The following is a 122,847-nucleotide window of genomic DNA, read 5'->3' as shown; positions in this document are numbered from 1 at the left end:
GTCTACCCTCTGAACTATAGAGACAGCCTAGAACTTTAGATGCTTTGTAATACTGCCTACCATATCTGATGCTGTGAGGCTTTCTGTGATAGATTTTAGTGACAGCCCCAGTCACCAATAGCTGTTGGATGTCAAATTTCAATTAATTGCACCTATAAAATGGTTCACCAGCTACACAGAGGCTAGTGATCACTGCATTCAATGGCGCAGAATAAATTAATCCCACCAGTCCAGAAAGTTCTACTGGACAACACCAGCTAACCATAGAAGTTAACTATGTCCCAACCTGAAGGCCAAAGTCACCTACCTACCTGTTTATGTAGTTTTCTGAACCACAAGCTGTGCCCATCCACTTGTGTGACTACTACCTGACCTGAGCTGTCTCGACATGGGACAGTTACACTTTGTTAACCATGAGATATTGACAGTCTGACCTTTATCAGCAAAGCTCGCTGCCCCAATCCCATGCTGACTGCCAAAATACTGGTGAGCATATTTATGTAAAGACATTCATCGACATCTCCAGTGTGTCCAAGCATATGTCTCTCCCAGGAAGAAGCAGAGGACACACAGCTGTCATCACCTGGAACTCAGACTTACAGAGGTTCAAGGAGTCTATTCTGAACAGGTACCTCCTCTAAGGTGACCAAACTCAGAGAGAAAGGGAGGGGAGGGCAACCTTTCTAGCAGAAATGGGCCCCTTCCCTTTGTGGATTGTTGACATAATGGTTCCCAAGGTACTGAAGTCTCCCCAGGGACCTCTTGCTAGAATGAGTCAGACAAGGAACTTCTTCCAGAAAGAGGTTTCACACATTTCTGGCCACCTTACATTACAGACTAGATCAGAGATGATGTGTCAATGCTGGATGGGGCCACACCTTGCCCCGACTGTCTGTGCCTGCCTGTTGCCCTCTATTCAAACAGACCCAGAGATGGCTTGTGGGGAGGGTCATAGGGTTCTTGATTTGTTCTTCTCTCCAACATGGCCATATTGAATACTTCTTCCTCTTTTTGCTTTTCACCATTATTTGTCTTTTTACCTGGAGTATTGGGGATGGGTAGCAGAGCCCAGATGGTTGGGGCTGAAAGAGCCCAGAGTTCAACCCTAATGGTTGTAGTTACAGAGATATTAGGTGCTGCATACCTGCTTAGAAAACCACATGAGAGGACCTTACCATTTGCTTTATTTGTTTATTTGTTTGTTTGTTTGTTTCATTCTCTCCAGGTCAACAAGGCAGCAGGATGAACAGAAATGAGACACACTATTCTCTTACACAATGATTCAACCACCTCTCCCAGACTCACGTGTCCCAGGTAATCCTAAATTGCTTTCTTTTTCATCAGATGATGCTTGATCGGAAAGATGTGGCTGTCTGTATGTTCATCGTTACTCCCCTCCTGATTGGGGCCAACATGGAGCTCTCACATTCTGAAGCAAAAGGAACTCCGGGTTTGTTTCCTTCAAGGTCTTTTCCAAGATGCCCTGACTGACTGCTCTGGCCTCCTAACAAGTCTGGCTCTCCTCACCTCAGGGCTAATGGAGCAGCAAAGGGTTTAGGGGCTTTCTGGGATAACAAGCCCCTCCCCCAGGGTCTGCTGCCCAGCACTCATTCTTGGGTGCTCTCCACTTCTGTCTGCTCTTAGGAAGGTAAGCTTTGTTAGAAAAAGGAGCAGAGCTGACTTAGGACTCAGCGATGCACACTTGGTAATAAATGCCTCTATTGTCAATAGAACACAGAGTGTGTACATAGCAGCTTGGATTGTCCCCTGGGGCCAGAGAGGATGGATTTTCTTAGGCTGCATAAGAGCATCTCAAATGATAACATCTGGGGCAAAGGATTCCCCGGGTGCTGCAATGTCAACTGTGCCACTTGCAAATGCACTGGGGAGCTTGGATGTCACGCAAATGGGGAAGGCTTGATTTCCCTTCCTGGACAGCCAGTGGTCAAGCACCCTTTTCAGAATCTCAGACTGACTCACTGAATTAATTCCCTCACTGCTACCGGCCTTTCTCTGCTGCTCTGTTCAAGGTATTTGGATAAATGAGAACAAAGAAAAAAAAAACACCCTGAGCCACCAGCCCTCCCCTTTGGGATCAGCCAAGCCATGCAGGTGTGCTCCTGAGTGTCTCTTGAATTACAGTCAAAACAACAGGAAGAGCCTGCTACAGAGTTACTACGGGAGTGGATTTTTATTTGCACGGTCTGGGGTATGTCTCAAGTGTCCAACAGGGTCACCCACGCTGCCGCCTTTTCCGTCCCCGCAGCTTCAGGCGCCTGGAGGGTAGGCTGACAGGCTGCTTCCCAAATGTCTCCATAATTTCTCTTATCCTAGCCAGGTTGGTCTTTGTGAGGGTGAAGTCACACCGAGTAGCTCCCATATCATAGCCAACCATGCAGTTCTTGGTGGAAGTGATAAAGCCTTCCGCCTTGGCTGTGACCACATATTCGCCAGGGTTCAGTAGGCGCCAGTAATCCCCATCGCTGGCTGGGAAAAGAAAGCAGGGGACCTCAAAACAGATTCTTTCTAGCACAAGTAGTCCCAGCCTCACCCATCAGAGCTGGACCTAAGCTCCCATGATCAAGTGCTTACAGCACTCTGGAAGGCAAGGTGTTTTTCTCTTTGGCTGCTGCTTTAATGTTTCACCAGGAAGGGGCTTAGGGCCTAGGCTCCCCACAGTGTGTAACCCCAGATGGAGATGAAATCTTCAAGTCTTTCCTATGTGACAGTACAAGCCGTTCATTATAAGTGTGAACTCACAAACATTATGTCCTTGCTACCAAATGGCCTCTTGTAAAGTCAGCAGCTCATAGCTTCCTGGCTTCAGAGCTATGAACATAGAAGAATAATCATTTCTAAAAGGAGACGGTTCTTGGCTTCTGAAAGTTCAGGAACAGACGCCCAGGAGATGGCCCTGGTACCTGTATACTACCCCAGCTCTTGTTGTATGGCCATGGGCAGGGAGAGACTTGGAAGCCACAGGAACAGGGACTCAAAGCAGGACAGGGACTCAATAAGTCAAGGAAAGACCCATGAGAACTGGCAAGCTGCAGGCAGGGCTGAAGAGGAACCCTGATACCCATCTATACAACTAGGTACTTACCCAATGGGTCCCTTCCTTAGCTCAAGTGGGTCAGGACCACCTTAGTTAACAGACTCTGGGACTTAACTAACTCTCCCTTGAGACCGACCAAGCTTACTTTCTCATGCAGGCATACATGCTGGCTTCCTGCCTATTCAGTTCCTTTTAGCTGCCCTCCTCACCTGGCCACACTCAAAGAAGGAAGGCTGAGATTCAATTACAGGTGGACTGCGGCATAAGACATGAGCTCTAAAGGATATCATACCTTCACATAGAGACTATGGCAAGATCAGGGAACAACTCCCTCACTCAGAGACACTGACTTGTAGAAGGAAAGTTGAGAGGGTAAAGGGTATCTCTCGCTCAGCATGACTCAAGGAACTCTGGGATGTAGAGTTCCCTAAAAGGAGAATTACATGCCAGGCGGACTGGCCACCATTATACCCGGGACTGTGGCATGTAAAGCTGTGAGGTATATATCTCTACATAGGTACATGTCTGTGTATGTATTGATCCCAGATCTCTGCATGCCAGACAAGCTCTACCACTGAGCTACACCCCTAACCTGATGAAGAGTCTCTTCTTTGGTAGAAAACCTGCATTCCCACTAAAGGAAGACACACAAGACAAGAGCTAGGGACCTCTGAGAAGCTCCCTCCCTCCCTCTCTCTCTCTCTCTCTCTCTCTCTCTCTCTCTCTCTCTCTCTCTCTCTCTCTGTGTGTGTGTGTGTGTGTGTGTATGTGCATTGACATACATGCAGATATGTGAAAGTGCTCATATGCATACGTGTGTGTTGGTGCAGAGGCCCGAGGTTGAGCCTAGAGAGCACAGTGCCCTCCTTGATTGCGCTACACTTTGTTACTTTGTTTACTGAGTCTTGGTCTCTTGCTGCCCCTGGAGCTCACCAATTTGCCTAGTTTTGCTAGCTAGCTTACGCAGGTATTCCATATTCTGTCTCATTCCTAAGCATTAGTAGTATAGGAGACTCTGCTAAACTAGCCCAGTCCGTACATGGGTGCTGGGGATGTAAATGCTGGTCTTCGTGTTTGTATGACGAGTGCTTTATCCACTGAACCATCTCTGCCCCCTTTTCCTGACCCTGAGCAGATGCTTTGTGGTCCTGTCCCCTCTCTGTGGCATGGCACCTTTGCTCTTTAAGCCTGCATCCATTCCTTAGTGAGGGAACCCCATCTTGCCTTTTTGGCCTGTCTCTGTATCTACCTGTTGTATTTCTTTCTGGCTCTGGTTGCCATCTGTAATAATTTTATTCTCCCTAACAATTCACTATAGGTGTCCTCCGTCAGAAAGCGCACTTAGTGGTTAGGGACATCTTTGCTGTTTGCAGCAGGAGTTCTGGGCTCATAGTCAGTGCTCAATAAACCAAACTAAAAGGAAGAAGAAAACGATGAGGACCGCATTTGCTTCACAGAGTCAGAGCAAGAGGTGTTGACATCCTATAATCTGGAAGTTTCCATTTCTGAAACGTGGATCTGCTTAGTGGTCCCCTCTACCTAGCAGGTCTCTCAGAAGACTGTGGACAATGTTTTCCCACCTCATACGTAGGGCTCTTCTTATTTATTCTCCTTTTTCCCTGAAGATGTTTACCCTAGAACTGTGAACTAGAGAATATAGAGGAAGCCTCACATTGAGTTCTGTCTCACTGGACAATTGAGCTAGTGTTCTGGGATAAACACTCCATGCAGCCACCGTGCTAGGTTAACACTGTGGACACTGCTTGTCACTTTTGGAATGTAAGGGACACCCCAAGCCCAGTGATTGCTCATTCATTAGCAGCTCAAATTGGTGTCTTCTAAGCAACGGACAGCAGGTGAAATCCTAACCCCAATGTGCTTCTATAAATAATCTTTCTAGCTCCCTCTCTGAGGGATTCTGTTTAATGCCTCTGTTTATGTTATACAAACTTCCACTGAAATGAAACTTGTCGGATCATATAAGCCTCAGATGAAAATCAAGACAAATTCAGCACTTCTGGTGAGAGCAGAGGATACTCATAAAGAGGGGTGTGTGTGTGTGTGTGTGTGTGTGATATGGGAGGCATCTTCTCAGAGCACATGCTGGGAAATTATTTATAGGAGGAAGTAGAGGGTATGAGATGCATTTGCCCTTAGCTCATCCAAACTGCCGGCTTGATTACAGGGCTTGAAAGTCAGAGCCCATTAGGTAAAGCATTCTCATCTAGGCTTATAGGGCCCCAGGGCCTTTTTACCTCCCACTGTGCAGAGCCCCAGTGTTTTCCTCCATTGCCCACCAGGCACTAAAGAGTGTGAGGAATGCTCAGGGCTCCTTTAAGAAGTACTATTTAAAACACAGATCCTGCATAGAATGAATGGCCCCATCTTTCATTCATGTAGAACACTAGCATCCTGCTCGGTCTCTGGCAAATTAAGAGGGCTTGGTCCAGATCTATTGGATGGATGGATGGATGGATGGATGGATGGATGGATGGACAAATGAATACATGCATGTTCATAAGGAGCTATGGGTACAAACTTCCATGCAATACTTAGTGAAACCTTATGGACAAGTGGCTATAACATCTAACACAAGTGGTAGAAAGAGTCAAGGGCTCAATGGCGAAGGAAAAGAACATGGATGCCATACAACAGCCCCTCAGTTCACAGAAGCTTCCACTATGGCAGGAGCTTTGATAATTGCTCTAAACTGTCCCAGGGAAGGGGTAAGAGGAAGGTAAAAAGTCAGGCTGACAAACCCCATTGCAGGGGTCTCGGGAAGTTGGAGAGAGGAGCTGCTGGTTCAGTCCTAAATAACAAGTTTCTATATGAATACCCCGTGCTAATCAACTGTGTCACTGGCCCCACAGTGAATGAGTTTCTAAAACTCCAATCAGTGACTGAAACCCAAGCAGCATGCTGCAAGGAGCAGGTTTTTATTACTGAGACAGTTTATATACATTTCACAGATACCTGTCCGGATGTCATGGTTAACACCTTCCACAGAGATGACAGCATTTGAAATCCCTTTCCCTTGTAAATCTCTCACTATGCCTTTGATGCCTCGATGAACCTGCAGCAAACATGAGACCTAGTGAGTCACCAGACAGCTCTGGACCCCAATGGCACAAGCAAGGAGGCAGGGCAGGTAGCATCAGCTCAGCCCTCACCAAGAACAGATAATATGAGTCTAGCTCAATATGCGCCTGGCTCTGCATGGACTTGCTAGAATGTTCTGTGGCCCATGATCCAGAACGTTTCCCATTGCAATTAAAAACTTTCAGGTGAAAACATTAGGGTCTCAGAGTTTCATTAAAATCCACCCACGAGGGCAAGGGATGTGGCACAGAGAAAGAATGCCAGTCTAGCATGCACGTGACCCTGGGGTCCCTCCCTGGCACCAAAAAATAAAGCAAAGTTCTCTGGAAACCAGAATTTAACTTTTGTTAATTTTACTTTTATTTATTTTAACTTGAGACAGAGTCTCATTGTGTAATCCCAGCTGGCCTGGAATTTGCTATAGAAATTCAGCTGGCCTTGAACTGAGCACTCTTCTACTTCTGCCTCCCAAGAGTTGGGCTTGCACCTCCAGTTTAAAATGTAACTTAATTTTTTTTTATCAGGCATGCTTATTTGGATCGTCCTGGGCTCCTGAGACTTAGCAACATAGGTAGCAGAAGCAAGGGAACCAGAGGCCATCAAAATTAATCACTTTGTCTTGAGTCCATCTATTAACTAACCATGTCACATAGCACACAGCAGCCAGATACTGTCCCTCAGTCTCCTGCCTGTAGGATAATGTGACAATCCGTGATGGCTCAGTACTTTCTCAATGACAGTCTGGACATGTTATCTACAGAGGTAGTTTTGGCAAACTCAGACCATAGCTTCAAATTTGCCTAAATTCTACAATCGAGACTTTCTCTCCTTTCCCTCTGCAAAGGAAAATGAGCCATTCCCTTGAGGCTTGGGGGCTGGGGCAGAAGTTCTACTCATGGCTTCCTGACAGAAAGAAACTGGCTCCTACTCTCTGTACCAAGAGTCCTTCTGGAAACCCTTGCAGGGCAGACTTAGCATAAGATCCAGGTGCCAACCACAGTCATCTGGCAGAGGTACAGCCACTGCACCAGGAAGCTCGTGTGCCCCAGCATGGGGCTCCATCCGACTCTCCCATGGCTGTGATGTTCACACTCACAACCTATTCCTTAGCTAGTTCCTCTCATCCCAGCCGCATGTCCAGCATACCTGCTCCATGAACACAATCAGAGACTCCCGGTTATTCTCCCATTCCTCCGGCAGCTCACTCTCGTGTGGGTATTTATCACAGCCCACGTAGATGGACAGCTCAAAGCAGTTCGTATGGAGGTAGCTGAAATCGTTTAGACCTGTCAAGCCAACCAGACATTTTAGCTGATTTAAGCCTCAAGTGGCAAGGGGAGTGGGCAAGGATGTTCACAAACATTTAGGGCTCTTCAGCTGAACAGGGAAGCAGAAAGAATCTGCTATAGATAAACAGAGGGAAATAAATGCGCCTGGAAAGCCGTCGTTAATAACCACAATGGATTAAGCGTTTAATTCACTGCGTTTGGCAGCTGTATGGGTCTCAGATGAGAGCCTGAATAGTTCCCTGTTTCAATTCATTAAGATAGCTAACCTCTGTCCTGTCTGCATGGTCTTCTCTGTGTCTCTTTCTTCCTCTGCCTCTTCCGGGCATGCCCATAAGTTGTGTCCTACAGGTCATTACATTGTCCTCACAAACTCAGCCATAGCTCAGCCTCACAAATAAGACAAGTGAGGACAAGACAAGATCAGTGGGAATTTCATCCAAAATTTGTGCTTCTTCAAGGGATCATGGTCTAGATTGGAGCCTAGACCTTGTGTGTGGTTGCTTTGCAGCAGCTTGGATATCACACCCACCCAGTGATTCCCAAATCAACAGACCTGCATCCTGATGTGCAGATGGAAAGCAGCCAGGCTGGAGTATGGCTGTCCCATATGAGCCTCCCGGGGCTACCGTTACAAATGACAGCATCATGGCTTAAAACACTCATTGTCATGCGCTGAGAGGCTGGAAGTCCTCAGGTTCGTGTGCTCCCTGCAGACCCTTGTGGGAGCACCCTCCTTACCAGCCTGGCTTTTGCTGGCCTAGGCATTTCTTATGTCAATCGCTTGACTCTTTTCAACCTTCTGTATTTGCTTTTTCCTCTTTGGGTTCATTTAAGGACAGACACACCTCACGGATGTAGCACACATCCGGTGACAGAGAATTAGCTTCTCCAGGCCCTTAATTGCATCTCCAAAGACTGTCTTCCCAGTAAAGTAACAATTACAGGTGCAAAGGAGTTACATAAAACAGACATGTTGTTTGGGAGGTCTTTCTCAAGTCATCACACTGCCCAGTGTTTGTAAAAGGAATGATTATTATCATGAGTGTCACATGGCATAAAGGAGCACACCTTTTGAGGTGGGGGTGGGGTGCCAGAGATTGGACTCAAGCCATGATCCATGCTCAGCACTGAGTCCCGCTCTACTAATGAGCTTCCCCCTCAACATTTCTGCCTCTGAACAGAACGTTCAGCAAGCTGTGCTCTCCCACAGCAGGGCAAGCGCTGCTCGGTGGAGGAGATCTTCTAAGGACCCCTACCTGCTCCCTGGGGGCCAGAAGAAGGTGCAAGCTTGAAACACGAGGCTCTGTGTGGACAGAGAAAAGCATGCTCTCCAAGGGCTCTCTCACAAAGGGTCTTTTGCTGTAAAGCCAGATTTTGGAGTGTCCACCCACTGTCCCATGCTGAAAACAGTACCCAACCTTTAGCAGCTTAGCTCTCTCCATTTGATTCCAGACTCCAGACAGTTGAATTTCAGCAACTGGGACCTCTCAGGATAAAGCAAGCAAGGAAGAGTAAGACAGGAACAAAGGGGACATGATGAGATTGTATTCAGGAAACATGAATGCTTTGCAAGGGCAGGCAAACTCTGTATTCATCTGTCTTATCTATCAGCCTACAGTGAGATACTGAGGGTATCTGGGGCCTATGGCAACAAAGTAACTGCTCAGGCCAGGTCTTGACTCTTAGGAGGAATGGGCCTCTTTTGAGCATAAAAATGTCATCACCTGGGCTGGCGAGATGGCCCAGCAGATAAGAGCACTGACTGCTCTTCCAGAGGTCCTGAGTTCAATTCCCAGCAACCACATGGTGGCTTACAACCATCTGTAATGGGATCTGGGGTGTCTGAAGACAGCTACAGTGTACTCATCTAAATAAAATAAATCTTAAAAAAAAAAAGATGCCATCAGCCTCACATTCTTAGGTTCTGCCAGTACTGAAATAATTGTGATAATTAAAATTCTGGAGTAGGTCTCTCTCTCTCTCTTCCTCTCTCTCTCTCTTCCTTCATTTTTTCTCCTCCCCCCTTTTTCTATCTTTCTTTTTTCAAGAAGCACATTTCAAGCACTGAAAGCCTGAGACATGCTGACAAAATGCTGAGAAACTTCAGCCCGGAGCAGCTAGGCCCATCCATCTCTGTTGCTGACACTCTGCCCTTCAAGTGAGACCTTGCTCAGAGCATTTCAGGCAGAAAGGTTTGGACCATGGAAGGTGACTTCCTGTCCGAAGCACCTGTGGACCAGGATCTGCTACACAGCCTCATAGCTCTTCCAAACCTTCAGGACTGGCAAGAGACATCCTTTTCAAATCTCTCCATGCCCTAAATCATTCCTATTGCCCACCTCACCTGCCCTCCTTGTGATTGCCAGTATGGGTCTGCAGCCAAGAGCACAGTCATTTCGGAGTTCAGAAGCACAGGCTGCCCATGCTGGACACTGTGAAATATCCAAAGTCTTACTGGTAACCACTTCCCCCACACTCACTGCTATCTTCATGGTAGGATAATGGGTGAGAAGACAGAGCAGAAGGACTGGGAAGGGGGTGGGGGAGGAATTAGAAAGCAGATTGCATGAATCTACAAAAGAAGGAGTCTGCAGAGTCCATCATAGAAGAATGATGGAAAGGCTCAAGCTGCCACGCTGCTTTGCCATAAAGTCCCCGAAGTAAGGGCAAGCAGAACTCGGAAGGTGGAAGCATTCAGTGCTGCCTGCATCAGTATGTGGCAGTCTGTGGCAGCCTGCTTTCCATGACATCATTGTTGTCCCAGCACTGTCAGACTCAACAGTGCCTGTTCACAATGTAGTCACGGCAGAAATAAATAAATAAATAAATAAATAAATAAATAGATTTTACTCAGATATTCTTGTAGGTCTGTCTTTAGGTCCCTGCAAACCAGTGCTTATTTTGTAATTTTTATAGTGCAGTGTAATTTGTATAGTGCAAATGTTGAATTTGTATAGTGCAAAAAAAGAGAAAATATCTTCATTTGGATTGTTGCCAAGACAAAAATGGTGTCTGTTCTGATATGTTTTAAAGTGACTATGGGAACAAATATTTCTGTTTTGTTTTTTTCCTTTTCCAAGAGAGGGACATACTTGAAAAGTATATGAAGACTGATGTATAGAAAAGTATACTATCAAAATTAACTAGTATAGTGGAACAGAGAACAGATTAGGCTCATGGAGTCTGAGTCTCCTAGTTTCCTTTGAAGTTGTTGTGGTAAAGTATTCCAATAAAAAGGCAACTGAGAAGGCATTACCTGGCTTACAATTTCAGGCCACAGTCTAACACAGCAGGGAACCTGGAGTGACTAGTCATATCCACAGTCGAGAGCAAAGAGAAATAAATTCATTTGCATGCATATCTATTTGCTTGGCTATGCTCAGATCAATTTCTCCATTTTTATTTAGTTCAAAGATGTCTACCTAGGGAATAGTGCTGCCCACAATGGGGTGCATCTTTCCCCCATCCATCCCACAGGCCAAACCAATATAGAGAGCAATCTTGGGGCATTGCTCTCCTCCAAGATAATTCTAGGTTATGTCAAGGTGACAGTTAAATCTAATATTACATGGTGAGCATGCCTGTTAAAGGGGAGCCATTGGGGATGGAACCTTAGGCTGAGTGTTTCTGATCAGCCAGACATGAATTGCATCCCCATACATTCTCTCTTTGATCCTAACACATCCTAGAGGGAAACACTACCACCATATTTTTAAGCCCAGTTTTTCTAAGAGAAAAGTGTAGAGCTCCAGAGAAAAAATTATCCAGAGTCATACATTATCTAATGATAAAGCCAAAGTTGAACTATTAGACATGAAAGATTTTTCAATTCCATTATTGCCTTGAAAGTCCTCTCACTATCAAGAAAAAAAGAGGGGGATTTGTATTTTTCTGGGACTTTCGACCCCTGCAGATGATCTTAGGCATTATGCTATTCTCCGCCCTTGCAAATCTTGGTATGTAAACCATGGGGCTCTCTGGTTGCTGCCAAGTGATTTGGGGGTCTCTTAGAAAAGCCTCTCTAGGCCCATGTGGTGGCTATACACAGCTGGCTTTGACATCTGGCACTGGTGACACTGGGTAGCTAGCCCATGGACAGCAGATGTATGTAGCTGTTTTCATCACAGGGAGATCTCAGGACACAGCAACTCAGTCACATCACACCTGAGCCAGGATTCAGACTCACGACCTCAGACATCCCCTCGATCGTGGTTCTAAGCAAGGAGCCCTAACTTTGGCACCAACATGCCCTGCTACTTTCTCCCATGTGCAGTCCTGTGAAATGTGAGTGTCTAGGTGGCTAAGGGCAAGACCTAACAACTTCCAGCTCTACCAGTTTCTTGATAGGGCAGAATTCCAGCCATCTCCAGGCCCTCTCATTCATAAAAATGAGTAAGCCCCACCCACCTCTGAGAATGCAGTAAGACCATTAAAGGACAGTCTGTGGGGAGTGCCGAGGACAATGCTTTGGAAGCCATTGCTAACCATACTGACCAGAATGACAAGGAAGGAGTTTGATAGCTAATCTTTGTCAACTTTACTATGTCTGGAATTATTTAAAACCCAAACAACTGGCCACACCTGTGAGGGAATTTCTTGACTGGATCTTTTGAGGTGAGAAGATGTACTCTAAATCTGGGCCACACCTTCTGATGGTAGCCCACATGAAGGGGAATGGAAGAAGGAAACTTCATTTGCTCTTTGCCTGCTTGCCTTACTCTTACTGGCAAGTGCATCTGTCCTGTCATTGAAATATCTTTTGCTGGTATTAGAACCTGTGTCTTCAGGATTCCAACATAGACTGAAGACCAACAGCTCTCTGGGAATTCGCTATGCCTTTCTGTCAGGAGAAAGTCCTACTCAGACACACACACACACACACACACACACACACACACACACACACACATTCAGCCTATTAGTTCCGTTCTTTTAGAAAATGCTGACTAATGGAAAGGGGACATATGGCAGAGAGGCCTGGGGTTAACTCTGGACCAGAATCTATGGTTATTAATATTGACAACTTGACAGGATCTCTACTCCTCCTAAGAGACACACCCCTGCATATGTCTGTGATGGGTTAGCTAGACTGTGCTAATTAAGATGAGAAAACCCAACTGTGGATACCACCATGTGTTAAGCTGAGTTACTGGACTGAACAACAAGAAAAAAGGCAACTGAGTATCAGTATCCATCTCTCTCTACTTCCAGACTATGTACATGCACACACATATGCACAGACACATATGCACACACATGCATGTGCATTACACATGCACATACACACACATGCACACATATGTGCACACAGCCACACATGCATGTGCATGCCTTAAATTGCTCTTGTCAGATGTTTTGTCACAGCAACAGGAAACATAACTAGTGCATCATCCGTAGTCCTTGGGAACATGATGTTAGACTGGCAGATAGATCTAAGACGTACTTCCAGCCACTGTGTGCCAGGAAGCCCCATTGACGGTGCCCTCCTCCTTCTGAAAATCTTCGGTGTGGCACACTCTCCTCCTGGCATCTGTCATGAGGCGGTGAGTGGAGGCGTAGGAATACGCCAGCCAGCGGAACACATGATCATCAGGTGTTGGGGTGTGCTCCTGGGTCTTCCACAGGGACCGCACCATGTCATAGGGGTATGCCACGACCAGCTCACCCCCCTGTAGGTTGCCTCCCAGCACAAACGGGATCTTCTCCATCCAGGCAATGACGGCTCTGGTCTCTGTGGCCACCTGGGAGTATACAAATTTAACAAACAGAAAGAAGTTGCTTCGCTTCCTTAGCTTTCAAAAAAAAATGGAAATTTTATGGAGTAATCTCAGCAATATTCAAAATCTCAAACTGTGCCCTGGGGAAACTGGACATTTTAGAAGCAATGGATTACAATAGGGAAGGCCAGGGAAAAGCTGAGTTTCCATGGCAGGATTTTCTAGTGAATACTTCATCAGGGCTAAAGTGGCATCATTCCATTAATCCAATGAACTCCTGAGTTGGGGTGTTCACTAACTACAGACAGCAGGAGGAAGACACACAACCAGGAGTAACCCCAAACCACAAGCCTCAATCTCACCATGCTGCTAGCCAAACTATCAGCTGACTTTTCTAGCAAAGGGCTAGATGGTGACTCTGGGGCTTTGTGGTCCAGGCAGGCTCTGTCACAGCCACCCAGCTCTGTTCCTGTAGCAAAGAAATACCATGGACAAAGTGCAAATGTGTGTAGATCGAAGCCACTCAGGAAGGCAGGGCTGTGTGGGCCGGAGTTTGTGGACTTCAGTCTTAAAGTCACTCTCAGTTTCCAGAAAACAGAAGGATGTGACATTTCAGGAACACAGTCCGAGCTCCCAGAGGCAGGAAACCCTGCTGCTCATGCACAACCATATGCAGAGGTAAGCAAGACAGAGGAGAAGAGGAAGGAATGGAGGGCGGACTGTTAGCAGAGACATAAAATGTCTAGAACACAGGAGAAAGGAATGGGTTTCATTTGAATCTAGATTTAAGCAGATGAGGGTGGGGGTAAAGTGGGATGAGAGAAATGGGGGAAGGGTATTCTCTGGTTGGTATAAGAAATGAAATGGGATCCTAGCATTGCAATTAAAATAAAACAAAAATAAAAACAAAAACAAACAAAAAGTCCTAATTTGGGACCCAGAAGGACCCATAAAACAAGCCTGACTGGAAGTCAAGTCTCAGAACCCACTTAAAATCAAGATGTGGTAATCCTCATCTGTAATCAGCCTACAGAGAGATGGGAGGCAGAGACAAGAGACCTATGGAGAAGGAGCTCCCTGGCCAGTTAGCCTGGGTGTGCCAGTGTGATGCAAAGAGCAGGAAAGATCTGGTCTGACCAAAGCATGGAGAAAGAACTGAGTCCTGAAAGCTGTCATCCACCCCCCACCCCCACCCCTCACCAAGGAGTCTCATGGCACGAATGCACCCACACCCACACATGGACACAATAAACCTGGAAAAGAGATGACTTATTTTAACATGATAATGGTACTATCTGTGGATGTAAAGGACGGCTCCTGCCATTTAGAGATGCCTGTTAAAGCGTTGACAAATAAAATCACATGATGACATACATGTCTGCTTTAGGAAGAAGCGTGAGTTGGCCCATGTCACTGCTGGCGTGAGTGCCTAGAAGCCCTCTACAGCTTCCTTCACTTTTGTACATTTGACTTTTTATGGGGGAAAAAAGATATTAAAGAGGAAAACAAAGATATTAAAGAGGAAAACTGATAATGTTACGAGATTAATTTAAAAGGTTGACGTGGTTTAATACAGGCATGTGAATTGAGTCAGATTATAATAAATGAACGATTGTCACACAAAGATAATTTCAGCAAGACAATGTTGATGCCAGCACAGGAGCACAGAGGGCCACTTACTGTGCAGACAGAAACGCTGACTCGTGGCCACAGCCTGCTTGCAGGGGTTCATTAGACCTGGTTCTGGGCTTGAAGCACACCATAATCCCTGGGTCGGGTTAATTATGGAACACAGCTCAGGGCACAGAATGAATACTGGCCCATGCTGTGAAGCCACAGTTCAACCCAAGACCCAGGTCTCAGTAGGAGTTGCTATACACCTGTGTAATTTCAGCCCCACCCCCACAGCTCACTGCTTCCCATCAGAAAAAGCTTCCTACCCTAAATGACTGGCTCTCATTTCCCTCTCTGTCTTGTTTTAACTGTGCGTGAAGACATAAAAATCTTACTGCTTGGTTTTAATTGTCTTCTCAATGTTTTTTTTTTGATCCAGTTTATGCTCCTAAAACTCATTCCTGATTTTGATAAATGCTATTGCTCTGTCTTACCCACTTTACGATGAAGAGATCGTTTGTCTGTACACGTGATAATGACACTAAGTAACCAGCCTTTTGCTGTAAGGAGCCATGTGCATTGAACACATTTGTACTGTGTTCTGGTACATACATCACCAAAAGTGAAATGGCCACAGGTCACCAGAACTCTGTCTTGTGTGTATCGTAAGTGACACTGTCTATACCTAGCAACTAGTGAAAGCTGATGTCATGGAGGTGTAATTGGCATGGATAAGAATAATGATAGTAAAACATTCATGCATTCCGGGGGTGGTTTTTTGTATGTATGTATGTATGTATGTATGTATGTATGTATGTATGTTTACAACTCTGTAATTATAGAAGTTCAATCAAATGACTCTACCACAAAACCAGCATGAAGGTAACAACGCATACTGTTCTCTACCGTCAGAAAAGATAAGAAAGATGTATTTGTCTTCTTTGTCTGTGCCGTATCCTCATCCTCTGCAGATACCAGCAGGCAACCTTTCACCCTCCTCTGACGCACAAATTAGATCTTTTTCCACTCACTGTGGCGTTCTCAGACAGAAACCACTCAGGGATGGCAATGTAGTGGTTGGGGACCTTCCTTGGGGCATTCTGCTGGTCCTCTGCCTCCCAGAGCAGTGTGTTTAAATCCGGAAAGTTGTTGTTGATATCGATGCCATCATGGGTCCAACGTCCCAGGGACCAGCCTCCCAACTCGGAACCCTGGAGAAGATTCAGAATGCAAAGAGCTCTCAGATTGTAGGAGAACCCAGATGTGTAATGTGTCTGTGTCTGTGTCTGTGTCTGTGTCTGTGTCTGTGTCTGTGTCTGTGTCTGTGTCTGTCTGTGTCTGTGTCTGTGTCTGTGTCTGTGTCTGTGTCTGTGTCTGTGTCTGTGTCTGTGTCTGTCTGTGTCTGTGTCTGTGTCTGTGTCTGTGTCTGTGTCTGTGTCTGTGTCTGTCTGTGTCTGTGTCTGTGTCTGTGTCAGTGTCTGTGTCTGTGTCTGTGTCTGTGTCTGTGTCTGTGTCTGTCTGTGTCTGTGTCTGTGTCTGCCATGTGCATCTCCAAAGTCTCTGAATTCTCTTGACCCCAGAAAGATATCACAGGAGAATACAGAAAAACCTGCTATGAACATCTGATAAACCACAGACAACACAGTCACCTCACTTCAAAGGTGGATTCCCAGAGGAACACTCCTGCCATATGGCCAAGCCCAAAAGCCTTAGATCTCTTCTTATATCTCTCCCTTCCCATGACCTTCCACTACATGGCTGAACCCTCTAAGAAAGGAAGAAGTCTGGAACTGGAGCATTGCCGAATCACTTACTGTCAATGCAGTACCAATGCGTTCCCCTTGCCCTGCTGGAATTCTGGCTGTAGTGGTGTGTCTTTGACCACACCACTCTGAACATACCCAATCTTATCTGATTTTAGAGGCTAAGCATGGCTTGGCCTGGTTAGTACTTGGATGGGAGTTATTATTTTGACATGTGTGCAGTCAGTCATTTGTGCCAGAACCAACAAACACAACTAAGTGCTGAACTTTGATGTATTTGACAGGAACTGACATTTAGACGGTGCTCTGTTCTATCCCAAATATTGTGAAATATCACTATTGATCCATGGCTTGATTTAATGTAATTGTATACATATGTCTTATATATACATGTGACATATACAAATTCCAAATGATAATTACAACACAAGATATAAGCAATATCTCAGAATAATCAAAACAGTTATCACTAGGGGACAGGTGAGAATGTTAGCTGTAATAACCGAAACCTCAAAAGTGTTCAGCCAACCTGAGGTGCTACTGCCATGGGTGTGTAATAGTGGCAGTACTCATATGGATCTCTAGGAATACACCTCTCTCAGTGTCACCATCGGTTTTAATTCCTGCTCTGTACCCCACCCCCATCCCCCAGAAACCGTTTTACGATGCAAAAAAACAATCAGAAAGAAGGCAAACAGCTCCTCCAGGCAAAAAGCTGCAGACACAGGCTTCCAGCTTCAGCAATGAGATGCTCAGAAAGAAGGGTAAGTGGCTGGGGAGATGGCTCAGTTGATAAAGTACTTGCTGGGCAAGCTTGAATTTAGATCCCCAGGACCCAAGTAAGAATCTAAGTGCAACAGTATGTGCCTGCAATCCCGGTACTGGGAAGGTAGAAACAGGTAGATCCCTAGAACATAATGGCCTAGTCGAATCAGTGCATTTTAAGTTCACCAGGAGACTCTGTCTCAAGAACTAAAGGAGAGAAGCTATTGACAAAGACACCCAACATCCACTTCAAGGCCTCCCCACATACATATATACATAGGTACACGTACTCTCATACATGCACATGCATAGGCACACGTGCACACCTACACACATACATCACTGATATCAAAAACAAGAACTAGGCTAAGCACACCCTTAGAGTTGGGATACCATGCCTGTTTCAGGCAGAGGTGGGACTAGAATGTACTCACTCCTTCATAGGCCTTCTCATAGCCATCAGGATTGAGGGAGGGTAGGATGTGGATTCGAGTCTCCTCCACCAAGCGGACGATGCGTGCATTCTGCGCCAAGTATTCCTGGCAGAGGAACTGCAGCAGCAGCAGCAGCAGCTCTCGGCCCAGAACCTCATTGCCGTGGGCCCCTGCGATGTAGTGGAACTCGGGCTCACCTTGACAGAGACAGACACACAGGCTTCTGCGGGCATCCACATGGGGGCTGGTGAGGTTTGGAAGGACACAAACGACCTTGCAGCCATACTATTTTCCCTTTCAAACAAGCCTCCAAAATTATACTGGGATAATTATTTGAAACCCAAATGCTCAAACAGGTAAGAAAAACTACAGATAGCAAGCCTGAATGACTAGAGCCATGGGATATGGGTTCTTAGCGAGGAAAGACCAAATAGCTCGGTGCCTACCATTATAAGCTAGACATAAAGTGCAGCCATTGCTTTTCTCGTCTATGTTGGGGTTGCTCTTTGTGAATTTCTTATTTACATTTTGCAAGGATTGCAGAGGATGGCCCTTTTGGACAGCAGTGGGAGGAGCTGTCCTTGGTCCTGGCAGGGGCTTCGGGGGAGTTCGATGCCCCAGTGTAGGGGAATGCCAGGGTGGGAAGGTAGGTGGGATGGGGAGCACCCTCATAGAGGCAGGGGAGGGGGAATGGGATAGGGGATTTCCAGAGGGGAGACCTGGAGAGGGGATATTTGAAATGTAAATAAAGAAAATATCCAAAAAAAAAATCTTAAAGGGAATCAGCAAGGACACTTTGGTTAACGATCTGAATATTTTCTCTCTCCCAAAACTTAGTTAGCTTCCTGCTGAGAGGTGCTATAGTTTGTGTGTGTGTGTGTGTGTGTGTGTGTGTGTGTGTGTGTGTGTGTGCACATGCGTGCGCATACATGTGTGTATATAAAATTAGTATTGAAGTCAAGATCCTGGGATAGTATGAAAAGGCAGGACCTATAGAAGGTGAGGATTAGAATCCTAGTAGAATTATCTGTGAGAATATAGCCTTCCACTGCCTTGTATAGTGCAAGAGTTGAGCAGAAAATAAGCTCTTGCCAGACTCCAGATGTGCTGGCATCTTGATCTTCAACTTCCCGGGGTCCACAATTATAAGAAATAAAACCCGGTTGTTTATAAAGGATGCCGTCCTGACTATTCAGTGATAGCTGCTTCACAGACTCAGACTATCCTGCTGGGCATGGCTGACCACACGCCCTTTTCCTCCCTTTGTCAAGCTGCTGTGTGGGAGTAAGCATGGTTTTATCCACAGGTAAGGCCTTTATCCCTGAACGAAGCTCCTGAGATGAACTCTCCCAAGGCAGAGACATGGAGGAACAATAAAGTCAAACAAGTCAGATCTATCCTGGCACCTAACTTTATCAGTGGAACTTGAGAGCCAGGCCAGTTTTACCAACAAGAAAACCAGAGCTCACCCAGCCTGCAAGGACTGGGAGTAGAGATGGCTGTTGAGAAAATAACTAAAGGTAGGTAGCTTTTCAAGGCAATATAGACATTGCTCAAAAGGGAGGGAGGCCCTGCAATTTGAGCCATTCATGAATCAGAGAGTCCTGAATGTTCCCCCTGTAGAGCATCTGTCATGGATCCAGCCATTTTCTCCTTTGTTTTGTGATTGGCCTCAGAAGCAAAGAACACAGTTGAATGTAGTCCCTGTGCAGCAGAAAAAAAAAGGGGGGGGGTGCTTCTAGCTCAGAGAGCTTCACAGCTCTTCTCAGATATGAGAGGCCCAGAACCAAAGTCCACTTGTTGTGTGAAATGATTGTGGGGTGGATGGCTCACACTCAGGGTATGAACACTGTCATGTGGGGTGTGGGGAGATGCCTTCAAGTTAGGTAAGGAGCTATTGGATATACCATTCTCTTGGGAGAGAATGACAGTTGTCATCAGCTGTCAACCGGAGATGAGCCTAGAGCCACCTGGGAAGAAGGAACCTCAGGAAATGCCTACGTCAAAATGGCCTGTGGCCGTGTCTGTGAGGTTATTTTCTTAATTGCTGATTGATATAGGAGGGCCCTGCCCACTGTAAGTGTACCTAGGCAGGTGGTGCTGGACTGTATTCAGAAGATAGCTGAGACATGCAATAAGCAGACTCCTCCCATGGCCTCTGCTTCAGTTCCTGCCTCCGACGCCTGCTTGAGCGCCTCCCCTGCTTTCCTTGGATGGTGAACTTGAGTTGAATCATTTCCTCCCAAGCTCCTGTTGGTTATGATGCTTGTTATAGCAACGGCAGACAAACTAAGACAAAACTCTCACCAACTTCATGTTCCCCAGGATGGTCAGAGATCTCTACCGCATACAACTTCAGGCCCTGGTGGCTTTTGCCAATGTTGTAAATCCTGGTGATATTGGGGCACATTTCATTGACAACCTTCATCAACTGAAAGGCAAGGCAAATGACAGATGTTGAATCATGATGACTGTCCACTAAAAAAGCAGTGCTTCCCAAAAGGAAGCTATCTCCACAGCCTCCCACCCAGCACTCCACTCCTCCCCACAGCCCCACGGCTATACCTGTCCAGAATTCCCTCTCTGGCCTCCTATTCCCCAGGATAATACCCACCTTTCCAGCCAGAACCTATCCTTTAGCCATCAACTCTAAGGAGAAGCGCTTTACCATTGCCTGTCCTGGCTCTGTGCTCCCAGCATACTTGGTTATGATAAAGCCTCTTGCTACACACTGAATGTCTGTGTACCTCAGCTGAAATCTAATAGAGGCAAGAGTATTAAAGGGGAAACGCTGAGTCCAGCAAGATGGCTCAATAGGCGAATACCCTGACCTGAATCTCATCCTGGGGACCCACATACTGGAAGGAGAAAACCAACTCCTACAAGGTGTCCTGTGCCTGCAGCAAGAGCACAGATGCACGCATGTGCTCACATCCTAACACATCTTACAAATAAACGTAATAGAGTTATTTATAAAAAGAAATGAAGCATTGGATGGTAATTATGTCATGTGGGTGCAGACTTCGTAAACAGGATAAGAACCCTTCAAAAGAGACAGAGAACTTGTGTTCTCCATATGTGTAGAGAGGCCACACACACATGAACTAGTAGGGAAGCCCTCCCTCAGTAGGCACTACATTGGCCAGCACCTTGAGCCTAAGTTTTTAGCCTCTAGAACTGCAAACAAGGCACTTTTATTGGCTGCTAGCCAGCTACTTGACATTTCCATTCCAACAGTTTCAACAGAGTAAGGCGTCTTCCTGGGCTGGGATCGTCACCTCTCTCAGATGTTATATGTGGTTATCACCCCCACCCCCCCTGGCTGTCATCAGCTCCTTGGCTGCAGTCAGCACCTTCCTGGCTGTGGCCATGACTTTCTCACTGAGGTTTCCATCTTTCTGAATCAGTCTCCTTGGAGATCAAATTGCACAAATGTGGATTATCTAATAGTACGTTTTCACAATCACTGCATACTTGAAGGTGTCCCTGCCCTTCTGGAGCAAGTGGTATAGCAGGAAGGAACCATGGGATGATCCAGTTCATGAGTGCTAAGTAAGGACCGCATGTGCTGGCCATAGACACAAACCTCATGGGGCCAAATGATGAGCAAAGCAGGCTGCAGTGGGGAACATACCCACACACCATGGTCTAGATTTTAAGAGCAGCTGGTCAACTGGTACCTTTAGTCTGTAGAATGATGTGAGCTGCCAAGGAAGGCAGTGAGATCTCTACTAGTTGAATAAGCTTTGGGTGCAGAGGACAAGAGACATGCTCCTCCCAGAGATTGCCTTACCCCGCATCCCTGACTGATGCTTGTGAGTACTGATGTGCTGGGTGAAAGGTGTTTTGCCATGCCCAGGCACCAGACCCTGGATTAAAGAACACATTTTCTGAGGATCCCACTCTCTACCAGGCACTATACAGAAAGTAAAGACTGCAGAGTTTCAAGGATCATCTCAGGGCATATGTTAAGAACAGAAGGGAGAGCCAGGCACTGGCAGAGCAAAGGAGAACATTCTGACAAGGGTGGGGAGCAGGCAGTACCCATTAGAAGGGCACTGCCACTCTGAAATACAAGTTGAAGCTACACGTGTCCCTTTCTCCTGCAGCATGGAAGATGGCCACAGCACACTTGCCTCGAGTCCCTGCCTAGTAGGCCCTCCAGTGTAGTCACCTGCAGTCAAGGATCCTAGCAGGTTCTGGTTGCCAAGTAAACCACTGTCTTGGGTTCAGACCAAAGATCAGTTCTTCAGGAAAAAGACCTAGGTAGTTTACTGCTAACCTGGCAACAGACACAAGACTCAAGCACAGACCTAGCTACCCTTTCCTGTTACCCTCTCTCTTTCGTGCAGCTAGCACTGAAGAGCACACTGCAGGAAGACTAACGTCATCTCCCCCTGGACACACACTCAGCAATGGATACAAGAAGCTTCGTGGGCTGCATATCTTGAGAATCTCCTTTCTTCCTTGTGTCCTGTCCTTCCCTGCAGGATTTTATCCCAACCCTACTTTCTTGGCCACAGTTGGTGTTAAATAAACTGTGTGTCACTGGATTGTCATACCAAAATCAACCTTCCCTCATACGAACATGAAGACCTGAAGAATATTAACCTTTGGGGAGGCCCTTTATAATTCTCCCTCCTGAGTAGCGCTCTGAAATGCCCTGAAGCATATCTTGGGTGACCACCATCCCCGGGAAGGTCATGGGAATTGATCTGCCTTCTCTTTGCAGAACCAGGAACAACACTATCATAAGCATTATCAGGGAGGAGGCCTGCTACTTTAATATAACTCCGACTTGTGAGGAAAGGTAATTACTTGGTCCTGAAGAGAGTTGGGTATTCTTTTTATGGTATCCAGGTCAGTGATAGCCAATCTTGATGGTCACCTTGGCATCCCTGGGAACTGCCTCCCTCAGACTGGTCTGTGGACATATGAATGGGATGCTTTCTTGATTGCTACTGTATGTAGGAGGGTTCAGCTATCCCTGGGCAGACGACCTTGGGCTGCATAAAGGAGCTGAACAAACCAAGAGAAGCAAGCCAGTAAGCAACATTCCTCCTTAGTTTCTGCTATAGTTCCCGACTACAGGTTTTGCCTTGAGGTCTCTGAACATCTCCTCTCCACGTTGCTTATGGTCCTGGTATCTAACGCAGCAAAAGAAACCAAGCCGGAATAAGCTCTTTAAACAGAGTATGAAGTAGTTTCCTTGGGATCTAGAGCAGGGCTGAAAAAAATGGTTCTGTGGGTCTGAAACATTGTGTGTGTGTGTGTGTGTGTGTGTGTGTGTGTGTGTGTGTGTGATGGTGTACTTGCCACCTCAAAGCCCAACCCCACTGGAAATTTATTAATTGTTAAAATTTGATATAAGAGAGAAGAAGGCAACTAAGGAGAGAATGTTGAGACAGCTCCTTGGGGTGGGAGTGGGGTAATGACACACAGAGAATAGGGTTTGCTGGACTCGTTCACCTCTGAAATAGGAAAGTACATCACCATCCTAGCATCCACCGAAGTCCTCACCTTCTCTCCTTTGCTGAAGAAGATACAATAGCAAGATGCTTTTCTAGTAATCCAATTTTCAGTAATATATCTGAAGGAACCCGTGCATGGAGAATGCTAAAATCACATGCATGATGACACTTGTTGTAGCATGTTTCCTACCTTGCCACAGTCAAAAGCTGGGAGATTTCCAAATGCTTCAAAGCAGGGAGAAGGCTGGTAAACCACAGTGCATCCACTCACCAGCCCATGTGGCAGCACTGGAGACGGCAGGGGGAGGGCCGGATGCTAGGGAACCATCACTGAGAGACATGGGGCAAAGAGGGCTGTATTCTAATCACAGCCTTGCAGAATCTGTCAACAGGAGTTCAAGTACTGGAGGGATAGCAACCTATTGCTGTAGTTTGAGTGAATGTGGTCCCCAAATTCATAAGGTGGAATCCAAAGCCCAATTCCATAATATGGATGGGTGGGGATTTTTCCAGGGGGATGATTACGTAACATAAGTTCTGCCATTATCAGATGAATGAGCATCCTTATGAAAGGATTGGAGGAAACTAGGAAGGCTATTTGCCTTTCCACCTTCCTCATGATGACCCAGAAACAAGGCACCAGCAGTCCTCACTAGGCACCGATTGCTGGTGTCATGATTCTAGGCCATCAATCTTAAGAACTATGAAAAAATCAACTTCTATTGTTTGGAAATTACTCAACCTCTGGACTTTAGTAGATCTGTGAACAGCGGTGACAAGGCAGATGTGAAGACTGCTGACTCACCAGTACAGTGAGTCTATGGAGGGTTCATGAGATTTGGGGTTCTGTTGATAAAAGGATACTGAGCAGTGAATGGAAGTGCTTCTTTTAAAAAATTGTTTAAAGCAGAAGATGAAAAGTTTTCTTCTATTCTCTGAAGAAACTACCTCTAAGCCAATGAAAATGAAATTCCCCATGGAAAGAAGAGGGAAGAAAGCATGGTGAAGACTTTGGTTATCTGGACTGCCAGGCCTACTACTTTGCCTGGATTCCCACCATCACCACCTGTCCTCATGCTCAGGCTGACCACACAGCATGGGGGTAGACTCAGCTCATTTCCCTCCTCGTGGTCCAATGTCCCTGGCTATCCTCAGCCACCACGTACATCAATACTGCCAGCCAGCAATTCTACAACTCCTGATTCCTCCTTAACTGTTGTTTACCTGCACCATATGAAACAACAGCCACCCTGCAGCTCCTGAACATCTGGGGTGTGCCATATCATGTCTCAAAACAAAGATAAGATACACTTTCCTGGGAATCCTATACCTTTCCTACCTGAGAAAGGCAAGCCATTCCTCAACAAGAGCATGCCACACCCTAACGTAAATATACCTAACAGCTATATTTTGGTTCAGGTCAACTATCCTCCTCAAAAATGCCTCTCTTACACCCCAATCCCAAAAGTTCCTTTCCTAGGAGTTGTGGCTGAACTTACTAGCCTTCCTTCCACATAGGGAGGGAACACAGCTCACTTAGGACCTGTCTTCTTTCCCAGCACCTACCTGATACCTTTGCTCCCTCCCTTTTATTCTTGCTGGCCTCTTTGTTTGGACAGAGACAATCGGTCTTCATCCCTCTCTGTCTGCTAAAGTCTGTCAACAATCCAGATGTCAACTGGTCCCCAGTTATGGCCGAAGCTTCTGGCAGCCATGAGCAAGCAACTCATCTGTCCCCATCCCATTTGTCATCAAGCACAGGTATGCTAAATTTCATATTATAGACTTGTGGTAAGTGACAGGGCCATGGTCCCCATCATTCCAAGTTAAGGAGATGAAAACAAATGTATATTTAAACAAGTAACCAGGGGGTTATAAATACACACACTAGGAATGCCTCCAATGTTCTCTTGGCACAATTCTCTCTGCCTCAAAGTATGGGTGTTTGGATAGATTTCACCTGCTTCTCTGCCTTCCCCACCTCTTGCCCCTTCTCTCTGCCTGGAACATGTAGCTCAGTGCTCTAAAGGCATATGTTGCATGGGAGTGACCCACACTCTCATCGCTGTCCTCTTACAGCGTGATGAGTGTCTCTACTCTTTTTTTTTTTTTTTGGTTCCTTCTTATTGCTGCCTCTCATTTTATTGTTGGCTATAAATGTCTCTTTCAGTAGTAGGCTAAGCCAACTATCCTCTCTGAGGTAGAAATATTTCTACAGCCACCTAGAAGACTCCATCGAAGGAGAGGGCTGGCAATTCTGTCTTCTCATCCAGCCCCAAGAACCAGCGATCTACATGCCAATGGCTTCTGGTCCGAGTACTCAACTGGGACTGAGAAATGCTCCCTGGACAGTTTCCAACTCAGTGATTTTGGGCAGTAAGACTTCAGAGGTGACTCAGGGTGGCTGTAATGGTGACCCTGAGCTCTGCCATCTCCTGAGTGGTGGTCATCATAGCCACCTCATATATAAAGCACATACTGCTAGCTCTCCCCAGAGGGCCCCAGGGATGCACGTGGGATAGCAAGATCTCCGTCGCAGGGACTCTGAGCAGTCAGCTCACTTAGCATACACCTGAAGCTCACTGTGCCAACTAAACTGATACTTGTCTCACTGCTGGGTGTGAAGAGATGCCTTGGGACACCCATCGAGCAAGGCTATGTTAACCCACCAGGGCTCCTGAAGACAGAATGGTGGGCAGAGCCATAAAAATACCCCGAGAAAGTGGAGCAGCAGGCATGAGTCACCAACCTCACGTCCAACCACATTATCTCTGTTTTTGAAGAGCAAGACAGTAAGAGGAGTTCTTTAGCACATCCCACTTCTATGTCTGTGCTGACAGGTGTCTGGAAGCCGTGCGTATCTCAAGTTAAATGACAGTGACACAAGCCAGGCATGCTCATTCCATGGAACTGAAGGTCAGCCTGATAACTCTGATCTCAGAAACACCTCCGGCCTTTGTTCTGGGCAGCTGGCTCTGTCTGTCAGCCCACAAGACCTCCCTCTGAGGGACATTAACTAGACTTTGGTGAGTCCTTACTTGCCAATGTAATCCTGAGGTTATTTCTGCATATCATCTTTAGTCACATACTTTCCAGCACACTGTTGTAGACCGCTGTCTTCTGAGCATTACCAGCCACCATTGTCTTCAACAGGGCAGCTATGACTACTTGTCAGAGACCCTCAAGTTCCAGCCCATTGACCGTTGACCTCCCCTCATAGGAGGAAGGAGCAGGGCCATTGGACTGTTCTCTGAGAGCCCAGCCATTTCTTCCTGTGCCTCCCTGTCAGGTGAATGTTATTCGATTCTAACTGCATGTGGCCCTGTCTTGAAGGTACTGGGGTATACAGAAAGCAGAAGGTTAAGTGAAGCTGTTGGAGGACCCTGCCTACACAGCTATGAAGAAATTGTTATTCATTCTGGGCTGAAACTTCCTGTTGAAGCAGCTGCTTTAATATCACCTATATTCCTGTAAGTAACCCCTAACTCATACTCTGTACGGAAGCCTAATAAACTCTTTGCTTTAGCAAGTTGGATGCCAGTGAAAACAAATTCTGTCGTTGGTACTTTATCTGCGGGGAACAGACTTTTGTCTACCCAGGAAACATGCAATCCACATACTGGGTGTGAATGAGGCACAGGACTTCTGAGACAATGAACCGAGGTCAGGTGCTGCTGCCCCTTTGGCCTTCTTAGGGGTGTTGTAGCCAGCACACACAGGCTGACACAGCTCAGAGTTACTGAGACTCAGGAACAGTCTGAGAAAATCCTACTTGATCACCAATTCCTGCTACCTGGACTCAGATTCCTAACAAAGCCAATCATGGGTTCTGAGGCCTGGCTGTACAGAAGCATGGAACAACTTCTTGAACACTTCCACTAAGATTTCCACTTCACTGTGTCTGAGGTGGCTCACATATAGATATTTTATAAATCTTCCAGGTCACACATGCCATGATACAACTCACAGACCATGTGAAGCGTAAGAAGAAGAAAGACCAAAGTGTGGATGCTCCCATCCTACTTAGAAGGGGGAACAAAATAATCACAGGATGTAGAGGGAAGAAAGGACCTTGGAAGGAGAGAGGAGGGAGAGGGAAAGGGGGGGCAGGATCAGGTATGGGAAGAGACAGGAGAGAAGTACAGAGGGCCAGGAAATTGAACAGAAATATGTAGCAGTGGTGGATGGGGAACTGGGGGCAGCCACTAGAAAGGCCCAGATGCTAGGGAAGCAAAAGGTTTCCAGGACCCAACAGGGATGACGTTAGCCAAAATACCCAACAAAGGGGAGATAGACCCTGAGGAGACCATCTTCAGGAGATAGGCACAGCCTCCAGTTGAGGGATGGGGCCACATAACCATCTCAAAAGGAAATGCAGGGACAAAAACATAGAGCAGAGAGTGAAGAAAATGCCATCTAGAGACCACCCCACCTAGGGATCCATCCCATCTGCAGACACCAAACCCCAAACACTATTGCTAATGCCAAGAAATGTTTGCTGATGGGAGCCTGGTATAGCTATCCCCTGAGAGGCTTTGCCAGCACCTGAACAATACAGATGTGGATGCTTACAGCCAACCATCCAACTGAGTACAGGGACCCCAATGGAGGAGTTAGGGGAAGGACTGAAGGAGCTGAAGGGAGATTGCAACCCCATAGGAAGAACAACAATATCAACTAACTGGCTTCCCCCAACACACACACACACAGCAAAGCTCCCAAGGTCTAAACCACTAACCAAAGAGTATACATGGCTCCAGCTACATATATAGCAGAGGACTGCCATATCTGGCATCAATGGGAGGGGAGGACCTTGGTCCTGTGGAGGCTATATACCTCAGTTTAAGAGGATGCTAGAGAGGTGAGAAGGGAATGGGTGGATGGGTGGGGAAGCACTCTCATAGAGGCAAAGCAAGGGGGAGATGGGAGGAAGAACTTTTGAAGGGGAAACTGGGAAGGGGGACAACATTTGAAGTATAAATAAAATAACCAATAAAAAATTTCTAGGTCACTCTAGTGGACAACCAAGATTAAGCTAAAAATCTGAATATTGTGGTAAGAGGTAAGAGTGCTATATAGTACCACCGTGACTCAGTTTCTCCATTGATAAGAGAAGGTGATTACAGTCCCTACTGTCCTGGGCTTTTAAAAGCACTGAAGACATTAATGGAGGTCAATTGTGGAAGCACTCAGACCCATGAGAAGGCCTCCTGTTTTACCATGAGCACCCTCTCACCCTCAAGTCCACAGTCATTAACTTCCTTCAGCCAGTGACCCAGCTCAAACACACAGAAGCTTTAGGGACTAAAGACTTCAGTGACAAACATCTAGTTTTAAGCCCCATTTCAGCCATTTCCTAGCAGAGGAGGCCCCGTTTGGCTGCCCAGAGGGATCATACATAGTGCTTATCAGTTCATGCCCTGATGGTCTCTTTAAAAGTCATATCGAATCCCCACACTCTGGTCTTACCTGGCGCATTTCCTTATAGTTGTGGTGCTTAAAATCCAGGTCATCAGTGGTGGTCATCTCATTACGTCGGTGATAATAGTTATTAGGATCTAGGGAGAGAAAGATGGTTGGGAATTCACTCACAGTCAGTCATGACATCCCTGCCCAGAGCCTTGTGTGTGTGGTGACAGTAGAGACAGAGAGCTGAACTCCTAACATTTGGCTCCGAGGCAAGGGAGCCAAGTCACCAGGAAGCATGTGGGAGTTGGAGCTGTGTGGTGATTAAGAGTGTACAGTCACAAGGCCCGCGCCTAAATCTCTATTTAGTGCTGCGTGACCCTGGACGAGCCACTTGAACAGTGTGTGCCTTACTTTTTTCACCTATTTGTTGGCTTACAGTGAGCAGTAGAAGAGAGATATGTAGAAGAGATAGCCTGTGTGCCTAGTCCACTGTCAGTACTAAATAAATAGGAAGTTCAAAACCACACTGCTATACTAGGAGACATTAGGAAGCACAGGCTCCTTCTTAATCTCTTAGCTGGGATGCAGTTCTTGTCATTCTTCCTAATAGAAGCTCAACATGTGAGGATCCCCTCTTTCTGCCTCTCAGAATTCTCGTGCCCCCACCACCACCTAGTCACAGGAGCAGGCCAAACCTATCACAGCACCCAGTTGCCCTGACTGTGCCAGCAGAGGCAAAGCTCTTTGGCACAGAGGAATAGACAGTGATAAACGATGCTGATAAACTGCCCTCTTGCTGTGGTGGCCACCTGACCATGAAAGAACTGGTCCCAGTACAACCTTGGTGACCAGCAGGACACAGAGGCACAATGGCAACAGAAGCTCCTGGTCAGCCAACCTTGAAGCCAATCCTTCTATGACACTTAGAACCAGAAGCACCAGCTGTAGTTTCCATATGAAATGTCCTTATAGCCTCACATCCCTAGCTAGTGGCATATTTTAAGATGTAGTAGAATATTTAGTAGGGATGGCATAGATATAGAAACTAGGGGGTGCCTTTGAAGGTTACATGTGGTCCAGAGCCCCCTTCTCTCTCTCTCCCTCTCTCTCTCTCTCTCTCTCTCTCTCTCTCTCTCTCTCTCTCTCTCTCTCTCTCTCTCTCTCTCTCTCTCTCCTTCCTGCCTACTGTATGGTGAAGGGCATTCTCAACCACGTGTTTCCACAGCGGTGGTGTTCCATCTCACCATAGGCCCAGTCAATGGAGCCAAGAACAGTGTTCCAGAAACCTCTGGTGCTTGATCCAAAATTGATCTTCCCTCCTCATAAGTTGTTTATGACAAGTATTTTGTCATAGAGATGAAAGTCTTACTGACACAGCAGCCTCAGAGCTATGACAGAGTGTAATAACAGAGGTAATCCTGAGGACAGGGCCTCTGGCTCAGGGAGCACAGATTGCTCTCCCTGGCCCCTTTTCATTTAACCTGACTTTTCTTTTTAATTCCTATTTGTTGCGTATATTATTCCAAAAGAAAGACCATACAGAGGAAAGAGGGCAAGGAGGAGGAAGGATATGAACAAGACTGACAAGAAGGGACTCTGAGTCTGCCCTGATGTCCATGTCCTCATCTGAGGGAGGATGGCAGAGGTCCACAGCCCTTGGTCATTATGCTGACATTTCCCACTAGAGGATTCAGTCACCAAGTCTCAGTCAGAACAGAGTCACTGCCCTGACCCCACACAAAGAACACCCAGAGCTTCAGAAGGCTACAACAGCTTGGTCTCCACACAAGTGGCTCAAAGGCCCATTCCAAAAGTAGGGGCAATGGCAGAAATAGCCAAAGGACCCCTGTGATGTTAGGATCAGCAGAGAGCAATGTCCCCAGACTAGGAGCACTGGCCACCTAATAGACCTCAGCCCTGCCAAATCAGATTCCACACCATAACCAATCCCAGATGACTCTCTGCATGAGAAGCACCATGTCATGACTACATCACAGAGGCAGGAAGGAGGGATCAGCACCTGCTTCACACACCCACAGCAGCTAGTCCTTTGGTGCCCCTAATAAAAGGCTTTAGCCTTGGAAACTGAAGCCATGTATGACAAATTAGGAGTCACATGAGAATCAGATAGCATTACATCTTCATGAGAGAGCTAGCAATACTGTCAGAAACAAGTAACTGTCATGGAAGGCAGTAGCTTGCAGAAGGAAGATAGACATTTCTTCCAGGCAAGAAAGCCAAGGCCATCTGGGCTCTGCCAAGGCCCCATTTATTTCTCATGGGCTGCCCATGCCTTTGAAAAGAGGTTTCCAGGTCCATGGGTTCCAAAGCCAAGGTGAGAGGAAACAATTGTTTTTGGGTTTGCCCTTTAGTGACACTGAGTTCAACATGCTGTTTTCTAAGAGCTATTCAACACTCACCCTCTGCCTCAGGGGTGTCTTTCCAGAGGATTTGAAAGCCCCCTTTTTCTCAAACATCAGCTATGCCTTCAAGACTGTGAAAAGGAGTTAAAGAAAAAGTTCAGAGCTCTACGTACAAAAAATTTCTTGTTTAGGAAATTTCCTTTCCTTCCTTCCTTCCTTCCTTCCTTCCTTCCTTCCTTCCTTCCTTCCTTCCTCCCTCCCTCCCTCCCTCCCTCCCTCCCTCCCTCCCTCCCTCCCTCCCTCCCTGGAAACTAGACAATATATTGAAAGATCCAGGACAAGATGTAGAACTGTATCAATATACTAATATCTTTCACGATGCTGACTCTTCCATATTAAATAAATACTTCTTTCTCTCTCTCTCTCTCACTCTCTCTCGCTCTCTCCTCTCTCTCTCTGTTTTTTTTTTTGTTTTCTTTTTTTTTACTTAACAAAGTTTTATTGAGAACTTCTAAAGAGTTCATCTCTCAGTTTTAAAATTAAGAATTGAGCTCAGATTGGCTATCAGCCATCTGCTGCTCTCCCTGGCTTCCTTATGTTCCAAGAGTCCCTTTCTCCCACTGGCACCTATTTCATGTGGTTCAGAGGTGTCTTGCCTCATGTGCTCCCGTGCAAGCCTGTGACCCAGGCCCAGGCTGTGAACCCATTAGCAAGCTCAGCTAGTCACTAGCTTAGAGATGACCTTGGGACAAAAGTCACACTCTCAGTGCAGCCATCCCCACTGGGACCAAGATCTTCGAAAGGAGTGCCCCTCCCTTTGGCTGTCAGAACATTGCAACAATGGTCCTCAAGGAACTGAATTCTCTCCAAGAATCTCAAGCTAGGAAAGGGACAAGTTGGAAGCCCTGTGATGGCCAGAGGAGACACTCTCCTCCCAAGAGGAACACCCAGTTCAGAGCACCTCGCACCAGAGACTGGATTTTAGACAATGATGCACCATGACCATAAATGTTCAAAGTTATGTATAAGTCCTGCCCTCTATTTAAACCTTAACCTCAAGTCAGGACCCATAAAATGGGCTTGGGGATTCACTGCACCTCACTGTTTTTTTTTCCCAGGAGACCACACTAGATCTCCTCTCTCTGCATTGTACTGTGCCTTGTCTCTTTAACAGGAGCAATGAGCATGGGTTTCTAAGTCTAGCTCATAAGGGCTATCAGGGCCCAGGTTCTGGCCCTAATTACTCTAATGACATCAGAGCTTGTAGGAATGTCTCTTTCTTCTGGGGTCACATAGATGGCAAGAACTGGAGTGCCAGTGACAACCTGTTAGTCTGCAAGAGGCTCCAAGACTTTCCTGACCACAGCAAGAAGTCCCCGAGATATTAGCTGCACCCCTGCCTAAAGCCCATCACACCCACCCCTGCAATTTTCATTTGTCAGCCAAGTTTTTCTTCTTAAGTGAAGTAGGACTTAAGTGAGTAGGACTTCCGGCATTTGAAGCAGAAGTCCTGACTGGCTGATTCCATCTCTGTGCCTTTATTGCCACAGATGCAGTTCTGGCAAGCCAGCTTCCTGCCTCGTTCCACGTGGTTAATTTTCAAGATCCTTTGTACTAAAACCCAGTGATTCCTGGGGGGACTCCTTACCTACAGGGAGAGAAAACTCCAGGCACGGCACCTAAAATCCTTCATCCAGCCTACTCACTTCATTAACTTAGTCCAACCTTCTGTTCTCGACATACCAGCCTACTAATTCTGCTGCCTGAGTCACCGTGTCTGTTGTGTGGTCTCACAGGGATACTAGGCAAGAAGGAAGAGAAGGGGAGGACTCTGTAGACATCTGATACCCTGGCACTGCTGGGGATATGTGAAGGTCAGTATTCACATACCTCTGGGGCAATGCGTATTATCTGTAGTCATTTTTTAAAAGATTTAATTAATTATTTATTTATTTATTTATTTAATGCATATGAGTACACATGGCTGTCTTCACACACACCAGAAGAGGTCATTGGATTCCATTACAGATGGTTGTGAGTCACCATGTGGTTGCAGGGAATTGACTCACGACCTCTGGAAGAGCAGTCCGTACTCTCAACAGCTGAGCATCTCTCCAGTTATCAGTGGTCATTTACTCCTTGGTACACAATGCCCTTTACTCATGGCATGGTCAGAGGTCATTGACCCTTTTATACAAGTGGTTACCAGGTACCTCTCATGGTGGATTCCATTGAGACAAGACCCTTCCTTCTCTAAAGAGAACATTTTGTTTTATGTCCTAAGAAAGAGACAAATTGAAGCCAAAATGGGGGAAAAAAAAAAGGACTCTCCAGGGGATGAGATAAAAAGTGAGAAGAGTCATCTCCCCCTTAATGAGATGCAGACCCCAATGCCCAGATTTAAAATGCTGTAATAAAGATCTCTAAGTAGCTTGCTATTCCTGTTCATGAACTAGTCTTCCATAATTTGATTTAAATGAGCCAGCACTAGCCCTAGGGAGTAAGAAAGAGGAACAGGCTACCTATAACTACTCCTAAAGTTAAAGGCAACCAACCACAGGGGCTTTAAACAAAGCTAACATGTAAGCTAGCAACAGGAAGTAGCTTGCACTTGCTGTGGGTGACAGTAGTTAGTTATCATTCCTTCCAGAATTCTAAGATACAGAACAAGTCTTAGTTGATGGGCAGACATGATGAAGCCAAATAATATGAAAGTTGAATATTTCCTCTCCTTAGGGTCACTGAGGCTTGCCTGCTACCAACCTCACTCCAGGACCAGAACTAGATGAGCACACACAGCATTCTCCTCTGGAGGACTCTGAAGTCGAACACATACACACACATCCACCTTGATAGGCTTCAAAGGGTGGAGCATTGCTGTCACACCCAAGGCTTACAGATCCTGAGACAAGAACCATTTTACACTACCTTCAGTAAAAGCTACAAAGAACAAAGGTCCTACGTGCATAGCTTCCCCCCCCCCCTTCCTAGAGTGCTATCTTACCTCTCCAAGGTGTAGCGTTCACCTGTGTTCTATTAAGAGTGACTTCCTATTCCCCTCCTTCCCCAACACCTTGAGTATGATGTCAAGGTGTTCTTCTTTCTAGAGCTAACAAATTGTCCCCAAGGGCACTTCTGTGTCCATTCTTAAACTCTTTTTGTTTTACTTTGTTTTGTCAATTTAAAACAAAGTCTCTCTCTAACTTAGGCTGCCCTAGAATTTACCACACAGGCCAGGCCCACCTCAGTCTCTGGAGCACTGGGATCCTGGGCAGGCGCTACCATATCCAGCTTCTGAATTTTTTTGATATCAATGAAAAAAAACAACCACCTGCAAAAAAGACTCTGTGCCACCAGTCACATGCTATACAGCAAGTGGAGAGCCAGTGCTGGTTTTCCTAGAACTGTTCTGTCTGGTTTCAAGCAGATCAAGATAGTTGGTCACATGATTTAATGAATCAAGTGCAGGAAGCAGATCTCCTTTCCTATGACATAAATGATAAATATCTTCCTCAACAAAATCAGGGTTGGGGAGGCAGAAATCCGGCCTACATAGGGCCACAAGCCTCTTCCGGTCAGAAAAGCACCGGGGTAGCTAGGGCGCAGGGTCGGCTGACACTCGCCAGCTACCCACAACACCCGCCACAGGATCTTAAGACTTCTGGTGAGTGGAACACAGCTTCTGCTCCAATCCAATTGCGCGCGGGACCTGAGACTGCATTAGTTAGGGAAGCAGAAACCGGCCTGAGTAGGGCCACAGGCCTCATCCGGCCGGACCAGCACCGGAGTAGCTAAAGCGCAGGGTCGGCTGACACCCGCCAGCTACCCACGACCCCTGCCACAGGATTTTGAGACTGCTGGTGAGTGGAATACAGCTTCTGCTCCAATCTTTAAACAGTGACAACGACAACAACTAACCCCAGAGATTACCAGATGGCGAAAGGTAAACGTAATAATCTTACTAACAGAAACCAAGACCACTCACCATCATCAGAACCCAGCACTCCCACTTCGCCCAGTCCAGGGCACCCCAACACACCGGAAAAGCTAGACACGGATCTAAAAGCATATCTCCTGATGATGGTAGAGGACTTCAAGAAGGACTTTAATAACACACTTAAAGAAATACAGGAGAACACTGCTAAACAGATGGAAGACATTAAAGAGGAAGCACAAGAATCCCTTAAAGAATTGCAGGAGAACACTGCTAAAGAGTTACAAATCCTTAAAGAAAAACAGGATAACATAATCAAACAGGTAGAAGTCCTTAATGAAAAACAGGAAAACACATCCAAACAGATGATGGAAATGAACAAAACCATACTAGACCTAAAAAGGGAAGTAGACACAATAAAGAAAACCCAAAATGAGGCAACACTGGAGATAGAAACCCTAGGAAAGAAATCTGGAACCATAGATACGAGCATCAGCAACAGAATACAAGAGATGGAAGAGAGAATCTCAGGTGCAGAAGATTCCATAGAGAACATCAGCACAACAATCAAGGAAAATGTAAAATGCAAAAAGATCCTAACTCAAAACATCCAAGAAATACAGGACACAATGAGAAGACCAAACCTACGGATAATAGGAGTGGATGAGAATGAAGATTTTCAACTCAAAGGACCAGCAAACATCTTCAACAAAATTATAGAAGAAAACTTCCCAAATCTAAAGAAAGAGATGCCCATGAACATACAAGAAGCCTACAGAACTCCAAATAGACTGGACCAGAAAAGAAATACCTCCCGACACATAATAATCAGAACAACAAATGCTCTAAATAAAGACAGAATACTAAAAGCAGTAGGAGAAAAAGGCCAAGTAACATATAAAGGCAAGCCTATCAGAATTGCACCAGATTTTTCACCAGAGACTATGAAAGCCAGAAGATCCTGGACGGATGTTATACAGACACTAAAAGAACACAAATTCCAGCCCAGGCTACTATACCCAGCCAAACTCTCAATTAACATAGATGGAGAAACCAAAGTATTCCACGACAAAACCAAATTCACACATTATCTCTCCACGAATCCAGCCCTTCAAAGGATAATAACAGAAAAAAACCAATACAAGGACAGGAACCACGCCCTAGAAACAACAAAAAGGTAATCCCTCAACAAACCTAAAAGAAGACAGCCACAAGAACAGAATGCCAACTTTAACAACAAAAATAACAGGAAACAACAATTACTTTTCCTTAATATCTCTTAATATCAATGGACTCAACTCCCCGATAAAAAGACATAGACTAACAAACTGGCTACACAAACAAGACCCAACATTTTGCTGCTTAGAGGAAACTCATCTCAGAGAAAAAGATAGACACTACCTCAGAATGAAAGGCTGGAAAACAATTTTCCAAGCAAATGGTATGAAAAAACAAGCTGGAGTAGCCATTCTAATATCTGATAAGATTGACTTCCAACCCAAAGTCATTAAAAAACACAGGGAGGGACACTTCATACTCATCGAAGGTAAAATCCTCCAAGAGGAACTATCAATCCTGAATATCTATGCTCCAAATACAAAGGCAGCCACATTCATTAAAGAAACTTTAGTAAATCTCAAAGCACACATTGCACCTCATACAATAATAGTGGGAGACTTCAACATACCACTTTCACCAATGGACAGATCGTGGAAACAGAAACTAAACAGGGACACAGTGAAACTAACAGAAGTTATGAATCAAATGGATCTGGCAGATATCTACAGAACATTCTATCCTAAAACAAAAGGATATACCTTCTTTTCAGCACCTCAAGGTACCTTCTCCAAAATTGACCACATAATTGGTCACAAAACAGGCCTCAACAGATACAAAAATATTGAAATTGTCCCATGCATCCTATCAGATCACCATGGACTAAGGCTGATCTTCAATAACAAAATAAATAATAGAAAGCCAACCTTCACGTGGAAACTGAACAACACTCTTCTCAATGATACCTTGGTCAAGGAAGGAATAAAGAAAGAAATTAAAGACTTTTTAGAGTTCAATGAAAATGAAGCCACAACATACCCAAACTTATGGGACGCAATGAAAGCATTTCTAAGAGGAAAACTCATAGCTCTGAGTGCCTCCAAAAGGAAACTAGAGAGAGCACACATTAGCAGCTTGACAACATACCTAAAAGCACTAGAACAAAAGGAAGCAAATTCACCCAAGAGGAGTAGACGGCAGGAAATAATCAAACTCAGGGGCGAAATCAACCAAGTGGAAACAAGAAGAACTATTCAAAGAATCAACCAATCAAGGAGCTGGTTCTTTGAGAAAATCAACAAGATAGAGAAACCCTTAGCCAGACTCACTAGAGGGCACAGGGAAAGCATCCTAATTAACAAAATCAGAAATGAAAAAGGAGACATAACAACAGATCCTGAAGACATCCAAAACACCATCAGATCCTTCTACCAAAGGCTATACTCAACAAAACTGGAGAACCTGGATGAAATGGAGAAGTTCCTAGACAGATACCAGGTACCAAAGTTGAATCAAGATCAGGTTAATGATCTAAACAGCCCTATATCCCCCAAAGGAATAGAAGCAGTCATTAATAGTCTCCCAACTAAAAAAAGCCCAGGACCAGATGGGTTTAGTGCAGAGTTCTATCAGACCTTCAAAGAAGATCTAATCCCAGTTCTTCACAAACTAGTCCACAAAATAGAAACAGAAGGTACTCTACCCAACTCATTCTATGAAGCCACAATTACTTTGATACCTAAACCACAAAAAGACCCAACAAAGATAGAAAACTTCAGACCAATATCCCTTATGAATATTGATGCAAAAATCCTCAATAAAGTTCTTGCTAACCGAATCCAAGAACACATCAAAACAATCATTCATCCTGACCAAGTAGGTTTCATCCCAGGGATGCAGGAATGGTTCAATAAACGGAAATCCATCAACGTAATCCAGTATATAAACAAACTCAAAGACAAAAACCACATGGTCATCTCGTTAGATGCGGAAAAAGCATTTGACAAGATCCAACACCCATTCATGATAAAAGTCTTGGAAAGATCAGGAATTCAAGGCCCATACCTAAACATGATAAAAGCAATCTACAGCAAACCAGTAGCCAACATCAAAGTAAATGGTCAGAAGCTTGAAGCAATCCCTCTAAAATCAGGGACTAGACAAGGCTGTCCACTTTCTCCATACCTATTCAACATTGTACTTGAAGTCCTAGCCAGAGCAATTCGACAACAAAAGGAGATCAAAGGGATACAAATTGGAAAAGATGAAGTCAAAATATCACTCTTTGCAGATGATATGATAGTATATATAAGTGACCCTAAAAATTCCACCAGAGAACTCCTAAGCCTGATAAACAGCTTCGGTGAAGTAGCTGGATATAAAATTAACTCAAACAAATCAATGGCCTTTCTCTACACAAAGAATAAACAGGCTGAGAAAGAAATTAGGGAAACAACACCCTTCTCAATAGTCACAAATAATATAAAATATCTTGGCGTGACTCTAACTAAGGAAGTGAAAGATCTGTATAATAAAAACTTCAAGTCTCTGAAGAAAGAAATTATAGAAGATCTCAGAAGATGGAAAGATCTCCCATGCTCATGGATTGGCAGGATCAACATTGTAAAAATGGCTATCTTGCCAAAAGCAATCTACAGATTCAATGCAATCCCCATCAAAATTCCAACTCAATTCTTCAACGAATGAGAACGTGCAATCTGCAAATTCATCTGGAATAACAAAAAACCTAGGATAGCAAAAACTCTTCTCAAGGATAAAAGAACCTCTGGTGTAATCACCATGCCGGACCTAAAGCTTTACTACAGAGCAATTGTGATAAAAACTGCATGGTACTGGTGTAGTGACAGACAAATAGACCAATGGAATAGAATTGAAGACCCAGAAATGAACCCACACACCTACGGTCACTTGATCTTCGTTCGACAAGGGAGCTAAAAACATCCAGTGGAAGAAAGACAGCATTTTCAACAAATGGTGCTGGCACAACTGGTTGTTAACATGTAGAAGAATGCGAATCGATCCATTCCTATCTCCTTGTACTAAGGTCAAGTCTAAGTGGATCAAGGAACTACACATAAAACCAGAGACACTGAAACTTATAGAGGAGAAAGTGGGGAAAAGCCTTGAAGATATGGACACAGGGGAAAAATTCCTGAATAGAACAGTAATGGCTTGTGCTGTAAGATCGAGAATTGACAAGTGGGACCTCATGAAACTGCAAAGCTTCTGCAAGGCAAAAGACACCATCAATAAGACAAAAAAACCACCAACAGATTGGGAAAGGATCTTCACCTACCCTAAATCAGATAAGGGACTAATATCCAATATATATAAAGAACTCAAGAAGGTGGACTCCAGAAAGTCAAATAACCCCATTAAAAAATGGGGCTCAGAACTGAACAAAGAATTCTCACCTGAGGAATACCGAATGGCAGAGAAGCACCTGAAAAAATGTTCAACATCCTTAATCATCAGGGAAATGCAAATCAAAACAACCCTGAGATTCCACCTCACACCAGTCAGAATGGCTAAGATCAAAAATTCAGGTGACAGCAGATGCTGGCGAGGATGTGGAGAAAGAGGAACACTCCTCCATTGTTGGTGGGATTGCAAGCTTGTACAACCACTCTGGAAATCAGTCTGGCGGTTCCTCAGAAAATTGGACATAGTACTACCGGAGGATCCAGCAATACCTCTCCTGGGCATATATCCAGAAGATGTCCCAACCGGTAAAAAGGACACATGCTCCACTATGTTCATAGCAGCCTTATTTATAATAGCCAGAAGCTGGAAAGAACCCAGATGTCCCTCAACAGAGGAATGGATACAGAAATTATGGTACATTTACACAATGGAGTACTACTCAGCTATTAAAAAGAATGAATTTATGAAATTCCTAGCCAAATGGATGGACCTGGAGGTCATCATCTTGAGTGAAGTAACACAATCACAAAAGAACTCACACAATATGTATTCACTGATAAGTGGATATTAGCCCAAAACTTAGGATACCCAAGATATAAGATACAATTTGCTAAACGCATGAAACTCAAGAAGAATGAAGACCAAAGTGTGGACACTGTGCCCCTTCTTAGAATTGGGAACAAAACACCCAGGGAAGAAGTTACAGAGACAAAGTTCGTAGCTGTGATGAAAGGATGGACCATTTAGAGACTGCCATATCCAGGGATCCATCCCATAAGCAGCTTCTAAACGCTGACACCATTGCATACACTAGCAAGATTTTGCTGAAAGGACCCAAATATAGCTGTCTCTTGTGAGACGATGCCGGGGCCTAGCAAACACAGGAGTGGATGTTCACAGTCAGCTATTGGATGTATCACAGGGCTCCCAATGGAGAAGCTAGAGAAAGTACCCAAGGAGCTAAAGGGATCTGCAACCCTATTGTTGGAACAACATGATGTACTAACCAGAACCCCGGAGCTCTTGTCTCTAGCTGCATATGTATCGAAAGATGGCCTAGTCGGCCATCAATGGAAAGAGAGGCCCATTGGACTTGCAAACTTTATATGCCCCAATATAGGGGAATGCCAGGGCCAAAAGAATGGGAATGGGTGGGTAGGGAAGTGGGGGGCGCTATGGGGGACTTTTGGGATAGCATTGGAAATGTAATTGAGGAAAATATGTAATAAAAATATTAAAAATTTTTAAAAAAATCAAAAAAATTTAATATACTAAAATATTCTTTTTAATGGCTCAAATCTTGGGACCAGTGTAATACCAGAAGCCACCAAAATTACATAGATAGCTATTGTTAAGACATTAAAATGCAGAAGACTGTGCCTACTGGGGTATGTACAACCCTCCTTTTCATACATATCTATTTTCTTTCTATCTATCTATCTATCTATCTATCTATCTATCTATCTATCTATCTATCAATGCCTGTGTATAGATTTATATTTAAAAACTTTTTAAAGATAAATTTGCCTTTTAAAAATGAGCCTATGTATTTGTCAGGTAGAAACCAGAACCCTGCTATGTCCATACCTAAAACTACCCAGAGTTCACAGTTCATCCATCTCTGTGTTTCAAATGGTCACCAAAAATAGCCTAACAGAAATAATTACTTCATGGTACTCACACAAGGTGCCCTGTATCTTTTCCTAATGACACCTGAATTCTTGCCCACAGAGGGAAGCCATGGCCCCACCTTTTACAGAAAAAAGTGGGGGAGTGCTAAGCAAGGGCCCTGGATGGGAGGAAAGAAGACAGAGCCTCCTTAGAGATGCTGGCCAAGATTTGTTAGACATAGCTCCTCCCCTTCCTAGAATGCTATCTTAGCTCTCCAAGGTATAGCATTCATATCCTAAGCACCATGAGCCCAGAAGTCTCTGGATAGCAGCAGGCTAGATGTAGGGCTGTAGCAGGAACCAGCTTTGAAAGGAGACTCTCATCCCAAAGACTCTGGTGAGCTCTCCTTTTCAACCTCAGAAATATGCACAGCCTCTGTCCTTGCAATTCCAAGTTCAAGCAACAACTGTAGCCACAGGGAAGGATGCACACACACACACACACACACACACACACAATTGACAGAGAAATAAGAAAAGTAATTGCAAGATCATTTATAGAATCAAAATACTCTAAACTACTGAAATTCCAACTATTACAGGCTGGTTAAAGGTTAAGATTTTGTCCACAGACCAGGAGAGAAAGTACCCACAGATGCCCTTTCCTGGTTTCTTTCTGTCAATGTAACCAAAAGCAATTTAGGGGATCAAAGGAATTTTTTCCAGCTTACAGATCAGAGTTCATTGTTGAGGAAATTCAGGGCAGAAATTTAAAGGCAGGGCTTGATATTCTATGCAATATTATCTCTGACCAGGAACCCACTGAGAGCTAAGGAAATACAGCAGGGACAATGGAAGATGCAGCATGTTTCCTCACTCTTTGGAGGAAGAGAGTGCTTAGTTAGCTTTCTTCTGCAGCTTAGGGAATGATGCTGCCCACAGTGGGCAGGGCCCTCCTACATTAGTTAACCATCAAGAAAACAGGCCAACTTCACCTGGGTAACCTCAAAGTGAACACTCTTTTCTGGTGGCTCTGATTGGCTGTCAAAGATAACCAGGACCAATAATTTTGTGACATGAAAAGAAAATTGCAAGCTAGTAAGTACAAACACGTGTAAATCACAAGTGTGTGTGTGTCTGCTATGAGAGTCATTATGTGGACAGACAGAGTTGACTTTCTCAGCCATGGTGGGTACATGATCTAAAAACCTACATTTGGCAAAGCCAGCTTATGCATATTACAGGACTGCAAGAGAAAACAGTCATGTGACATTAAACATGCTTTGAAAACACAGCAAAGGAAGCTCGTGGCAGAGCTGGGGTGACTACTGAGACAGCAGCAGAGCTGGTGGTGGACTTGTCCTTAGCAGTGCTGAGCAGGACTGGGGACCCACAGCCCATGATGCTCCAGCTTATTCTACGAGGCTGAGAGTGAGTAGACTCAGGAGAAATCTGGGTGAGGTGAACCATACTTCTGGTCCTGTTCCTGATAACCTGGCTGGGGGAAGACAAGAATGTGACATTCCTGCAGGCTCTGACAGATGCTAAGGGGTAGTAGGTTTGGGGCCAGCTGCTTTCCTAGAGCTGTCTGGTGAGGAGGAAGAAGCCCTTCTCATGGGTCTACAGTGACATAAGCCAATACCTTCTGAAAAGCCAGCCTATCGAACCTTTCGGAAGCAGACACTGACAGCATTAGAAGGTGCATGGGAATTCCCACTTGTAAGCAGAAGTTAGACCCAAATGCCATCACGTGAATATCAGGCCATAAGAATAGAAGGAGCTAGCAAGCATTCCGTGAGGACAGGCATCCAAGGGAAGCTCCCCAGACAGCCTCTGCAAATGTTCACGGTCAAGTTTCTTCCACCTCCTGCCCTACCTCTGCACTCAATGCAGTAAGCATGCTGAGAACAGCTACATGTCTGGAGGGCAAACATATTCTATAGCACTGTGAACTGAACATTTTGCATATGCTTCCCCACTAAGTTACATCCCTAGCTGACAGCGAGATGCTTTTTTTTTCTTCTCACTTCTGAGCGACAGCCCCGAGTGATTCGTCAACCTTGACATACATAAACATCATCTTAAAATTACAACAGGCAAAACCACACTTGGCACGACAGACACTCAGTGCCACCAACATTCATGTTTCCAAATTGGGATTATGAAAAGTTGTTCCTTTTCTTTTTTGAATAACCTGTAGGTTAACAGTGGATACGGGAAAAACGGTGGTGGCTCAGCTTATTTTGACTTAGCTTTGGGAGGCAGCTGTCTCTCATTAGGAAACAGCTTTGCAGGAAGTGCAGAGGGCAAACTCACCCGGCAGTGGGCAGCCCAAGATCTCCATCCTCATGCAGATGCTCCCGTTATCAAACCAGGACCGAGGGTTTATGCGAATGTAGCGGGCCACCATGGGGACTGGCAGCTCATTGAGCACAGGAATCTCCTTCTCACTGTTTCCTTCAAATATCTATTGATGCTCAAGGGGAAAGAGAAGGCTTTTTAAGATCTTCATTCTCAAAGGCAAGACAGCCAGCAATTCACTCATTCCTTGGGGTCCTATCAAGCAGTACTTATGCATGCTGGGAATGAAGGTAAAAGGAAGACATTACCCCTGTACTCTGCTCCAGGAAGCCCTGTATCTCTCAGCCTATCATGACGGCAAAAAAAAAAAAAAAAATGCTCTAGATCTCAGGCTATTACAAGGATGTAGACCAGCAGTGAGTTTCATAGGTAGAAGAGCAGCTAGCTCTCTTTTGCTAGTGCAAACAGGACTGTCGATGTAAGAATCAGCCAGAAGGTAGAAGGAGGGGGCTGCAGTCAGTGGATAAGATGCTGGACGCTACACTGGAAATAGGACTTGAGAATCTGAAGTTGAGAGTAGCAAAAGCCACACGCTGAAGCTAATCGTACAAGGTGGCTAGAAAAGCTGGGGCTCTCGTGAATTACAGCTGCAAGGGTCCCCAGCTGCAGTGTGCTAACTTGAAAACCAGACCAGAGACTACATCTCCAAAGTACTTCCGTTGAAATATGTGGTGGTTTGAGTAGGAATGGGTCCCATAACTCATGTGTGTCAATGCTTGCTTCATAGGGAGTGTTATTATTAAGAGGTGTGGCCTTGGAGGAAGTGTGTCACTGTGGGGGTGGGCTTTGAGGTCTCAGAAGCTTAAGTCACCTCTCTGCTGCTGCCCGAGGATCAAGATGTAGAACTCTCAGCTCCTCCAGCACCATGTCTGCCTGCACAACTCCATGGTTCCCCACCATGACCAAACCTAAACTGTAAGCCAGCCCCAAATAAATATTTTCCTTTATAAGAGTCGTCATGGTCATGGTGTCTCTTCACAGCAATAAAACCCTAACTAAGACAGAGTGAATATAGAATTCTGCATCTTGCAGATGCATTAACCCAAGCTGTGGGCCGTTTAAGGTCCCAACTTCAGCATATGAAAAGGAGGTCATTATCCATCAGACCCTCCTGGTTGGTTTGAGTTTACACAGAATTAGTAAACCTCCCCAGGGAAGGACAAAGTCCCATGGCCAGGTACCAATGGCATGGGTAGAGAGGGAAGAGGGGACTCACCATGTCGCCAGATCCATTCTTCACAGTAACCCATGTGTGGCTGTCATTGCTCACCATGACTTTATAGGATGTCACCCAGTCACTCCTGTGGGGGGAAAAACATCACGGGGGTTACATGCTTTAAAATGCTCACCCTTTCCACTCGATGTGTGGATGTAAGGATGGGTGTGTTTTCTCCAGGAAAATCAAGTCCTGATTCCCAGGGAGGTCCTGGAGGACAATATAGACTCCTTTGTGTCATTGCTCTTGGCTGCTCATTACAACTAGATAATAAGATACTAGTGTGGCGCTACCACACACTTTAATTGTAAAACATAGAGAAACCAATCTTGAACCTACTGGAAAAGTTCTTCTATGCTGGTTAGTTTTCATCGTGCCAGAAGATGCTATTCATGCCACTGAAAGAGAAAGACAGCAGTAGTCTTATCCAGCACTGGACCATACATGCTAACTTGTCAGGCAAAACGGACCTTCCAGTGTGGTAGTGGCAAGACTGTTTATGTGGCTAACCACTGCTTTCTGTTACATCTGAGACCTCCTCTAGAGGACAGCACCCATGCCTTGCACTATAAACCAGGTCATAAGCCCATGGTTGGGGAGGGACCCACTATTGTTGTTTGCCATGCTGTCAAACAGCTTCCTACATATTTACACTTTGTCCCATTAGTTTCTGATGCTCTCAACCATGGTCAGAGAAGTTTCTTTTTTGCAATAGGTAAAGGGTAATATGGACTCATTCTTGGTCAGAGTGCTAAGAATCAGTCATTCCAAGTACTGCACCCTGGAACACCCAGGAACACCAAATAAGACAGCAGAAAGCAAGGCCTGTTGGGAAGCCCCTGAACAATAGCTCACATCTGCCGATAAAATTACCCTCACCCCAAACAGCACTCTGCTCTATATTTCAATCATTTCCGACAGCAACCGCCTTTTGCCTATTGACTGCTTCCCAAGCTGATAATGCCTACCCAAGCCAGCAAGGCAGGCTATGGAGGCAGAGCTCTGTCCTAGTGAGACAAAAGGAATGAATTTAGGAAACTCTCAGTCAAAGAACACCAACAAGATGGAGGCAGAAAGAAAATTTAGTTCTCCAGAGAAGAGAGGCTAGGCCTACCGTCTGCTCCTATAACCCTAGCGCCTCAAGAGGCAGGAAGTGGAAGAATCGAATGTTTCCGGCCAGCCTGGGCACGTTAGTGAGACCCTGTCCTAAAATAAAAAATGTCCAATGCCCTGGGATTGTGTGTGGTTTGGTGGTAAAGCACTTACCCAGCAAGCACATTCTTGTTGGCAGAAGGCACTACAACATGGTGGTCTAGCAGAGCCCCTGTCGTTCATCAGGAAACCAAACAACATCAGTCACTCCTGATAACCATACACACACCCCATCCACAACCACCAACCCTCCCCCCCAACTCACACACACACACACACACACACACACACACACACACACACATACACATTTTCCTCTGGGATCTAAATTCCCCTCTCCCAGCCTATCCTGGGAAGAGATGCTAACTTAGCTAAAGTCACATGGCCGGGCTACCTTCTGCTTATCTGCTATTTTAAATATCAAGAATTCTTACAGCTATCCATTACATGTCACTCTTATTTCAATTTACTTGCTGACTAATTAAATTTGCACACAGAGCAGTATAAAGACTAAAGCCATATGGACTGTAGCACATGCTCCCAGACCTTTCAGCTACTCTAATAGAAGTATCCTAATCTCTGAGGGTGCACAGCTAAACTACACACGATCCTTTCATTCAAGGGTTTTGAAGGTTAACAAGGAAGGCAGAGAGGTGAACAGAATGTCCAAGAGTGTGATAGAGTATGCTACGAGCAGGGAATAGAGGGAAGAAAGAAGATGCCTTCTGGATCAGCCAAATGGAGGATGCATGGCAGGTGAGTGAGAAAGCATAGTCCACACCTGACATAAAGCGATGCACATTTTTTTTTCCTTTGTGCCAGGCACATCCATTATAAGTCAGCCTTATGGAAGACTGAAGCTGCAAAGTCCTGCTTTCCTGATCTCCTAATTTTCAGGGATGGCTTGATAAGCACACCGCTTTTGTGGTTTATTTCTGCTTCCTTCAGAGGGATTATTCCACATCACCAAACAACCTTGACATGCGAGCTTGACTCAAAGCTATGCTGTCCAAGCAAAGAAGAGCTGGGGTCAGAGATCTCTAGACCATAGGAAAAGGCAGAGGCTGGGCTGACCCTCCTGGGCTCTGGCAGCTCCTTCATTTGTAAATATAAAATAACACAAAATAACCTGGAAGACACTAACTCACTTTCCGCCAACACAGCCTTCTTTCTGGTCAGGTTTTCAAAAGGAGGGAGTTTCCACAGAGGAGGAGTTGAAACACATTGTAACATTCTACTGCAGAGTCCTCCCCACAAGTTAGTTGGATTCTGGTCACCATAAGATAAACAAAGGTTTTATGTTATCAGTGAGTTTGCAAATAAGTAAATAAGAGAAAGCTGCAGGAATCTGGGGGGTGAGGGTGGGGGAATAAGAGATGAAAGAAAAAAATTAAGTATTGTATAAATTAAGGAGCCCACATTGTTTTTAAGGAAATACATATAATGAGAGGAGAGGATGGAACACCAAAAGCTAGAGATGTTGAACTTGAAACCTCCCCGCCCCCAAGACTCTGGAAGGGAGTGAAAGTCGTTCAGAGGAGCCTACTTGGCTCCCAGCAGAGGTGCCACAATTGTCTCTGCAGACTAGTCTTTCTCTTCGGGCCTTGGAAGTTTCTTTAGGTTACAGGGAGTCAGTAAGGACGATTCTAAAGCCCCATTAGTCACCTAGAAAATACTCTCCGTGAGAAAGAGGTACCAGAATTAGAATGCAACAAATTCAGGCCCAGGAGAATTTGGGAGCTTGGGACTGTCATTTGCTTAAGTACAAATCCTTCTTCCTCAACTTCAAGTAGGGCTGTGTCCTAGTGAAACCCACGATGAGGTGACTATACCATAAGCTGAAAGTGTATGCATCCGCCTAACCTCCTGAGCATCAGATCTCAACACCACATTATACTGTCAGTCTTGCAGTTACTTGAGCATGTGTGATTGACAGGCATGGCTCAGCTGTGGTGACAGAGTGTCACACCACACATTGTCACTAGCCTGTGAAAAAGTCAAAACCCAAAGTAGGATTCTCTAGTGGATGAGCCAATTCTAAGGTTGTTTATCTACACCTGACAGATACCTTCCTAAGCACCTTGCAAATATTAACTCATTTTTCTTCATGACAACCAAATGGCATAAGTGTTATTATTCTGAACTACAGATGCACCAGGAGGTCAAGGTTATAGAACATTAGACTCAAAACTCAAAAGTCTGGGTATGGAACTCCTATTTATAGCCACTTTTGTATATGACATATTTTTAAAAAACCGAATATGAAATAAAAAACACCAAAAGGAAACAGGTTAGTACAAAATAAGCAACTAGATGTAAAGAACATGCACAGCTTTTACAAACAAAAATGCCATTGAAATTAAATATGCAGATAAACTGAAAGTTCCGATAGAAACTGCCAAAGGGAGAATTAACAAACAGTCACAAAGTTAAAGGAACTTACTAGGAACACAGCACTAAAAAACCAGGAGATAGAAAACCAAAGGAGAAGACAGCTTTGAAAAATCATGTTCCTCATCAGAGTTCCATAGAGAGACCAAAGCGAAGAAAGGGAGAACAGTACTTGGGGGGTTGGGGGACGGAGAGAGTCTGTCTAGAACAGGTAAACTCTGTGACTCCACAGACTCGAGGGGAACAATAAATGGCACAATAATCAATAAAAATAAATTCATTTCCACTCTAAGAAGTAAATCATTACGGTTCATTTTCTGCATAGGTCTATTTACAGATCATTAACGAACTGTGATAAGCAGGAGGCACCAGGACCATCTCCTCCCTACCTGGTAGCTGGCTCCTGCTGGTATAGGTACTCTCAGCTGTCCCAGTGTGAAAACACTACAGGCAGTCTGCTACATGTATCAGAAAAGGGGGGATCTCAAGCCCTAAGATATACATTAGATATGGCCTTGTGTCCTGAACCACCAGGATGGAGAGTTTGGGGAGGAGGGGGCAATTCTAGACACCAGCAAGGTTGTACCTCCCTGAAGAACTCAGCCAACAGGAATTGGGAATTCAGGGAGTGGAGAAATGAAATTAGGAAATATAAAAGACACGGCTATAAGCCAAGTCCATGCACCAGCCATTTGTGCCTTTAACCCAGGCTGGTGCCTGGCTTTTGAAGGACTAAAAAGAAATGGGTGTGGCCTTTGCTACTCTGACTTTCCGAGAGTGCTTTTATTATGAAGGGAGGATCATTCTTTCCCACACCACCTACACAGTCAGCCTGTAAAGTATCAAAGATCATATACAAACAGTCGGGAAGTTAAAAAAAAAAGTACAAATGAATGGAAATAAATCGACAGCATACTGCTCCAGAACAGTATTAAAACCACGAGATCACCGTGTTCAATGGATTAAGAGAACAGTATCAACAGGAAAAATCATCATATTCAAGAACGAGTACAAAATAAAGGCAATCTTAGACAATGAAAAAGGAGTTTGCTATCTCCTTTCACTTAAAAACAACTTTAAAAAGGAACATGAAAGAACACCTGGTAAGCCAAGAAACAGAATAAAAAGAGTTAGAGAGAGAGATGACTCAGCCATTAAGAATGCTGTTCTTACGGGAAACCTGAGTTCAGTTCCCAGCACACACATCAAGTAGCTCACAACTACCTGTAACTCCAGCTATGGAGAATCTGATGCCTTCCTCTGGCCTCCCAAGTCATTGTGCCCTTTCTCTGTCTCTCTGTCTCGGTCTCTCTGTCTCTCTGTCTCTCTCTGTCTCCCTCTCATACACACACAGAGAGAGAGAGAGAGAGAGAGAGAGAGAGAGAGAGATTAAAAAGAGAAGCAGAATAACTTCAGACAAACTTAAACATTCTACCCTTGGAAAATACATATAAGTTATAATTTTGTGACTAAAGACTTACTGAAAGATTGGAAAATGGGAGCTCAGCAATATTAATGAACCTAACACCAATACTTACAAAGTACTTTCTGTGTGCTAGGATTGGCCTAAGATAAGTATACATATCTACTAATGTGTCATACAGGTAGACACACCTATACCAACACGCAAGCACATATAGACATAAGTACATTTATATCAAGAGACCAATTTAATTATCTCTACAATATCATGAGACTAGGCATTGTAAAGAAGCAGTTCTCAGCCAAAAACGCTTCCATCTTCAATCCACAGTCATCATCCCTCAGTCATGTGACAGTTATCCGCCTTTCTCCAAACACCAGGAGAGGCTGATGTATCATCTCAATTTAGATATCAGAACTTACAGAAACATATAAAATAAGCATGAAACTTAGATTTTAGTGAAAATTTCACAGACTCAATCAATTGTGTTCAGTACTTCAGATGAGAATGTCAATTATCCAAAGACATACAAAAATTAAGAGTGGCCTCAGGAAAAAATGCTCTTTAATGGAAGGAGTATGCAAATGCTGAGTGATCATCTCTAGCCTTTTTGAGATATCCCTTCCACACGATCACCTTCGTTGCAAGTATCTAAGGTGGGGGACCATACTCCTTGGACAAGGACAAACATTCTGAAGATGGGTTCTTGAAAAAAAAACATGCCAGGGTTGGGGATTTAGCTCAGTGGTAGAGCACTTGCCTAGCAAGTGCAAGGCCCTGGGTTCGGTCCTCAGCTCTGGGGAAGAAAGAAAGAAAGAAAGAAAGAAAGAAAGAAAGAAAGAAAGAAAGAAAGAAAGAAAGAAAGAAAGAAAGAAAGAAAGAAAGGAAGGAAGGAAGGAAGGAAGGAAGGAAGGAAGGAAGGAAGGAAGGAAGGAAGGAAGGAAGGGAGAAAGAAAGAAAGAAAACCATGTCAATCATAGTTGACTGCCCGAGGCAGTGAACATTTGTCCCAAACTAGAGCAAAACATTCTTCTCTGAGAATCTAGATTTGAGAACAAGGCAGCTTCAGTCCTGAGTCAGAATCCTCGGGTACTCATGAGCGTTCTAGTTGTCAACATGTAGCTGGAGAGGCAGGGGCTTTCTAGGGAGAGAGAGGGGGAGAGAGAGAGAGAGAGAGAGAGAGAGAGAGAGAGAGAGAGAGAGAGAGAGAGAGAGAAGCTCATGGGAGAGACACTCAGGCATTCCAGCAGAAAAGCCAGCTGCCCCCTCTCTCCCAGCCTTTTGGCTCCCTGCATACTTAGTATACTTCAAGAAAGTGCTTCTATACCCAGCTAAGGATATCCTACTGGTAACTTAACCAGAGCAATGACCTGGTATGGCACTTGCTAAGCCTGAATGAGGCTGGGGGCTCTGGCCCCACATGGGCAAAGCAGCCAAGCCATTATCAATAGTCTTGAGTCTGATCAGAGGTCTAAAGAGGTGGAACAACACAGAGAAAGCCGGAGTGGGAACAGGTTCGCTACATGTTGTAGCTTTAACTAAGAACTTATTATAAAGGTGGCAATATCCTGTCCAAGCTGATGCTCTTGGAAGCTGGTGAGGAGCAAGAGGTAAGGATGGAGTTGTTAGGCTGCCCTACGGCCCCTGGCCAAGCATTCACAACATTCTGAGGCTCACCAACCAAGGCAGCAATCTCCCACTAAAGCTGGAGGTAAGGGTGCAAATTAGGAAGTAGATGTTGCTGCCAATAAAATGGTGATATCTTGGGAGAACCAAGAGAATCAGAGAAGCCTAGTCTCTCACTCCCTTCCGAGTGTTATTACAGTGCTTTCTGGAAGGTTTCAGTACTGCCTGAGAGCAGGCCACAGTGCTCTACCTCAGAGTTGCGCAGAAAGATCAGAGAAGGAAATATGTACACTTGGCCTCAACTCTGCTTCTTAAGGGCATGGGAGACAAACTTGCTCATAAATTCTTATATTTGCTTTTTTCCATGAAAGAACAAACTGGAATATACACATGTAGATCATGGTGTTATAAGAAGCAGAATGTTAGTCCTTCCAAGTGATCCCACATGTAACTTTCTGATCAGAATTGTAAGCCTCCAAGCGTAAGGTCTGGAACAAACATGGCTCTGCACATGCTCAGATCTTGTAGAACCAGAGTTAACATGTAAAACAAGAAAGCAGTGTCTGTTCCGCCATGCTTGCTTCTGCATGTCCAACTTAGGATTTCTACTTGTTTGCTATCACCTATAAAGACCTATGAGAGCTAAGTGAGCTCCCTACAGCTACTGTAACAATTACCCCAGACTCAGAAGCTTAAAACAACACAGATTTATCTCAGAGCTCTGATGAATAGGAGATTAGACTCTTGCGCCACGTGTCTCCTTCTCCAGCCCTTCTGATCCCAAGGGGCATCCATCCATTTCTTTCCCAGCTTCCACTGGCTTTCTGAATCCCTTAGCAGGTGGCCCCTTTTCTCCTCATTAAAACCAGTAACATAGTATCTCTGACCATGCTCAGTAAGGAGGCACAACTCCCACCTTTCACAGCTGAAGAGGACTCTTCCATCAAACTCATACAATAAGACGGGATTCAGCTGGATACCCGGGGGTGCCTTCTCCACTCATGGTCCTTAAATTGTTTCCTCACGAAAATCCCTTTTGTCACAAGTATTGCCTGTCAATTTCGTGGACTCTCAAATCACCAAGAAAACAAACCTCTAGGCATGTCTGAGAGGAAGTTTCTAGACTGCGTTAACTGAAGTAGGAAAGCTCACCCTAATTCTGAGTAACTCATTTCATTAGCTGTGGTCCTGGACTGAGTAAAAAGAAGCAGCAAGCAGCATCCATCTCTCGGTTTCCTCACGGTGGATGTTGCCTCACAATCCTGCATCCGTACCTTCCCCACCAAGGTGCAGATGCTCTGGAACTTCAGACCATAAGAAACCCTCAGGTTCTTAAGGAGTTTCTGTCAGGCATTTCATCGTGGCAAAGACAAAAGTAACTAATACAGCAACATCGCCTGGATTCTGGCGACTAGGATGTGGTAGACAACTGCTACCACAGGACCTTCACTCCAACTCTGGTTTCACTTGCCACCACTCCAGAACCTTCTGTCTCCTGGCACAGGCCTGAGTTCTCGACACATCTTGCCAGCCTGGCCACGATAGAATAAAGCAGTAGTTCCCTAAATCCAGTTACTAAATAGCTTAAGTCTCAGCTAAGAAACCACAGCCAGGGAAAAACTAGGTCACTCCACCCTCCCCACCCCATCACATCCCCCAGCCTCTCTCTTAAAGAGAACATTAGAGTTCAAATAAACACTGCAAAAATTCATCCTCACCTGACAAATCAGGGCCTGTCTTCATGATCCACTTACCATGATTAAAATTTCCTGGTATTTCTCAAAACAGTTGGCTCCTTCACACAGTCAGAAGCTGGGTTCCTGGAAGAGGCATGGTCTATTTTCTACCCAGAGTCAGCCCAACTGGCAAGAACCAACAGGTCGTAATGTCAGACACTGGAGACTTCTAAAAACTCTTTCAAGTTCAAGCCCAAGGTTCAGTGTGCTCTTCTGCCGACCACGAGAGTGCATTCCCATACTGTGCAGGATGTCAGCTTCCTCTGTGACAGCAGGAGTGTGGGCAGGTGCTGCCAACTGCATTCAACTGGAAAAAGACCCTGACTATATACACAGCAATGGTGCTTTGCTGGGGGCGGGGTGCTCCTCAAGGGACAACTGATGACATCTAGAGACCAACGTGAGTGTGGAGGCTGGGAAGTGTGCAACACTTGAGGGGGGTGTGCACCTGGTGAATAGGGGACAAGAATGCCACTAAACCTGCTCAATGCATAGAAGAGCTTTCTATAGCACAGAGTGACCTGTCTCACTCTAAGCAATTTAGATAATGAGGTAGAATTCTCTACTGGATCTGCTGAAAACTATTTTAAGGCCAGAGAAGATGTCAGCACCAATTTATCAGTAAAGAAACTAAGGCCCAGAATTGTCAGCGGCCACGACATTCTGAATACCAGAGAGGATATTGGACCCTACAGGCTTCGTCGAGATGTTCCTGTACTTTTACCTAAAAGAACAGGCAGAAAATGGAAGGAGGCGAGAGCCAATGCAGTTTGTAGAATGTGGCTCAGTTACTAACTGAGCATGCATTGACATGCATGGCCAATGGCTCCTGGGAACATAATGTATATATTTGGAGACAATTTATTTTCAAAAGCTTGGATGTCCATGAAGATTCATGTGTTTTGTATGCTTACCAGAAACTGTGTTGCCTCTTTTTCCTTTTTTTTTTTCCTTTGAAATGGGGCTTCATGTAACCAAACTGGCTTGGAACTCACTGTGCAGCTGGGGATGGCAGAACTTTGAATTCTCCTGCCTCCACCTCCTTAGTGGGGTTAGAGGCACTAACCCTTGTGCCTAACTCCAAAGCTGTCTTTTTACAGAGTGTGAACTGCAGCTCAGACCTTGCCAGTGTTATGGTAGAAGCCACATTTATTGACACTGGATCAAATACTTGTCCATATCAGGGGGAGGGAGGGAGCCAAGCCCTAGGCCATGACAAATCAATCCCAATTGAGACCACAGAGGCCATGACATTTTGAATAGCAGAATGGATATTTGATAATTCAGGCTTCATCAAGATGTTCCTGTACATTTACCTAATTTAACTATGAGACCATAGTCCAGTGGAGGGCAGGGACCACATCATTAATTATTCAATCAGTAATTGAAATGCTTTTGTGATGCTGTTTAAAGGAGAAGGCATGGAGGACTTGAAAATGGGAAATGCCATAAGGGATGCTTTCTGGAAGGGCAGTATTTGAGCTGAGATATGGTGAACAGACAAGAAGTGACTAGGGGGAAATTGGTTAGCAATTTCATATTTAGGCCACAAAGAAGACATTAATGCAAGAAATCTGATTGATACATACATACATACATACATACATACATACATACAGTTAGATTTAATTGCCAAGTTGACAATCTGGAATCATCTGAAAAAGTCTCAACAATTAGATTGGTCTGCAATGACAATGAGGAATTAATTTTATTATGCTAATTGAGGTGGAGAGACTTGCCCACTGTGGTTGATACCATTCCTTACATTCCATAGGCAGAAAATCGTGAACTTTATAAGAGCGGGGGTAGGGGAGAGAGTGCGCTAAGCACAAGCATGCAGGGGTTATGTTACTGCTCTTTGCTCTTTACTGTGGCAGGATTTTCCCTGTCCAATCTACTTAAATATTAGTGCAGCAGGAGGCCTGTGATTGGACAGGGTAAAGGGAGGCAGAGCTAAGGGTTTCAGAGACAGAGAGCCTACCAGGAGAGAGGGGAAAGGAAGCAAGATGGAGGACAAGACAGGAAGAAGAACCTGATCCCGCATGGTTTTAAATAGCCACAGGTAGTTATGAATATCACAGGTAGTTATGAATAGGGATAGAATAATTGGGATAACTTGTCTGATCTAGGTGAGCAGCTTGTACCATTATCAATTGGCCCTCTTCTGAATTGAGAATTTATTGCTATATAAATTTGACTGATTAATTATATGTTTCTAGAGTTTTGTTCTATTGGGTTACTGGAAGGTGGGACTGCAGAGCACAGGGGCATGATAGCTAAGAGGGTGCTGGTGGCACTGAGGCAGTGGACAAGAGCTGGGAAGACTGTCTCTGTATGGGGCTAACCATGGAGGCAGCGGAGTTGGCAGGCAAAGAGTAGCTGGATGGAGCGCAGGAACTTGGTGGTTCTTTTTAAAATATTTCCCGCAACACTTTCCTCAGGATTTGATGTGACTACTCAGGCTCCTGACACCTTGACATGTCATGGTATTTACAGTACATCCATGTACAGTATTTAGGACAAAGTATGGACAAGGTCCTGAAAACTGTACTGAGGAAGTAAAATCCAAAGGCTTGCAGGAACAACTGTCTTCAGGTCCCTCCCTGTAAAGCTTCAGGAAAGGCAGCAGGAAGATTGGAAGGAAGGAACAAGCACAAGAAATATCTGCTAAGTAGTTTGCAGGAGTTGCCCAGGCGACCAGGAAATGGGACCAGAGGACCTGAAATGGGGACTATTTTTAAAGGTCAGAGATGTTTCTTGGCTGTTTGAACAATGAAGTGATACATTAATTAAAAATAACCACCTACATCCCCTCTCTTTTGCATTTCCATCTCATCTCTGACATTTTCAATCTTTCTACACATCCCAAGGCTGTTTTCTCCAGGCACACGCAAGAAGAACCAAGACCAGTTTGTATCTTACTTATCAACTGAGCACAGGATGGACAGCAGAACTTCTTTTCCCTCCTCCTTTAAGAGTCCACATTTCTTTGCTGTAATGCTCTGGAGAGAAGGCCGATGGAACTTTCTTAGTAGGGCCGGAAAGCACGTGGCTTTCCGTTCCGTGGCCTGCCTGAGCTCTGAAGCATCGCCAGCTGAGGAGTGGCTGGCAGCACTGATGTTATGTTTTTATAGAGAGACTAGACAGAAAAACTAGGGAGCAGCAGGCTATTTGAAAAGAGAGAGAGCAACAATAACCTTCTGTGTGACTTAGCAAAGGTTTTCACTTTCAAAAATGCTTAGGGAAAAACCGTGGACTCATCCATTCCTTGGCCTGGTTCAAAGCTGGCATAGCATAAAAATGTCCCCCTAGAAAGCAACCACTTGGTCAAAGTTGGAAGCTTCCTGCTAAGCACGCAAGGAAGTTGGTTTTGAGGAGGTGGAGTCCATACTCTGACAGTTGTCTGACCTCGAGCCATGCTGCAGAGCTGAGAGGGAACACATACGAAAGCTCAGGGCTTGTAGGCTTTAGTGGGCTCCCGCAAAGATCAGGGGCCCCTGAGGCTAGAAGAAACGGGCTCAAACTAGGAGTTCACTTATGCTAATCATGACATCTCTAGCAGACACAGTGTCTGTCATGAGGTTTACAAACTCTAACCTCTGGGGTACTGTAAGGTACAGTGTTAATGCACTTGCTGGGACAGTAGCTCAGCATAAACTAGTTATTTTCTCCAGATTGTTCTATAATAAAACATGGGACTGGGACAGAGGACCTGGGTTCGGTTCCCAATACACACCAGGTAGTTCACAACTGCCTATAACTCTTATAGGTATCTGACACCGTCTTCTGACCTACAGGCTCCTGTATGCATAACTACAGATTATTTATGGTGCACATAAACTAACTATAAGAACACACACACAAATTGTCACTCATCTTTTTTTTTTTAATGGCATCATCTAGGTCCAAATGGCACATAGGCATTCAATTGGCTACCATTTTACAAGTATCAGTGGATAGACCCAGGCCAACAGAAACTTGCCAGTTCCTATTTTAATGTCTTCATTACTAACAAATGAAAATGATCACAAATATTTGAAATTTTCCAAGATGGATGGAGATTTGGGGGATAAAACTAGACTGTGGGTAGAATTCAGCAGTATAGCATTGCTTAACATGTGCAGGGACCTGGGTTCAATTCTCAGACCATTATACACACACACATACACACACACACACACACACACAGAGAGAGAGAGAGACAGAGACAGAGACAGAGACAGAGAGACAGAGAGACAGAGAGACAGAGAGAGAGACAGAGAGACAGAGAGAGAGACAGAGAGAGAGAGAGAGAGGAGAGAGAGGAGAGAGAGAAAGGAAGAGAGACAGAGAGACAGAGAAGCAGACACAGACACAAGAGAAACTGTCATCTTTTAGACCAGAATCATATGTTGGCAATTCAGAATAGATTTCATAATATGGAGAATCCACTGGCCAGATTCTGTGTAGGTTTCTCACTAGAGGCTCTGAACATACTGTGTGTATATATCAGAGGAAAGAGGTAGACATAGTGTATATGTATTCATCAAAGGAAAGAGCTGGACATACTCTGTGTGTGTGCATGCACACACACATGCTCATCAGAGGAAAAGGTGGACATACTGTGCGTGTGTAAATCAGAGGAAAGAAAGGGGTGGGCAGAAAAAAAATCCTTTATAAGGTCAAAGCCATCTTAATTCATGCGCAGCAGCTACAGGTACGCCGATGTCAGCCCCATTGTTTTGGCAGCCAAATGAGATCTCTGCTAACTCAATAAAATACTGGCCACAAAAAAATAAAAATAAAAAAATTTAGTTACTTATGTATGAATCTAAAAGGACATACAGGACTCATTTGCTGAATCTGACAAAACTTTGTGAAGGAAACTAAATACTTTTAGTGTAAAAACGGTGTGTGGTCCTGTATTGAAAGATTTGACACAAGGTTTTAAACCCTCAACAAATTAATACACAGGCTTAACATAATCCTGTGAAAATTGCAGTAGGATATAAGCAAGATTGCTCATGTAGATATAAACAAGATTATTATAAAATTAATATACAAAGGCAAAGGATCTAAATAAACTACAACAATTTTGAAATCAGATAAAGTGAGACAAATTGATCTACTCAACTACAAACATTATATAATTGCAGAACTCATTGCTGTTGTTCTTGGGTTTAACCCCCAGGATTAGAGAACAGACAGGAAATATGAAAGGAAAGAAGGAGACACTCAGGCACTGCGTGGCATGGGAGGAGGGACAGACACAGATTTGTGACGCAGAACCGAGCCCCGGGCGTTCATCCACTCAACTGTGGTGGACTGATAATAAACAAAGGGTCGGGAGATTCAGCAGAGAGGACAGTGTCTTCAGCACGGGCCTCTCTACATGTAACAACAACCATGAAACAGTCAAAAGTTTCATGCAGCCCAAACTAACCTAAACAAAGTGTTACGAAGAGGAATAATTTGAGGACATATAAGTATCTTAAACCCCAATCAAAGAGCCACTTGGCAAGATCTCAGGCACACATTTGATCTCCACCACACTGGAACCTCACAGCCTTGGTTTCTTTTGCCATCTTTCCAGGATAGACACCCCCCCCCCCAATCCTATCACAAATGTGTCAAGATATTCAAGATCAAGTTGATCATCCCAATCTGGAAACCATCTCTGAAGCTTTCTGAGCACTTATTTGACACTATAAATGGGAAATTCCACACATGAACTTAGGTGATGCGTCACAGTCTGTGGCATACAGGCACACTAGACATATTGAATAAAACCACCATCAGACTCTGTGTATAAAAGTCATAAAAACAAACTGGTTTCATATTTAGCCTTGAGTTCTACACCCAAGATGTCTCATGTTGCACGTGTGAATATTTTTTCAGGTATCTCTGGTCCCAAGCATTCCGGCACAGGCCTGTGAGAAGCCCTTAGCCCTCAGAAGTAACCCTTGCTAGGCATCCCCCACTATATCCAAGTGAGGAAAGCGTGGCTAAATCTTCTTCAGTTGGAGAAGAGGAAGCATTTGAAGCCAATTCATTATTGGAATCACAAGGGAGCTGGCTGCAGCTTACCCATCCCCTCCCCTTCCCTCCCTGTGGAGCTGCATTCCAGCTGTCTCATGGCCCAAATCCTGCCCAACGCTGAATTAGAACCTTGGGCAGAACTGCTGATCCCAAGAGGTCTAGAGCTGCCTTCCATAGCTGCTGCAAACAAAATGCAAAACAGAAAGTTCTATCTTGTTTACAGTAGACACCACTCAGTAGCTAGGAAAGGAGTTCACATGTTTCACTCTCCCCCTTCCCTCTTACCCTCTCTCTGCTAGAATTGTAATCGCCAGGCCAAATGGTTGCACCATATTCTCAGTACAGCCAAATGTTGAAGCCTGTGTGAAATGTGAACCCATTGATTTATTGGAATTTTCACTTTAGACTGGTAACCACAGCTTTGTGAGAATGCAAGTCGAATGCCATAAACTGCCAAGTACTGTGCACTTCCCATGATCTTGGTAACTTGCCCATGGGGAGACAACAGAGGAACACTACTTTGGGACAAGGAGTCAATACATTTGGGTAGAGGGTGAAGCAGCAAGGCCCACAGCAAAGAGCTAAAGGCACAAGAAGAAAATAGACAAGGACCCCCAAATCTGGAATCCCCACTTGAAGGATCAGAAGAAAAGAGATCAAAGAAATGGCCCTTGTGGATGCTGGAAAACGGAGATGTAGTCTGGTGCTGCCCTAGCTGGATGTCTGGCCAGCTCCACTCACAGCTGGAGGCTCTATCATGGCCCAGAATGCTGCAGACAGCAAACCACCAGAGCTGGGCTGGCCACTGAAGGGCCTCTACTGGCCCTAGGACCTCTGAATGGTAGCACCTTTGGTTTTCTGTTGATGCTACAAAACCACTAGTTTAAATAACAGGGGTGTATCTGCTCTGGAGGCCAGAAGTCCTAAAGTCAAGGTGTCAGTGGGGCTGAGTTCCTGTTGTTGGCTGAAAGAGAAGGTCTCCATGTCCTTGCTGACCCATGGCTGTGCTTGCTCACAGCCCCATCCTGCATATCTGGCAGCAGGGAGTTCTTTGCCTGGGAGCTATATTTCTGCCTTTGGCTTCTTCTTCCCTATTGGGCAGACACAGACTCTAGCAATTATCCTGGCCCCAGTCAAACAACCCAGGGTAGTGCCCCATGGTAAGTAGAGCTGAGTGACAGCCTCATTCCCACCTGGCACATTGTCCTGGAAACTTGCTTAGTCACAGGTTCTATGTACAGGAAGATGGGTTGGAGGAGGAGGGTTGTTCCCTACGGACAATTTCCCTTTCTCTGTAAAACTGGAATCTTACAACCTAGTTAATATAAAGCCAACTATATATAAAACGTTGTGTTTCTTTTACCCTATTATGTCTTCCTTCTGATTTAAAAATAGCTAAAATAGTGGCCCCTTTTGGGCAAGGTCTCAGGTCCAGCCTTAGAAACCTTCAGTGAAGTATATGGCACAGTCCCTCTCTCTCCACTCCAACAAGCCTCATGACACAAGAACAAATGAGGGGCAATGAGGGGCACTGGTGCAGAGATAAGAGGTGGAGGAAGCAAGATAAAAGAGGGCAAGCATTCCCTTACAAGACAGGCAGGTTAGGCCAGCTCCTCTGGCTTTCTATAGCTTAGTCTCTTCATCCATTCAATGGGCCACTGGGAACCACATGAGGGGGCACAAGCAAAGTGCTCAGAGTCTCAGTTTAGGTGCCTATACACTGTTATTTAAAGAAATTCACAAACTACCAAATGTACCCCACCCAAAAGTAGACATAGGGCAAAAGGTCAGACTCAAGCTTCTTTGCTATCTGGTGCATCTTTTTTAGGTATTTGTGTAGGTGCTGGGATACTGGAGGGTCTAGCTCTGGGTGGATGGGAAAGAGACCCAGAGGCAGGGCAGGTGAGAAGTAGCCACTGTGGCAAGAGCAGTGCCAACTTTTGAGGTCTCTGCTACATGTTGGGAGTGTGATTGGAGTTCTTACAGCATTGCATGGGACACACATCCAGCTGAGCAATATGAATGTGCTGAGAGAGTGATGGGTGGAGATGCCACAGTCCGAGGACCCTCTACAAGAGGGACAGAGTCCTAAGAAAGCAACAGCAACAGTGGGCTGCTTACTGTATGTATGTCCAGGATAACCTCACCAGCTCCTTTAATCCTCGTGCCAGTGGTGTGTACTAGTGTCACACTTGATGAGTGGAAAAAGGGGGCACAGAAAGTCTCAGGAACGTGTCCAAGGACACGCAGCCAGGAATGCCAGTCTCCCTCTGGAATCTGGGATAGGTCTATGTCCACACATTTTGCGTTGCTGTGACGAGAGAAAAATGCATGTAAGGAGCAGAGACTTATTTTGGCTCATGGTTCCAGAGGGTTCAGCCTATATGCTTCCTTATTTCTATTGTTTCCAGGCCTGTGATAGTGCAATGCATCCTGCCTGAGAGGGGCAGAGCAAAGCTACTCATGTCCTGGAAGATGCAAAGCAGGGGTGGAGGCCGGGGCAAAGCACAGCACCTAGAAGCACACATCCAGTGACCTCTCACAGCTCCCAAGTCAAAAACCCATCGATGGATTAATCCATGGATGAGGTCAAAGCCCTCATAAGCCAATCACTTCCCAAAGGCTTCCACCTTCGAACACTGCTATATTGGGAAACAGACTTGCCATCCTAAGACTTTGCTTGTCATTTCTAATCCGAGTCAGGACATCGGCAACGAACCAGAGCTTCTTTCCAAGTGGGTGCAGCCTGTCTCCACCCTGTGGCTTAGCCCCCTGTGCTAGACATACTCTGGCCCTGTTTAGCCTCTGGAGAAGGGAGGGATGAGAGAGGCCAGTTACAGAGACCCACCCTAGACCTAACACTGGAGATTTCAGGGCAAATGAGCCTGCTTGGGCCCCAGGAGTAACATCAGTGCAGCACAAACACATGAGTGGGAAGACAGTCAAGTGAACACACAGAGACCTAGGTTGGCTTCAAAAGCTGGCAAAAGAAAGCAAAGTGGTCTCACTCTCCCTGCAGAGAGGGCATCAAGTGTGCAGGCCCTAAGGAGGTAGCCTGCTTGATCTATCTATGGAGAAAAAAAAAAGGGAACTTCTGGTCTAGGAGGAGAGCAAGCACCATGAAGTAAACACATATGGACAGAGGGAGTTAATCCAACAGGCCTTGTGAGGCAGAACATCAGCTCACCAGATGTGATCATTAATATCGATCATCAACTTAACAGAATCCAAGACAAGGCTCTATAATCCCTGAGGGATTTTCTAGATTAAGTTAATTGAGGTGGGAAGAACCATATTCCATGTGGGTGGCATCGTTCCATGGACTGAGATCTTAGACTGCACAAGCTCCGGCGATTGCCTCTTCCTCATCACGATGGACCATAACCTTGAGCCAAAATAGATCTTTCCTTTCTTAAGTGGCTTTTGGTTTTGTGGCAGCAATAGAGCAAGTGTCTAATGCAACAAGGGAGAGGGCCTGCTGCAAAGAGGTCTTTCCCACCGACAAACAGAAATGGGAAAAGGCAGGGGTATCAGCCATTGCCCCAGGGTTTCCCAAGGAGCAGCGACCCTGGCACGGAGACCTTGAAAACAGCGTGGTGAACTTCCATCCCAGAAGCCAGCTCTACAGTTGTTTGACTTCAGACATGTCACCATCTGAAAGTTCATTCCTTAGTCGCTGACACCCAGAAACCCAAGGAGGTAGCGTGGGTGGCATCTGTGAAATCTCTGTTTGGTTTTAAACAGTTCCCTCTGCATACATAAAACAGACAAAGCACAGGGTGAAGGAAAGACCGCCTCACCTTGAACCTGAACTTGACAGTGTTTTCATCAAAACCCTTCAAGATCATCCCAAACTCCCCTGCTCAGAAACTGACAGTTCTCCTAGAAGTTAGAAAGGAGCGTGGAAATTCTCTCCCCAGGACCCCACAGGTGCCTGACATCTCATCTCCCCATTAGGCAAGGACAAGACATGGCATGATATGTTCTGAAAACACACCGCCCTCCCTACCTCCCAAAGAGACAAGATGATTGATGAAGCCTCCCACAGTTCTTCTCTTCTGGGGCCTCCAGGCTCCCTTCCCCCTCCCTGAGTGCAGGGCTCTGGTGTCTCCTCCCTCTGAGCTCTGGCAAACGGTTCTATGCGTCCCACACATACTGAGTAGGGATAAGGTGACCGTGGTGAAGGATGGACTGGTTGGTCCCCAGAGTGTAGAAAGCTGGGTACCACTGGGAGAAGAGGGAGGGGGCACCAGATGAACACTGCACTGTGTAAATGAGACGCTGAGCAGGTATTCAAGTTTCTGCTTCCCCCCTGCCCCCATGGAATGAGTCTTTATTCCAGTCACTCTTTAACTGCTGTTTCTACCACCTTCCCTTTTCCCTCTGCTGTGACTAGACTGTCCTTTACTTGTCCCATCAACTCGCCCTGTCCATCTTACCCTGAACACTCTTTGCCTGCAGGGAATATGGAAGTGGTCAGCTTTGCAGCTTCAAGATTCTCGGACTTATTCCCCACTCTGTCTTTCCTTCTGCTCACTCCCTAACCCCACTGGTCCCCAGACAAGCCTCAACACTTCTTAAGCCTGGCATTCCTGCAGTGTGCCCTTGAACCTGACCTCTGACTTGAATCCATGTACCACTAGCACTACACTTCGCTTTCCAGCTCATCCCTCTTAGCACAGTGTGTGTACACTAGCAGCACCACCCCAGTGCCCTTGAACATCTGCAGTGCAGCAACCATCAGCTGCCACATTCCCTACATACAAACCACCAAGATAGCCCAAGGAATAATGAGAAGTCAGTCTTCTTAACATCCACTGAGCCCTTTCTGAGGCTGAGTAGAAAAACTCCCTAAGTTTTTGCTCAACATTGACCTTGCATTTTTTAAAGTTCCAGTCCACAAACCTGCCATACTCACTCTATGCAGAGAATCCTCCTCCAAAGCTGCAAAACCCAGTTGTTCCCTCACCTGGATCCTTGCAGGAGACCTTAGTCCTTTCCAGGATGATCTCTCTACCTCCTGTCAGCCTCACAGCATCCCAGAACCCTTTGTGCACTGATGTAGTTGTTTATCACAAATCCTACTCACTTCAAGACCAAAGTGTAACCATAAAGGAAGTAAAAACTTGTCTGGTCCTACCTTCCTTGTGACTTGGGTACCTCATTTTTCTCAAGGAAACTAGTGCCCTGAATCTCTGCAAAGATATCCCATTCCAAATGTCATGCTAACCTCTTAGTGATGTGCACAACCATGTCAAATCTTTGTATTCTTGGACACAAGGCCTGGCTTACAACTAGAGTTCTCTCTATTTGTCTTACTAACAATCTTGACTTTTTGCTCCAAATTCAGCCAACTGGTCAACCTTCCTTAGTTCTCTTCATCCCCTCCCCACAATATCTTACAAACACAAACCTGGTGCTCAAGTTACTGCCTTACTTAAAAAAATAAAGTAAAAAACAAAAAACAGATGGTTTTCCCTATTAAACAGTTAAAGTGCAAAACATTTGGTTTTTAAAAATTGTCTGCATTTATTCCAAGTCCTTAGAAGCACTGACTCACCTCAGCAGAGTAATTAACTTTTCAATCATCATGGTGGTTATAATTGCAACACTCACATGTCTAATATACTTTCTGTCATTAGGGAAATGAAAGATTGGTTTCTATTGGGGCACTAACATTTCACTAAATGGCAATGCAGTGAGGAATGATAATTTATAATGCTGAAAAATATAAATTACTCAAAATCATTACAACAATTATATTTTATAACTCCAGATAGCCCAAATTAGTTGAAAGAATTATTAAAACTGAAATTGCAGACTTTGTCATCAGCTCGAATGTGAATTACTGGAGGGATGTGGCAGCCGTACCTTAGGACCTCAGGCATCATCCTCAACTCAGCCCTGCCACAGATCCAATGGGAGCTCCACCCACCTCAGGTCAGTATGGCCTCTGCCTTCTCTTGAAGTCCCCATAGCATACTGGATTCTCCTACTAGACTTCCCCCTAAAGGCAGGATCAAGTCTTGCTTTCATTTACTATCTTATTCTTAGTACAGAGCACTCAATAAATGCCATATGGATTAATTAATAAATACACAGGGAATGCCACAAACAAAATATTAAAGATGTTCATTTTAAAATACCAACTATGCCAGTCCTATAACGGAAAAGCATTTTTAAAAGTCTTTTCCTAGTATTTAAAAAACTTTTATGTCTTTAGCATACAAAGTATTGGGCTTCATCATAGCATTTTTCCAAACAACTTTTGTTGTTGTTGTTGATGGTGATGATTCTCTTTTCACACCCACCATAATAATCTGAAATATACATTTGTAAAGTGCTTTCTCCCTTCACATACCAAGAAGCTGGTTTTTGTTTGTTTGTTTGGTTGGTTGGTTGGTTGGTTGGTTGGTTGATAGGATGGTTGGCTGATTTTGTTTTGTTTTCTTGGTTTTGAGGCAAGCTGTTGTGTAGCCCAGGATGGCTCAATGTACTATGTAGGCTCGATTCTCTTGTTTCTACTTTCAGAGTGCTCAGAAAACAGGTGTGCATCAGCATACCCAATTTTTCCTGTACTGCTGGGGATCCAACCCAGGGCTTCCTTCATACTAGGCCAGCACTCTACCAAGTGAGCCACATCCCCGAGTGCAAAACAGCAACAACTTCCTGGCAAACTCCTTTCTGGAGCTGGAAACTCCTTTCTTCTGTGTCTGAAATCTTACCCACTCAAGTCCAGTCCTCTTTCACACCCGATTGGAAAAGGCAAACTCTGATCCCAGATCTTGCTTTGCTTGTTTGATCTGAATCCCATGTCTGCCTAGGTCTGCAGAATAGCAGTTAACATGTGAGGAAGTGGGTAGACTGTAACCTGCATGGGGCATATCAAGTAATCAGGATGCCTAATACAGAGACACTTGAGGAGGACAGAGGACCAGGCAAGCAATGTCCCCCCTCTTAGAACCACACAGAGCGGTCTCCCCTGCTTATCACTTCCTAGTGCTTCCAATAAATATTGTATTTGGGAGAAGGACCCATGGCTAAAAGTAAAACTAGAAATAAATTGTTCTAGAGAAACACAGAAAATGAGAGGATGAAAATTCCTTTCTATTAAGCTCTTACTATGTGCTGTGTAAGTTTTAAATATTCTAGTATAATTGCTTACAATCCCATACAAACATACACACACACACACATTTACATCTGTATGAGATAGAGAGTAGCCAATCCATTGTAGAGGTCAGAAAACTGAGGTCCAAAGAAGGGAGTCTGCATAACCATGAGGAACTAGAGGCATGCCATGATTTTAGGGTGGGAGCCACTCATCTCTAGAAGTCTGTCACAACTCAGCCTTCTCTCTCCTGCCTTTCTCTCCATTCTAGTGTATGCCTTCTCTCAGTCATTTGTAGCCCCAGATTAATTAACTCATTGCTAGTCAGGGCGAATAAACCTCTGTTGATTTAATCACATTCATATTTTTTAGGGAGTGATTTGTTGAGCATTGAATAGGTGCCTGCTTCTGCACAGGTTCCCCAAATACCAGGGCATGGCCACTGTCAGCAATGCTCTCAGTAACTGCTAAAGAGAAAGACAGAAACCTAAAATGTTTTCATTCCAGAAACAATATGTTGTCAGGAGTCAGGGGAGAGAGAAAAGGATGTGTACTGTCATCTTCACTGCAAGTATTTACAATGTCTAACACGGACATGTGTGTGTGTGTTTGTTTGTTTGTTTTACCATTTGCAACAGATTCAATTGCCTTCTATATTATTCATGCACTGGTGAAGGAACAGCTCAGACACTGAAGCATACCACCCTTCCACTTCCTGTTGGCCCTTAGTGGAGACAGAACTATTCCAGGAGGCCCAGTACACTGACACCCGTCAGATTTCTTGATCTCATTATCCCTGAGCAATAATTTGACTTGAAATAAATTTAGACATTAAGGAAAATCAGACTCTTAAGAGTAATTCTATCTCTCACCTCCCCCCTTAAATGCCCCTGAGAGATGATGGTGCTCCATTTGTGATGTCTTGCTTATCCCCCTTGTGTTTCTAGTTAAGAAGAAATGGAAGCACTGTACTTACTTCAATCTCTTTTTTGCTAATCCTATAATAACCGACCGACTTCATCTCTAATGACAGTGGCCAGACAGGTTACTAGCCAGGCACAATCATCAGTCCCCTGCTCTCACTCCTTATTGATTACTTCACACCAGTCTTTTCTTCACAACTTCCCATTCTCCCTTGAGCAACCCAGCTTCCAAGCCCTCCTCCCTAAAAGCCTTTCAGAATCCAAGTAGTAAAAATAGCTGTCATGTGATAATATGCCATTAAGGAGGGGGAAAAAAAAACCACATAGTTCAGAGCAAACATTGGCATGCATGAATGTACGCATAATTGCCACTGAAAAGCCAAGTAAATAAAGTGTAATCCTGAAAAAAAAGCACAAAAATAATCAAATGTTGTCAAACTGCATGAAATATCCCAGCTCTGAAAATTATTTACTTGAGGGATATAATTCAAATAAAGAAGGAAGGGTAAGCATAAAATTCTTCTCTCAATATGAAAAAGGTAGCAAGAAATTGGGACATGATGGAGGCATGGCTGAGTAAATCACAGGCCATTAAAAATAATCATTATGAAATCTGAGTCACAGCATGAAAATGTAATATACTAAGTCAAAAACAACATAATTGGTATGATATACAGTATATAGGAATATCTGTTGGTATAAAAATGGTGGGATCATGGGTAATACTTTAAGACACTATTAGATATTACAATATTATCTTTTTACTAAAAAAAATACAGAGAAAAGCAGGAGATGAGTCACTGTCAGACAAATATTGCCACACAAAAATATGGTTATTATTGAATTAATGTTGCTTATTTATTAGGGAAGCATTTGATGGGCATCAAACAGGTGCCTGTACTGGGCAGGTCCCCCAAATGACAGGCATGGCCTCTATCAGCAAGAACCTCAGTAACCAAGGCAGAGACCAATAATAGAGAATCTGAAATGTGTCTATACCAGAAAAAAATGCAAGGTTAGGAACAATGACAAGTGGTTAACTGTGAGTACAGATGTCAAGTCTTATCCCAGTTTAGTTATTAATGTTGGCCACTTTCAAAATTAAAATTAGTCTCTGTGATGGTTAGTGTTAACTGTCAGCTTGACAGGATCTAGAGACATCTGGGAGATGGGCCTTTGGACGTGCTTCTGGGAGGTTATCTTGACTGTGTTAATTGAAGTGGAAAAACCTGCCCACTGTGGGTGGCACCATCCCCTAGACTGGGATCCTAGAGAATGTAAATGGAGAAAGGAAGCTGAGCAGCAGTAAGCACTCATCACTCTTTGTTTCTTGACTGGTGATACAATGTAATCATCCAGTATAAACCAGGAGCAACCTTAAAGTCTCCTGGAAAGTTCCTTGGCTATCCTTGGAAATTGAACTACTTTAGAAGCCGCCAATGCATATGGCTGCTATAAAGACACACCTTTGTTATTCTTCCTTGAGAAGCTTACACCTAACACTTGGCTGTGTATTATCCCTTCTCTGAGTGCCCCTCTCTAAATCCAAGTGCTCCCTGCTTAAGCCTACATTCGCATCTCTTTTGAATAAACTCCAATTCTACATAGTAGAGACTCCTAACATTTTTTTTTTGCAACCAAGTCATGAGTCCTGTCTTCACCAGAGTAGACTTCTCTGAAAAGACTCCCTCTGGCGTCCCTCAGCCAGCAACATGGAGATTATCTGTGGCCCTTGCCCTTCTGACACCGACAGCCTCATCAGAAAGCCATACTTTGATTTTACATTATTGGTCAATATTGAAAGATGCCAAGAAATGGGACTTTGGATTGCAGCAGTGTGAAGGGACAGGAGCTAAGAGGAGGAAGGGATCTTAATGGTGTCATACAACACAACCAGTTTTCTAATGTTGGTATTCTTGGCTTCTCAGTGTGGACAGGTATAGTGGAACCTGACGATTTCTCATTTAAATTAAAAAATAACTAGTATCCTGTTGACCTCACTGAGACCTGATAAGACCCCACTGCATGCACAGGACCCAAGGTCAGAGCCGTTCATCTCCGTAGCTACCCTGATGTGTGTGTGTGTCAATGTTTCTGGATGTTAAATATTGTATTTATAATAAGAATAAACACATAACATTTTTATAAAATATGCATGACACAGGATTTCTCATACTTCCTTGATAAGTGGGCAGCCCTATGGCTCCCAGTCCACCTGCCCTGACTTGCCATCATCACCGCCACCCATGTCCAGAAGGTGTCCCCATCCGGAACTTCAGCTCTTTGCTTACAAATATTAACTCACCATTGTTCTCCTCCCAGGTCCTAACAGTCGCCATCCTGTTTCAGTCTCTATGGATCTGATTACTCTAGGTCCTTGTCTGAGCAGAATCATCTGATATCCACCCTTTTGTTCATTTATTATTGTATTTATCAGCATGCACCCAAGGTTCCTTCTCATACAGCATGTGCCAGAATCCCCTTCCTCTTTCGGAAGAATAGAGCTCCACAGTGGAATGACAAAGTGAGACATATGCTCTCTTCTGTTCTGTTCTCTCCTGCTCTTTATTTTGAGACAGGGTCTTGTGTAGCCCAGCTTGACCTTGAACTCTATAGCTGTGGTGGATTGTATGAGCATGCCAACATAGCCTTTATAAGAGTGGAGGATTCTGTGAGCATGCCCCCATAGCCTCTGGCATTTGAACACTAGGTTCCCTGGAGGTGATGCTGTCCATGAGAATCTAAAAGACGTGGCTTTGCTGGAGAAATCCAGCACTACTCACTGGACTGGAGGCTTCAAGGCCTCACACCTTTCACACTTCAGTCTCTGCTTTCTGCTTTTGATTCAGAATATGAGCTCTCGGCTCGATGATCCAGTTGCCATGCCTCCTGTCTCCCAGCTGTAATGGCCCTTTTCCCTTGGAATGGTAAGCCTCAATACACCTCCTTCCTGACTTGGTCTTGGTTTTAGCATAGCAATGGGGAAGTAAAGAATACAGGCTTTAAAGCTGACCTTGAACTGATCTTTCTGCCTGATTATAGGAGTGCATGACATCATCTGCTTTACTCAGTGCTGGAGATAGACCCCAGGGATCCACACATGCTAAGCACACACTCTACCAACCGGGCTACATCCCAGCCAAGATGGAGGGTATAGAGAGGCTATTGCCACCTCTCGGGGTCACCATCAGGCCACCTTTGTTACTGCCACAACTCTATTCCTAAATTCAAGACGGAGAAACCGTCTCATTCCCTGATCTCTGAGCTGGTTTGTTCCTCATTTAAAACACACCTCAAGTGGCCATTTGTTTGAGAACCTGCCAAGACTTCTGGTTCCTTCTCCCAGAGTCTGGATGGTTCTTCCTCTCTCCTCCCAAGACCATGTGCTCAGTGCTTGCTGAGAGTTCTTGGCTCAGGCTGAGTTTAACCCACCTGTCCAGATAGCAATAATCTGTCGGGATCCAAAAGATCCTAGCCACATGCCTCAGGGCTCATCTATGACTGCACCCCTGACCACCTCATCTTCCTTTCTCAGTGGGCCCTGCCCTTTCCCTGCATAAGAGGAGGTGTCCTTTCAGCCTTGGCCACCTTTTAGTCACCCTTCATCAGATACTGCTCTGCAGTCTCCCTTCAACTGATAGGTGTAAGACAGAGCCTGTCAGGCACAGGTGCTGACCCACTTACAGCCAGAGAGAGTTCCTTCCTTGGGTAATGACCCCTGTGAACTTGGTCAGGCGCCGGGCATCCACTTCGATCCACTGATGCAAGTCGTTCCTACCAGCACACCAAGCCCCATCGTAAAAGTCGTTTTCATTAATGCCTGCCTGGAAAGAAGAAATTGGTGTTCAGAAAGACCTTGGATTGAAGATGACTAAGACATCTTTTCTTGAGACAGAGAGGACAAGAGAAGAAAAACTACTGTACCACAGACTCCTTATTCTAAACCATGGGAAGGAGGTGAGACTATCTTGGTATAGCATGTCTTCTTCTTGGCATATGTGAAAGACTAAATTTAATGAGCTCCTATTACTTATTCAGTCAACACATGAAACCCCATCTCCTATGTACTTACCATGATGGGTACCATTGCCAGCTTGGCACAATCTACAAATGAACTACTGGACAAAATTCTAGGCTTGTCTGTGAGGGAGCTTCTAGATCAGGTTAGCTGGGGATCAGAAGATCCACCCTGGATGTGGGCAGCACTGTGTCTGGGCTCGGGTCCCAGACAGTATGAAAAGGAAAGATTATGGGTACCGGCACTCATTTCTGTCATCCTCCTCACCACGGACACAGTGTGACCAGCTGCCTCACACTCCTGCCACCATGCTTTTCCACCTTGATGGACTGAACCCTCAAGCCATGGAACAAAATAAAGAATTTCTTCTTTAAGAAGCTTTAATCAGGTATTTTGTTCCAGCAATGCGAAAAGTAACACATCCAGCCGCCCACACACCAGGTGCTGGGGAACCTCACCACCCAGGCAGCAAGAGATACACAGTAACAAGAACAAGGAGGCAGGTACTATTCAGGGACTCTGAGCGAACTGCCTTGGGAGCATTTAAGGACAGTTCAGCTGAGTCCCTGAGACCATACAGACTCCCTCCAAAGAGGAGCAGCGTGGAGCTGGCCCCAAAACGTAAGTACTTACTCCTGAGTATCTGCCCATCAAGAACTTGTTTGATGTGTTCATTTTTTGCTCACTAGTATGGATAAAACATTGTATATTTGCATTTCCAAGGTAGGTCAAATTGCTGCTCTGAAATTATCGCTGCAGTCTCACCATTTAAAGAGATAATTCCTTGACATCATTTTTAATATGTTTAATTAGAGACGTTTGAATGAAGTGAAGCCTTCCAATTTACTAAGGCTCAGTCTGCCCGAATTCTGTTTTATTTTTAAGTGACTACTTTATATGGTTGTAGCTGGATAACAGAAAGTATGATTCATCTCAGGCTGAAGAGACAGCTCAGTGTTTAAAAGCACTGGCTACTCCTGCAGAGGACCAGAATTGGGTTCCCGCAACCCTTATTGGGCAGCTCACAACTTCATGTAACTCTAGTTCCAAAGGGTCTGATGCCTTCTTCTGGATTCTACTGGCACCTACAACCCTGTGCACATTTCCACCACACACATACACACAAGTAAAGTGAATTGTTTAAAAATAATAATAGATCAGCCCATCATCTCTATGTCTTCCATGCTCTTTAATTTTTGATTACTTTTTAGTGAGTTTTAGGGACAGTCCGGCTTTTAATGAGCAATAGAATATGAAGCTCGGGGTATAGCTATGTATATAGCTGGGCCGAAAACCCCAGAGCCCTACACTCATTACAACATGAGCTAACACAACTGTCTTAGTTAGGGTTTCTATTGCTAGGATAAAACACAATAACCAAAAAGCAACTTGGGAGAAAGATGTTCACTTCATCTTACAGCTCTCAGGTTGTACTCCATCACTGAGGGAAGGCAAGGCAAGAAGTCAAGGCAGGAACCTGGAAGTCAGAACTAAAGCAGAGGCCACGAAGGGGTGCTGGTTATTAGCCTGCTCCTTATAGCTTGCTTGGCCCAATTTCTTCTACAGCTCAGGCCCACCTGTCTGCAGCTGAAACCATCCCCAAAAGACTGGGCCCTTCTGCGGCAGCAATTTATCAAGAAAATGCCCTGCCTGCTTAACTACAGACTAATCTTCTAGAGGGATACTCTCTCTTAAGACTTCCTCTTCCAAGGTATGTCTAGGTATGTGACAAACTGACAAAAATCAGGCGTCCGAGGAGCCTCCTGTTGGGACCAAACTTGGTTCATGCATGCATAATGATTTCTGACACTACCCTCCAGGACCTTTGAGGCAAACAATAGAATATGGACAACAAACACACTGTCTTCAGCAGGCACTGCCATCACAAGTGACTGTCAGTTTCAGGAACTCTAAGTCAATATTCCTCAGAAAGCAAGCTTTAAACTACCCAAGAAGCAAGGTCAGATGGCCTCAGTGATACACAGGTGATGGTGGTTGCTATGTAGGATCTGTCCCCTAAAATCATCAGGAAAAGTTTGCTCTTCACTGTGTTTCCAGTGGCCCCAGGTACCGATGTAGGTTAATCCTTAAGAAACCTGGTGGATCAAAGACCTCCACATAAAACCAGAGACACTGAAGTTAATATAGGAGAAAGTGGGGAAAAGCCTCGAAGATATGGGCACAGGGGAAAAATTCCTAAACAGAACAGCAATGACTTGTGCTGTAAGATCAAGAATTGACAAATGGGACCTCATAAAATTGCAAAGCTTCTGTAAGGCAAAAGACACTGTCAATAAGACAAAAAGGCCACCAACAGATTGGGAAAGGATTTTTACCAATCCTAAATCTGATAGGGGACTCATATCCAATATATATAAAGAACTCAAGAAGGTGGACTCCAGAAATTCAAATAACCCCATTAGAAATGGGGTACAGAGCTAAACAAAGAATTCTCAACTGAGGAATACCAAATGGCTGAGAAGCACCTGAAAAAAATGTTCAACATCCTTAATCACCAGGGAAATGCAAATCAAAACAACCTTGAGATTCCACCTCATACCAGTCAGAATGGCTCAGATCAAAAATTCAGGTGACAGCAGATGCTGGCAAGGATGTGGAGAAAGAGGAACACTCCTCCATTGCTGGTGGGGTTGCAAGCTTGTACAACCACTCTGGAAGTCAGTCTGGAGGTACCTCAGAAAATTGGACATAATACTACTAGAAGATCCAGCAACACCTCTCCTGGGCATGTACCCAGAAGATGCTCCAACATGTAATAAGAACACATGCTGCACTATGTTCATAGCAGCCTTATTTATAATAGCCAGAAGCTGGAAAGAACCCAGATGTCCCTCAACAGAAGAATGGATAAAGAAAATGTAGTACATTTACACAATGGAGTACTACTCAGCTATTAAAAACAATGAATTTATGAAATTCTTGGGCAAATGGATGTATCTGGAAGATATCATCCTGAGTGAGGTAACCCAATCACAAAAGAAGTCATTAAATATGCACTCACTGATGAGTAGATATTAGCCCAGAAACATATAACACCCAAGATACAATTTGTAAAACACAAGAAAATCAAGAAGAGGGAAGACTAACGGGTGGATACTTCGTTCCTCCTTAGAATAGGGAACAAAATACCCATGAAAGGAGTTACAGAGACAAAGTTTGGAGCTAAGACGAAAGGATGGACTATCCAGAGACTACCCCACCCGGGGATCCATCCCATAATCTGCCACCGAACCCAGACACTATTGCATATGCCAGAAAGATTTTGCTGAAGGGACTCTGTTATAGCTGTCTCGTATGAGACTATGCCAGTGCCTGACAAATACAGAAATGGATGCTCACAGTCATCTATAAGATGAAACACAGGGTCCCCAATCAAGGAGCTAGAGAAAGTACCCAAGGAGCTGAAGGGGTCTGTAACCCTATAGGTGGAACAACAATATGAACTAACCAGTACCCCCAGAGCTCGTGTCTCTAGCTGCATATGTAGCAGAAGATGGCCTAGTTATCCATCACTGGGAAGAGAGGCCCCTTGGTATTGCAAACTTCATATGCCCCAGTACAAGGGAATGCCAGGGCCAAGAAGTGGGAGTGGGTGAGGAGGGGAGCAGGGTGGGGAAGGGTATAGAGAACTTTTGGGATAGCATTTGAAATTTGAAATATATATAAAGAAAATATCTAATAAAACAACAACAACAACAAAAGAAACCTTGTGCCTGCTGCATTGCATCACAGTTTGTTTTGACAGACAGCAGGGAGGAGAGATGCCAGCCCTCAGGCTATAATTATACAGCAACTTCCTCTCTACAGTAGAAGGCAATTATCCTCCTAATGACAGAGATTTGCAGTACATTAATGACTTACAATGTCACAACTTGTGCCCTCTCCAGAAACCAGAGCATGCACTTATGTTTTTGTTGTGGTTCCTCTGTTCTTGTAAAAGCACTGGAGACTTGCCGTTCAGAGCTCTATTCATCTAGTCCCTCAAACCTTCGCTGAACCTGCACTATACAGCAAATGTAAAAGGTGAAAGGTGTGTGTACCTCATCCCTAAGTACTAGTGCAGACTGAAGGCTGAAGTCTACACATGGCACCATAGTGACAGACACCATGCAGATACTGGTAGAGAGTGAACTCCAAGGATGAACCACAAGCTACAAGTCCTAGCTGACATTCCAGGGTTTGCACAGATGCTCTGGGCCTTGGTTTTCAGATATCTGTCAGTGTGGAGGCAATGTGCGTCACCAAATGTGCGTTTAAATAATGAGTGCTCAATAGGGCTAGTAGACGACTCAGTTAGTGAAGTGTAAGGACCTGAGCTCCGTCTCCAGTGGCCACAGAAAAGCTGGTCATGGTGGGTTTGCCTGCAATTCTAGTGCTTAAGGTAGAGGTAGAAACAGGCAGATCCCTGGAAAACAACAGGCACCCCATTTAGCCAGTTGGTAAGTGCTGGGTTCTGTGAGAGACACTGTCTTAATATGTAAAGTGGAGAAGGAAAGAGGAAGACACCCACCCATTTAACCACCAGCCTTTACACACGCGCGCGCACACACACACACATGCATACATGTGTGTACACACATACATACATGTGCACACATGAGCACATGCACACATATACACACATGCGCATACATACATACATACATATAAGCAAACATGTATGAACACATGCACAGACACAAACATACATGCACGTGTGTACATACACATATACACACACAGGTAAGCATACGCACATGCGTGTGCACACACAGATCATACACATCAACACAAAACAGTGCTCGATACATGTTAGCTGTCAGAATACTTAAAAAGGAAGATTTTGGTTAGCACTGGCAACGGGTGTCAATGTGAGCACTTTACTTCAAGTTTTACAGGATCCAGGAAATTGTGTCCCTCTTCCAATTGCCAGCTATTGCTTTTTTATCCAATTGAAACCATCCAGGAAATGGCTATGGGCTCAGAAGAAAGGAGATTCATGATCTAACGTTCTCAACAGGAGTCCACACTATCCTGATGAGGGTAAAGTCGCAATGTCTGGTGTCCCTGGGGACTGTTACATCTACAGGAAAGGACGTCACTCAACACCCACAATGCACAGAGCGACTGCTGCACCAAGAGTTGCCTGCATCAAGGGAAGCCACAGGCCTTGGACTCTGGTCTAAGGCGAGGCCAATGAGCCCTGAGTGATGTGGCAACTTGGATCCTCACACTGTAGAATCTTAAGAGCCAAGGTTGTCTGCATGCTTCTTGCCAGTATCAGGTGACCAGGGCTTGGAACTGCATTTAAGGTTCCTGGCTTTACCAGCCTAGGGACGCTGCTTCTGCTGCCAGTCTCAGTTCACTGTAGGCACAGCAACCAGTCAATTAAATAGACAGTGTTATCCTGCTGGTAGAGATGACTCACCAGGCAATTATAGCCATCTCTGAAAAATCAATTAGAACTTCAAAAGCAAGCATCCAGAGAGGTCACCAAATTATTCCACAGGGCAATAAACAGTATTAGTGAAATGCCTCTAAGAAAGCAGAAAATGAGAACATTCAGCCCTAGGTTTACAATGCTAACGAGAGCTGACAAAAGGGCTGAGGGGTTAAAGGCACCTGCCCTCAAGCTTGATGACCCAAGTTCCATCCCCAGGACCAACAAGGTAGAGTGGGGAAAAAAAACCTGACCCCTGCATGCTGTCCTCTGACTCTGTACTCACCTCCCTGTGCATTAAGTAATAAATGTCATTTTGAGAAGAAAAACTAAAAATAAAAAAGTTAGGAATATGTTTCGAAAATTGTTCAGTAAGAAGTTGCTGAAATAAAAGATTTGATTCCTCCAAGGATAAGCGGGTCTGGAAAACACCATTAACATGGTGTGAACAAGGCAGCAAATAGGTTGAGGAGTAAATGTAATTTTCTCAAGGCAATCAAGTTATACGAGACATTTGCAAGGCTCCTAACAGACTCAATTCTGTGAAGGTTAAACGTGGCTGGAGGTCTGTAATAAAGACACAGCCTGACAGGGTCCACTTAAGATGGCGGAGGCAGAGGCTCCCTATGGGGGCTGGGTAAAAACACTTCCAGTTTCTTTTCTCCTTCCCTCAAAAATCTTCTGAACAGAACAAGATACAAAATACAGCTTCAGCCTCTGGGAAAATTCAAAGACATTGTGTCTCCTAGATCACGACATACAAAGACAGAGCTGGGGACAGGGGTCCTTTGTGGCAGGGGACAGAAGTACAACCCACTAGCAGAACTCCTCTGAGAACCCAGCCCCAGACAAGCTCAGAGGAGTGCAGGTGTCTTAAAGGTGAGGTGGACAAGACTGACGTGAGCGGCTTCCCAGTGGTCACGGGGAATCAACGTGGTCCACTGGTGACTGAAAAATTGTGTCCATGAAAAACAGTCACGAAGCCTAGATATGTGGACCCCAGGGCCAGAAGGGAAACTATGGCAGGTTTCGGGGAATCTAACACACACACATAGTCAGCTCATTCTTCCCATCCTTTACCAGGCATGAGAACACCGTACAGCCGAACTTAGGACCTACCAAACGCTAACACCAATGCAGTGGTGAGCAGAAAGGCCTGTTAGGAAACTGTAATGGATGCCTCTAGAAGGAGCCGCACTTGCATCAAGCAAGAACAGGAAACACATGCATAAAAGGCAAAGAGAAGAATGGCTGGGAGATGGGTCAGTGAATAAAGTACTTGTCAGGCAAGCACTGTGACCCGACTTTGAGGCGCAGAATTCTACATAAAAGCTAGGCATGGCTCTGGGGAGGTAAGACAGGTAGATCCCTGAGGATCTTGGGCTGGTCAGTGTGGTGGAATTAGCAAGCTCCAGGTTCAGTATGAGAGAGACCCTGTCTCAGAAAACAAGGGGAAGGGAGGCTGAGGAAGACATCAGACATTACCCCATCAGACATGAAGACATCAGGCATGTGCACACAGGCATGCACACACGTATGCATGCACACACAAACAAAAGCAAAGAATACAGAACAAAGATGCTGCCAGAATTCTCAACAACAGCATTTACAAAAATGGAGACACCATGTAGACGCCAAGGCTAGGAGGACGAGTGTGACAGGTTTCAGGGAAGGTCAGCACACACAGGAGTGAGACAGCCAGCTCCATTCTTCTCATCCTTGGCCAGCTATGAGATTCTAGGTCCTCTAAAGATTTCTCATCCTAGAATTTTAGGCTCTGCCTAACAGTCTATCCAAATAAACACACTTTTAGATTCATTCGCATAAGAAATAAAAACATTATGACCCATTTTCTCAAAACAAGACTGTCTTAAGCTTAGGTTCAATTACAAATGAACAAAAAGCTTGGGACGCTACTAACACCTGCTGGTCTAGCTGCCCCCACCCAAACTAGTAATTTGGCATAAAAGATTATTAATAGAGCCAGCTTCCTTACCGTTAGGTCTACCCACACACCTAACAGCCTGCAGATGGACCAGGTCATAAACCTAAAGGCTTTAAAATAAATAAAACGTGAAATAGATAAACCCAGGTATGATCTTTGTTGAGAACTAGACCAACGTGACATGTGATATTAATGTTGTAACCTCCCCTCTCCACCATGACTCAGCCAGTGAGGTTAAGGAGGGAGGGACCTATATTCAGGATTTTAAAAAAGTGTTCTCTGCACTCAGTCAGAGCACCTGCCTCTCTACCTGGGTTGGTACCCAACCTTGTAAAATAAACTGCCTCATGCTTGCTACCAGTGCTTGTTATTATGAGTACGGAGGTGGGTTCTCTGACCCTCACAATCATCTCCCCCAAATTTCATTACTCAGGCACCATTTCCATTAAATTACTAGAGGGTGTAGTTAGACAAAAATTAGAATATTGAATGCCAGGGAGAAAGGAGCTGAAACCAATTGCCCATCAGAGAGCTGTATTAGGAGAGCTATTAGCCCCTTGCTCTGGGCGTTGTGATGGGGTCCTGAAGGAGAAAGCCTTCATTTCCAGAGCACAGAGTTAAGCTTGAGCTCTTCTGGTTTCCAGCACAGAAGAGGATTCTCAGACTGATGGAGCTTCATGGCAATAGCTGTACAGATGAGTCACTGAGCAACCCAGGGCTCCTGAAAAGATGTCCACAGAAACACAGAAAGCAAAAGCTGGCTAAAAAACACTCGGAACCTCAGCTTTATAGAGAAGTATGCTGAAGCTGTTTCAGAGACTGGTACAAAGTGAAGGAGGGACCTTTTCAGTAACATAAGCAATTCTAGGAAAACAAAGGCCAAAAGATAGATAAAATGAACTTTCATGGCTCAGAATTATATTTATTGGCTCAGTAGGAAGTAATATTTAAGCAGCTGTTAAAAGGAAAACTTTTAATATAGATCTGTTACAAAATTGATACATTGGGGCCAGCCAGCAAGATGGCTCCAAAGGCAAGCACACTCGCCTGATGCCCTGAGTTTCATACCTGCAACCCATGGTGAAAGGAGACAATTGACTCCCAAAAGTCGTCCTCTGACCTTCACATGTGAGCGCGCGCACTCACACACACACACACACACACTATAATAAAAATAATGATAATGATAATAACATGATAACATTTTTATTGAATGTTTGAAAAGGGTTGACCATACTTATAAAAAGGAAGTATTTTCCATAGCCAGAACCCAAAGACACAGCCAAGAGTTTGAAACTAATACTTATCAATATGTACACATTATTTACTACCACTTAAATTCCCCGACGAACAATTAAAGGCATTTGAAAGTCATTGCCCATTCCCAGCGCCGTGGCAGTCTGGGGTGGGCTGAAGCATGGAAAGTGCTGATAGAAGTCACCTTTCTCTTCCTGTGGCCACCCTCTCAATGCTGACTTCTCTACCTTGATATTGGAAACGATGTATAAAAATGCACATTTATTTTTCAAAGCACATGAAAGGTACACAGAAGTAGAGTGGAGAAAAGGGAACCTCTCCTACATTTTCCTTCATTCCCGGAGTCTACAGAAACCTCCTGCAGGCCAGGCATTATGTGAAGTGCTTTGCTTGGTGGCCTTTATGGAAAGCGACTCACTCTGGAATGAAATCACCGAGCTGTATCTCCCGCTACCCTCAGCCACCTCTGTGGGGAAACACCTGGAAGCAAATTAAAAAGTCATAGCCACATGACTGTAACCATTTAGCATTTCTAAGATAATAGACTTACAGCTGCTGTTCAGCAGACACAGCCCAGAGCTATTTATACGCAAAACAGAGGGAAATGATAGTTACATTTTAAAGTAGGTTTGAGAGGGAAAAATAAGAAGAAATGGTGACTTTCTTTGGTGGTGGGCGGGGTGATAACTTGCAAGCATTACTGGTCCCTCTGATTAGTACAGCTAAGTGGCATAAGGTGCCTGGAGCTGGAGAGATGGCGCATCGGCTAAGAGCACTTGTTGCTCTTACAGAGTTTATCAGTTCCCAGCACCCGTCTTGTTATAGGCTTACCACTGCCTCTATCTCCATCCCCTGGGGAATCCAACACCCTTTCTGGCCTCTGAGATTGCCTACACACATGTGACAAATACAATAACACAGATATAAAAATAAATCCTTAAAAAAAAAACCAAAATACTTTCAGATGCCTATAAGCAAAACACCCCATGCAGTCCAAACCCTGGTCTCTAAAGCCAAGGTGTGGTCTCAACCATCACTAACCCACGGTTGTCTAGGCTCTAGCCTTTCCCTCAAGATGTTCTGACAAGCTGGCATAACTTTGTGAGATCTCTTCCTGGGAGACAAATTCCCCCTCTGGCTGGCACCAGATCTTGGCCTTTTCATTCTCCCAGCTCAACTCTCCTGGAAAATAACCAGTTTCTTTTGGTCCATTATCTCAATGGTCTTGACATCCAAAGCGGGGGAGGGCTACATGGGTCTCTTTAGGATTATTTTCATTCCTTCCAACATAGTACAGTCTGTGTGTAAAATGGGATTGAAATAGAGTCCCTAGGAGAGGACTGTTGGGTGGTTACATATTCCTTGTGTTAAATAATCTATACACTGTCCATCACAGAAGGGAAGGTACCAGGGGAGTAAACAAAATTCGTTCCATTTTATGGCTGAACTCCCTACAACTAGTGACTAAATTTACTTCCTGACTATACCTTAACTTTTCTGCCAGCAGTGGAGCTTGGTTCATCTAGCCTGTTGACAAGTGCTCTCTCAATGAGTCATCACCTTGACTTAGGTATTCCATTTTGGGATTTTGCGGTTCCTTCAGCTAGTGACCCATTTCTTTGGTTGAAGTTCATCCTTCCTATATACATTTCAAATATCTATCTCTTTTGCAGTTAAGTTCATGTAACTTACTTAATTCTCTATGTTGTTTAGAAAGTCCCTATGGTCTCCCTCCTCTGGGCAGTGCTGAAGTCATTATTTCTATTTCTCTCTACCTCTCCTCTTGTTCTGCCATGGTCTAATTACATCTATTACATTCTTCTTAGCATCTGCTTGTTCCTTGGCTTTCCCTTTTAACTGACACAGTACATGGTGTGCATCTTTGGGGTAGATAGAGCATAAAAGCTTCATGTATATATACAATGTGTGAAGATCAGATCCGAGCAAATGGCATGCCTGAAACCTCACAGGAAATTTGTTTTAATCAGACTTGTTTTTAAGCCCTTCCGATAAGCTGTTGTAAAATATTCGATTAATTGCCACTAACCTTGCTCACCCTACTGTCCTGAAGAATGCGTTCACAATGAAAACTAGCTCCCCCTTCCTCTTTCTTCGCTTCTACCTCCTTTTCTTACTCCTCTCTTCTTTTTCCTCTTATTCCTCTTCCTTCTTCTCCTCCTCTTCTTCAGACAGGGTCCTGTATGGTCCAGGTCAGCCTCTAGCAGCCCCTGAATTCACAATGGAAGTTGCTTCTTCTACCACTTATGTGAAGATTTTATGTGCATGTGTGTACCTGAGTGCCTATGTGTACCCCATGCAGATGTTCTCGGAGTCCAGAGAGGGCATCAGATCTCCTAGAACTAGAGCTACAGTGGTTGTGCGCTGCCTGGTAGGAACCAAAGCCTAGGTCCTCTGCCAGCGGAGTAGCAGGTATTTTTCACCACTCACCCCATCTCTGACCTCTTGTTCTTCCCCCTCCGATTATTTTCCTCTCCCCCCCCTTCCCATATAGTGAAGCCTGGCCTCAAACTCACTGTGCTGCGAAATATGGTCTTGAACCCCTGATCCTTCTGCCTCCCAGATCTGAGATCCCAGGTGTGTGCTATAGCACCAAACCACAGTAGCATTTCTTTGGAAGAAAATAAGAAGTGTGCGGCCATCACTATGATAAACACTCATTTGAATTTTCCAAGGGAGTCATCATTGAAAATATTCAGCTCTGTTATTACCATAAAAATCCAAATTCCCCAAATTCCAGTGTTTTTGGCACCTAGCGGTGTGCCCCAGACTGCTGCTTGAAGCCAGATACAAAATAAAATCCCTTCATGGGAACAGACGGATGGCATGCCTTGATTCAGGAATAAGCCTCCCTGGGATTATTTTTGCCTCAGCAGCCTCTAGGACACACCAGGCCCCAGAACACCGCAGCCCCCAGGAAGGCTTGTGGACTCGCAGTAAGTTTCATATGGCTAGCCTATTACCAGAAACTGACAGAGTCTGAGCACCATGAAACTGAGTCAGGGCTAAAGGATCAGGCAAGCTTTGGGATCAAAGGTCCAGCCATGGGCAGCCATGGGACTTGCAGTAGGAAAACTGCAGAGAACTCGATCTCCAGGTTCTTCCTCCCACAGCAAGTGAGGTCTCCCAGGTGGGAGAGGTGAGGCTCTGGGGGAGAGGTGAGGCTCTTGGGGAGAGGTGAGGCTCTTGGGGAGAGATGAGGCTCTGGGGGAGAGGTGAGGCTCTGGTGGAGAGGTGAGGCTCTGGGGGAGAGGTGAGGCTCTTGGGGAGAGGTGAGGCTCTGGGGGAGAGGTGAGGCTCTGGGGGCAGAGGTGAGGCTCTGGGTGCATTGGCACCAAAACTTATGGAGCTACAGAGCCGCAGATGAGGGATGAGTCCAGCCACATGATTATCACACCCAGATAGAACCCATTCAGGGCCTGGCAAGATGGTTCAGAAGGTAAAGGTGCTTAGTGCCAAGCCTGGTGACCCAAGTTCAATCCTTAGGACCTACATGATGGAAGGAGAGGAACTCTGCAGGTTGCCCCTGGCCTCACACATCCATAAGTAAATAAATGAATCTCAGTCAGTAATCTACACCTGCCTTCCTGACCCAAGGGTACATAGACACTGTGTGCCTTAGATCATCATCACTTCAAGTAAAAAGGGCAGATCCCACAACTGGACCCCAATATCTTCATGAAGATGCTGTGTGAGCACCTTAAAAACAGTACTACAGCACCAACACTGGGGCTCAACACCTACAGGCACTCTGTTACATGAAAGGGATATATAAATGGTCACTTGAGGGTCAGTGTGAGTCAGACAAGACAGAGGCCACCAAGTACCAAACACTGTGACTAAGCCATCACAACATAACTGTTACACACCATGCTCTTCTTATGATCTCAAAACATTGTCCCTTTCATGCAAGCTCTGATCCAAGGCCAGCTTTCCTACCACCACAGGAGCTGCAGTGCCTCCTGAGTCCAAGAACCATGCTTTCAAATGCTCCCTTCCTCTGTTCATGTGCCTATGTCAACAGTTGCTAACTATAACCTTAAAGCGGGGACCTCCTGGGACTCAGCGGTTAAGAGCACTGACTGCTCCTCCAAAGGTCCTGAGTTCAATTCCCAGCAACCACATGGTGGCTCACAATCATCTGTAATGGGGTCTGATGCCTTCTTCTGGTGTGTCTGAAGACAGATGCAGTGTACTCATATACATAAAATAAATGGATAAATCTTAGGGAAAAAAAACCCAGCAGGGACCTCCAATCTTTTGGCTCCTCTGAGACATATTGAACAAAGAATTGTTTTGAGCCACACATTAAACCCAGAGGTGTCCAACCTGTGTCCCACACGCAAGACACTGTGATATGATAATGATATCTATGAAGGTCACACCCAAGAACCATGCAGTTGAGTTACAAACAAAATTGCAAAAAAAGAAAATCTTGTGTTTTAAGTAAGTTGACGGTTTTGTGTTGGCTCCCAATCAGAGCTCTCCTGGGCTGCCTGTAGGCTGCAGGCTATGGGGGGAGACAGTCCTCCTTAAAGTCTACAAGGTGGTTCAGAAATGCAGCACTTGGAATGGCAATTGTGTTAACCTGCTCAGGCCTCTCCTGCTCCACAAACACCTGACGCTTCAACTGTGGGACAAGTCACTTAGGCAGGGGTACCATAGTTTACCAGCCCCAGTATAGCTCTGAAGAGCCATCAAAGGATACTTTGGGGATGAGCCAGGTGGCGAGCCGCTGTTGGATGCCTCATCTGAGCACCAGGTGTTGCACAATGTGGGTCTCTAAGCAAAACAGCCAGCATCTTTATCAGAGACACCATGCTTGCTTGTAAGAGCCAATCTCAATCAGGCCAGTGCACTGTTGGTATTCTCTGGGCATACTGGGGGATGGTTGGAGGGCGGGAGGTGTGTGAGAAAGGGCAAAGAATGCCAGCCATTCCCACAGCCATTTGTATGCATTTCTAACCTGATTGCTCGTGACCTCAGAGGTGTTACAGTTATGAAGGCCAGGGAAGGTTAATGGAGGAGTATCCATCCACCTCGGTGGCTGGAAAGAAGCCTTAATCCCTGCTGGGGAGAGGCTTTTTGTAACGCAGCTTCTTTGTGGTCCCCCACACTCCTGAAAGTGTCCTCTCACCTATTGTACAAGTTTGCTTTCTGTTGCTGTGATAAAACACTACAACCAAAAGCTACTCAGGGGAAAATGGGTCCATTTTACCTTATAGGGTGTATATTTTTGTAGAGGGAAGCTAAAACTTGAGCTTGAAGCAGAAATCAGCAAAGGATGGCTACTTACTAGCTTGCTTCCCCTGACTCTCTCTGTAGCCTTCCTTATATAGCTCAGGCCCACTTGTCCAGGGGTAGCACTGCCTACAGTGAGCTAGATAGACCCTTACCCATCAATCATCAATCAAAAAATGCACACAGGCAAATGTGATGGAAGCAAGTCTCAATTCTCAGGTATGTCTAGGTTTGTGCCAAGTTGACAAGAACAAACTCTGACACCTATGTTATGTAAGTAAGCCCAATAAAATCACTGGTTCCCCAGGGCAAATTTCAGTGGAACCATACTTTGGTTTATTACTGAGACCTCAAGAAGAGGGGGCACACAGGGTTTACATCTCCCAGGAAAAGAATCCTTGCAACGTGAGGTTACACCTAAGACTAACCACAGGCAGAGGATGAGAGCATATTTTGGAGACTGGTCCACAGGATCTTGTTGGGAAAGCACTGCTCATTTCCAAGCAATCTGGGCCTCCTCTGGGGCAAAAGAGACCATTGCATCCTGGAAAGTCAGTGGAAAGTCCTGGGTATCCAGCAGAGACAATCACTGTGACACTATGAGAGGCCAAACTTCCCCCAGACTGATAACTGCTTCTCTTTTTCACATTTTTGGAACATCTGATCCCTATGTAATGATTCAAGAAAAGCCCTGTTTCTTCATTAAACTTATACTATAAAATTCACAGAAAATGTTCACACACACACACACACACGAAGGGGTCTTAAGTTGGACCACAGGGATGCTTTCAAAGTTCTCTGCTTAAGTGAGCCGGTTGTTCCTACAGCAGGGGCATCCCAGTGAAAGCTCATTGGTTGCAAACTCTTAGGCTGCGAAACCCAAGCTCCTAGGGAAAATTCCGCCCCAGTGAAGCCATTCCAAAAGTCTGTGCAACTCTTTGTGAACAGAAGTTTCCGGAACAAAAGCCATAGTTGTGTTAAAGATTCTGCAAGACTGACTCACTGATTGAAACTTCCAGTGATTGTGAAGAGCTGGAATGTTCCAGGTCAAACTATCTTGAGCTATCTTTAGCCCCCTTAACAGCAACTCACTGCCCACCTCTGTGTTTGACCTAGCATCTTTACGATGATGATGCAAATCCCTTTGGCATGTACCAATAGACCTCCAGCTTCTGCCAAGCCAAAGGCTAAGGGTGTCGTCAGACAGTCCCAGAGGCTTGGAGCAGAGCTTTCCCAGCTTTGCTGTACCCTACCTATCCAAAGTTCCCAGAAATGTATTGAAAAGGGAAAAGGTCCCTTCATTCATTCCTTTGTTCTGATACTATAAAAACTTCATGAAACTGTTGTCATATTGGATATAACATTGTAAAGAACCTCAATCCCTGTTCCATAGCCATTGTTACTCCCATTTGGCTCCAGAACACAATCTTTTCTCCCCCCCCCTCTCTGTGTGTGTGTGTGTGTGTGTGTGTGTGTGTGTGTGTGTGTGTGTGAAAACTGTGTATTGGCATTGATGTCTGTAATCATAAGACTGAAAACAATTTAAAAAATTAGCAGTTAAATATTAGCACAGGCATGCAACTTGCTGTAGACAGTTGAAATAGGACTAGAGAGACAGCTCAGCTGGTAAAGGGCTCATTGAGCACACATAAGTCATAGAAAAGCTGTGTACATGCTTGTAACCCCAGCACTGGAGAGCAGAAACTAGTGGGATTTCCAGGGGTAGCCGACTGGTCAACCTGGCCAAAGCGTTGGTGTGATCTTTTAAAAGAATCACTTATGATATACAATATACAATGGAAGGTCTGGGGTGCTGCTGATTTCTGGAAACAAGGAGAAAACTCATAAAGGAAGTAAGCAAAAATGAAGATGTACCCACCCTCAGCCAAAGGAATAGGGAGCAAGGGGCTATACCTCACACAGCCTCTGCATCCTCCTGCAGAGGATACTCCCATCAGGTGCAGGTACCTGTCCATCAAAACCCTCAGTACCTAAACAGTCCTCAGACTCACTGTTTCCCATCTGTGCATCTCAAGAGCCACAGAGCTGAGACATTCAAACACAGACTCTGACTATGCTGAGTGGGTGTCATTACTCCCTGAATTTAATGCCATACTTACATACATCAAATTCAGAACTAAGAGTAATGTAGAGCCAGTCTAACATATTTGGGAGGATATGGGAGGTTATGTTAAAAAAAAAAAATCTATGAAGAACTTGGGTCCCCCAGGGCCTTTGGTCTCTTGAAGCAATTCCCCATGGATGTCAAAGAAGGAAAACAAAAATCAAATGCAAAGCAAAGCTATGTCTACCCCAAGTGATGTCACTCCATAGTGACCTTACTCCTGTACCTGCCAGCAAATTTGTCCAGGGAACACCCTGGAAATAAGGACGTGTGATTCTGCAAGAGTGTCAGCGCAAAGCAGGGATGGAAGAGGGGTCCTGGATGCCTCATCCCTGCAGATGTCACACCCGGGCCACCCCTAGCAGCTCAGACGACTTTATGGCATCACCAGGAGCAACCATTTGAGATTTCAAGCAGCTTAGATTCATGAGCTGCCTCTCCTGGGAAATCTTAGCTGTGTCCCTCCAAGCTCTGTGTATTTGCTTTGTATGAGTCAAGAGAGTGGATAATGGTACTTGTCTGTGCTGTTAGTGTTAAATTAAATAATGCATAAAAAGCATCGAGTGAGGTGCTGACAGCTCTCGGAGGCAGTGCTGCTCTCCCTCTGGTGGGGACCAGAATATCATGAATACAGTGAGAGAGCCTTTCCTCCAGCAACTTCTGAATTAGGCTGGAGCAGAGAGCCCTTCTCAAGGGAGCACGTGGGTTCTGAGGAGTATGGAAGACTCGGCAGAGGTAGTCCTTCACCTTTATCCCCTGTAGTCACCACCACACTGTGACCACAGCAGATCTGGGACCCTCCTGCACTAATATTAAACATCCTGGAAGATGGGCATGCTACCAACAGCCCCACAGCCAATTTGACACCACAGCCCATAAGCTGTGTGTACTGTGGCCCAGATGCTGGGCCCGTGTGTATCTTCAGAGCCCTGGGCCAGGGAAGGACTAGACTAACTTTGTTCAAATCCTGATGCAAGAGAAAACAGACTGAAATACAACTTCTAATTCTGATACTTTGGTGGTTCTCACACTTAAAATCCCATTAGCTTGACACGCCTACAAAATACTCATATGTGAGACAAGATGTGGCTATTTTTAAACCGTGGTTCTAATTGTTGTGTGGGGGTGATGTATTCTCAGAGCACGGGCTTTAATTGTGCACCTGGATCTGTCAAATCGTGACGCCTGCGGTGCTTGCTCCAGAAGGTAGGAACTGAAAGGATCGCCCTGACCTAGCCAGCGAGTTGCCTTTGCTGACCTTATCAAAGCCCACACATAGTGGATTAGGAAGGTAGCTCAGTGCTTACCACATGAGCATGAAGACCTGAGAGATCCCTGCTACCATATTTTTTTTAAGTGCTGGGAAGGTAGGAACAGGGAGGAATCTCTGTGGCTTATCAGCCAGCCAGTATATCCAATGTGTGAGCTCTAAGTTCAGTGAAATATCCCATCTCAAAAAATATATGTAAGGTACAGGGTGACTGAGAAAGACACTCAGTGTTGATCACTTCACACATATATGCATAGGTACCCCTACATACATATACATACACACAATGCATGAATAAAACATACTTATGTGCAGTGAGCCATGATCTACCCTCTCTGGTCCACCCCCAAAAGAGGTATACCATGGCCTGATTATGAATTGTCCCCCGTAGGGTCACATATTTGAATACTTGATATCTAACTAGTGCTACTGGGAAGAGAATCACTGAAGTCTTTAAGGGTTCTAGGCCAACCTAGTTTCCAGGCCTGCTCTTACTTCTGGATCCACCAAGATGTGAATAGGCTGGCCCAAGCACCCACTGCCATGGACAGACCAAGTCACTCCAGCTGAACGCCTTCGCCACACCATGATGGTTGTATGTTCTAAACTGGGTCAAGATAAATCTCTTCTCCCTCAAGGGTTAGAGCAGCAGCGCTGCTCTGTATCATTACTTCTAGAGGTTTCCTCAGGAAAAGGCTCCAGGGTAAACAATTTAACACCTCCGGAAAAAAAAATAATCCCCATGGAGACAGACAGCACTTGTGTGCTTTCCAGCCCCATCCTTTCTCTATCCTCACACAGCCGGTCAAGTGGAGGGGATCTGGGCTGCTCTCTGGGCTACACTTCCTACGCATGAAAGACCAAGTTGACAGAAAGCCCAGAAGGTAAGGACTGTCCCCCGAGAGGGCTTGATGCATGGCCCAGAGATGGCAAGAAAGGGTCACATTGCAGCCACCCTGCACCAAGTCTCTGGTGACATCCTCTGTGCCCCTCAGGGATTGTGTGTCCATTTCTGGACTCTGAAGCGTTCATAAGCAGAAGACTAGGTCCTTCTCCTGTGGGACTCATGCTCAAGAACTGGGCTCCTAAGAAACGAAAATATGGCATCTAATTTGATTGACTCTTTGATGTAATCTAGAATCACCTAGGAACCGACCTCTGGGCATACCTGAGAAGGACTGGGTGAACTGTGGTGGGGAGACCCGCCCTAAATGCAGACAGCACTATTCTGTGGCCTGAGTGCTGGATGGAATGAAAATCAGAAAGAGAACTGCGCTCTAGCAGTCAGCTCTCTGCTTCCTGATGGTGGACATGATGTTAGCAGCTGCCTCAAACTCCTATCCCCATAATCTTCTCACCATGATGGAGACTACCCTTGAACCCTGAGCAGAAAAACTCCCAGTGAAAAGAAAAGTAATTATTGCCCCCAGAAAAGATTACAGTGACTCCCTCCGGAGGTCTGGGGTTCATTCTCAGGGACCTGGGGCTCTTTGAAGATCAGTAGTGGTCTCCCTGGTCAATTACTGAGAGTTCATCTTTACGGTCTTAAAACACACTTTTATTATAGTATCTCCCCACCCCCACTTTCTCATTGCTCCATCCAAATGTGTCTTTCTTAACAGCTGCCACTTTTAAAAAGCAGCTTTAGAAGACCTGGCAATTAAAGAGTCGTCTAAAAGAAAACATTGGAATCAGAAGAGAACTGACTCTCCAGGGTTGCACATAAGAAAGGGGCTTCCCAGAAGAACTGGCTAAGAACCAGTGGAGGCTACCATAAGCCTGGCTTTCTCTCAAGCCTCTAAACATACAGTCCCTCCTACACCTGGATTGGGCCAAGTGTAACATTACACACACCTGAATGTAAGAGAACACCTGTGCATTGTCACAGACGCCAAGTCCTGCAGCAGTGAGGGGGAGCCCAGCCCATGACTCAGTGGGATTGCTACTGCTTTGAGTGCTATAGAGACTTCCCTTTGGGCAAGGAAAGTCCTGTGGTCATGAATGGCTTGTGGAGGTGTGCAGGAGAAGCTCAGCTGAGAGAGAGAGAGAGAGAGAGAGAGAGAGAGAGAGAGAGAGAGAGAGAGAGAGAGAGAGAGAGAGAGAGAGAGAGAGAGATTCTGGACACATGTGATCTCCCCATCTCGGAGAGCCAGTGAGAATCTTTGGAACTGCTTGGATGATGCGGGTAGGCTTTGTGATTACCAAGGAGAAGGATGATGAGCCCACCTCCTTGCTGGGTGATGGGCATCTCGGCCATGCCTGTGCCTGCTAGTATTCTTCATTCTCCTCTTGCCATTTCTAGACAGAGGAAAGTCCTTATTTCATTGGTCCTGCTTTCTGTCTGGAGACACCCCATGCTCTGCACACAGGCCTGTTCTGCAGTGCACCCTTTCCTCGAGGACTAGCTAACACCCTGCACAGGCCATGCACTCACCAACTCACCAACCAAGGCTCCCAGGGAACCCTCCCTGTGTCTGTGTCCAGACCAATCAGCAGTGTGACCAGAATGCATCTGAGAGACTGGTACCTGGATGTTGAGTCTCCCCCGGTGGGCTCCCAGGCCATAACGCTTCGATGTGGAGGCATGCAGCTGGAAGTCTGTGATTTTTAATGTTTCCAGACCAAGAGGTGGGCAACCTGGCAAAAACAGGGCTTGTTAGAAACAAAGACAAAGGAAATGAATGTCTGCCTTTCAGAAGTGGTCATGTGCTTTCTTCCCAAGATGACCTCCCAAGCCACCATCATGGCCCCTTGCTCTGTCACGCCCCATATTTCAGACAGATTAGATCAGTGCAACCGTGAATGGCTTCCCGGTTCTCTGTCACTAGTTTGCTTTCTGAATATTTGGGCTCTCGGATCCGTTCTCTGCTGCTGGCCTTGCCATTTGCAATTAAGGCCCCTCGGTCAGAGAATGACACTGGGTAGAAATCTTCCAACAAATCCCATGCTTGAGCTCTGCAAATTAATCAGGACTTGTTGGTCTTGCTTCAGCAACTCTGGCCTCTGTCGTGCATGGTAATGAGTAGAGCAACATAAATAGAAACCAGCTATTGTCTTCTTTCTTGGCAGATTGTGTAGCCGTGAGATCAGCTCCTGAGCACAGCTTGACCCTGAAATTAAGGCCAGCCCGTGACTGCCCAAGTCTAGACCACCATCCCTACACATGGCAGCATTGATGGCAGCCAAGCCTGGACCCAGGGTCTCCTAGGCTAGGCTACTACTCTTTCACCCACTGACCTGCCATCATGCACCATAAGAAACATGTAGCGACAGAGCATCCTTATCATTTGACTTGAAGAAGCAAAAAAACCTTCAAGTAAATGAGAATCAAGTCTATTTCCACCAGAAATATCAGACAACTTCAAGCATCAAACAACACAGTCACTTAGGCTCACTGGGGACATGTCTACAAACTCCGCAAAAGGTCATGTGAGTCTTAGGTTGGAGGGGTCTAGAGAGATGATAGGGAGTCTGTGGGTACCTCTATGAGAAGGTCCACTCACACACTGCAGACAGACACGTTCAGACCCACCAGGAGCCAAGTCACCACAAAGTCCTCCCTTAACATCTCAAAAGTAGAAACTGGCACATTGGGACCTGAGGCAAGCCACTAAGAGGTGTCAGCTGCCAGCAGAGCTGTGCAGTGGATTTAGCCTCCAGAGTCTCAGCTCCAGCTGGTAAAGGGCACTGTGCATCCTTGGGCCTGATGACACCCTCTGGGAGGGGATGAATAACTGACATTAGCCATCTTCCTGGCTCCTACCATGGTGGGGAGCATAAGCAGATGAGTCCTGCTGATTTGCTGGCACAGTGCAAGAAGAGAGATCAACTTCCAGTGACCAGTTGTCCCATGGCTTCTTGGAAAGGTTCTTGTATCAGGAGATGGTGAGCCGTGTACTGGCAGAGCATTGGTGAAGGTCTGTAAAGTAAGTGTGAGCAGCATACAGAAAAGAGAGATGTGATCAGAGGCCACACAGTGAATGGGAAGTGGGTGTGCAATGCATTTCAAGGGCCCATAGGAAGGCCAGGGTCACATGACTGAGGCCAGACCCTTTTGGTGAGCTGGGAGATGTTAATCAGGAAGGGGATATCTGTAAAGCTAGACCCCTAACTTCCTAAGGACATTGGTTTTTTTTTTTTTTTTTGAGGGGGGTGGGTTACTGCTGTGAACAGACACCATGGCCAAGGCAACTCTTATAAGGACAACATTTAATTGGGGCTAGTTTACAAGTTCAGAGGTTCAGTTCCTTATCATCAATGCAGGAAGCATGGCAGCGTCCAGGCAGGCATGGATCTGGAGGAGCTGAGAGTTCTACATCTTGTTCCAAAGGCAAACAGAAGACTGTCCACAGGCAGCTAGGAGAAGGGTCTCAAAGCACACCCCCACAGTGACACGCTTCCTCCAACAAGGCCACTCCTTCTAATAGTGCCATTCCCTGGGCCAGGCATATTCAAACCACCACAGGCACTCAGGGCCAACAGTTACCATGAACCCTCTGCTTCACAAGGTTTTGTCCCTCCACCTTCCAGGTCTGGAGGGCAGAGAGCTCTGACTCACGTGGGTGGCATGTCTTGGATACCAAGGGTTAAGTGAGTACTTTTCCATCCTGCCTCCATCCTGTCTGTGTCTTATAAATGAGCAAGGCTGTCCCACAAAGCTCTTCTGAAATTCATAATGCTTGCCTCCTATGCTAGGCATCACTGTAGACTTTCTGAAGCCATCAAAGCATCAAGCCATGAAACTTGACCCCTGAGCCCAGATGATGAACCTATACCTTCCCTATTACAAGGGCAGAGAATGTGGGCCTGTACCCTCTCAACTGTAGCTTCAAGACAAGGCAAAACAAAAACTAAAATAAAAACTCTTTCAGCTACTGCCCTAAGCTCTCAGACCCCATATTTTCTTGTAGCTGTCAGAGGGTGTGTTCAGAATTCAGGAAAGGCCTTGGGTAACACTCACTGACTTACTAGGGCCACTAAGATTAGGGGTATACTCAATTTGCCACTTAAAACCTAGCAGGAATTTAGGTTCAAGGTTCTCTAAACTGATGTGCCTGCCTCTTATCTCTGGTTCTTCTCTATTGCTCCTGCCTGCTGCTGGGTCCTTGTAACTCCCCTGATCACCTAGTCTCAACCTGCCATACTCCAGCCACTGGCAGCATCGTCACTGTGTGCGAGAGACCCCCACACTTCCTCATCCAGACACCGAGCTGGCCACTGACAGTGGCTCTGTGGGTGAATCCTTATGTTCTCAGTACGGCCTCTGCTCAGCTCAACTCTTAATTTAGTTTTTGACTCTGAAGGAGCAGGGCATTAAAGACCAGACAGAGGGGAAAGCCCCTGGCTCTGTCTCTCCACGTTCTAATGCTCAGATCTGTGGCATCTCTATGTAAACAGGGCAGAAATGCAAACAGTAGCCACCATCATTTGTGAGACTATTTCAGAGCCACAGAGACAGGATTTCAGCCACCACTAACCAGAACATAGAGGAGAATTCCATTACCTCATCTGTCCCTGCAACCTCCATTTCTGTCATTTATAGTCAGACAGGCAGATGCACAGGTAGACAGCCAGATGGACAGATAGCTCAGCACACCGAAATGATTGCTATTCAAAGCATTTCTTCTAGAAAAAGAAAATATCTCCTACATATAAATATTTTAGTTCAAAAAGGAACTACTTGAATAAAGTTAAATATCTATTAAAATTGCTTTTCTGGTGAGAAATCCCCATTAAAATACAGGAGGTATGGGAAGAAGTGCCTATAAGTGGGTTATGTCATTGACTCACATCTCACTGTGACTCCAAAGTTTGATCCCTGCCCTCTAGAGTGGGCTAGGCCACTATGTGCCCATGGCAACATTGGAGTTTCATGTGAGTAACAACTATTCTTGTGTACACCTACAGGAGTGTCACAGAAGAAACCAAAATTTTCTGCTCCCTTTATCCATAGACGGGCTGAGCTGTGACTTTGGCGGGAGCCCAGATCAACACATGGGCTCTTCCAGCTAGTAGATGGTATCTTCCATGAACCCAGCACTCTGACACTGGAACTTTTTTCCTTATTAGAAGGTGCTATCTTTAGATGTTTTTGTTTTGTTTGGAAGCTTTTCCTGTCGTCCATGCAGAAGTAGCTATCGATGGATCCGCCCTAGAAGAATGCAATGTCCTTGAAAGGCAAAGATGAAGACATGGACCACATGGATTAGTACGTGCTGCTTGGCTGAAGGAAACCAACTGTGCCTCATTAAACAAAGAAGGATCACTGGAGGGACAGAAGGGACAGAGTAGGACAGAGCCATCAGCCAAATAGCACAAGCTACACTCTGCTGCCAGAGGAAGGGACAGACTCTAAGGGTGCCCCAGCCCCACATCATGCCCGTGCAATGGAGATCCAGCTACCTGCCTGGCCACCAGGACTTGCATGCAATGGGCTGAAAAAGTGTAACAGAAGCAAGATGCAAGTTCACAGCCACTGAAGTGCCTGGGACAAACGTGTGCAGTTCCCTGTCCAGTGCTGACGGTTAATCTGGGTCAAGTGTAGGTCAAGGGTCACAGAGATACAGCAAAGCAGTCAACCTCATGCAGGAAGTTTCTGTTTCATCAATTATCCACTCTTGTTTGTTTTCTTCTGACTACCTCACTCTTTACCTCCCATCAATAATTATTGTAATTGCCTTCCTGGAGTTTCCAGGGGGAAAAATGCCTGATGGCAATTGACTCCCTGCTTGACACAGAACAATATGAACTCCAGTGCAGGGCACTCTGGGGCTCAAGGCACACATCACCTGCTAAACCAGCTTCAAGAGCCCCGCTTCTCCAAACAACATTTGAAGACCTATTTTAGAGCTGGTGAGATGGCTCATCAGGTAAAGATACTTGCCAACATGCCTAACAACCCGAGTTCAATACCAGGGATGTTGCCAAAAGGAGGAAAAAAAGAACCAACTGCTACGAAGTTGTTCTCTGGACCCCTCTTGTACATTGTCTCATACACTGGCACTGCAGCACATACATGCCCCCCACTAACACATACACACACACATACAAAGTAAAAAAAAAATTAGGTAAACATTTTATTTTATTTTTTACTGGATATTTTCTTTATTTACATTTCAAATGTTATCTCCCCTTTCCTGGTTTCCCCTCCAGAAACTCCCTATATCATCTCATGTCCCCCTGTTTCTATGAGGGTGTTCCCTCACCCCACCCACTCCTGCCTTCCTGCCCCTGCATTCTATTTTTAAATTAGTAAAAGCTTAAAACTAGACTGGTTTAAGACTTAAATCTAACTGGTTTAAGGTTTAAACTTCTCTCCCATATTCCTTTATACATAGATCAATAAGGCAACAATTCCAGGTTATAGTCATGTATTTTCTGGTGAAAGTTCCAAGGTTCCTTTCAATATTTATACTGAAAGTCTGACAGAGGAATGCCCTGTTAGGAAAAAGAAGTTTCTGGCACTAAAGATAAAAAGGTAAGAGCTAGGAAAATTATCTTTTGACTTTTAGACTTTAAGTTAATTCAAAGTTTAGAATACTAAAATGTCCTCCACACTACATGCTTAACCCTGACAAATTTCAGTATTTCTTGCCTGGTTCATTTTCCCCCTCTTGATTTCCCTAAGAATAGTCTAAAGATTTCCAGAAGAGCTTTGTGGGTGTTCAGAGTCAGCAGAGAGATCCTCCTCCCACCCTGCACCTGCAGAGTCCTCTGCACTGGAGAACAAGATGAGGAAGGTAATTAAGGTATCACCCTAAATTTGTTCCCACCGAGGAAAGGTGGGAGGCCATGGAAATGATTAGAACAGTATGGGGGTTGAACAGCCACAAGAGCCAGAGAAGAGTTCATGTCTCCACAACACATCAAGCCATCTGAGATTCCCAGTCCTCTACAGGGAGACAGGCAGTTCCTCTCTCCTGTGGCCAGAGGCCAAGCAAAACCTAGAGAAGAGCACACAGGAGCAACTGACAACTTCCTTGGCGCCAACATTCAAGGTTTCTACTCATCCCTGAAATGACATCTTCAGGACCTCAGAATGTGCTCTGGGTTTTGGATTCCAGTCACAGTGAGGAAAGCCACTAACAGTAAACCCCAAGGCAGTTTTCTCTGGGGCAATGAAACCCTAGAAACACCCATAGTGGCCGGGCGTGGTGGCACACGCCTTTAATCCCAGCACTTGGGAGGCAGAGGCAGGCGGATTTCTGAGTTCGAGGCCAGCCTGGTCTACAAAGTGAGCTCCAGGACAGCCAGGGCTATACAGAGAAACCCTGTCTCAAAACAAACAAAAACAAAAACAAAAACAAAAACAAAAACAAAAACAAAAACAAAAACAAAAACAAAAACAAAAGAAACACCCATAGCATGAATGGAGGGGCTCCAAGCACAGTTGTGCCTCCTTAAGATCTGAAACACAGAAGAACAGAGGAAACAATTGCATTTCAGCTACCATCCTTGGCCTGTCTGCAGCTGTGTGAGATGACCCAGAGATGACTCGTGCCTACAGAGGGCTGAATGAAAAGGAATCATAAATGTGTTACCAGCTAAACTATCCATCAACAGTTAAGGGAGTCGGAGGCACTTTCAGATATATGAGTACTTGGAAAATGTACTTGTTTCTCCCATAACCAGAAATCATGGCTAGGAACTGTAAAGAGTCAGAGTTAAATTGGCACAGTGGCATATAAACCCTGGAGATGGTGAGACTGAGGACTGTGCTAACCAAAGGGCTGCAAACACAAAAGCAAAGCAGGAACAAGGTGTTACAATGCCAGTTTACATTGTCAAGGAAATACCTGCCATGTCAATCACAATATTATCTTCCAACAATGAGGATGTTCCTATATTCTTCAAGAAACACTACAGAGAAAGACAGGAATGTGGTTGCACTGGTGATGGGTAAAAGTGTTTCTAAGATTAATTGATGTGTCTGTAATCAGTGTTGGAACTGTTTATATTTATTATAACAGCAAGCCCTAAGATAATTACTGTGTATTGAGGCTTCAGATGTAAGAGAGGTGAGCACTTGCTCAGCAGTCATGAATCCCTAAGTTTGATGCCTAGCACTGCATAAAACCATATTAAAAACAAACTAGAAAGGTAGATGGATCATGTTTCAAATCCCTTAGAATCCCAGAACTTTGGAAGTAGAGACAGGAGAATAGGGACATTTTAGGTCTTCCTTAGCTACACAGTGCCAACCAGGGCTTCATGAGATTTGATTTTTAAAAAACAGTTTCTGAAATGAACAGAAAACTCATTCACAGCCCTTCATACCTCCTCAGTATCTCAGCATTCTGTTAAACTCTGCTCCATGGCCACACTGTAGCAAGGACCTGTTTCTCAACAAATCTATGCCCTGGGCCAGGGGCCACCACAGCCACCTGAAGACAAACTGTCATGTCTCTGACCAGCAAACTGAGTCTCCCCCACTATTTAAAGCAGGCTTTAATCATGAGAGGCATGCAGGTGGGAGAACATGGAAAAAAGTGTGAAAAAAAAGTCTTGAGGGAAATATTAATTAGAGATCTGAGATGTGTCACAGTCTGGAGAAGATTGGCAGTCACCAGGGATGGAGCCACTTTCTCATGAGGCGTGCAGCTCTCAGAACATCCTGTGCTCAATGAAGCTCCATCTCCCAGCTCCACTCCATCCATGGGCAGTGGAAATGGGACCCCCTGCCTCCTCTGGAGATACATTTCATTACATCTGTCCCTTGCTAACATTCTTTGCACAGAGGTCACTGTACAGCAATGAAGACCACTACCCTGGTGTATCTTTATCAATCTCTAAGGTTCTTGCCACCTCCACCAAGCTATGTGTGAGAGTAAATTTTAGCTATCAACTTGACACAGCCTAGAACCATCTAATAAAAAAATCTCAACGAAGGATTATCTAAATCGGATTGGTTGGTAGATGTGACTGTAACAGATTTTCTTTTTCTTTTTTTAAAGATGTATTTGTCTGTTTTATTTAAGCACACTGCCACTGTCTTCAGGCACAGCAGAAGAGGGCATTGGATTCCATTAAAGATGGTTGTGAGCCACCATGTGGTTGCTGGGAATTGAACTCAGGACCTCTGGATGAACAGACAGTGCTCTTAACCATCTCTCCAGCCCCAAAGCAGATTTTCTTAATGTCTTAAATGAGGTGGGAAGATCCTCCCTGAATGTGGACAGAACCATTTCATTGATTGGACCTTGAACTAGATTAGAGTAAAAAAGGGCAAGTTGAGCACTCAAGCTTCCATCCTCTCTGCTCTTAGCTACGGATGTGATGTAATCAGCTACCTAAGGCTCTTACTGCTGTGATAGCCTACAGTAGTGGACGGTGACAGAGTTGAAACAAGCCCTTTCTCCCCTAAGTTGGTTTTGGCAGGGTGTTTTATCACAGCAACAGGAATGAAACTAGAACACTCTGTATATCAGTTGCTAAACAAATTCCAACAGTAGCAATCACCTTTAATATCAGGGGCAACTTTGCAGCCCAAGAATATAGAAAGTAGAATATATAGCACAGGAACCTTGACTTGGGAGCACCAACCCCAAAACTCCACTCCCTGTGCCACAAATATCCCCAGGGTACTGTTGGGAAGGTCAAATCTCAAAAAGTATGTTAAATCTATGAGCAATGGGCAAATGTGCAAGCAATTCCCTATGAATCATCCACTCTGGACATCTTGCCACTTAACCTTCCCAATGTCCACAAATCCATCTTCCCATAAACAAACTGAGACTTGAAAAGGCCAGACTGACTGAAGCAATCACTAAGTGTCCAAGTTCAGTTTGAAAAGCAGCTGTAATGGGAGGACTTAAGTATACTCTTTATGCTCCCCCATTTGAGTTGAAAGTTCCAAACTAGTATGCCAATGCTTTGGTGGCAATGGGGTGGGGTGGTTCATATCACCAAAAGGGCCGGAAGTGGGAACGTCATCACTCACTGCCTGACACTAACAAAGCTGAAATTTTTGAAGCTATGGAGGGTGTCTCTCAGTAATAAGCTTCTAGCGCTCTTGAATTATTGTTTTCATTGCTGCCTATAAATCCAATAGGATTCACTTATGGAGTTCTTTTCTTTTTGCCTTTCTGAACTTGACATTCCTTCTGACCAATGAAGAGTGCAGTGGCAGCTTCCAGGCATGCTGAGATTGTTTGCAGTGGTTCACTGTCTGACTCAGCCACCAAGAGATGCTCTAAAGGGCGTGGGAGTCTCTCAGGGTCTTGGAAAGTCTGAGCTAATCTTGGTCTTATCTAATCACCCTTGGAAAGCTCTTTAATACTCACCACATCAAAAAAAAAAAAAAAAGGCCCTGAAGACGTGCCCCCACTGCAGTGCTGGGACAGAAAAACTAAACAAGCCAGCCCAAAGACCAAAACCTTTGGAAGAACCTAGAAAAAATGGATGCCTGCTTTCCACCTAGAGACTTAGATCAATGACAGCAGATCTCAGGAGAGTCGTATGAGGTTCCCAGACCCTCAAGAAGTCCCCAGATTCTGGCTGGCATCTTTCACCTATACAGTCAAAAAGAATCTGTAAAGTTTCTTTCCCAGACACTGAGAGTTCAACAAAGAAAAAAATCTCCAAGAACTGGGAGACAAGCCCAGGCCGGAAGCCCATGGAGTCTGCCCCAAGAGGCTTCAGACTCAAAGTACCTGGCCACTTAGCTTCTCCTTGGATGCCCAGTTCAATGGTTGCCTCATCTGAAAAGCCACCCACACTCCATTCCCAACCATTCCACCTATCCTACTCACCCGGCTCTGTGGCCAAACTTCTAATGAAAGCTCCACGATGCCATAGACTAGTCGAACTCCCTGAAGAGGCTGGGAGCCTCAACCACCAGCAAAGTGAATCCCTGACATCTAACCCATGCTTCCCAAACACGTGAGTGACACGCATCAGAAGCTACGATGGCTGATAATCACTGGCAGTGAACCCTCAAGGGAAATTCATAATTTTTTTCATACATCACTAATAAAGACCACAGAAGGTAATGACTAGTTCAAAACAGAGTGCTTGTCATCTTCACAAATAGTACCATATCCATGGTCCTCCTACGCTATTATTTACTTCACATTTCTATTATATCAGATAATTTCAGTGACTATTAGACTATTAGGGGAAGATAGAAATGGATGTCTTCAAGACCTTGGAGAAGGCAAAGATAAAATTAAACATGATGGAAAAAAGCACTAATCACCAAGGAAAAGGTTAATGATTGGTTTGTTTTAGGTTTGTGAACATCTGTTATTCAAAAGACACCCTTCATAGAGTGAAGCGATAAGCCAGTGGGTGGGGAGAAGCCTGGATCTGGGTGTCTGACAAAGGACTCACCATCATGCTATTTTTAAGGAAAGCAAGCAAACAAACAAAACACTCCTGTGGATAGAAAGAATGGCAAGGGAAAACCTGACCTAAATGGGGCTGGACAAAAGAAATCATTCTAACGGCAAAAAAGCGTTCAGCATTAGAAATGAAAACACAAAGAAAGGCCACAACAAAAGAGCAGCACATGGCACAATGTGAGTGAGATAGAGAGGGTGGGGAAGAACAAATGTGAGCTGTTAAGGAAGAGAAGCAACTGCCGGTAGGGATGCTGAGAGTCACCATCAGCTTGGAAAATTTCCTGTCAGTTCTGTGTGCGAGGTGTTATATGTGTGCATGCTCATATGTGCATGTTTGTGCATGTAAGTTTGTGTGCGTGGGCCTATGGAGGTCAGGGCTCAAGATCTTCTGTCTTCTTAGTTTGCTTTCTGTCTTATTTTGGTTTTAGAAAGTCTCTCATTTAACCTGGAGACCACCAGTTTGGTTAAGCTGACTGGCCAGTGAGTGGAGGGTTCCCCCCCACACACACACGCCCTGTCTCCTCCTCTCCCGCACTGGGATTATAGCTGTGTGGCTCTGCCCAGCATTTTTATTTCCAACATGGGGCTCCAAACTCAAGTCCTCATGCTTGCAAAGCAAACATTTCGCCAACTGAGCCATGCCCCAGGCCCTTCCTAACAGCTCTTATTGAAGATACTCACTCCCTATGATTGAGCAACTCCACTGGCAGTATAGACCAGAAGACTCACATAAAAATAGTCCCAAAATGCACTCTGCAATAGCCAAAAGGTAAAATCTACACCAAATACCTATCAACAGGAAAATGAGTACATAGACAGTGATATATATATATATATATATATATATATATATATATATATATATATATATTCCTGCTGTGGAATACTACAGATCCATGAAGATAGATGAGTCTCACAAACATGATAAGCATCAAAAGAAATCAGACACAAGAGGTATGGCATGAATCCAAATATTACCAAATTCAAAATCACACAGATCACCTCTGATCACATCAGTCTTTAAAGAGAAACAGGGGATTGGCTGGTTGTGTGGCAGAGCAGACTTCAAAGATTCCAGCACAATCTTCTTGTTGTAAGTTGCAATTACAATGACACAATTTGCACACTGCGTGGTGTCCATGGCAACCCAAATCAATGTGTGGTGATTATACATGCCAATGAGTTATAGCTTTATATTACCATACTTTTCTCTATACAGGTTAGCCCTTAATAATATTTTAATGACTTAGCTTTGCCTAACTACTACATTATAAAGACACAAAACCAGATCTATTTATCCAATTCAGAATGACTAAAAGAGATCTATGGTGAATATAAGAAAGCCAGTCTCCAAGGTTACAAAGCATATGACTGTGTATCTCCCTGTCTTATAGAGACAACACTTTTGAGAACAGATCTGCGTTGCCAGGAGTCAGAGGCTGAGCATGGGGAAGGTCATGTCTATAAAGAAGCCTAGAGAACCTCTGATGGCACAGCGTGTTTCTGGAAACCATACATGATACATCTTCCCAGTCTTGCACACACACCTGCACATGTATGCTGCATATGCACACAGATACACACATAGAGGTACACACATGTGCACATGCATGCTGCATGCACACACATATACAGACATATACACATATGCCCATGCCCATGCACACATAATACACATACATGCATATGAATGCTGTACATGTACACACGCACATGAACACATGCACATATATACACACATATACATACACATGCACATGTATGCTACACACACACACACATATACACATTCATGCATGCACACACACATGTACATGTATAGCTGGCAAAATCTGAATATCTGAACATGGTCTGTCCTTGTCCAAGTTAATTTCTTGACTCTATCACTTTACTATAGTCAAGTAAAGCATCCGCACTGCTAGGGGCAGAGAGAAAGGTAAATCAGACCCTTCTCCTGGTACTTTTTTTTTTAGCAACTTCTTGTGAATCTACAATTATTTCCAACAGAACTAAAAGCAAAACCTGTTTCTTAAAGAAGATTTTACAAGATAAAACTTCATCTTGAACTCAAGATGACTTGATGAGTCTCATAAAACTCTAAATTGCTTGAAGTGTCTTAGACTTCAGAAAATTCTGGTTGAAAATTTTGTAACCACTCCTAACCTTGCCCTAGAAGCCAGAGACTCAAAAAGGGAAAAACACTTGAACCTAGTACCAGATGTGGAGAAACAGCTACCACATGTGAGTCAGATGAATGCAGAAAACAGCTCCCGTGTGGGCCCCAGCTTTCATTCCAGGTTCCGAGGCATCTAGAAAAGTAGATGCATTCTAATAACCCTCTCTTGTTATCATAAGAGCAGGCAGACACCTACACGTTCTTCCAGTCAATTTTCCATAAGGATTCTCAGCCTAAATTCTTAGGAAATGCTGGGACAGAAATGAGAGGTAAACTAATCCCAACAGCAAACAAGAAAATTGGTGGAGACCACTCAGCAGGTTGGGCCCGTAGCCTGGGAGTGGACATTTGGTAACAGGCAATCTCTGCTCAGAACCAGTGCCCAGATGCCTCTCTTTATTCTATCAGCCTGACACGGCATGTGGGTCAGCCCAAAGTCAAGTAGTATTCAACTTGGGAGAAGAGACTGGAAAGTCACATAGCAAAAGGTATGGGCACAGAAAGAGGCAGCAGAGAGGTAGAGTTCAAGCAGCCTTGTAGCTGATCATAGAACATGACCCAGAGTGTACCTGGGGTACCTGACCAAACTGGTATAACACTTTAGCCCCATGACAGCTAAGGACATATTTCTCTTGGGAAAGTTCTTCAAGTGCAGTTTTCTTGGATGTGATATAGTAGACATCCGGGCTACCTCACCCTTCTGTCGTATAGCAAGGTTCCTAACATGATCTGAGGAGATGGATTCCAGGTCCTGAGAATTCCCAGCGATGTGCCTGCAGCCCAGCCTTGATCAATACCATCCTACAGAAGTCCTCACAGACTTCAGGCACGTTTAAGGGCTTTGTCATTTGTCTTCAATGTGAACCTTCTGGTCAACACCCCCAGTCTCTCTCCTTTCCTCTGCTCTGCAATAGGGAGCCATAACTCTTCCCTTCCCATGTTCCCATCAATCCTTCCTTTTAAAAAGCATAGAATAATTTCACAAACTAATATGACAGGATGTTCCATGTATTGAAGACGTGATGGCTGCCTAGGAGGTGAGTGACCCCATCCATGAGGACAGATCAGGAAAATAATCTGCCAGTGGGGCATTTGTGACAGAGAAAAGGAAATTCCATGTGAACACAGCATGTCTGTGCACATGTGTGCATACACATGTGCATGTGTGCATGCATTTTTGCATATGTGTGTATGTGTGTGCATGCATGTGTGTGTGCATGCATCTGTGTGTGTGTGTGTGTGTGTGTAGAAATGGGCCCCCCAAAATATTTCTGAAATGCCTCACCCAATTTTAATAACTTCTAATTCTGAGAAAGAAGAAATAAGATAATCCAACTCAACCCTTCTGCTGAAGCTACTAAGAGAAAATCTGGACAAAATATGTTTTAAAATATGTTTGAAAGCACTCAAGAATTCACCAGATACTGAAAAATCCTCAAGTCCAGATTGGTTGGCAGCAAAACTCCAAAGTGCTCCTGAAGCTAGCAGCCCAAAGTGACCTCAGCCTGGTGGCATATGTGCACATGAAGGAACTGCTGCTGCCACCATCAGGTAAGGAGGCCCCTTACCAGAAAGGGGAGAATCTGTCCTAGTTTCATCTTTTGTCACTATGATAAAATACCCTGACAAAAGATGACCTAAAGAAGACACAGGCTTATCAAGCTCACAATCCTAAGTTATAGTTGCCACTGGGGAGGTCAAGGTGGCAGGAACTTAAAACAGTGGGTCACATCACATCCACAGTCAAGAGTGGAAAGAAATGGACACATTCGTGCTTACTTAGACTTACTTCAATTTCCCCATTTTATACAGTGCAGGACCCCTGGTGCCTCTCATAGTGGGCTGGGTTTTCTTAAATCAATTAATTAATTCAAACAATTACCCACAGACAGACCCCAGGTCAGCACAAAGCAGATAATCTCTCATTTGGATTCTCTTCCTAGGTAATATTAGGTGGGGTCCAGTAGATGAGTAAAGCCAACCATTACAGATGTTAAAGAACCTGTGCCTTAGCCTGAGGCCAGAGTCACAGCCCTAGCTACACACTGTACACTCAACACATGCTCCCAAGGGACAGGGTCTTTCCACTGGGTACCTCAGAGCCCATCTTCAGATGGAATACACATTTAGCTCCATAAAAGACTGCAGGCGCTCATAAGATTTGATTTTTCTTTATCTTAGAACGTGCTGTTCGTCAGAACAGTGATTTCTTTGAAGGAAGGTTGTTGGTTAGAAACACAGCCCCAACCCCTGTCATTGTGCCTAAGAGAATGTGAAACTCCCAGGGTGAGAGTCACCTCTGTGACACAGCTCAGGATGTGGATGTGGCAGCTGAGAGTGAGTCCTGTGCAGATCTATCAAATGTTTTGTTAACGTTTCATTGGCTGTTGTATCTAAGCAAAAGGCCAATAAGCTTTCATTAGCCAATAATCTTTCATTCTACGCTCTGTTTTGCTATACAACCCTGGCCAAAGTACCTCCCTGAGCCTACAAAATGGAGGAAGAGGAGGAGGAAAAGGAGGAAGAAGAATGGGAGGAGGGTGGGAAAGAAGAGGAGGAGGGTGGTAGTGGTAGTGATACCCACAATGCTCAGCAGGGAAGGTCAGACACTGAGCAAGGGATCTAGCTAGTATCATCTACCCTTAAGAAATCGCCACTATTGCTAATATTGGCAGGAAAATTATCCTGAATGTTGAAGTTTGGAACAATAGAGATACAATCATAGAGACAAGATAGTTAAGAATATTTATAGCTACAGCTAATGGGTCCGTGCACTTCTGTGAGTCTAGAACTACCTAATAACACCGAACATTCTTTTTCTATAATTTGGGGGTTTGGTTTTAGGGCTTTTGGAGATAGGATCTCATAGATCCCAGACTGTTCTCCAACTTTCTGTATTGCTGAAGATGGCCTTAAATTTCTCGACTGTCTTTTAGGTGTGTACCATCACATCTGCTTTGTGCTGTGCTGGAATAAAACCTAAGGCTTCACACACGCCAGGAAACCACTCAATCAAGTGGACTATACACCCAGCCTACCACTGAGCTCACTAAAGTGAGTAATTACACAGCTAAAAGTTTCATATGGCTGCAAGGCATCAGGCCAAGTATTGCAGATTTAGGAAATAGAAGACTTTATCACTGACCCCAGAGACCATGTGCTGGGTTGGGAAACAAGAAATACACAAGCAAAGCTGTAGGCAGCTAAGAGATCACAATAAGATGGACTTCCAGGAGGGGTAAGAGATCACAATAAGATAAACTTCCAGGATGGGTGGTCTAAGAAGGGACAGGAAATCTGGAAGTGACTTGAGCAATTCAATCAGCAAAATCGTGATAAGACACCAATGTATGTATCACCAATGAATGTATCACCAATGAATGTATCACCAGAAAACTTTGAGCTGCTGAGATATCTGCACTCCTGCAGAATCGCTAAGGTCCAGACAATCTCCCTACAAGGTATCTGTGACCAGACAGCCATGAGAGCTGCCTGCACCCACCATGGGCAGATGACAAAAGAGGGTCAGGGACCCTCCAAGACCTTCACTTACTCTCTCGGACATCCTCATGAGCCACAGGGACACCATGGTCATCACTGGCAGCTTTCTCAAGATTCTTGCTTCTTCTGCCTTTTCTGTTGCTATTTTTACCTAGAAAAAAAAAGGGAAAGGAAAATGATGTTACTCTGTGTATCAGAGGAGCCTCGGGATATGAGGACTCACAGTCTTCTGCAGAAAGCTGGTCCTAGCTTTGCTCCCCAGTCCACAGAGTCTTGGACGGTAAGGGGTCTGTAGTTACAGAAGATGCTCAGTGCATATGGAGGTAATCACACCACATAGACCCATGCACAACTGCAAGCTGTTAAGTAGTGCAAGTCTACAAAATGCTGCTGAGCCTCCCTGGGGCACTAGGAATAAGAGCTGTACCTGGAGGTCAAAGCTGGACTTGGACATCAAAGCTAGCATGTTCCCTAGGCTGAGCTCTCCCATCCAACGCTCTCTAAGGCCACGGCTTGTAGACCTGTAAGCGAGTTACTTGCTCACCGATTGGGGACCTAGGAGCCTACTGTGACCCTGTTAACCTTCCAGTTTCTCCTCACATTGTCCCCCCACCTCGGTTATAACAACACTTGGCATAAATTGTCTCCCTCATGGACACGTCCATCCATCCCTCTACTCTCAAGCTAACTGGCTCCTTCCCATCTTTCAAGTCTCGGCTCTGGCATCAACTTAAACCTCCCTTTCCTGATCCCCCACTTCCATCTAATCCTCCTTGGAGGGGCTCTGATAGCATCTGCCTAGAGTCAAGTTGCCTCTAAGCAAAGTCTGATGCAGGGATTTGATTGAAGTGCTGAGGAGAGGGAAAGGGAAGTGAGATCCAGTCAGGGAAGGCTTAGCTAAGCAAGCCTGTCTAGCTTAGCTCATCACCTGAAGGCTTTAAGAAATGCCATACAGAATGTTCCCCACTTGGGAAGGCCTTTGTATAAAGACTAGCCAACTCAGGGGTGGGGGCATAGCTTTCCAGAGCATGAAAGACATGTGAGCCACAGTCCAGGCTTGCATCTGGGAGACATGTATATCCAGGATATCTCCAGGGCCGCCAGCCTGACCTCTACTTAATTGCCTCCTCAGCAGAAGAAGGCAGCAGAGCCTGCCACATAGAAAGGTTGAATGAGGACACAAAATGATACCTATGAGACCCTCAAGGTGCAAAAGACAGCTCTTGTCCCTATCTGGCCAGCATTATCCTGAGGCCTACACATCACTAACACTACCCCAATTGCTAAAGCTAACAGGGTCAATGGGCTCCAAAATGTATAAGACATGTTCACTGCAAGGTTCAACTCTCCGAGAATAGGAAGGACATTTTACAGTTGGAAACATGAAGGCTTAGGTTAGTGGTTCTCAACCTTCCTAGCACTGTGACCCTTTAATACATGTAGTGGTGATTACCCCCCCCCACCATCATAAAGTTGTTTCTGTTGCTACTTCATAACTGTAATCTTTCTACTGTTATGCATCCTAGTGTAAATATCTGATGAGATTCCCACAAGTTGAGAATTGATGACCTATCGTGAGGAAGAGGGCTTCCCAAGGTCACTGACAGCCAGGAGGTAACAGTGCTAGTGACCAGCTCCAAGGGGCCTTCCCTGCCAGTACAAAGGCCTCTTACATAGACCTCCTCCCCCCCAGAATGAGAAAGACACCATATGCTCTGTACAGATGAAAGAAGAAAGAGAAGTGGAAATAGCGTTCAGAGAAGGAGCCAGAATCAAATCAGCATCTCCATCTGGGCCGCGTGACAACGCAGAATTCCTTAAGAGTAGAAAACGGCAGCGCTAATGCCGGCCACATGTTCCCTTCTGGTCCTCAGGCGATAAATATAATTCCTTTGGCTTAATAGAAAACGATTTTTCCCCTTGCTACACAAGCAGCTTACAGTAGCAACCCCCAACCCCAAGCCCAAAAGCCCTTTGCTTCCCTGCAGTCTCTGCTTCCCCAGGAAATTCCAGGCTGCAGGGCTCCGTACTCCCCTAGAAGCTGGGAGCTGGCTAGGGCGCTGGCAGTTCTTACAGGATTCTTGGTAGGATACCAAGAGCAGGAAGAACAAACCACCACATGAGGTTCTTTTCGCAGCTCCCCAGTAATGCCATCTAAACATCTCTCAGAAATGTATCCTGCAGGTCATGTGTGTGTGTGTTTTGCGGATGTCTACTTGTGTGATATGTGTGAGGGTACACACACAGGTTGTTCTTCACCCACTGTCTGCCATTTTCTTCCCATTTTAAATAGTGTGTCTCACTCTTCTGGAATTTGCCAAGCATGCTGACCAACAACCCAGTGATCCTCCTGTCTCTGCTTCCCCAAGGCTGAGATGGTTTTAACTATTATCTTAACTGGAGAACTGATCTGGATCCGACCTGAAACCCCTTCCCTGAGGAGTAGCTTTTGTGATATCTGAAGGCATCATGCAAGCTTCCAAGGGAGGGAAGCCAACAACAGCCCTACCTGGCTAAGATGCCTGAGATCCCTAACCAAGCCCAGCGCAGCATGGCAGATAGCCCTAAGGGCACAACTGTGCTGCACAGACTTCAGCAGTAACCAGCAACTCTAATCAGACTTAAAACCTACTTGTGCCTCGCACTTGAAACCTAGCTAGCTACCTACTCAGTGCTAGCTGAAGACATTGATCTTGGCAAGAACCTACACCCAGCACCTTATTAAACCACAATTCTTAACTTCATTCTAAATATTGTCCTTATACCCATAGATAAATGTAGCTCTCACCCCTCATCAAAGAACCTTCTCTTTGCAACAGATAAAGACGATCACAGACAACGACAACCAATCAAAATACAGAGAGCAAAGGATTATGTGGTGCCCTGTCCCAAGTGATACATCACGACATAATTCCTACAGATGAGGTTCATGGACCATTGCAGAAAAGGAGAGAGAAAGATTGTAAGAGCCAGAGGAACAGGACATTTTCTGTGGTTGTGTCTCCTGAAAATATGAAAGAGGCATCCATGAAGTCTTACCAACTTGGGTGGCTAAACATTACCTGAGAATTACATCATCGGTGGGCATCCTAACATGGAAAGGGTAAGCTTAAGAGGCCTCAACCCTAGACAAAGAACTATAAGCATCTAGGAAACTCTGAGGAACAGGAGAAACGGTTTTCCAGTGAAAAGGCTTCTGACTGCTTATTCAATATCAAGTGGTCAGCCCTGAGATCATAAACATACAGATAACATTATACAAACTGAGCAGGTTGTAGTTATGTATTTAGGAGTGTGTGTGTGTGTGTGTGTGTGTGTGTGTGTGTGTGTGTGTGTAAATGTATATATGTATAGATATGGTTAAAGAAAAAAAGCCATGTATTTGAAAGAGCCAGGGGTACAAGGAAGCGATTGGAGAGAAAAAAAGGGGAAGGGGAAATTATCTAATATTAAATTTCAAAAAAACATTATAAAAATAATAATTTCCTAATCCGTACATAGGAGCAGGAAAGAGACAAGGCACAAGGAGGGGGCACCTGTGTCCCTTTCTAGTTCTGAGGACAGTCAGTGTCCGAGGAAACAGGGTGCGGACTGGAGTGAATCTGAGAATCAGTGCAGCATTCAGGTGACATGCTTGTTTCCAGCCTTGGATGACGTCAGTGGTCTGGTAGAAAGGGGACACTGAGGGTCACCAGAGAGACAACAGTGCCACTATACTAGATCCAGGCCCAAATGAATCCACCCACAAATGCCTGTCCCACTCTCTGCCTATTCTTCTCAGGTGCTGCATCCTTCATGAGAAAACGGCCTGGCAAGCTTAAATCCCCTGAGACCAGGGTACAAGGACAGTGGCTCAGCTGCCACCGCACTGACTCTGAAGCCAATACGCCTACTTTCTGCACCAGTGGTTCTCAACCTGTGGGCCATGACCCTTTCACAGGGGTTGCCTAAGACCATCAGAAAACACAGATATTTATATTACAATTCATAACAGTAGCAAAATTACAGGTATAAAGTAGCAATGAAAGAATTTTATAGTTGGGGTCACCACGACATGAGGAACTGTATTAAGGGGTCAAAACATTACAAATGTTGAGAACCACTACACTATGCAGTCAACCACCCTCCTGATTCTCCACCACAACTATGTGGAGTTCTTCGTCTTCATGGAAACACTCCAGTAATAGCGCCAGACAGGAGGGTGCATGCAGGACAGTGTGGGCCCTCTGTGGTGGGCTGTGCCGGGTACCCTGGCCACCTACCTGCCTGGGTTTTGGATCTCCTGAGAGCAGGCTGAGGTGAGAAAGCATGCAATGCAGGATTGTACCTGGAGAGGATTTCGTACAGCCTGAGGAAAGGGGACTAAGAGGAGAAAGGAGATGCCAACAACCCAAATGCATTGTCTGCCAGAATCTACAGACCGGACAGGTAGGTAATCCAGAAGCAGGGGTAAGGTGACACAAAACTGCCCCCAACCCGATCAGAACTTGGGAGGCCACAGTCATCTAACTTCACAGCTCAGCAGGCACTGTGTTTTTGACCCAATCCTCCAAGGAGTTAAGGCTTAGAAAGTCTCTTGTGCCTGTAAGGGGTGGAGTCCTGCCCTTAGCTGGCTCTGAATCCTCAGCAGGCTCACCAGGCAGCACTGCTCATGCATTGCCTGGAGTAGATAGTGCATCAGATGTGTAGCATCAGAGGCTGATTAACACCTCGAGGTGTTCTTTGCTGTGTCAGCCATCCTTGAGAGCCAGTGAGCAGCTAGATAGGAGCCCACCACTTAGGAGTACTAATCCTTCCCACAGCCAGTCAAAGAAACCTAATGCTAAGGGTTTCATGACCCAAATGGCAGCTGCACAGATAGGGACCTGAGAGAGCCTCAGAGGGCAGAGCCTGTCGTTGCTGGTGATGCTAAGCCTACACAGTCTTCTTTTAATGCTTTGGAACATGTAATGGAGGTCTCACCAGAAAATACAGGCTCTGGGGCTAAAACTGGTTTTGTCCCTGGCATGATGCATGATCACCTTGGGACCTGGAAGTCACAGACACAAGAGGTAGATGATGAAAAGCCGTGACTGTTATGGAACCACAGCTGCAATCTGTCTTCCTGGATCCCTGTAGGGTCTCCACCCCCTACTCTCCAGGCACAGTCCTGATTTCTGGAGCCATTGGCATAGACAGGGAGAACAGGCCAGCAATAAGTTAACTTTGGCAAGAGTTCTGGAAAGAATGTCAGTGGCTCAGGAAGAGATTTTTTTTTTTCCTAATCCATCCTTTCCCTTGGAGCTTTGCAGGGAGTCGACTTGAATGGGATACCTCAGCTTTAATACCAAAGCATATAGGCTGACATCAAGGCTTTCTAGTCCTTTACGTATGCTACTAATAGTCCCTGGGTTTATTAACAACAGTACTGAAATGTTGACAAACATACACTCCTAACCCTCACACTCCCAGGTTTGCCCCAGATAGGGCATTTCCATCAAAGGCCAGGCTGCTCTTGCCCAACCAAAGAAGAGGCAAAGCTCTAGAAGAAAGCCCCTTCCATCAACCAGCAACAGCGCACACAGAAAGGGCATTGTTTACAAGCAAACATGTCCCCTGACCGTTGGGACATAACACATACTAAATGCAAACTGGATGATTCTAGACATAGACCTACAAACAAACATGACTCTCTGCACACTACACATCCCAGAGGGACTATAGCTCAGGAGTAGGGGGTGTCCATGTGAGTCTGTTCAGATCCTAACAGTGGGACATTCTAGCCTGAAGCTGGAAATACTACAAAGAAGTCAGTGGGAAATCAGAATGAAAGCCTGCATAGCCCAGCCAGCTTCTAAGCCAAAGAGTCATGGAGAAAGAAAACAAAGTATCCAAATCACTTACTCCCTGACTTTGTTGTTTCTCTCTGCCACCAAGGAAAGACCAGTGAATTATGCAATTGTAGTCTATTCATTGGCTACATGTTGGTTGGTTGGTTGCTTGCTTTTCAAGACAGGATCTCTCTGTGTAACCTTGGCTGTCCTGGAACTCACTCTGCAGACCAGGCTGGCCTCGAACTCAGAGATCCACCTACCTCTGCTTTTGGAATCCTAGGATTAAGAATGTGTGTCACCACTGCCCACCAGTTAGCTACATTCTATCCTACAAAAGGAGGGTGGCCACAACTCAAGGTCACCCCAAGGTAAGCACACCCTAAAACCACTGGCATGACTCCATGAGGCTGATATCTTGTTCTTCCTGCTGGATGATGAACACTAGAGACCTGAGGTTCACTCCTAAGAACGCAAAACATTCCAACTTCAGAAACTGTAAGGTTCAACCAGAAACAGCTGAATAAACAGAGTTAGAAGAAGGTTGTCAATGAGGAAGAATATTCTAGCAGTCAGTAATATCATCCAATAAGCTGATGGCCTTGAAATGGGGAGAGCCAGTCTGAGGAGAGGTGAGTTGTGCAACCACTTTCTGAACCATGCAGTGGATAGGAATTTGTGCTGTGACCATTTTACACATGTGTGCATTATATACATATGCATGCAAGCATACACATGCATGAAGAAAGTAATGAAATGCATCCATACTCCAACATGCATATATACAATACACATAAGCATGTGGAGAAACTTCTGAAATGTAACATTACAACCTAATTAATAGTATTTATAACAATCTTTGTCATGCTTTCAAGAGCCAGTGGGGATTCTCAACCTGCTGCAGATGGCTGGCAATGTTTAAGAGGCATTTTGTTTGTGAGGCAAAGAGGAAGGTCCTACCAGTATTTTAAAGGTCAAAGCAGCATATCCTACGACACACACAGGACAGCAACCCCCTCCACACACATGTATGCTCAGTCCAAAATGCAGAGGCTGCCAATGTTGGCAAACCTACACTAGAGTTACCTAAAATTTCCCATTAGGGGAAGCTGAGGGCTGGAACATAGGACATCACCAAAATATTCCTGTAAGTTCCTATGAGTCTGTGATTATTTTAAACTAAACCCTTAAATAAATGCTTTTCAGTATTCTCTTCCATTCGACATAGCTGGACCCTTCTCCATTGAAAACGGAGTGCTGCTTAAGCATCCCTGATGGAAGTTCTTAGGAACAAAAGCAGTTCAGATTTCAAGGCTTTTCCCAGACATGGAAATCATCTATGTGTCAGGTACAGCACACGCATAGCCTGGAGGTCACTTTTAGATGAGGCAAAGCTTCCTGGTGCAGCATCACTACGGGTACACTAGTGTGCAAAGCTTCCTGGTGCAGCGTCACTACGGGTACACTAGTGTGCAAAGCTTCCTGGTGCAGCGTCACTACGGGTACACTAGTGTGCAAAGCTTCCTGGTGCAGCGTCACTACGGGTACACTAGTGTGCAAAGCTTCCCGGTGCAGCGTCACTACGGGTACACTAGTGTGCAAAGCTTCCTGGTGCAGCGTCACTATGGGTTCACTAGTGTTCCAATTTTGAAAGCTTTTCACGTTTTAGCTTTTCAGAGTACGTGTTCTAGTTTGCCTTCTGATGTTGTAATAAACCATGACCAAAAGTGACCTGGGAAAGAAAAGGTTGATTTTAACTTACAAGTTCTATAGTTCATCACCAGGGTAAACTATTGACGGTGTTAGAGGCAGGAGCTTTAAGCAGAGCATATATGCTTTTTTGTTTTTTGTTTTTGTTTTTGGTTTTGGTTTTTTGAGACAGGGTTTCTCTGTGTAGCCCTGGCTGTCTTGGAACTCACTCTGCAGACCAGGCTGGCCTCAAACTCAGAAATCTGCCTGCTTCTGCCTCCCAAGTGCTGGGATTGAAGGTGTGCACTCCCATTGCCTTCCTTTTTACATAGCCCAGGAGCACCTGCCTAAGGAGAGCACCACCCACAGTGGGCTGGGCCCTCCTACATCAATTAGAGATTAAGAAAGTTCCACACAGACATATCCACAGGCCAATCTGATGAGGGGATTCTTCAATTGAGGTTCCTTCTTTTCAGGTGTGTCAAACTGACAACCAACCATCATAGTAGGTAGGAATGCTCAGTGGTGCTCTCAGTTGACTAAAGGTGTCCATTTTCCAAGCCAACTCCACAGATCTCAGCACATGGAATCCATAGGGCATTTCTCTGGTTACCAAAGATTAAAGCCAAAACTCAAAGCCAGACCCAATACCCCTTGCACCAGCCTCCTCAGGGATCCACACAAATGCCCTCTTAGTACTCAGCACACACACACACACACACACACACACACACGTTTCCAATATCTCCATTACCAACTCCAACTTTTAGCTCCCAAGAGCTAAGTGGGAAACATTTCACTGTCTCCAAATATGATGTGCACGTGTTACCCAAATCAGTTCTCTGCTTTGGGCTCTCATCCATCCCTCAATCTTGTCCTCTGCTCCCACCTCAGTCCCTAGCTGGTCCCAGAACCCAGTCATGCAGTAAACTCCCGAAATTTACATCTAACATCCAGAGCAGAACACCAACTCCCTTCCTCTGAAGCACATGCCTAAGGTTGGCAACCTGCTCATAAAACAGCCAGCCATACAGAAAAGTGCCTTTCCAACATTGTGTCTGCAAAGTACAAGCCACCACTTTCTGTGGGGTGTAATCATCTCCTCTCTGTGCAGTTGAAGTGCACAGATTTTGCAGTCCCCTAACCAAGATCATTTTAATCTAATCTAACCTAATCTCTCCCCTACTGCATGCAGCTTTGACTTTTTGATCCACAGTTGAAAGTTTTATTGAACACACACAGAGGAGGGGGGAGCAGAAGGAGATGGAGGGAGACAGAGAGGCATTAATTTAAACTATGCAATGAATGTCACACTCATCCTAGCTGCGGAAGCTCTAAAATGCCCCACTTGCTTCATTAGGAAAATGGCTGAAAGAGCAGTGAGCCAGGAAGCAGCTCCCCCAAGGCCTGTGAGCCTGATACCGGTGCTTCGGGGTGTGTCTTCCTTCCATTTGGAGACAGGACCCAGGTGGCTAAGTATTCACCAGGAACAGTTAACTACCTGTCCCATGGCTAACTTCTGTCTGCAAGATGGCTGTCCAAAAGCAAATGACAGAGTATACCTGGTATCTCTTTCAGAGAATCCCCCTCGCCCCATTCCTAGGCTAACCACCGATGCTCCAAGAAAGGAGATCCACTTCCTGGTTGTGATAACTGAGCCCCCAGACACATTAGTTGGAGGCACTGATGAGCCTAGGCTGTGAAAGACTGTAACTGGTCACTAGTGAGAGTACTCGAACAATAAGTCAGCTTATTAATCAGGCCTAGTTAGTCATCTCCCCCTGGGAAACACTGGCCCTTTTATCATTTATTTTCTTGATATTCCATGTTCTATGCAACTCTCAGTGCACTTGTGATTACTTCCCCAAAGTTACACAATTCTGTGAGGTCCTTGGAGGAGCGGCCTGTCTGCCTTACGTTCTCTCTCCCCAGGGCTTCACCTTACAGTGCTGGGCAGACACTTATAAGCCATGTGTAGGGCAAATGAAGAGCTCCCACACAACAAGCACACTAACTCAAAGTCCAGGGCACACTAACGGACACTATAGAAGGCTGCGGCAGCATCAATGCAATGGCAGACACTTTTCTTTCTATCTGCAGGTGAAGCAACTGAGGCTCAAAAAGTAGAACTCAAATTCCAGGTCCCAAAATGGTAACCCCACTGGGTTACCATTGGCTGGTAAGTCGGGCTTTCAATTCTCCCAAGCAGAACAATGACAAAATAAGTTACCTTCCCCTGCTTGAGCTGAAGGCTGCTAATCTGTAACATGACAGGGCTAGCCACCTGCCAGAGCCAGAAGAGAACCAAAGGAGACCATGGGACACTACCAAACTCAGCGCCACATCCCGCCCCTTCATGTAGAGCCACGGCAGCTTTTCTACATCTCAATCTCCATCATCCCCCAGAAAAAGGAGAGAAAGTCTTTGTGGTTCTATTTGGGTTTGCCCAACCTTTGGAACTATCAACGGCAGACAGCAGGGACTCAGCCATATACAAAGGTGATAGCCTCAAATTGGGGCTCAAGAGTGACTGCATCTTCCCTTGCCACCCTGCCTGGTGAATTTAATATTCGTCTAACCAAATGAAAGCCACTTCTGAGTCCAGAGCTCTGTGACCTGGCACGTGATTTCTTTCAGGCAAAGAAACTGCAAAGGCCATAGAATTTGGTCACTGTCCTGCTGGCTTCCCATGATTGAAATGGTGGGAACACAGCTCCTGCACTGAGCAATCACTATCTGAAACAGTTAAGAGAAAGCCCTCTTCACAGGTTTGGGATACAGGCTGGACCAGAAGAAAGTGAGGATGGATTTGAGATTGGCCCAAGGGATGGGTAGAGCATCCCAGGCTGCCAGGCACTCAGAGCTTTCCAGGGCTCCTGTAGTCTGCCCTTTCCAAGAAGGGCAATCTTGGCTGCTACAGGGACCAAGAGTGATCCAAAGTCTGCAGCTGGGACTGTGCATAGTGGATTTAAGGGGCCCACTGACTGGGGTGGAGGGAGCTGAGAAGGGCACTGTCTGAATAAAGGTCACTGACTGAATCTTGCCAAGGCCATCTGCCAAGTGACACCAGCCCATCACATGCCCATTGATAAAATCGGTCTGAAGAAAACACTTCTAAAGATTGAATACATAAGCAGAGCAGGAAGAAGCAACAGATGCCTCCTCGAGCACTGGGACACAGGGCCGCTCCCCAGGCAGCTTCCCAAAGAGCACCATTCTGTTTCTGCCTGAGGGGGCCGGGAGAGAAAGCTCAACTTAGCTCAGATGCAGTCTCTAGGGAATAACAGAGGCACCACAGGACTTTGGCTGGGCTCACTCAAGAAAACATACTGGAAAGCCAGGTGTCCCCTGGAGTGCCACGATCGCGGGCGCCCCCTCGGGCTGCCCGATGCAAAAGTTACCTGGTGGAGGCGGCTCTGCAACTAACTTCTCCCTCTTGGGAGCCTTCTTGGGCTTGATGGCCTTCTTGGGAGTCCTGGGGCCCTGCTGGTGCGGCTCCTGCTGTTCCTGCTCCTCCACCCTAAGGTCTTCATGCAGTGAAGGCGAGAAGAGCTCCGGCTCTGGCTCAGGCTCCGGATGCCCATAATAGCGCCCGCGCCTCCAGAGCTCCTGGCTGTAATAGTCAGGCTCCTCGAAGGCTGCGCCCTGGGCTCTGACTTCAGCCAGGGCCACCGCCACAAGTGCCAGGGCCAGCGCCAGCGCAGGGCAGGCGGTCCCTAAATGGGCCATGCCCGCTCTGCCCCGCACCCCGAGTAGGATCGGGTCCCCGGGAGCGGCAGGCGGGCTACAAATGACGACTACGGTGCGGGACAGGGACGCGGGCGCTGCAGCGGGTGCAGATGGTGGGTGGGACAGGCCGGACGGGCGGGGCGGGGCCGGAGTGGGGCGGGCAGGGGCGCGCCCAGGAGAGGCTAGGCGCTGCCGACCCGCCCTCCCTCCTACCCGCCCAGGGCCTCTCCAGCAGGTGTTGAAGGCCACTAGAAGACTGTCACTAGCCTTCTTTGCATTTCTAGGAGGACGATGTTTTGTCCTCCTGGGCACCCCTTCTGCAGAGGTAAGGCATGGTGATCATGGAGAGAACTACAGGGCTGTGTCTTCCATGACTTCATTTTGCAGAACAAATCTGATTAAGACTGGCCTGAAATGCTAAGGTGATAACCAGCAGGCTGCCCTCCAGCCTTTTTGCCCCAGCCTAAGGAGGAACCCCAGATTCCCTGGATGAAGTTCCCTGGGAGCAGGGCCTAAGGGTCTGGGAACCCCTGCTGCCTGCCCTCCAGAGTGTGGCTCTGTAGGAGAGATGAGAGCCAGCCGAAGACTACTATCTCACAAGTTACAAGAGGGCATTTGTCTCTTCCAGGAATCCAGGTTTCTCTGGAGAACCCTGGTGTCACCTTCCCTTTGATAAAGTGCCTCCCACCTTTACCCAACATGCCGTAGTTTTTTTTTTTTTTTAGTGGAGTGGAAAGAAGCCAGTGGCCCTAGCTTCTCTCTGGGCTAGGCACCAGTATTCTATGGCTCCTCTAACACATTGAGACAGGTTTAAAACAAGAGACTCGCTGACTCACAGGTTAAATGTCTGAGGCAGCAGCACCAAGGTGTGTGTAGTGGTGGCTGAGGGACTCATTTGTGGTGAGAGCTGGGGTTGGGGGTAACTTTCATAGCCACTCAATGAATCGCTAAAATCAGGTCCTAGCAGTGACTGTTTTGCAGCTTGCTTGCTGTGCTTTCTAGGGCCTACCTCGGGTCTTTGCATGGTGCCCTGCATCTCAGAGTCAGAATTCACAGGTCAAATCCAAACTGTACCTTCAAATCACCCCTATTTTTTCTATCTCCATCTAGCGGAGAATATACTCCATGTTTAAGAGGCTCTGAGATGATCCAGAATTTGTCCCAACTGTCATCAGTCTACTCTGTACATTTAATTCACAAGTTCTAAAGATCCAGTAGAGTTGCCTCCAAGAGGCCACAGAGTCTGTCAGCCACAAAGACAACTAGCCCTTAAGTCTGTCAGTCTGTCCCTGAGGGCCTGGGATATGACCCAAGAATGCCTCTGAGATGAACCTGGGCATTGGGCTAAGGCCTCTGCATTTAGTACGAGATGGGAATCACAGGCCTGAGGCCCCCAATGTCAGATGTTAGCCAGCTCAGCCGTGACTCTTTACCTCACTCCTCACTGTTGCTATCAGGCCACCCAGCCGACCTTTGGATTGCAGTTTTAGAACTCCTAGGTGAAAGGGTATTGCGAGAGAAAACTGTAGCTGACACGGGGCTCGTGGAGGATGGCTAGAGGGCCTTGGATCTAGTTGTCAAACACAGGATTCTTGGGAATCAAGATCCAGAAGAGTTCTCCAGAGAAGAAGGAAGTCTCTCCCCCCCCCCTGGCTTTCTAAGAAGGCATTGGTTTGGGTTGGATCTCATGTGTTCTTCTCTGTGGATGTCTCCTGCACTTACTCACAGGGGTTGTCCTATCTAAACCCAGCCACTACAGACAAGAAAGCAAGTCCCAGGTATACGTGTGGCTCAGAGAAGAGAGGCTCCATGGGCAAGACACACTCTTAAAGTCCCAACTAGCCAGTGAAGACTAGGAAGAGATCCATTTAGAGTTCTGGTAGAAAAGGGCCATATATATAGCACCCAGGCCAGGTGATCTAGCTGTAGACAAACACCAGGCTCCTTCAGACCCTGAAACCTCCTAAACACTAGGCTGGCGTGCTTTCCACATGATTTTGACAGAGCTGAAGTTTAACACTGCCCTCCATTTCATTTCTACAGAATGGCTGAGGATAGAGTCACTCTCAGACATATGACAAACTGGTAATGAGCCAGGTACCATCTGCTGGAGCCAGTAGTTATGGTAAACCTTGGTATCTGTGAATCTCTAACTTCTGGAAGCTTTTATATCTTCCCTTAGTAAGTACAAGGTCGACAGTGGGGCACGCACCTGCCCTGCCTTGCCTGGGGAAGCTTCTAGAGACCGTCCCCATCTGAAAGTGCATCTTTCCAAATCCCTCGAATCAGGAAGTAAGCTCTCACTGCTAATGTTTGCTTGTTTGTTTTCCCTGGAGAGATGCATAATTAGAGCGAACAAGACAAACAGAACAGAGACTGGCTTGCTCTGTGCCAGCTCTCCAGAGCGACAGCCAGCAGCACATCACTCCTTGCCTCCCCCACCCCACCCCACCCCTTCTGGGGATACTCACTTGGAAATCTGTGCCATCCAGTCAAAGGTCACAAAATACAGAGAGGAGAGCGAAGCTGAGTCTATTATCCTCATCTCCAAGCTTCTTCTTGCCTTCCAGTGCTTGCCTGTTTGCAGGGAAGGTCTCTGCCAAGGTGCCTTCTGGACTGCCCTGATGAAGTCTCTCCTTTCATCCATATGACAGCTATCAGAAAGGCCCATGGATGTTCATTTTTCTTTTCGGTTGTTGTTGTTGGTTGGTTGGTTTTGTTGTTGTTGTTGTTGTTTTGGTGGTGTGGGGTTTGGTTTGGGTTGTTTGAAGTGGGGTTATGTGCATCCCAGGCTAATCTTCGACTCCCAGCACTTCCAAGGATGACCTTGAACTTCTGATCCTCTTGCTTCTACCTTCCGAGTGTCGGGATTGAGGGCCCACATAACTAAGCCCAGTTCTGTGCGGTGTTGGAGACTCAGGGCTTCATGGATGCATGCAAGCACTCTACCAATTGAACTCCATCTCAGCCCTGGCATCCTTCTTTAACTGACTCCTTCCTCCGCCCCTGCCGATCCCCCCTAGCGTCTCATTCAGAGACCTTTGCCAGGTCACTGCAGCTCTCCCTTCATGGTCTTCCTGTTTCCAGCTCTCTGACTGGCACTTGAGGTTTCCATCCACTCTCCAGGTCCAGTGTCCATCACCCCCCTAGTGAAGACCCCACACAAGTTCAGTCCACCTAAATGAGATCTCAGGTTCACTGGGCTAAACGTTAGTCCTCTCCACTCCCAACGGGTGACCAGGGTGAGGCGTATTGTTTGTAGCCTGTGACACAGCTTTTATAGGCTCCTCAGAAACTAGTGATTATGATAATCTACTGATTTTACATCCTCTGCAGAAACAAAGAGAGCACAAGAGAGACAGAAAATCCTTGTCACGTGACTAAACTTGGCGAAGGTCTTTGTAGCACCAGCCAGCGAATGTTTTCCCCTGAAACCGTTTTTTTTTTTTTCTCTTAACCCAATAATGTGTCTATCTAACTTCAGTCTAAGACCCCATCAAAGGGCTGGGATCATCTCACCAGAGGATCAGAGAAGCTTGATAAAATATGGATTCATCTTGGATGATAGCCATGCAATAAAACCAGGCTTTCTAGTTTGCGGGGCTGCTACCAAACAGGAGGACCAAAATGGCAGCTTAGATCCCTCCCGTTTTCTGGGTTTGCCACAGGCTCATGGTTTGCTTTGCTCAAGAATGTATTGCTACGTTTCTGTTAAGTAAGGTAAGCCAATGTTTGTCTGCTCATCCATCTCTGAGACTCGGAATGCCGTTAAGCCAATTTCTGTTATACAACATAAATCTGTACTTGTCAAATAATCCTCAAACACCTTACACAGCTAATAATTGTTCAAATATTTATGAGCCCCACGGAGGATATTTATGTTAAGCTGCTTGACAAGGAACAAGAGGCTGCGCAGTTCCTGGGAACATTCTGTCGAAACAAATATTGTCAAGACATCAATACGTTCATAGCAATTTTTTTCGTAATGGACTCTCACACCTGCTCATTTCCCTAATTATGCCTGTGACTGTTACTCTTTTAGAATTTTTTTTGAAGGATCAGTAATTTGAAAAATTAGCCGCTATATAAAGAAAAATACGTACTCGGGCACAGCCCATTTCTAAAAATACAGTCTGGAGATGGATGCTCAGGGAGAAAGATACTGAGTTGTTATGGCAACTATGATTATAATTACGAAGCCGGAGGGCTTTTCCTGTTCATTACTATGTTGAGATGTGGTGATTTAAATGGCATTGTCCTTTGTACTGTCTCAAACTCATTACTACATAATTATCCATTTCATATTTAATCTTCAACATGTTTGCTCTTATCCCTACACCCTGTAGATTTGGCATCTTTTAATGTCTTATTCTTAGTTCATGGCTCCCTCTTGGAACCCAGCTCTCTCCCTACTCTGTGATTTCATTTTCAGTTTGACCTTTGGGGATGCATGCTTGGGCAAGAGCAATTCCGTTTGTAAATAACAAGGCACTGTTGTGAGAGCATCCCAGTGGGCACCTGGGGAGATGAAAAGTCAGCGCCTACAGGGCACCCTCCGAGATCCAGCCTCTTCGGATCACCTACTGCTGTCTTAGTTACTTCTTCTCACCACTGGGACCTAATAGCTGGCGAAGCAACTTATGGGAGAGGATTTGCTAGGCTCACAGTTTGAGGGGAGACGGTCCATTATGGTAGGGAACATGTGGCTCTGTCTGTGATAGCTGGAGCAGGTAGCAGCTTAAATCTCAGAAGAAAAGGAAAGAGAAATCAGACAAGAAGTGGGGAAGACTGTAAAGCTTTAAGATCCATTTCCGGTGACCACTTCCTCCAGTGAGTTCTACACCCTCTTCTCAGACATTGCCACCAACTGGAAAGTGATCCTATGGGGGATATTTCACATTCAAATCATAATGAGCCCAAACCAATTACTGTATGAAGAAGATTATTATTATTATTATTATTATTATTATTATTATTACTCCCTAACTCTATGATTACTTCTAGGTCATAGGGTGAAACACAGATGAGCAAGCAAATGCAAAATCATAAAACAGTTGTAAAATGTCCTCTGCCCAACATCTGTGATTTATTGATAGATAGATGGACAGACAAACAAGCAAACAGATTAATACTCAAACTGCACTTACCTGAGTTCCTGACACCAAAAGGAGAGATGCTATAGTTTATTTCATCCGGTTGGATTTCCCTAGTGTGGTAGTCAGTGTTAATTGCCAACTTGACAGACTCTAGAACACCTGGAGACACCCCTCTGGCATGGTCAGGCAGGTATCTTAAATATCTTAACTC

General features: G+C 45.3%; 1 protein-coding gene across 1 annotated transcript; it reads right to left on the bottom strand.

Moving 5' to 3' along the window:
* Nucleotides 1-1,200: 1,200 nt before the first annotated feature.
* Nucleotides 1,201-117,671, bottom strand: Cpxm2 (carboxypeptidase X, M14 family member 2). The gene is made up of 14 exons (XM_021166950.2): nucleotides 117,213-117,671; nucleotides 106,365-106,463; nucleotides 90,822-90,931; nucleotides 70,665-70,804; nucleotides 44,601-44,685; nucleotides 43,340-43,490; nucleotides 28,677-28,765; nucleotides 20,044-20,167; nucleotides 17,737-17,933; nucleotides 15,806-15,985; nucleotides 12,887-13,184; nucleotides 7,301-7,440; nucleotides 6,029-6,128; nucleotides 1,201-2,487 (listed from the first exon to the last, which is right to left on the bottom strand). Exons 1-14 carry the CDS (start codon nucleotides 117,538-117,540, stop codon nucleotides 2,234-2,236), a joined length of 2,295 nt encoding a protein of 764 aa, XP_021022609.1. The 5' UTR covers nucleotides 117,541-117,671; the 3' UTR covers nucleotides 1,201-2,233.
* Nucleotides 117,672-122,847: the final 5,176 nt, after the last annotated feature.

This window comes from Mus caroli, unplaced genomic scaffold (assembly GCF_978045245.1).
Source record: "Mus caroli unplaced genomic scaffold, Mus_caroli_1 scaffold_8, whole genome shotgun sequence".
NCBI lineage: Eukaryota > Metazoa > Chordata > Mammalia > Rodentia > Muridae > Mus > Mus caroli.
The sequence above is the reverse complement of the archived record's forward strand: the minus strand, read 5'-3'. Positions and strand labels throughout refer to the sequence as shown.

Coding starts and splice junctions, on each gene's coding strand:
- Cpxm2 (XM_021166950.2), bottom strand. CDS start 117,540: ATGGCCCATTTAGGGACCGCCTGCCCTGCGCTGGCGCTGGCCCTGGCA. Junction 70,805..90,821: donor GGGGGAGACTCAACATCCAG/GTACCAGTCTCT, acceptor TCTTCTTTCCAG/GCAGGCATTAATGAAAACGA. Junction 7,441..12,886: donor CTGGCACACAGTGGCTGGAA/GTACGTCTTAGA, acceptor TTGGCTTGACAG/GTCTAAACGATTTCAGCTAC.